Raw genomic sequence first — 144179 nt, forward strand, 5'->3', positions numbered from 1 at the left:
CCCATCCAGGCTGCCACCATAACATTGAGCAGAGTTCCCCGTGCTTGTTGTACAGTAGGGTCCTTATTGGTTATCCATTTTAAATATAGCAGCATGTACATGTCAATCCCAAACTCCCCACCTATCTCTCCCCCGCATCCTGCCCCTGCCCAGCAACCATAAATTTGTTCAAGGAGGGCCATTTTGGAGGCTAACCACCACACAACAGATTATCTTCCTTCAAAGACATTAGTTACTTTTGGCCCTTTTGACTTCAACCTACAGAGAAACACATCCCTCAGAACTGGAAGTTTACCTGATTGTCTGCCTTTATTCCCTTCTTCCAGAGTAGTAGCACCCATATGATGACTACAGGGCTTTGACTCCAAAGACTGATACAGTTATTAAGAAAAAAAATTGTCTGCCAAGTAAGTCAAGCCCATGAATAATCTCTTCTATGCTCCGGGAGAAAGCTTTTCTTTTTTAGTGCAAACAAGCAAACAACAAAAAATAACTTCTGCCTAAGTGTCAACCGAATACTTCAAGACTTGACATTTGGGGAGTCACTGAATTCACATGGATGAAGGAAGAATGTCATATTTTTTTACTTCCATGGCAAAATATCTTGAACACTAACTCTTCTCCATTGTCCATAGTTAATGGAAAATTCAAGGCTCTGAATCTGATAGAAGTGACAAATTCTACACAGCAGTGGACGTCATTCCAAAATTGTTGGCCAAGTCTTAGATGTGAGTACACGCCAAGGTCAAATGCAATGAATGAGACACGATGGTATGTTGTGCTTCTTTAGGTTGCTATAGCAAAGTACCATAGACTGTGTGGCTTGACCACAGAAATTTATCTCTTGCATTTCTGAAGGCTGGAAGTCTTGAGATCAGCACATCAATATGGTCGGGCATCAATTGGTCAGGTTTTGGGGAGAGGCTTAGCAAGTAGGTGGTGCTAGTGGTGAAGAATCTGCCTGCTAATACAGGAGACATAAGAGACTCAGGTTCAGTTCCTGGGTCAGGAAGATCCCCTGGAGGAGGGCATGGCAACCTACTCCAGTATTCTTGCTTGGAGAATCCCATGGACAGAGGAGCCTGGTGGGCTACTGTCCACAGGGTCGCGAAGAGTCAGACACAACTAAAGCGACATGGCACACATGCACACAATACAAAATCTGAATTTTAACCCAGTCAGATCTGGATGAGACTTAAGAATTTGTCTGAAAATTGGATCTAGTTTTTTATTCCAATTACCATCGAGGTCACCACTTGGAGTGTGCATGGGTGTAAAATTTTTCTAAGTCAACTTGTTACCGTCTAATTTAAGCAGCATTTCTGAAAATGTGCATAAGAATAACAAATAAGGTTTTTTTTGTTTGTTTTTGTTTTTGTCCTACTAGTATTAATGGAGAGTCCTCCAGACTGGAGTTAACTTGCTGCTGACCTTTCGGGTTTATCTTAAAGACTGTTCTTAGCTTCACAGCTTCCTTCTTGTGACTTTCTTGATTGACAAGAGAAGAGTGCCACAGGGTCCCATAGTGGTGGTGGGCAGGTGATTTATCTTCCTCTCTAACATAGGAAACACAAAGCTGCTATAGTGCAACTGAAAGTTATTTATATTTATCAATGGCCTATTGTCCTTTTCCTCTTTGTTTTCTCTTATTTATTTAACTCTTGTTAAAAGCCAGGCAGGTCCTTTGTCAAGAACCTACATGCAAATCTACTGAAAATACTCTTCTATATAACTTACTTTCATTTTCAGTCTGTTACTAGCCTTCTCAATGCCCAGGATTCTGATGGGCATTGACCTCTATTAGGTACTCAGCGCAGTAGCACATGTGTTGTTCTGAGAGAGAGAAGGAAAGAAGCCTTTCAAGTGTAGCTTCCTGCTGGAGTCATTCTGGGAAACACTAACCTAGCTAATGGCCGCAGTGTATTCACTGTCAATGTCCATCTCTAAACAGCCACAGACAAATTCCATAAATTCACAGAAGTGCAAGATGTTTAAAGGGCTTCAAGGGAGTAGGAAGACAGTGGTTGAATATTCAAGAGAATCCAGCTGACAGAGCCTGCAGTTCAGGAAGCAAGCTCCAGGTGGTGGTGGGTGGAGCTCAGATCTGTTGAGCTTGAAAGTCACATCCAAGATTGTCTGCTCACTGCTTCCATTGTTAGTGTTATTTTTGCCAGCTCAGTGTCAGATGCAGCACCAAACTTGGAACTGACATTCCACATTCTCCATCATTAGTCCATCTTTGGCTCTCCATCATAACATCGGCATCAATCCCTTTAGAACTTTACCTCTTAGAGGCAAGACTTTGAGACAATTGCAAGGTCCACAGAGTTATTTCTTTTTAATTTTACTTATTTATTTGGCCATGTCATGGCATGTGAAATCTGACTTCCCCAACCAGGGATCAAACCTGCACCCTGAAGCTTGGAGCCTCAACCACTGGACCACCATGGAAGTCCCCACAGAATTATTTCTGACTCTCTTCTCCCCTTTTCCTACTCAGTGATACTCTTTCTTATTATTCATAAGGAGATGGCCCATACAAATGCTATCATGCAAGAGTGCTAATAAATCAAGCTGCACTTCTAGAATATTAGTTCATATTTTGCTGTTTCCATCTGGTTCCAGCTGGTTTTCCCATTTTGCCAACTAGGTGAATGGAAGGGGAGCAGATCATAGGGAGCTCAGGGGCAGATTCAGAAGCACCTTGTCTTATCACTTGCTTTTGTTGGGATGGTTACCATCCCAACAAACGACCTGCCCATCTTCCTTAGTTGCCATGGCAATGACTAAAAGAGTCTCCAGTTAGACACAAGGGCTTTCACCAGTTCAAACAAAGCAATAGGAAAATATGTTTTCTTGACCCTTCACAGGAAATCCTGCCCAACACATGCAGGAATGCACCATTTCCTGGACCATCAGTTGCTCAGGTCCAGCCATCAAGGGTAGGCTTGAGTAAACCTGGAAAAATATGCTCACATTCTCATTGAATGAGAAAACCCAAAGTCGACCCAAAGTTGTTACCCAAGTTTAAACAAGCCAACAGGCAGCAAAACCCCAGCATGAATTAGCTGGGCCTTTGGGATAAAAATTGGCATGTATGTTTCAACATAGACTAAAAGAAGGGGAAAGATAGACATTTGACCCTGATATTGCCCATTTTCTCTGCTTAGTTTTTGACTTCTTACAAAGTTTCTACTCACTAAGAGGAACAGGGAAAGGTACTGGTCTGAAAGAAAAGAAAGGGGACTTTGTCTCATGATAATAGAAACAAACAATGACTTAGTTTCTTTATTATAAAAACCATGGCCTCATGTGAAATAGATGACCAGCACGTTTGATGCATGAAGCAGGGTACTCAAAGCTCTGGGACAAGCCAGAGGGATGGGGTGGGGAGGGAGGTGGGAGGGGGGTTCAAGATGGGGGGACACATGTGCACTCGTGGCTGATTCATGTCAATGTATGGCAAAAACCATCACAATATTGTAAACTAATTATCCTCCAATTAAAATTAATTAATTAAAAAAAAAACACAAAAAACAAAAACCGTGGCCTCGAAATTAAGGAGCAAGCTGCAATTTCCTTCCCCGTGTCCTGGGGAAGTCACAAGAATAGTTAATGCACAGCTGTCTTGCTCTGCACTGGCCTTCTCAGGTGGTGACGTATCAGACCAGCAGTGGTGTCTGCAAATAAAATAATGAGAGAAACATCTGTCTTACTGTTCCTCTCTTATCCAGGCAAATGATATTTAAGATTCTCATCCTGGAGTTGCAATTGCCCTCATCACCACCCCACCCTGTGAACAGCTGCTTCTGTGTTAACCATATCTCCTTCTTTCTTTGAATCACTTTTTCCTTTAGTAGTATTTTAAGATAGTTTAAAAACAAAGAAGGCAACAGCAAAATGCATGTATATCACTGACACTACCAGCTTAAGAAAAAAGAGATGAAGAATCCAAAGAAGGGGTGTTACTGAGGTGCAGATAGTTTTTTCTTCCTTCCTAAGAAATTAGGAGAGGTGGTGCTTTGGAGAAGTTTGTACCTAAAATACTATAGAGGTTTGCAAGTTATAGTCAATCAGATGACAAATGACATGGTGTTGGGAGGGGTGCCCTCTTATGGTCAGGATAATAGTCCAAATGTGAATCTCTCTCTTTCTGTCTCTCTCTCCCACACTTATACACTCAGGCCCATCCACAACAAGACTCCCTGACACAAGGCGTGCAGACAATGTATCTCACAGTAAGGGATAGGGGAATTGGTGTCTAAGGCTGCGAGCTGGAAACACAGGCCTTGTGCTTTCCCGCTGGGTTATCCAGAACACATGCATAAGTGAAAGTGAATTCGCTCAGTCGTGTCCGACTCTTTGCGACCCCATGGACTGTAACCTACCAGGCTCCTCTGTCCATGGGATTTTCCAGGCAAGAGTACTAGAGTGGGTTGCCATTTCCTTCTCCAGGGATCTTCCCGACCCAGGGATCAAACTTAGGTCTCCCGCATTGCAGGCAGACACTTTAAGGAGATACCATGTTTCCTTTGTTTTGGCTTCACACAGAATCAAGATAATTTAGAGCTGGAAGGAATTTCAAAAACTAAGCAATTCAGCACCTAAATGTTCCTCATGAAGGAGCCAAGGCTCAGCACAATGCCCTGGCTCGGCAGAGGGGCGGCAGGACCCCGGGCCCTCAGCCTCTCCTTCTAGACTCTCCTCTCCACCTCCTCAGCCATCTCAGATCCACCTTCTCCTCCAAGCAGTCCGCTGCCTCTCCCCAAAGTACTCTGCTGCTGTTATTTATAAAGAAAAGAGCACAGAGGCAACATGTTTCTGCTGGTATTTTGGTGCATAGACTCGCTGCCCAGGACTAACAAGAGGGCCATGCCTGGCTCACCAAGGGCAATGCCAGCTCCGTCCTATTTAGGCCAAAGGAGCCCCACCCTGCCCTTTTTTCTTTTGTGAACTAAAACATTTCTGAAAAGGTTCATAACTTTTTTTAAAAGTTAACTTAATTACATGGATTAGTTAATTAAAATAGATTTAATGATTATGAGATAATGAATCAGATTAAAGACTGCCTAAAAGGAAGGCAGGCTTCCCTGGCAGCTCGGTGGTAAAGAATCTGCCTGCCAATGCAGGAGATGTAGGTTTGATCCCTGGGTCAGGAGGATCCCCTGGAGTAGGAAAGGGCAACCCACTCCAGTATTCTTGTCTGGAAAATTCCATGGGCAGAGGAACTTGGTGGGCTACAGTCCATGGGGTCTCAAAGAGTGGTACACGACTTAGCAACTGAATAATAGCAACAACAACAAAAAGGAAGACAGAAGAATAGACCAGTGTAAATTCAAATTTATTCTGGATTTGGTTAGTATACAAGTTGATGTTCCATCCATCCATCCAACCAACAAAAGTTTATTCAACCAATATTTCATTCAGAATACTTTTTCGCACATGTTCTAAGAGCTAGTTGAGTACACAGAGTCACATGAAACAGTCTAGTTAGGGAGAAAGAAAAGTGTAAGTCGTGGTTACACTATGGTATAATAGATATACAATGTACACATAGATTTAACATCATGTACTGTTGACAAAGGTTTATGCAAGGCTGTTTTTTAAAACATTTATTTATTTATTTGACTGCACTGAGTCTTAGCTGCAGCAAGTGGGATTTTTGTTGCATCACACAGGGTCTTTTGTTGTTCCTGGGCTTAGTTGCTCTGCAGCATGTGGGATCTTAGTTCCCTGATCAGGGATCAAACCAATGTCCTCTACATTGGAAGGCAGATTTCCTAACCACTGGACCACCAGGGAGAGCTTCCCTAGTAGCTCAGACTAAAGCATCTGCCTGCAATGCAGGAGACCTGGGTTTGATCCCTACATTGGGAAGATCCCCTGGAGAAGGGGATGGCAGCCCACTCAAGTATTCTTTTCTGAAGAATTTCAAGAACAGAGGAGCCTGGTAGGCTTACAATCCATAGGGTCACAAAGAGTCGGACATGACTGAAAGACTAACACACACATGCAACAAAGGCTCTTGGTTGAATGCTATAAAAGACACAATAATAATAGTTCTTGCCCATTGGGAACTTTAATTAGATAGAAACCATAAGACATAAAAAATTCTAATGCAAAGTAGAATGTAGTATCATTTACTCTAATTATTCTATAATTTACAGCATTTAAAAAATTAGGGACAGACGCTCCCTATAAATACAAAAAAGATGTAGAGTGGCTATTATTATTTTGGAATAGAACAGAAAATGATCTTGAGGGTCAGAGTATCTCCTGGGTTAAAGATAACAGTCAGCAAAGAGCCCAGCAGTTTATATAAAGAACTTGACTTTTGGATGCCCAAACAAAATGAGTTCAGCAAATATAAATCATAAGGGAATCAGTGCTCTTAAACTAGGATTGGTCTTCATGACTTAAGGAAAAATTGGAAGAAATAGAGACATTTCATTTCACAAAGGAAAATAAAGAGAGGATTTCTAATAAAGGCTAAAGTAACACACTACTTCACAGACTGAAGAAAAGACAGATGCATTCTTTTTAAAATGCATCTATTTTTACTGGACTATAATTGCTTTACAATGTTATATTAGTTTCTGCTGTACAACAGTGTGTATCAACTATATGTATACATATATCCCTTCACTCTTGAGCCTTTGTCCCACCGGCCTTATCCCACTCCTCTAGGTCGTCACAGCACTGAGCTGAGCTTCCTGTGTTTTACGTCAGCTTTCCACTCTATATGCATGGTAGTGTATATAAGTCAATGCTACTCTCTTAATTTGTCCCATCCTCTGCTTTCCCCCATGTCTACAAGTCTGTTCTCTACATCTGCATCTCTATTTCTGTCCTACAAATAGATTAATCAGTACCATTTTCCTAGATTCCATATATATGCCTTGATATACTATATTTGATTTTCTCTTTCTGACTTACTTCACTCTATATGACAGACTCTAGGTCCATCCACATTACTACAAAAGACTCGATTTCATTTCTTTTTATGGCCAAGTAATATTCCACCGGGCTTCCCAGGTGGCGCTAGTAGTAAAGAATCTGCCTGCCAGTCCAGGAGATGCAAGAGATGTGGATTCAATCCCTGGGTTGAGAAGACCCTCTGGAGTAGAAAATGGCAACCTTCTCCAGTATTCTTGCCTAGAGAATCCCATGAACAGAAGAGCCTGGTGGGCTACAGTCCATGAGGCTGCAGGAAGTCGGACACAACTGAGTGAGTGAACACACAATATGCCATTGTATATATGTACTATATTTTCTTTATCCATTCATCAAAACAGATACATTCTTATTACTGAGTCATAGAGGAGACTTCAGTGAGGAACTTAAGAGTCCCTTTCTGATAGCAACTCTTCTTGTCCTTCTTGTAGATTTTTTAAAGGAGGAAGGCATCATCAGCTGAGTGAGCTGAGTTTGGACGTGGTCCTTCCTGGTCATTAGGAGACTGACTTCTTAGGTGACTTTCTCCTTCCATTTTTATTTCAGTGTTTTCAAACACTCTAATTAATTCTTCTGTAATTGTTTTTTATTTCACCACGTGAAGAAGAGGAGAACCATTACTGCCAGGTTTTCCCTTGTCCTTCTGTTGAAATCAGCCTTTCCAATGCCTACATTGTAGTTCCTTGAAGGAGACTCACTACTCTGGGCTTACTTACCAATGAAACCAAGTCACTGGGTATCAGCCTTCCTCTCTCCCCACGTACTGTCTTAAAAAGAGTCATCAAGAATTCTCAATTTTCACCTGACCATCAGTTAAGAGACTGAATGCTCTCTCTACCAACGTCTTCAAACTCTTTCCCTTTCGAAATAAACTAATCAAAATAAAGGCAACAATAAAGTGGGAAACATAGGAACACTTTGGTTATAATCCTGCTTTCCATTTTCCATATTCCACAGAACCCAATTTTAATAGTATCTTAATTGATTGGTTTTGAAATGTTTGTTTATTTCTGTTCTTAATTTTGGCCCACAGTCAGTTCTCTAAGTGAATACTTTTCTCCAAATTGTGTTAAGAAAGTGGCTTGACAGGAAGATGAAAATAAAATTTCAAATTTGAACTTAAAATAATTTTGAATTATTTTAAATAATTTAACACTACTTAAGGCATTAAAGATCACATAGGGAGTCATCAAAGTTTTTAAAATGTATCATTTTAAAAATATGTACATTGCCATGATGAAATAGTGAAAGCTGGATGATAGAAACAGCACTTAAAAAATGGAAACTGACTTTCACATGTGGATGCATCTGAACTGAGCAAAACTGTCCTTCTCAAACTGTGCTCTCAGCATTTTTTTGTTTTCCTTGACTCATCCCCATAGCTTATAGGATCTTTGTTCCTAGACCAGGGATTGAACCCAGGCCCCTGGCAGTGAAAGTAGGGAGTCTTAAGCACTGGACCTCCACTGGAAATTCCCTGCACTTCCACTGGGAATTCCCTGAGCTCATTAGTTATTTAAGGAGTCATGAATAGATCATGAAGAAAACACACTTGTGGTGGTTTTAAGCACGGCTGCCGATACCTTGGTACTCCTCTCATTGAGAGATGGGGCTTAATTCTCTTCCCTTTGGGTTGTCCTTACTGACTGGGGCTTCCCTTGTGGCTCAGTCAGTAGAGGATCTGTTTGCCATGCAGGAGACCCAGGTTTGATCCCTGGGTCAGGAAGATCCCCTGGAGAAGGAAATAGCTATCCATTCTAGTATTCTTGGCTGGGAAATCCCATGGACAGAGAAGCCTGGAGGGCTACAGTCTGTGGGCTCGCTTACTGACTAGCTTCCAAGAAAGAAAGTGTGACAAAAGGAACGCTGAGAGACTTCTGAGACTCAGTAAGCGGGGTGGTGCCGCTGCTGCCATCTACCTCTCTCCTGGGAGTCTCATCCTCACAACGGAACCGCCATAATGTAAGGAAGCCCAAGCTACATGGAGATGACCCGTGTAGCCAATCTGGCTAATGGTTAGGGTCTGCTTTAAAATACCCAGAATTTATTTTAACCAGATATGGTAAGACTTGCAGACACAAAAACGAGTCACTTCATGACTTCACAGCTCCCTGTAAACAGAAGACTTGATATATCTCACAGGATAACATGGAAGTCCCAGGAGGCAGAAGGAGTGAAGGGATCATGTGGGCAACAGCCTTTATAGTGGCCTCCACAAGAAGGAGCAGATGAGATAGGGCCAACAGGCTTAGTGGGCAAACTGGCTAGTTTGGGGACTTTGATGGGTTCTGAGATGTAGGATTTGTCTCTAGTTGTCCAATACTTGCCCCTGGGTGACTAAGGCATGTAGCTAGGGGCCCGGGGTGTGAGAACCCATAAAGGAGGTGGTTGGCTTGCATATGAAAGTCATTTACTCTCTAGGAACCAGCTAACTCTGGGAGGGGCAGTCCTTCTAGGGTCAGCGAGGCCCCAGATGTCAAAGCATCAGAATAAAGAGGTATGCTTAACACATCAGCTGACAGCCAACATCAACTACCAGACCTGTGAGTGAGGAAGACTTTGAGATGCTCCAGTCACTGTTGTCTGATCACAGTCACAGGAGAGACCTTGAGTGAGCACTGTCTCCCTGAGCCTGGCCAAACCCATGAGTGACAATCATCATCACCATCATCTAATACTTATAATGAAAATGATGATTGTTCTTGATGCTTTATGTCACTAACGAGTGGTTTGTTATGTAGCAGTGGATAACCAGAATATCCTGTTTAAGAAACTGATATATATGTGAAATAGATCGCCAATCGAGGTTCAGTGCATGAGACAGGGTGCTCAGGGCTGGTGCACTGGAATGACCCTGAGGGCTGGGATGGGGAGGGAGGTGGGAGGGGGTTCAGGATGGGGAACACATGTACACCCATGGCTGATTCATGTCAATGTATGACAAAACGCACTACAATATTGTAAAGTCATTAGCCTCCAATTAAAATAAATACATTAATTAAAAAAAGAAATTTATATTATTGCATAAGGGTTTCCCAGGTGGTACTAGTGGTAAAGAATGCACCTGCCAATGCAGGAGACACAAGAGATGTGGGTTTGATCTCTGGGTTGGGAAGATCCCCTGCAGAAGGGCTTAGCAACCCACTCCAGTATTCCTGTCTGGAGACTCCCATGGATAGAGGAGCCTAGCAGGGTACAGTCCATAGGGTCACATAGAGTCAGACATGACTGAAGCGACTTAGCATGCATGCATGAATTATTGCATAAATCACTTTTAGATGCTATTACTTATACTTGAGACATTGGAAAGAAATGTATGTACATGACTAATGCTATGTGTTCTCATATATAAGACAATCTCCCATGTAAGACATTTTTAAAGCATAATTATGACACTTCTAGAATGATTTAAGCACATATATTGTCCAATCAATCAAAACTTCCATTTTGAAGCAAATTACTCTCATCAGTTACTACACACAAATAAAAACATTCCTTTAAGTGATGTTCATTTTAACTAAGGACCATTGAATATGAGAACTTGTCCACTTGAAGACACTAAAATTCTAGAGCGAAAGCTTTGTTTGGGCTCCTACTTTCAGGTATAGAAGAGGTTATTGTAGTACCCTTGGGAGAGCAGCCCAGATTGCAAGATTCTTACCTGGGCTTGCTGAGAGATAAGTGAAGCTAAAGTCTGTCTGTAATCAGATACTTACTTATTCACTATTACAAAGAGCAGTCTCTTTGGCTTTGGGACCCATTCATCAGCCTGTTTCTGCTCTTAGCTATTCTGCTAGCAGCACAGAGAGGCCTGATCCTGGAGACAAAATTCTTCAGCTCACCCTCAATAAGAAGGTGCGCTCTTTGAGCTGATGGTGCTGAAGTGTGCAATGGTTACAAAACAGCAGGTCTTCAGAGGGTCAGGTTGCTAACAACCATCAAACACTTCACCAGAATCAAGAAGGATAGCTGCTCTCTTACAAAAAAGAAAAAGGAGAGGGAGCTACCTACTTTCCTCCCGTCTTCCTCTCTAAACATCTCTGGATGACAGGATCCGAGACAAACCAGGCGTGGATGCTGCAGAGTACCTCGGTCCTCCTTCCAGCTCTTCAGTTTCCCCTCTTTCCAGGTTCCTTCCCCCATCCCCATCACTGGGCACCCCTCACCCGGTCTTACTGTTCTATGGATATCTTTATAAAGATTTATTTATTTATTCATTTATTTATTTTGGTTGTGGTAGGTCTTTGTTGCTGTGCAAGGGTTTTCTCTAACTGTGGCGAGTGGAGACTACTCTTTGTTGTGGTGTGTGGGATTCTCACTGCAGTGGTTTCTCTTGTTGCAGAGCAGAAGCTCTAGGGCGCTTGGGCTTCAGTAGTTATCGTGCACAGGTTTAGCTGCCTGGTGGCATGACGGATCCTCCCCAGCCAGAGATGGAACTGGTGTTTCTTGCATTGCAAGGCAGATTCTTAACCACTGGACCACCAGGGAAGTCCTAGATTTCTTATTTAAAAGGGAACTTGTGATATCATCTCAGGCTCTGACACCCAAACTTGTGATGCTCCAGTGATGAAAAGACAGATGAGAGTTGAGGGTTTAGAGACTAGAATCTCTTCAAATCAGAGCAGAATGGCTCTCACCAGCCCCGTGCTCTATGAGGCTGGCCTGTGCTGCGGGAGTACCTCAAGAGAAATCCCAGTTCCTTTTCTACTATGTTAAAAGACTACTTAGGGAAATGTAACTCAAAGCATTTCAGGGAACATAATTTTAAATGCCACAAGCCAGAGGGTAAAACAGGGGTTTTTCAAATCCTATGACTCTGAAATTAACATTTTGATAAGTTGTTATGCATACGTTTTCAAAATAAGATCTGGAATTATCAGTGAAAGCATAAAGGAAATCTCTTTGGAGGCAAAACATGGAGATTTCCTTTGAGTCTGTCTAAATGGCTTTGAATGTCTATCTTTTAAGCGTCTGCATCATCTTGTATCCCCAGTTCCTAGCTACATTGTCGTTCTTTAGTCGTTAACTCGTGCATGACTCCTTTGCCACTCTGTACACTGTATCTCTCCAGGCTCCGCTGTCCATGGAATTTCCCGGGCAAGAATACTTGAGTGGGTTGCCATGTCCTCCTCCAGGGGATCTTCCTGACCTAGGAATCTAACCCACATCTCCTATCTACACAGTGGGTGCTTATTGTTGAGTGAGTGAGTGAATGAATAGAAGGGAAAGGAAAAGCAGAGAAGTAACTTATGTACTTAACCAAACAGACCAAGAATGATTGATACTTCTTTTAACACCAAATACTGGAATGAAGAACTATTTGAGACAGGATCTATATTACTAATTAAATTGACAGCAGTAGCCAATTGAGCCTGAATCTGGCTGCTCTGTGATCAACAACTTCCACCCGCACCACACACACACAACGTCCTGCCAAGTGAATAATCTTCTCATTAATTCAATTAAGCTGTTTAGAAATTGGTGTCTTGTTAGATGCAGGTTTGATTTTCTAGAAAGCTTCATTACTTGGCTATATATACTCTTTATTCCGATACAGGTTAGGATTTCTGTTGAAGGCAAGCCAAACATTTGGGTGGCTACCTTGATTGCATCTTATCTTTAAATTTATGAATTCAGCATTTGCTACTTGTATGTAAATGTGGAAATTTTTCTTTGATGCTCTTACTACTATTCTTTATGAGTCTATAACTTACCACAGACTAAAATATTATCCTTTGAACAATTTGCATCTATATTAAGTGAAAATACTAGGATATATAAATGTATTTATAAATAATTCACTCAAACAAAATAATTTATTCAGTCAGTAACACTACTGAAGAACCTGGACTATAAAATCAGGAAAAAAACTATTGCATGTAAATGTGTCCAGTCAGCTAAATAAATGCACAGTAAAGTATGGGTACTGCATATATGTCCTAAAAACAACACTTTCAAAAAAGGAAGAAAGGAAATAAGTAAATACAGAGGCCTGACCTATACAATGTCTTCTAGGCTCATCTGTATTAGGTTTTGAAAAGGCTACTTAATTGCTTATATACCAAGGGCATCATTAAAAAGAGAGTGGAGGATTTCAGCAATTTTTAATAAAAGCAGAGGTACAACAATACCTCAAACCATTAACAGAAGATCAAAGAAAAAAATAGCAATAGCCAAGAAGAGGGAGAAGATTAGGTCAAGAAGTCCTGTCAAGAAAAGCTATACCAACTAAGCACAGAGGTTGTTTCTGAGTTTCCTGGCTGTTTCCATGTATGCATGTATACCTGGTCATTTAACAGTGGTGAGCTGTTTCAGGTGACCAGAGGAAAGGAACAGGCTTCCCTGGTGGCTCAGATGGTAAAGAGTCTGCTTGCCAATTCAGGACATGTGGGTTTGATCCCTGGGTCAGGAAGTTCCCCTGGAGAAGAAAATGGCAACCCACTCCAGTATTCTTGCCTGGAAAATCCCGTGGGCTACAGTCCTTGGGGTCACAAAGAGCTGGACACGACTGAGTGACTAACACCCACACACAGGAGAGGAAGAATGGTACACTGATCTTTCACCACGTATTTATTGAACATCCAAAACAGTGGAGAGCAACTCATTCAAAGTGTCCTTCATCACAGTCACAGAGTTTTAAAACTTCCATGAGAAGTCGCAGTCAAGTGCCACAAAACTTCTCTTGGAGGCACCTGAAGTACACAGATAACATGAGGAACTTAGTGGTTCCTCAGATGGTGAGAATTAGTTTCCTACTTTGAAGGGCAGACAATCCACAGCTGAGGAACTTAAGATCTGTAGGAAAAAAATAGGATTACTGGGACAGAGGTCACAGGTAGAATTTATAAAAGCTTTGTACATATTTTTATATCCTCTAAAATAGCACAACAAATGATAAGCATTATTAGTATTTTTCTTTGCTCAAACCAGTAATAATGAATACTATGAAATTAGTTTTTGGCTATAATGCTTTGTTTGCTAGGATTTCCTTCTCAAACAATTAATCAGATGGATATATTTTCATGTCTCCTTACAAATAATAATGATACTCATTCTATACTTAATTCTCCATTCAAATACTCAAAATACTTTAAATTGTATCATTTTGATTCCCACATTCCAGATTTTGCAGTGTTTATAGAAATTAGGATTTTTGAACTAGAAAAGGCATTATGCAAGTTGCAGTAACACATCTGGTTATAGGGTCATAACACTGACTATGAAAACCCCCCAACCTCATTGACACAGCTTGTTTCTCTCCTCTCCCACAAAGAAGTCAAATTTTAAGAACCTGGTTTCCTTTCTCTTAGCTGATTTTATTTCCTAAAGTTTCATCGCAAAATCTCTACTCTTGTATCTTTGTTTTCAATTTCTAAACTTTCCTTCTTTTCCAATTATCCTATGAACAAATGACTCATAATTTTAATGTATTAGAATCAAACTCTTACAAATGTTGAAAAAACATTCAGAGAAAAAAAAGAAAAAGACCCGTATGCTGGAATCGTTTAAGAGAAATTTGCTCTGAGCATGGTGGACTGTATTATTTGCCAATATTAAGAACTCTGGAAGTTGGTGGGGATGGAATAAACATGTATTTTTAGTTACCAACCATGAACCACTGTTCTAAGCATTTATATATGTTATTTCCTATCATCATTTCAAGTCTTTAAGTTATTTGACATCCACGATACAGAAGAAAGGGGCTTCCCAGCTTGTTCAGATGTTAAAGAATCCACCTGCAATGCAGGAGACCCAGGTTTGATCACTGCAGTTCCCTGGAGAAGAGAATGGCAACCTACTCCAGTATTCTTGCCTGGAGAATCCCATGGATAGAGGAGCCTGGCGGGCTACAGTCCATGAGATCGCAAGTAGTTGGACACAACTGAGCAATTAATACTTTCACACACTTTCACATACAGAAGAAAAACGAAGACTCGAAAGTTCAAGCACGTTTGTTACTGAGTCCAAGCTTGTACTGTTCACCGCACGACAGAGCAATAAATTGAGAGATGAGTTGTTGGACAAAGCCAGCAGACCAAGAGGATGGTGGACTTGTGTCTCAAAGAAACATCTTGCCTGAGTTAGAATTCAGGCTTCTTTTATACTAAAAGAGGAGGGAAAGTCAAATATTTCCTGGTTCCAGTCAGCCTCTGGAGGGGATGTGTTAATTTCTTCCCTGATGCAGGCATTCACAAAAAGTAAGCCTGGTCAGGATGTTGCCTGTGAGCCAAAAAGATAGTTCAGCTTAACACTCATTACCTGGGAGGCAGAGTTCCTAGAGATGGGCCATTATGTATAATTTCAGCATGATAGGCAACATTCCTTTAGTGATTAATTTGTATTAGAATACAAAGGTTCTTCCCTATTACACATCCTCCAACATCTTACTGCTGGTTAGTAGGAGAGCTGCAATTCAACAGTACTTTTCTCCGGTCCCAAGTTTCCTTAGATTTCTTTGGAATCTTTTTCTTTAATACCCATTAAAGTTTGTCTTAAAGTATTTGCTGCATCAAAATGGGCACATGTGTTAACAAAACCACTCTTAAATGCTTGAATTTTTTTCTCAGCTATTTACCTTAATTAATTAAGCTATTAAGACTAGTCACCCAAATTTATGACCATTTAGAAAAGGTAAAAATATAGAATTGACAGTTTTTTCATAGACATGAAAAATTCAGTGCCATTCCACCTGAGTTTCATTAGTCACTATTTTAGTGCCCATCTTTGGCATGAAGGAACAGGACAGCATTGAGAAGTGTAGCTTGCCTGGATTATTTACTAGTTGTGTGACCTTGGCCATGTTTCTTTAACCTCTTTTGCCTCAGTTCCTTTTCATAAAACATGGATAATAATAGTATCTATGTTACAGAAGTGTTAAGAGGACAAATAAGTTATTATATTCCAAATGCTTAGAACACATAATAAGTTCTGTCTGGGTCTCTCCTAAATTAAAAAAAACATTGTTCAATGATAATGTAAATTCCCACAGTAATCCTTAGAAAAAATGAACCATAAAACTAGACTAAAATCTTTTCAAACATGTATCCAGGTTGTTGTTAAGAAAGGGAAAACATAGATCATTTTGGTCACAAGAATGTAGAATGGTACTCTTACAAAGTTCTCATTTGACAAAGCTTGTTGAAATCCATCTATATTAGAAACCAAGTTCTTGTTTTATTTCAATGCAATAAATGTTTGGGAAAGTCACCTTCATAGTTATGATGCCAATATTTGACCTATAAAAACTGGATGATTGAAATGGTTCCACATAATATTAGTGGATAAGAAAGAACAGTGCTCATTAGAAACTAAACAACTTTTCAACTTGCACTTTGCTGAGAATGAAAGCATCTGGATGCTTTAGACACTGGATGACTTAGGGGAAGTTGTGAGAATTTTCCTCTGTGTCTTTCAATCTTGAATAACGGGAAACTCCCCCCTCCCCACTAGATTTAGCCACAGTGTTTTCTGGTGTTTCAGACAAAATGGAATTTTTTCCACTGGTCTTTACTTTGTAGGCTCAAGAATGTCAAACCAGCTAGTCAGTACAGGAATAGACTCCATAAACTATCACCACAGAATTTTAAATAAGTTTGACAAGGGAGGTGGTGAAGGAATGGACTGGGAGTTTGGGGATAGCAAATAGATGCAAACTATTATATAGAGCATGAATAAACAACAAGGTCCTTCTGTGTAGCACAGGGAAGTATATTCAATATACTGTAATAAACCATAATGGAAAAGAATATGAGAAAGAATGTGTGTATATATATATATATATATATATGTATGTATGTATATATGTATGTGTAACTGAATCGCTTTGCTGGGCAACAGAAATTAGCATAACATTGTAAATTAACTATACTTGAATAAAATAAATTTTTAGAAGAATTCAACAAACATTTATTGATTGCTTCTTATAAACCAAAGCCTAAGAATATTAACATCAAAGCCTTGCAAACATCAGCAGCATTTGACCAGGGATATTTCGTGAGAGCTACATGCCAATCACTGTGTTCAGTACTTTTACATACATACCTCTTTCAAACCCTTGGGAAGTGGGAAGGAAGTTGGCAACCTAGAGGGGGAACCAGACAATCAACCATAAAGCCACGTGATGGGCTGTCTCCCTGTAAGATTCTTCCAGATCCTCCCTTCACAACCCATCTGAACCTAAGCCCAGCTGCTTCTAGAGGCTGCTCAGGCCACTCTGTGTGTCTTCTCCAGAGGAAATCAGCTCCCACAGAAGAGCAGGAGTTGGTGCTTTATTGTGAATGAGGCCTCACTGAAATCCTGAGAGGTAAATTCCCAAGGTGCATTAAGAACGTACAGTAAACCCAGGGACTTTCCTGACAGTCACTGGGCTTCCAAGGTGGTATTAGTGGTAAAGAACCCACCTGCCAATACAGGAAACATAAGAGATCCCTGGGTCAGGAAGATCCCCTAGAGGAGGCCATGTATCCACCCCAGTATCCTTGCCTGGAGAATTCCATGGACAGAGGAGCTTGGCAGGCTACAAGTCCACAGGTCCCACAGAGTTGGACACAACTGAGTGACTTAGCGTGCATGTATGCACCAGTGTTTAAGATTCCTCACTCCCAATACAGAGGATATGGGTTTGATCCCTATACTGGGAACTGAGATCCCATATGCCACATGGTGTGGTCAAAAAGAAAAAAAAGAATGTACAGTAAATCCAGATCTTCCTTTTCTAGCTAGATCTTGATTCCCAGTTTAGGCCACAAGATATATACAGACAAAGGTAGGACGACAAATAAGAAATTAAAAACCCTCTGCATTTTAACTGCAGCATTGGGTGAGCACAGTCATAATCCTAATTAGCTATCCCTTATCAAACGGGCTTCCCTGGTGGCTCAGACAGTAAAGAGTCTGCCTGCAGTGTGGGAGACCCAGGTTCGATCCCTGGGTTGGGAAGATCCCCTGGAGAAGGAAAAGATAACGCACTCCAGTATTCTTGCCTGGAAAATCCCATGGATGGAGGAGCCTGGCAGGTTACAGTCCATGGAGTCTCAAAGAGTCAGACATGACTGAGCAACTTCACTATCAAATGCCAGCAGTGTACTAGGGCCTCTGCCTGTAAGGGGCTTTATATAAATAACAATGCTCTGATATGGGCACCATTGTCTTTTTCACTCTATCAACAGAGAAAACGAGGAGTAGTGCAGTCAAGTCAGTGCTGCGTGGGGGTTTGAAACCAAGTCTGTCTCATCCTAAGGCCCATGGTGTCCATAAGACATTGAGTCCCTCTAGCTTGGGTACAGGGCTTCCCAGGTAGCTCAGTGGTGAAGAAAACATCTGCCAGTGCAGGAGATGCGGGTTCTATCCCTGGGTGAGGAAGATCCCCTGGAGAAGGAAATGGTAACTCACTCCAGTATTCTTGCCTGGAAAATCCCATGGGCAGAGGAGCCTGGCGAGCTACAGCCCACTAGGTTGCAAAGGGTCAGACACAACTGAGCACACATGCCCACAGCTGGGTACAGTTATGTTTTCTGCCTCTCTTGGTCTGAAATCTTCCCATTTTCTCCACTGTTTCAGCCTCTCCTTTGCTGTCATTTCAGCCTGTCACTGGCTTCCAAAGGCAGTTGCAGCAAGGGCACTGTCTGGCCAGAGAGGCCCAAGAATGGAGTAGTAAGATGAGGTTTTATCCAGAAGTGGGATGAGGCATTTATGTGGAGGAACTAAGAAAACACAAGGAGGTTTCATGTCCTGGAACCCTTCCACATCCTCTAAGGAGCAGGTGACAGAGCACTGAGACCTCCCATCCATCAGTTCAACAGCAACACGTTTCTAATATCTACCAGCTGTGCAGCCCTTCCTCCCCTTTTACAGATGTGGACACCGAAGCAGAAGGAATGGCAAGAGGCTGACCTAGGGTCACAGGCAGCCCAGCAGGGATTAAAACCTGCAAACTTTGAATTTCTAGCCTATGACTTCGCCTGTCAATCTACCACACATGCTAACATGCACGGTCGGCTTCGTATCTCGCTTGATGGAGTGTGACTGTACTCAATCTGCGCTGAGTCATCCTTCAGAGAGGCAACAGTAGAGAGAGCTTGGGCTCTGCCTTTACCTCCAAAGCGCCTGGGGAAAGCCTCGCAGGGGGCAGATGTAACCAAATGTAAATTCAGGAGTCACCCCACCCTCAAGACCCAGCAGGCTGTGTGGGTTTTCTGTGCTTCGTTTCATTATCCAAGTATCTACAGACACGCTGATTTCCTCCGGAGAGCCAGAGACTCAGGTGGAGAGTCTAGCAGAACACATTCATCTCAGAACCAGCTCTGCTTCTCCAAAGTCTGTGCTGAACAAATGGGAACCACGCCCACTCTACTGAGGCCATGTTCTGACATTTCAAAACCCAACTCCTCTTCAGTATGACTAAAGAAAGATACATGCATGACAGTGACTCGAATGCCTTATCTTTGGAAAGCCCACACGTCTAAGGAAATGGCAAATAGGTCTCCCTTCTCCTTAGGCTGTGAATGCTGTGAATAGGGAACATCACGAATTCTGAGCTCCGTCTGCTTTTCCACACGGCAAGTGGGAATGGCCACGGGTTTTTGTTCACATCTTGGGCTGAATTAATAATGACCTCTGTAGCATACATGCAAGCCACAACTTTCACATTTAGAGGTGCTTTTCCCACTGGGCCGCTCACCCAGCTGGAAAGGGAATAATGCACAACAAGCCCCAGACTAAAGGTGACACTTTCTGTCCCTGGCCCTACTTGGTCACCATCTTACTTCCTGCCACTCCAGCAAGGCTCTACAATACTGGGGATTCAGTATGTGATCTGTGGACGGCCACTGATTCCAGGTTTTGGTTTGCTCAGTGTTTTTAAGGACTTCCCTGGTGGCTCAGATGGTAAAGTGTCTGTCTACAATGCAGGAGACCTGGGTTCAATCCCTGGGTCAGGAAGATCGCCTGGAGAAGGAAATGGCAACCCACTTCAGTGTTCTTGCTCGGAAAATCCCATGAACGGAGGAGCCTGGTGGCTACAGTCCATGGGGTCACAAAGAGTCGGACACGACTGAGCAACTTCACGGTCACAGTCACAGCGTTTGTAATACTGTAGGAATATGATTTATGGAATTAGTCATTTGCTTACATCTACTTAAGTAAAAGACATGGCCTCTCATTATTGTCTTATATGAAGTAATAGTACTGTATCAATAAATTTTGATGATATCAGTTGCTTTGAAAGGTCAGTGATTATTGGTGAAGCAGGTGTCCCATGGATTCTTTGCTCATGGGTCATAAAATTTTCAGAAGCACAGAAATACTAAAGCACAATATTAATGTGATCTTAAGTAAACATGATTATGATAAAAACCAGAATGCTGTATATAACTTCCAGTTACTATAAATCAGAGCACCGTAAAAATCATAAATCTGGCAATAAACTTCAGAGAACACGTTCAGACTAAAGTTAAGAATCAGAAGTCCCTGGTGATATCAACCATGTTTATACAATTTATATTTTTTTAAGTGTTACTAAAAACCAGAATATAATAATCTGGTAGTAAATTTGAGAAGCTACTTTTCATGTAAGTCTTGGAGTCAGAATTCCCCAGTGATAAAAAAAATTTTTTCCCTACAATTTGTGTTTTTTTAAATGTAATGCCCAAAGTAGTTATGCTGAATGTGACAAATGTTTACATGAACCATTGGGGTTAAATTACTCATAGGCCCTACATTATACTATCATTTAAAATGTTTCCAACTAGTATTACTTTTAATCATTTTGATAACATAATTCACAAAGGAATTACTTTTCTTCTGATTGTTTTGAGAGCTGCACATAATGTTCTAAGAGTTGCCTGGGCTCTCAGGTCTAAAGGCTGCCCTCCCAAGTCTCCTTCTTCATATTTATTTTAACTTTTAAACTGACGCGTTTGCCTTTATTCAGGAGGTTCTATATACATTTTTGTGTATAAGACAAATTAAGATAAAGGAGAATACTGAACTGCTGATTTTGAGGTATATGCTTAGCCTAAAATTATTTCATATACAATCCTCTACTCTTTGAGTTAAAACTGAATGCACACATACCATACCATAATTATTCCCATTTTTACAAATGAGAAAGCTAAAGTGTAAGATTAAATGAGTTATTTGAGACCTCCCAGTTTATTTATGGTAAAATGTGGCTCAGTGCATGATCTGTCTGATGCTGAAGTCAAGGCTTTTAACCACTTCCACACCTTACTTTTTTCAAGCTCTGCACATGCTTGAGAAAACTCCAGAGCACCACTATAAGGAACACGCTGGATCATCTCCACCTTCAGGGACCTATGCTGACTATTACTTTAACTCATTAATTCGTTCAGTCATTCCTAAAGTCTTATATTCATTCATCTATTCAACAAATAGTTACTGAGCACGTTTTCAATGGTGGACACTGTGCTAGGTGCTGGGGAAAAGAAGAAAGGCACAGCCTGGTTCTCATAGAGTGGGAGAGACATTTTCCAAGCAATCACATGAATGTGTACAAATACATGTGCATCATATTTGTGATACATATGATTCAAGGAAGACACGAAGAGAGTGTGAAAGTGTGTGAAAGGGACCCTCACTGAGTGTGAAAAAAATAGGAAAGCCCTTGTTGAAGAAGTGGCCTTTAAGCTAAAGGAGATGACCTTCAGGAGTGAAAGTACAAGTCTGACTCTTGAATGTTTGTAACAAAATTACAGCTCCATCCTCCTACCCACCTCAATACAGCTGTCATTCAGAAATTCTTGTTCTCACTTCAAACAACAACATAGAACATCTACCTACAGATACTTGTAAAATTCAGCCCAAAGTCAACTGTTTTTGAAGCTTGCTTAAAAGATTGGCAACTGAATACCTTGGATTCCTCGTTTACCATCACCATCTTGTCAATTTTACTTCTTGAATCTATGTATTTACCTCCTCATTTGTGTATAACTTCTCATAGCCTGGTATCATCTCTCACCAGGAGTTTTGCAATCACCTCCCTGACTTTAGCCCTTGTCAAATTAATTGTCCCCACTGCTGCCAGAGTGTTCTCTCTAAAACATGACTTTACCAAGGATATTTCCATTCGGACTGTGCTAGCTCCTGTTTATCAGACCGAGTTAGTAGACCTCAGCCATAGTTAGGCCAGCGCCTTTGTTGTGTCTCTTTGCTGCTATTAGCATGGTTGTGGCTGCACACATAGAGTCAAGCAGGCAAAGACTTAGAAGATTCAAGATCCATTAAGATGATTTCCACATACCTAAAAAGGGTCAAAGAAACACATATAGTTGAGGTAGTGGAGGAAATCAATTATATCTTGGTGGAAATTGCAGATTTTCCAAAGTAGACAGAAAACTAAGTAGTGGTAGAATGTGAGTCTTGGATCATGGACAGGAGACCAATCCCTTTATCAAGTTTTGAGGTACCTTTTATAGTGACAACAAAGAGATCTCATTGTGTTGCATCAGGACTGGAGCAAGAATCAAGCCCATGATCGAACAAAGGGCATCTCTAGGTCTTTAAGATACCTGAATGTATTTGCTTGGGTTGGGAATGATAAAGCTGTTACTTTAGTTAGTTGTTCTGCTTTGTTTTTTTTTAATCCTGAGAAGATATAGAATTAAATATTTAAATGTTGAAATAAATAAAATATAATAAGATTTTAGCTAAATTTGGAAATAATTATGTATATTTGCTGTATTGAATATTTGGAATGCTTAAGAGCAATAGGCACATTTCAATATGTAACAGAATGTCATTCTAATTTCACACTTCATTTTAAAACATGAAATTTTGCTAATTAATTTGAATGAAGATTTTTAAGTTGAAAAGTATAAGAGAATATTACCAAGGTTCTAAACAATATGGTTAATAGTTTATAAGAACTTAAGATTTATCATGGGATTTATCATATGTATAAGCTTTCTTTTTACTAGATTTCAAAGAGCAATGTAGGTACTTGGGAAATTTTTGTTCATTAATCAGATAATTGAGCACTAACTGAATATATGATAATATATGATATGATAATAAATACTGTTTAGAATATTTAAGAGCATTCAGTTAAATAGTAAAAGTTTTCTTAAAAGTGGTTGTAAAATGTGGTTGATGTATAAAAAGATTTTAGCTGAGCCTAAAAGCTTAAAATTAGGTTTTTGAATTTGTGAATTTTTAATTTTAACAAATCAAATATTAATAGTCCCTGCAAGGGCAGGAAAATTCAAATTGAAAATTGTAATTATCAATGATTTATCATATTTTTCTTTTTGCTGTGAGTACCTTGAAGATAAGGGCCAAGAGTGACTAAAATGATAATTTTTTATTAATTTTTTTCATCAATTTTTTCACCTTTTTATAACTGGATAACCTTCTTTTTGATATGCATGTATACAGTTCAGGATTGAATATTAAGTTAACATCAGTTTTCTTATTTTATTCAGGCAGGTTTTTATGACACAAGTGGTCTTGAATTTAGCTTGTTTTAAAAACTTGTATCCAAAACTCTAGGAAAATATTTTAGTTTTCTTTTTTTCAGCTTTACTGAGATGCAATTGATATATGTGTAAGTTTAAGGTGTACAATGTGATGATTTGATATGTGTATATATTGTGAAATGATTACCACAATAGGTTAACTTGAATATTGTTACACTTTTTTTAGTTGTGCTGAAGACTTTTAAGATCTACTCTCTTGAGAGAGCAACTTTCAAATATACCATACAGTGTTTTTAACTAGATTCACCATTTTGTACATATGTACCTTATTCATCTCACAACTAAGATTTTCATCCCTGTCGTAATCTGCCCCTGGCAGCAACCACCAATCTTCTCTCTGTTTCTAAGAGTTTGGGTTTTTGTTTTGTTTTGTTTTGAAGATTCCACATACAAGTGAGATAATACAATGTCTTTCTCTGTCAAATTTATTTCACTTAGCAAAATGCCCTCAAGATTCATCCATTTTTAATATTTTGAAGACTTCTTCTCCCCAAGTATTCTTGGCTCCCTCGTTAAATATTAGTTGAGCAGATACACATGGGTTTATTTCTGGTTGTTGATTCAATTTTCATTTGTCTATATGTCTGTTTTTAATGCTCAAATGATACTGTTTTAATTACTATAGCTTTGTAATACTGTTTAAAATAAGGAAATTTGTTGCCTCCAGCTTTGTTCTTCTTTCTCAGGATTGCCTTATCTATTTGGGGGTCTTTGTGGTTTCATACAAACTTAATTTTTTTGTTTCTTTTTAAAAACGGAATCATGGTAGGGATTACATTGACTCCATAGATGGCTTTGGGTAGTATGAATGTTTTTACAATATTAATTCTTCATTTATCTTCAAATTTTTTCATCAAACTCTTATAGTTTTCAGTATGCAGATCTTTAATCTTATTTAAATTCATTCCTAAGTATTTTCTTATTTTGATGCTATTATGAATGAGATTTTTAAAAAATTTCTTTATCAAATGTTCCATTGTTAATGTATAGAAACACAACTGATTTCTAGATATTGATTTTGTATCCTGTAACTTTAATGAATTTGTTGATTATTTCTCACAGTATTTTTTTGGTGGAATCTTTAGAATCATCTGCAAAGTCAATTTTACATCTTCCTTTCTGTTTTGGATCACTTTATTTTATTTTTTGGCTGATTTCCCTGGCTAGGATTTCTGGTACTATGTTGAATAGGAGTGGTGAGAGTAGGCACCCTTGTCTTGTTCTTGATCACAAAAAAATTTTTTTCGGTGTTTCACCACTGAATATTATGTTAGCTGTGTGCTTGCCATATATATGACTTTTACAATTTTGAGTTATCTTCCTTCTATATACCCAATTTGTTAAGAATTTTTATCATGAACCCATACTGAATTTTGTCAAATGGTTTTTTTGCATCTATTGAGATGATCATGTGATTTTTACCTTTTTTTTTTTTAGGTGACATATTAATTGGTTTGCATATGTTGAAACATTCTTATATCCAAGTGATGAATTCCACTTGATCATGGTGTATGATCCTTTTACCTTTTAATGTGCTACTGAATTTAGTTTGCCCTGGTGGGCAGGACCATGTCAAGGAGTATGTCTAGAGGAGGTGATGGGTTCAGGAAGTCCTTAGGCAGACTGTCTGCTGATGGACTATGTTCTTGCCCTGTTGGTTGTTTGGCCTGAGGTGTCCAAGTACTGAAGCCTACAGGCTGTTGGGCGGGGCTAGGTTTTTGGTATTGATGATCCAAGCAAGATGTCTGCCTCTTTAACAATCATATAGCTGAACACTCCCCAATATCTTCACAATAGTGTCCATATCCCCAGGGAGAGCCATAGCCACACCCTGCCCCCCCAGGTGTCCTTCCAAGACCAGCATGTAGATCTGGCCCAGGCTTCTATGAAGACAGCATCTTTGGCCTGGGTCCTGGTATGTGTGAGAACTTGTGTGTGTCCTGCAAGACTGGAGTCTCTATTTCCCCTAGTCCCATGGAGCTTCTGCAGTGGAGACCTGCTGGCCTTCAAAGCCAAATGCTTTGGGGGCTCTTTCTCTGATGCCAGACCCCCAGCTGGAGAGCCTGACATAGGGCTCAGGACTCACTCCTGTGGGAGAATGCCTGTGACAGAATTAGTCTCCCGTTTGTGGATTGCCCACTCAGAGGGTATGGGATTTGACTATATTGTGAGTGTACCTCTCCGATCATCTTGTTTTGATTTCTTCTTTGTATCCTTGAATGTAGAATATCTTTTTTGGTAGGTTCCAATCTTTTTATTGATGGCTGCTCAGTAGTTAGTTGTGCTTTTGGTGTGCTCATAAGAGGAGGTGAGTCTAAGGCTCTTCTACTCTGCCATCTTGGTTTTTGCCTCTTGGGGCTTCACAGTTGGATGGAATCGCAAGTTGTGTTCTGCATTTAATTGGGGTTTCAGTCTGTATCTTGAAGTTGAGCAGGGCTGCAGGCTGGGCTCTGTGGTTGAGAGGGGCCTCCAGTTTTATCCGTCAATTGGGAGGGGCTAGAGACCATGCTCCACAGTTGGGCAAGGTCACTGTCCAGGCTCCCTGCCTGGGCCAGGCCACAGGTTGTGTTCAGTAATTCAACATGGCCATTAGCTATGTTCTGTGGCTGGATACTGCCAAAGGCCATGTTGCAAGGCTGCCCAGGGTCACTGTTCAGGCTCCCTGGCTATGCAGGGCCAGACCAGAGATCATATTAACAGTTGGGCAGGGCTGCTGGCTTTGATTCCTGCCAAAGCACGGCTGTAGAATGGGCTACACAGCTCTCTGGATTCTTTGACAAGGATTCTTGGTCAAGCAGTTGTGGAAGCTATATTCAACAATTGAGTGGTGCTTCAAATTTGATTCCCTATCTGGGTGGAACCATAGAACTGGCTCCATGGCCAGCACATCTCATTAGCTAGGGACCCAAATCAGGGTCCAAGTTCTTTGGCTGTATGGAGCCACTGGTTGGGATCTTTGTTTAGTGGTCACTGCAAGCAGGAATGTGATCTGCCAAGATCTGAGTGCTGGTTTCTATAAGCTTTGCCTCTGTCTCTATCTGATCCCTCATAATCAAGCTTTGCAGGCTTCTCTAGTAATCCCCATTAGGAAAGATCTAAGAGGGCTTCCTTGGAAGCATCCTGTAATGATCAGTTCAGTTCAGTCCAGTTGCTTAGTTGTGTCCAACTCTTTGCAACCCCAAGGACTGCAGCACACCAGGCTTCCCTGTCCATCACCAACTCCCAGAGCTCACTCAAACTCATGTCCATTGAGTCAGTGATGCCATCCAACCATCTCATCCTCTGTGTCCTCTCACCTTCAATCTTTCCCAGCATCAGGGTCTTTTCCAATGAGTCAGTTCACATCAGGTGGCCAAAGGATTGGAGTTTCAGCTTCAACATCAGTCCTTCTAATGAATATTCAGGACTGACTTCCTTTAGGATGGACTGGTTGGATCTCCTTGCAGTCCAAGGGACTCATAAGACTCTTCTCCAACACCATAGTTCAAAAGCATCAATTCTTCAGCACTCAGCTTTCTTCATAGTCCAACTCTCACATCCATTCATGACTACTGGAAAAACCATAGCTTTGACTAGACGGACCTTTGTGGGCAAGGTAATGTCTCTGCTTTTTAATATGCTGTCCAGGTTGGTCATAACTTTTCTTCCAAGGAGCAAGCATCTTTTAATTTCATGGCTGCAATCACCATCTGCAGTGATTTTGGAGCCCATAAAGTCTCTCACTGTTTCCACTGTTTCCCCATCTATTTGCCATGAAGTGATGGGACTGGATGCCATGGTTTTAGTTTTCTGAATGTTGAGCTTTAAGTCAACTTTTCCACTCTCCTCTTTCATTTTCATCAAGAGGCTCTTTAGTTCTTCTGCGCTTTCTGCCGTAAGAGTGGTATCATCTGCATATCTGAGGTTATTGATACTTCTCCCAGCAATCTTGATTCCAGCTGTGCTTCATCCAGCCCAGCGTATCTCATGATGTACTCTACATATAATTTAAATAAGCAGGGTGACAATATGCAGCCTTGACATACTACTCCTTTCCCAATTTGGACCCAGTCCAGTTCTAACTGTTGCTTCCTGACCTGCATATAGGTTTCTCAAGAGGCAGGTCAGGTGGTCTAATATTCCCATCTCTTTAAGAATTTTCCACAGTTGGTTGTGACCCACACGGAGGCTTTGTCATAGTCAATAAAGCAGAAGTAGATCTTTTTCTGGAACTCTCTTGCTTTTTCTATGATCCAACAAATGTTGGCAATTTGATCTCTGGTTCCTCTGCCTTTTCTAAATCCGGCTTGAACATCTGGAAGTTCACAGTTCACGTACTGTTGAAGCCTGGCTTGGAGAATTTTGATCAGGGAGCTGGATATCGACCCTAAGAGGCTCTGTTTTTCACACGGGAGAAAGCGAGGCCCAGGCAATCCCTCCTGTTGCAGCGCTGTGCTGCCGTGGGGGAGGGGCAATCAGTCAGGGTGCAGTCTTACCCTTCTCATGTGGTCCAGTCTCTGTGGTCCAGGGGAGATGCTTCAGCCTCACTTGTGAGTTCTGGCATTTTCACAATGCTGCCTTGCCTAAGGATAGTGGATAAGTTGGTCTTTCTTCAAGGGGAACTGATGTCAGAATGACCTATGTTGTCATCTTGATAGTGTCACTCTCTCTGAGGAAATATTTTTAATTAAATATACCATACATGTACTTCTTAATCCTTGAGACAATCCTATAGGATCAGTATATATCCTGAAGTCCATAACAGATATAGAGTTCATGGAGATTATTTTTATCTAATTCATAACTTCAGTCCATTATTCTAAATCAGGTAAAAATTTAGCAAAACCAAAGACCAACAGGGAGGTGTTGAGGCCAACATGCTCCCTAATGGGGTTCCTACCAGCCCATTGCTCATAGAGGGAAAATTTTGAGTTGCTTTTGCAGCAGGAGTGACATGCCTTTATTGGCTTGACCGTTTTCTCTTGACCAGTCTCCTATGAAGTCAGGAACTTAAAATTATGAGGTTCCTGGTTAGTTGAACCTTATATGGAGTTACAGCAAGTGTGAGCAGCTAACCAGCTCATGTAGACATCAGACTCATGGCCTGGGCCTAGGCAATGCTAAACAACTGGCAGAAAGGTAGCTGCCAGTGCTGGACATGAGGCATGGTCACAGTGGACAGCAGGGTGTGGCTTAGGCAGCCTCCCAGAACTGAAGGGTACTCAGCCCTTGCTGGGTTCTGTGGGCAGGATGTGCGCAGGGCTCAGCAGCTGCTCTGTGCCAACGCAGGTGGAACAGCTGCAATGAATGAGCCAAAGAGCCACCTCAAAGGCACACTGTGCCCAACTTCAAACACATGGCCTTGCTCTGGACAGCTGAGAAACAGCAGCAGCAGTGGCAGCAGCAGTAGCAACAAATGGACAGCCTGACCAGGCCTTGGTGGGGAGGGACGGAACGACTCCCTATTGTGCAGAGTAGGCCGGCAGGCAGAATCTCATAAAGCTCTGTCAATAGCAGCTGCAACCACGAGCCAAGAATTATCTTTTCATGTGAATAATTTGGACAGGGCTTTGGGTCACGCAAGAGTTCTTTCTCAGCTCAGTCATAAAAAATTCATCTGCCAATGTAGGAGACATAGGTTCGATCCCTGGGTCAGGCAGATGCCCTGGAGGAGGGCATGGCAACCCACTCTAGTGGAGAATCCCCATGGACAGAGGAGCCTGGCGGGATACAGCCCATGGGGTCACAAAAGAGTCAGACACGACTTAGCAACTAAACAACAACCACAAACTGTGCCCAAACCCAGGACCATTGCTGTCTATATTCCTGGCTCTGGATCCATATAGTAGAATCATATACTGACTATAATTTTATAACTATTAATACAATAATTAACATTATTGAGCTATAATGTCCCAGGCACTATTTTACAGCACTTCACAGTAATTCCACTGGAAAGCCATATTATTTGCACAGCCAAGTTTATTGATGAGGAAACCGAGGCTTGACGAGATTGAGATATTGGTGGTTACACAGCTCATGAAAGGCAAAGGTAGAATCCAAGCCAGACGTGTCTCCCTCCAGAGCCTGCTACCCCAGCCCATGTACTTCACTGCGGTGGGGGAACCAACTCTGTGGCTTTGTCTAGTTTGAGGGCCATGGCTCCATGGGTGTCTCGAAAACTGCCTCTTCCCAACACCCTTTCTCCTCGTGTTGAGGTCCCCAAACTCCTAGTGAAATGATGAACCTACACACCAGAGAGTGTTCATTCTTGTTTTACACCAACACATTTCTGGCCTCGATTCTTGTCAGATGAATGCTGATCTTTCCAAGTTTTGATCCTGAGAGCTTCCTCTTAGTCCGTTAGCTCTAACAGAATTCCTACTATGCAGAACAACCCTACTAGGTGCTGTGAAGGGAACCCACACTGTGACAGTCTTCACTCACTTTAGTGTCTGGCATGTAGCATTTCTTGAATGAACATATCCCTCATTCTAGAAATCACCTTAAAAAAAAATTGGATGTGCAGCTGAATCGAACCCCTGGGTTGAGAGAAACCACATTTCTTCATAAACTTTCTTGATCCCCAAAGTCCCTTTCCTCAGCCTGCCCCCAAAACTTTGCTGAAATCCAAAATGACCACTTACATCTCACTCTCTGCCTCCCTCTCTGTCCATCTATTTGGAGCATCAAGTTGAGAAGCCCATGCATATGCTCACTCGTTTCAGTCATATCTGACTCTTTGTGACCCTATGGACTGTAACCCACCAGGCTCCTCCGTCCATGGGATTCTCCAGGCAGGAATACTGGAGTGGGCTGCCATTTCCTTCTCCAGGGGATCTTCCCAATCCAGGGATCAAACCCATGTCTCTTACGTCTCCTGAATTGGCAGATGGGTTCTTTACCACTAGTGCCACCTGGGAAGCCCCGAAAAGCCCATAGAAAGGATTTAAAAACTAATAAATTTCACCACACTCTTCATGCATTGAATATTTTTAACTATGAAATAACGAAAAGACAGGCACAAAATCAGTTTCCCTGCACTCATAGAGCCTAGGTGTGGGAGCAGTTTCTGCCTTGTGCACGCATGCCCATGAGTGTGACTAAAGCAGGGGCAGTGAAGTTATCACCTAGCATTTGCACTCCATACACATTTGCAGGTGAATTTTGTCTCCACCTGGAGTTGGAGGGAGAACCTTATATCAGGGTTAAGGTAGTTGCTTTGACCTACAGCCCTGTGGGTGGCCTGAGTGGGGACCAGGACTGAAGTTTTACCAGAAGATGGGGGAATAAAGAGGTAGGTAGGAGCCTAGACTGAACTTAAGCTCAAGGTCCTCCAGAAAGGGACCCCTAAAGCGTATTTCTTCTTCGGGTAATTAAGCATGGACAAGGAATATGGGAAAATGTGTGGCAGTTGAGCAGCCATTTTCCATTTTTTCTTGCCTATGGCCATGGCTCAAGAAGGTGGGAGCAAGGAGTCCATAAATAGTCTGGCTCTAGTTTAACAGGGACAGTTCCTTTCACCATCACAGCTTTAGCATGTGTTAAAAATGACAATGCCATCCAGTGTCAATCGTTCCAGAGAGAGCCTTCACTCCTAGTTACAGCAATGAAATCGCTGGTGGGTGGTCCCGCTATTGGCCGTCTTCATTACCATCTCATTGTGCGAGGCCCAGTGCACTTTGGAACCCTCAGGCATTTTAAAAGCTTTTCATGCATCAGAGTGGCTTGACATTCATATTTATACATGTCACTTGCAGGGCAGCAGAATCCCCTTTCTTGAGATCCTCATCCTTTGTACATTCAAGGTCACACCCTATTTAAGCAGGAATTGTAATATAGCCTGAGAACGCCAAGCCACCATAACTCAACTCTGCAAGCCGGAGTCCTCTTGGGTACTCAAAGCTCCCTGCCTCTTGATTAAAAGTCAAAGTGAAACCTAGAATAAGCTTCTCCAATCAAAGTATTTGGGTTTACCTTAGAAACTTTGTAATGTTTGGAAACTTTGTGAACTTTTAAAATTGACTGTCTGCTTTAAAAAAAATATCCCTCAATGGTACATTTCTAAGCAAAGTGGGCTTCTCTAAACCAGAAACCTGGGCATCAAAGCCAATTCCTTTTCCTTCTTTCTACTGTAAGTAATCAGTTGCAGCACATCTAGTCATGAAGTATCTTCCAATCTCACATTTTCATCTTCGCCCTAAATCTCTAGTATTGTTTCTCTCTATTCTGTCCCTATACTCTACCAGGATAAATTTTCTAAAATATAAGCCCAATCATACCAGGTTCCCTACAGGTTTCAAATTTAACAACTTTCTTAGTACAGCTTAGGTGGCTCCGTGGTAAAGAATACACCTGCCAATGCAGGAGATGTGGGTTCCACCCCTGGGTTGGGAAGATCCCCTGGAAAAGGAAATGGCAACCCACTCCAGTATTCTCACCTGGGAAATCCCTTGGACAGAGGAGTCTGGAGGGCTGTAGTCCATGGGGTCACAAAAGACTCAGATACGACTTAGTGACTAAACAACAACAATAACCTCAGCTTCTCCAGGTGCTACACTACCTTCCCCTCCAGCCAGATCTCTGAAAGGGCTTTGCTCCCTCACACTCTCCAACTCCAGCATTAGCTCTTCCTGGTCATGGGGAAGTTTCTCCTCCTGTTGGTTAACTTCTGTTTCTCGTTGAAACCTCAGCTTAAGCACCTTTACCTTTACCCTGACCTGTGCCCCCATGCCATACTGTGTGCATCTCATAGACAGTATGGCCCACGGAATTGTCATTGTTGATTTGCTAGGTAGTGATGACCATGAGCCCCTTGAGCGCCGGAACTGTATCTCTTCTTTCTCTGGATCCCAGGGATTCCATAAGGCTGGCCCATAGAGAGTGGGCAAGTGATTGTTGAATCAAATCAGTTTTGCTAAATCACACTGGAAATAATCTTTCAAGCTGACAGCCTATGTTAAGAGTCTGAACAAATAGCTTCTTGGCACCCCTTGACATTAAATGAGGAACAACTGAACTTCTAAACAAGAGGCTGTGAGAGATGGACAATGGGAAGAACCTTGAAAGGCCAGGTGAGGCGGGGCAGGAGGCACGTGCTGCTTCTCCTCCACATCCTCTGCCACCCCAGCCTGGTGCTATTTGCCCAAGCTCATGGGAGCTGGTTTGCTTGCTTTCATGGTCAGTTTGCCATTTCCTCCTAAGGAGATAAGGGTGGCATTGGGAACCTTCTCTCCTCCAAGGCCACCAACAGTTTACATGAGAATTTAATACCAAATGGCAGAATGAGTCACCAGACCCCCAGGGCCAGAAGGAAATGAGATATTCAGGATTGATTCATTAATAGCACTCCCCAGCTTTCACAGAGGTATTTTAGTTGATAACTTTGTGAAATGAAAAGGGATTCTTTCTCTGTTTCTGAGAGCCACTTTGAGATGAGGTTGGAGCAAACATTCTGAGAATAGAGACTTGCGTAGAATTTGCTGAAAGCTGGTTGGGCGATCTCACAGGAGATTTCCCCACTTTGCTTGTGACCTCCCAGGCACACAGCTGGCAGCCTCCAGGCTGCCCTTTCTCATCTTTGAGTGGCCTTTGTTTAAGCTTTAGATGGATGTGTGCAAGGTCATTTAAGTGATCTCCCACAGTTTATTTCAAGCATTTACAGGAGGGTGGCTTCAGGAATTTAAGTACACTGTAAACCATAGATCGTCTCCCTAGAGGCACTGTGTCCAGCATTCGTTCTACATTTTAAAAGATGGGATAATGCATAGTTCTTGAACCACTGCCAGTGTCCCAGAAAGGTCCTGGGTACACGGGAAATGCCTTCAAGGGCCCCTCCTAGGGCTGTCCAGAAGGGTTGTCACTCAGTGTGGCCCCCAACTTTCTCTCCCCTCCACAACCGGATTCTCCTTAAAACCCTTCCCAAAGCCTCTTTTCTAGAATTCAATGACAGAATCTGAAAAAAATCTGAGAATTTCTTAAAGCCCAAGGATATAAACTAAGTCTCTTACAAAGTACGATTGTCCCTCTCCAGCACTGTAAGCAAGCTCTGACTCACTTCCCCTCCTAGATAGGATTTCCTCCACATGTACTCCTGGTGCAAAGGGATTCTTTGAATGCCTTTGCCATTACCCTTGCTTCTACAGTTTGTTTCTAGGTCCAGCCACATGACAGCATCTCCCAAGTTTTTGGCAGTACCCAAACTGGCCTTGCTTCTGGGTTAGTCCCTGGGGATGAGTCACCCAGCACCTTCCATAGGCATCACTGGGCATAGATTAAGTTGTCCCACGCCTACAGAACCTCCATCATTAGAACTCAGGCTCCCCCTAGTCTAGCCAGCTAGGCCTGCAGCAACTCCCACTGTGTCTTTCAGGAAGTATCAATTACAATCGACCTTCCATGTGCTTAATTGTTCAGTCATGTCCAACTCTTTGTAACCCCATGGACTATAGCCCACCAGGCTCCTCTGTCCATGGGATTCTCCAGGCAAGAATACTGGAGTGGATTGCCATTCCCTTCTCCAGGTGTCTTCCCGACTCAGGGATTGGAACCAGGTCTCCTGCATTGCAGGTGGATTCTTTACCATCTGAGCCACCAGAGAAGCCCTCCATAACCACAACGAATTGGCCCCAGGACCCATCACAGATACCAAAATCTGCGGATACTCAAGTCTCTGATAGAAAATAAGAATCTCTTATAATCACATATAATCTATATTATATATAATACTGCAGTATTTGCATGTAATTTACATACATCCTCTCCTGTACTGCAAACCATCTCTAGATTACTTATAATACCTGATATAATGTAAATGCTGTGTAAATGTAAGTGCTATGTAAATAGCTGCTTGTGTGCATCAAATTCAAGGTGTGCCTTTTGAAACTTTCTGGAATTTAAAAAAATATTTTCCATCAATGACTGGTTAAATTTGTGGGTGCTGGACTTGTGGACATGAAGGGACAACTGTGTATTTAGCATCAGTTCAAACAAAAGCTGCAATTTAGTAAGTGAGCAAATCAGACTTACAGGAGTTCACAGGACATACCCATCCTAATCATGTACTTGAAGTATTCTCACATGATTGAGGCTAAACTAAACTATGCATATGTGTTCAGTGGTGTCTCACTCTGTAACCCCATGTACTATAGCCCGTCAGGCTCCTCTGACCATGGGATTATCCCAGTAAGAATACTGGAGTGGGTTGCCACTTCCTACTCCAGGGGATCTTCCAGACCCAGGGATTGAACCCAGGTCTTCTGCAGCACCTGCATTGGCAGGTGGATTCTATACCACTGAGCCACCTGGGAAGCCCAAAGACCTTACTAAAGCCTTTCAGGGAGGTAGTCACTACTCGGCAACATCTGTTCTTGCCAATTAATCATCATGAAATACAAAAGATGTCAATTATACATATAAAGGTATGCCCTTGATCTATTCATATTTCACCCTGAGTATTGTAAGGTAGTACATGGAATGTTTTTGATGTTTTCATGAGTGTAAGAATTGCTGATGAGAATGATCACATTAAAGAAGTACACTCATTTTATTAAGCCTTACATTTTTTTTCTGTGATAGATGAAAAGAAACAATTTCAGTTTAGTTTGTCAGAAATCTTACATTCTAATTGGTGAACACAGGGAACAAATACACACACACACAAAAAACAAACAAATGTGATCGTTTCAGGTAGTTCTAAGTGCCCTGAGATAAAATGAGGCACAATAGGAGAAAGCACTGGGATTGGGACACTGATTGAGCAAGAGCATGAAGACATCTCCTCCAAGGGACCATTTGAGCTGAGGCCTAAATGATACAGGGCTTCCTCAGTGGCTCAGTGGTAAAGAATCCACCTGCAATGCAGGAGCCACAGGAGATGTGGGTTCGATCCCTGGGCTGGGAAGATTCCCCTGAAGGAGGGCATGGCAACCCACTCTAGTAGTCCTGCCTTGAGAATCCCATAGATAGAGGAGCCTGGCAGGCTACAGTCTATGAGGTCGCAAAGAGTCAGGCACAACTGAAGCAACTTAGCACGCACACACACCAAATAAGACAGAGGTTGGTACACAAAGATCTGGAAGAAGAGTCCTCCAAACAGTCAGGACAGCAGGAGCAATGGTCTCAAGACTGAAGGTGGTTGAAAGGCCAGTGAGGCTGGAGGGCAGAAAACAATAGGATGGGGATTTCAGGGGAGATACGGGGGAAAGCAGGGTCTGGATAGTGGTGGCCTTTTTGAACTTCATTTTAAGCATAATTAAAAGACATAAGATAGTTTAGTATGGAGGGTGACATAAATCTGATTTATGCTTTAGAAAAACTGCTTCATCTGCTCTGTGAAAGACAGACAATAGGGTTCAGGGAAGCGATTCAGATGAGAGGAGATGGGACCTTGGACCATGATGGGAGATATAGTTTAGAAGATGTACCACAGACTGGATGCAGTGTTTGAGGGAAGGAGAAGAATCAATGACTCCAAGCTTTACAGTCAGAGCAATTGAGTGGATCACGATGCCATATAGGGAAAGGGGGAAAGTCTGGTCATGATGGAGAGGACATCTTCTAAAGGAAGGGAAAAATCCAAGTTCAGTGGGGACATGACACTGCTGATTGTCAGGCGCTTATCAGTCATCTGAGTGAGGATGTTGAGATGAGCATTTGAATCTGTAGCTCAAAACAGTGTTAGAGCTGGATAAATAAGAGTAATGGTCAACAGCAAAAGGTAAGTCTTAAATCTATAAAACTGGATGAGGTCACCTTGGAAGAGTTTAAATTAATTAGAAAGTCAAGAATGGAATCCTGGGGCACCCCAACAACAGCTTGAGAGAAGTGGAGACAAGGAGCCATGAGGGGAGCTGAACACAAAGTAACATGAGTAGGGGCACAGCCAAGCTAATGTGGCATCTTGGAGGTTCAGGGAAGAGAGTGCTTCCTGGGGGAGGGGGCAGCCACTCACACCAAATGCTGCTGATTGCTCTCATGGGAGGAAGCAGAGGTTCCTGGCTTTGGCACTGGGAACCTTGATCAAAGCCATTCCAGTGCAATGAAGGGGACAAAAGATATGATTGGACTGGTCTTAAAAGATACTGAGATGTGAGGAAAGGGAAACAATGAGTCATCACAATTATTGCAAAGATTTTCCTCTGAAGGGAAGCACAGAAATAAGGCTGGGTGTGGAATGGGAAGAGGTGTCGAGAGACTGTTTTTAACATGAATGCAATGGGCTTCCTAGTGGCTCAGACGGTAAAGAATCTGCCTGCAATGCAGGAGCCCTGAGTTCAATCCCTGGGTAGGGAAGATCCTCTGGAGGAGGAAATGGCTACCCACTCCAGTATTCTTGCCTGGAGAATTCCATGGACAGAGACTATAGTCCGTGGGGTCACAAAGAGTCAGACGTGACTGAGTGACTAAGATACACAACGGATTCTTATTTGCTTGCTGATGTAAAGGAATAAAAGACAGAGAGAAATTAAGGCAGAAAGACATAGAGGAAATAATTGCAGGAGCAAAGTCCTTGAAACAAGTACAAGGGATGAAATTCAAATCATAAATGGAGGAGTTGGCCTTAGAGAGAAGCAGGTACACTTCCACTTAAAAGGAAGCAAAATGATTTCAGTTCAGTAACTTTCAGCTCTCGAGTCCCAGCAAAGAATAAATGGATAGGTAGGTTGAGCATGCATTGGAATTTTAATAAGCATGCATGATCAAGGAAGACAGAGGCACAGTTGTTAAGGGCATTTGCAAAGGAGTGTTTATACTGCTCAGCTAGGAATCTCAGCTAAGAAAGGAAGTGAGAATGTGTGTGTGTGGGAGGTGGTGGTGGTGGTGGTGATGAATAGTGAAAAAAGTGGAGGTGGGCCAATAGGTTGTCAGTCATGCTAGAGCCACAGTGCTGTCTGAGGGGGATAATAGAACATTAATAGGAAGAATAAGATGCCTGAACTTGAGATTTTGGAAGTTATGCAATTGCCATTAATGACGAGGTCTAGAGTATGACCATGGGAGTGTGTAGCCAGCCTCTACAGGACGAGATCTTTGAAGCAAAGGAGATTAAAGAAATAAGAGGCCCAGATATTAGCTGGATCATCAACATGAAGTTTGAAGTCACTATGAGTGATGTTAGTGGGAGAGGAGGTCAGTAAGCAAGGTGCCTGAGCTGAATGACTGAGAGAAATTGGGAAGTCAGTATGTTCCAGAAATGAGGAGGTGTAATTGAGTAATGAATGGGGGTTTCCAGGTGGCTTATTGGTAAAGAATCTGCTTGCCAATTTAGAAGACGTGGGTTCAATCACTGGGTCGAGAAGTTTCCCTGGAGAAGGAAATGGCAACCCAGTCCAGTATTCTTGCCTGGAGAGTCCCATGGACAGAAGAGCCTGGTGGGTTACTGTCCATGGGGTTGCAAAAGAGCGGAGTATGACTGAGCAGCTAAACAGCACAGCAGCAATGAGTAATGAAGTCCGATGACACTTATTTCAAAAAAAGATTTTGAAGAAGAAAAGAGGAAGCAGCAAACGGAGCAAGACACCCACTGTACCTCTAAAGCTTGTGATATGTAGGGTGTAGAATAAAAATAGCTTCTTCTTGTGAGAACTTCAAGGAAAGCAGGATCCTCAGAACAACACCAGATGTCAATGAAAGCAACAAGGTGATGGGAACTTTCAGATGCTGAAAGAGGAGAGGAAACTTCAACAAGTTGCTTAATGTTTGTTAGTGTTCAGTGAGGAGAAGGCGATGGCACCCCACTCCAGCACTTTTGCCTGGAGAGTCCCATGGATGGAGGAGCCTGGTGGGCTGCAGCCCATGGGGTCGCGGGGAGTCGGACACGACTGAGTGACTTCCCTTTCCCTTTTCCTTTTCATGAATTGGAGAAGAAAATGGCAACCCACTCCAGTGTTCTTGCCTGGAGAATCCCAGGGACGGGGGAGCCCAGTGGGCTTCCGTCTATGGGGTCGCACAGAGTCGGACACGACTGAAGCGACTTAGCAGCAGCAGCAGCAGCAGTGTTCAGTGGGACAACTAAGATATACTCCAACCTTTTGTTCCAGTCTCATCAGGGTTATTTACCTGGGCTCCACAAACCTTCACGGTATTTCATAGAGCCTGCTGTGTTTGTGTTGAGTGGTCCTAGGATTAAGGACCACACTATAGAGATGGTCTGTCCAGGAGATTAAATGACTCTGAAAGATTTATAGTTGTAAACAGTGCCACTAGGCTGCCTACTAAATGCTATAAAGCGGGACTCACATAACACATGGTGTAACCCAACCAGAGGCTGCCTGTAGTGAAGGGAAGGGGCCTGTGGAATGCTGGGGGTCCTGACAGCTCCCTCTCTGGCCAGACTTCTCTCTTAGAACTGATCCTAGTCATCTGAATTCAAATATCATGTTTTCAAAGAACTCCATATGTAAAGGAAGAAACCCAGAAGCTATTAGATTTGAGACCAGAAAAGTTAAAAGTTCTAGGAAGGTTCTGAGCAATTTAGCAAAAGAACACTTCAGTCTTCAAGATCATCCCCCTTTTTGTTTTGTGGTGTTTATATTAGAGTAGGAATGCCTAAATGAGGAATCTCAAGGACGTTATGCCTGGACCCTAATATCTGTGATCATAATGCTGTGAAATGAGCTATTAATATACTTCAATAATAAATTGTAGGGAAGATCTCATAATACTTTAAAGTGACATAACATTTTTAACTGACAGAATACAAGTAGCAGAATTTTTAAAACGTATTTGCTCCTAGATAGAGCATACAAACTTTCAGTATAAAGCAAAATCTTTTGTCCAAAAGCATTAGTTTAGAAATGAAATTCAGATGAAAGTGATTTCAATACTATGATTAAGCATATATACATAATTGGTTCTGTTTTATTGATTAAATTATATTCAGACAAATGACCTGTGAGTTCTGTCAAATACCTGATTTTTTAAAAATTCTGTTACTTCAAGTCAAAGGATTTGATGACTTGAGTCCAAATGAATGCATCATCTTGGTCAAGGCATCTACATGGTTCTTAGGGATAAAAACTTAATTAGATTAGACTGATTTAGAGGAATTGGGGGAGGGTTGATGTTTAATGTAAGTTTATATGAATAAACTTTTGCTGTTATAGAAAGTGATAAGAAACCAGAATTGGGAACCAATATAAAAATAACAGCAATTGACATTTGTAATGATTTAAAACAGAGGGAAAAAAAGAATTGGCGAAGGTAACTAAGTAGAGTGATGATCTGAGAACAATGTTCTTTGGTCCAAGGTTAGCATAGATACGAAAGTCTGGTGGCAACTGCCACACAGACGCTGCGATGCAACTTCCCCGTTCTCAGTCATGTCTTGGTGGTAGTGATGTTCTTATTGTTGTTATGTTTTTTGTTACATGTGCAACCAATAGACTACAGTCAATACCCATATTTGCTGACAGAGCCCTTTTCTACTTCTTGGTATTTAGAACTTAACTTTTCTCAAATCTCCAGAAACTTTCAACTCAAATAAACAGATAACTTTGGTGACTAAAAGAGATGTGAAATATACCACCTGATAATTCAGGGAAAGAAATTCTCCTTTTCCATTCTCCATGGGTATACTAAGAGGCATTCAAAGAGCCACTGGAATTTAGGGATGAAGGAAAAAACTGAAGTCTTCCAGAAAACTCAGCTTTATGTAATAGAAGCAGAATCTCCTTCACCATTCTTACAATTGCACAAAAAGCTACCCTAAGTCTTGATTAACTGCTTGCTGTCTAAATTCTTTGTGCTTTCTGAGAGCAATCTGCCACAATTTTTTTAAATCCCAATTAGAATTTGTGAAAGAAATATTCATTTGATTGGTAAGGCTTTGATATCTAAACATGTTCTTTTTACTGGCATATCTTTCTCATTTGAAGGCATACCACAAAAAGGAAAATAATGGGTTTTCTACTAGGGTTTGATTTCATAGCACAAGGAGGTAACATGCCTACCTGAAGTAGACATTTATAGGTTGAAATCCTTTGTTTTTAAAAACCTATTATATAGGGAAGGGAATTCGTAAGTCAGAGGCTTTTTTTGAGGATCCACCTAATATAAAGGACGACCAGTCCCCAAAACACAGCAAGCACTCAGTAAATGCAGGTATTACTAGCTCTATTATCTGAAGCCATCTGTCACGCTATTGCGACAACCTTCCAACTGGTTCACTGCTTCCACCCTTCCTCCTCTTTACAGTCACCAGAGTAAGATTTTATCTGGGGTGCACCTCACAGCATTCAGGATCTTGGTTCCCCTGACCAGGGATGGAACCCCCACGCTCTGCAGTGGTGGGTTCACAGGGTCTCAGCCACTGGACCACGAGGGGAATCCTAAGAGTAATTTTTAAACATACAAATAAGACCATGTCGTTTCTCTCCATAAAGCTTCCAGTGGCTGCCCATTGCTCTTAGAAAAAAATACAAGCATTTCATTTTGCTGTCACCCACAGTGGGGCAGCACTTTCTCCATGATCCGGCTCCTACTTGGCTCTCTCACAGGCTCTCTCGCCACTCGCTCTTCTCTTCACTCTCTGCTGTAATATCTAACATCTTTCTGTCCCTCCGATGTCCCAAGGTCATTCCCATCCTGCTGCCTTTGCCCTCGTATGTCCTCTCCCAGGCCACTGTTCTCCCAGATTTGCTGGCTCCTTTTCCCTGTCATTTAGGTCTTAGATCTGATGTTGCTTCCTTGAATGATCCTTCCAAACAGTCTTACTCCACACACACTCTTCATCCAGTGACTCTTATTTTCCTCATTGCGTTCTCACTATCTAAAATTATCTTGGTAACTGATTTAATTATTGCTTTATTTCCCAGCTTCCTCCGTAGAATATAAACTCCATGAGAAATATTTTCTGTTTAGCAAATAATAAATGTTCAATAAATAGCTGCTAACAAAGGAATCACTGTGGGAGTGAATGCACTCATGAAATTCTTATCATCCTTAAAACAAAAATAACTTATGTTTTAATTAAGCTATGGGTGTGTTTGCATGTGCAGGACATAAAGATTTTTAGCGGATTTGTATGGTTATAAAAATCAACAGTGACAGGGTTTCGTGGTGCTAAGAAAATGCAATAGTCTTTCCCTAGAGGCCAAAGTCTCAGGGAACACTGATGAAAATGATCTGGCTTTGATTTGTGTGCTTAATTCAGACTTAAGACTTACGATTCAACCTTTCTAGTCATGGTAGAATCCCATACTCATATGGGCAATAATACGCAACAGGAACAAAGATGAGAGGACCTCCCTCATGTGTGTTTATTTCCTCGGAGTTTGATTCATTGAAAAGACAAGAGAAATGGGAGGTTTCACTTCGCTGAGGAAGTCTGAGCTCTCCCATGTTTCTGTCTTTCCAGGTAACCACACAGTCTCACCCTGGGGAACGGAGAGATGATAACACATAACTGGCTTCTCTCCAAGCACCTTAGGATAGAAGTTCATAGAAAGACACACAGACATGTGTAGACCCAACTTGAGCATGCCATGTCTCTTGCCCAGATACACATTGACCTCTGCCTTTTCAAAGGCAAAATTTGATCCATTAATGTTCTCCAGTGTTGGTTTCATAAAGCATTTGGATGGGCCCTTCTTCACAAATGAATAAAAATGAGTAAAGTCCTCAGAATCAAAGGAAAGCCAGGACTGGCTTCCAGAAGCACGAGGCAACCCAGAGAGTCCATCTGCAGCCAAACCATGCAACAGACCCAGACACAGCTTAGAGGCTGGCAACAAGTCTGCCTGCAGGATCTGCCAAGGAGCCAGATGCTGTTGCTTCCAAACCTTGGCATCAGGGCCCCTGATTGCCATCCAACAAAGAGGAAAAATAGGAATGATATAATGTGGTGGGATAAAACACATCCCACCTCAACCTTTTTTATTACTCACTGGAAAAAAATATGGAAGATATTTATGGGAAAGTACCAATGTTTTTGGAAATATTGTACATACATTAGCTACAACACTATTTTTGCCAAATGGGAAATATATTTAAAATATGCAGTCTGCGTCTGTCTAAAAATAAATTGTCATCTTTTCTGATCAATGTATATGTCCAGGATATGGAAATGACTCTGCTAATTGAGGATGCTGTCAACCAGCGCACTTGTAAGTTACCAAGAAGTAAAGTTGTGAAGAAGTCTGTCTGTGTTATGTGCATAAAATAGCAATTAATGTTGTTGTCATATGAAGGGAGTTTAAGAAAGATTGGGCTTTGAAAAAAGAAGAACTATCCAATGAAGGTGGAGTGTTGAATTTCATGGTTATATAAAGTATTAGGAGTTATGTTAGGTTGGATGAGATAAGATGTTTATGAAGAAGTAGAATGTGGTGAAGAATTGTGTTTGCCAAGGCTCCAGGGTGGTATTAATAACCCACTATATATGACAAAGTACTGTGTAAAGTACTGGTACACAGTGAAAATTCATTGTCATTCCTCTTCATCTGCTTAAATTAGCAGATTAATATCACTTTTGATAATCCTTGTGAAATTTCTATTGTTTTGAGAATCACTCAGAGTTCTACATCTGAAAATTAAAAACACCAGACAGAAAAGGGATTGTACCTTCTTTGCCGGGTGAGACTGAGGTTCCACTTTTCCCCGGATTCACGTTCACCTGAAATTCTGCCCTCGAAGTCACTGCAGGCTTGAGTAGCACAAGTGGAGTTGATTCCAGGAGGCTTCAGTTAAAATGCATATTGCCTCAGCACATTATCACAGGCAAATCTGTCATCTTAGCTTGTTGACAGGCATTTGAAAACAAGGGACAATCTGTGGGTGAGGAAGGATGCGATGAAGGCATCAGGTAAGGCAAGCCTGGCACCCAGTGCTGACTGAGGGTCATAGGGGCCAGTGCTCTAAACAGGTGCAACCCTGGGGAAAATTCACTCTCATCACTGCTTGGCCATGTTGGAGCATCATTTCATGTTCTGTCACAAAACTGAGAATCTAGGATAAATACCCAAAGAAACAAGTTTTTGGTATAAATTGCAGCTGTTTTCTTGCTAGGGGGCTTCCCTGGTAGCTCAGCTGGTAAAGAATCCACCTGCAATGCAGCAGACACCAGTTCAATTCCTAGGTAGGGAAGATCCCCTGGAGAAGGGAAGGGCAACCCACTCCAGTATTCTTGGCTGGAGAAGTCCATGGACAGAGGAGCCTGGCAGGCTACAGTCCATAGCGTGGCAAAGAGTTGGACATGACTGAGCAACTTTCACTTTTCTAGGATTTCTAAGTCCTCCATCTAAATGTAATCATTGCAACTTAAATATTATTTCTTAACCCAAGATTCTTGGGTTTCTCAAATGAATGAAAAAAGGCAATCAATTGGAATATGAAAGATTATTCCAGATAGGGAAGACTTTATTTTTTGGTATTTCATACCGTTCTCACAATTTACAGAAAGAAAAATGACCCCAAAGAAATACAGCATTTTTGTTTAGAACCCTCACAAAGACCTTCTCAACCCCTCAGATCATGTTTCAGAGAAGATCATTGCTTTAAAGGAAAGCCTGAAAAGGCCTGGATTCAAATTCCTACTCCATTCTTGGAACAAGTGTACACACACAGACAAAATTACTCGTCCACTACAGCCCACATATGTTTGTGCCTGTGTGCTCAGTCATGTCTGAATCTTTGCAACCCTGTGGACTCTAGCCAGCCAGGCTCCTCTGTCCATGGAATTTTCCAGGCAAGAATACTGGAGTGGCTTGCCATTTCCTTCTCCAGGAGATCTTCCCGACCCGGAGACTGAAGCTGCGTCTGTTGCATCTCCTGCATTGGCAGGCAGGTTCTTTACCAGCTGAACTACTGGAGAAACCCACTAGAACCCACACACCCTTTTTCAGATTTTGAAAGATCAAGCTATCAAAGTTCTCTTCCACTTTACAAGGATGTTGATTGCTGGAACAAGGCAAGTCTGCACTGATCTTTTACTCACTATAGTATTTGTGCTAAAAGGATAACGGGTCAAGAAAAACTGAGAAAATATTTTTAATCTCAGATTTGACCTTCTCACTCTTTATTGATTCTCACTAGTCCCCCAAAAAGGTAGAAAAAAGGATAAGACTATCATACCAGTAAAATCAAAGAGATTTTCAAAAATTCATGTTCGATACATTTCCAAACTGGAGCAGGGGGTCAGGTTTAGCTCAGGTTAAAACTGTTAGGATATAAACACAAATTCATCACTGCTACAGTCAGCAGAGCATACGTACATTCCAGAGTGTCAGGCAGAGGCCCATGATTTGTGTCACTGCAGAGAATGATAAATCACTGTTGAAGACACAAGAACCAGAATCACCGCCACCATGTAATAGATCATGATGCACCCCAATCTCTTCCAAACGTTATTTACAGTTATCAGGGGCTGAAGATGGCAAAGCGCAAATGGATATTAATCTTTACACTCCCAGGCCTCGGCCAGCTCAGGGTTGCTGCCTCTTAGCGTCTACCCATGATTTCCAGCAATGTGATAAGCTCTAGCTATGTACAGTCTGTCCAAAAGGGATCAAATATAAATATTTCCAAAAAGAAAGAGTGTTTCAAATCCCATCAATCAAAGCCTTTGAGAACTCTGTCACTGAAGCATTCTGGAAGAGATTGCTATGTGAGAATTTGTTCCAGAAAGAAGTGACTGAAGCAATGAATGAGGCCATGTTATAGAAAGGAGAGTGGGGTGGAGGTAGGATGGGAGCTGGGCAGAGTCAGCACACAGGAAACAGCAGCAGAGAGAGAGACTCTCCTATCAAGAACCCTGGCACTTGAACTGGAGCTCTTTTCTCTAAAGCCTGTGATGAAACTGTTATTTTATCTTTATATACCTTGGCTTCCTAACTGCAGATTAAATGGGTGTTTGTCCCCGTGACATCCAACATATGGCCTCAGGTTAGGGCTACATTCACATCTTCTTAATTCCTAGATTTATTTCTGAAGATTCCAAACCCCACTCTATACCACCCATATTAAAATGTACCAACATCCCACATTAGAAAGCACTTTTATGCTATAAAAATAAATTTTCAAATTATAATTTTGCTTTTGAAATTATATGGCTATGAGTAATTTAAATCATTAAATTACTTCAGTGATGGTTTCCGGGCAGTTCTTGAGTCTACATAGGAATTCTTGTAAAGAGAAAATCTGTACATTGTTTTCAAGTGCAGTGTGATTTTTATTAATACTAAATTTGGTGATTGAAGAGGTAGCGGTGATCAGGTCATGTTGTGCAAATTAAGGACTTATTAATTTCAGTTTTATAGTTTTCCTTTGAGACAATGCATTTTTCAGTTCTCAAATATTTGCTTGGTCTCTAAATACCTATTTGAGTGGTTAATAACTGGAATGAGCTGTCCCAAGTCCTGAAGAGTAAAACCGTCGCATGAGGGGATTCCATCCGTTAAACTCTGCAGCCCAGTGTCCTAAGTTTCCCCAGAGTTCTGGTTTCTCTACAGGTCTCTGACAACAGAGTACACAAAACCCACTTAGGTGCCCAAAGAAACTGCCCTGTGAGGGAAGGAATACCACGGCAGGAGGCAGACCGCTGTAGCAGTCTATCACAAGGATGGCTCCAAAGACTCCAAGGACAAGATGGTCCCTTTTGTGATCTTGATTTTTTAATATCCTTTTCAATAGACCTACAGGTCACTCAGGAGTAAAGAATCTACCTGCAATGCAGGAGACTCGGGTTCAATCCCTGGGTCAGGAAGATCCCCTGCAGAAGGAAGTGGCAACCCACTTCAGTATTCTTTCCAGGAGAATTTCATGGACAGAGGAGCCTGGTGGGCTACAGTCCATGAGGTTGCAAGGAGTTGAACATGACTGAGCGACTAAACAACAAACCTTGAGATAACAGCTTCTTCTGGCAGAGGCTTCATCCTTTGTCTTTCTAGGCCCAAGGCATGCTTCTGAATTTATATTCTGTCTATTGGTTCTGCAGTGAGTTTCCTTAGGCTTAAGGCTCTAGGCACAACATCTCCAACATTTCTAACCTTGGTAAAAACTCAGAGAATGTGCCAACAACTCCTTCTCAGCTCAATTCGGGGGAGTATCTCTCTGATTTGTCTGCCTAATTTATTCTGCTTTTAGAACAGTGCAGAGAGATACCGCCTGAGATGTATATTTTAACTACTCACTCAGATAAAATAGACAGAACGGGGAGTTCTTCCTTCTGCCTCTTTCTTTTCTCTGGTCACACTGGTGGGCTCCATGCTCCTCTTTGGAATGTGGAGGCCCCATATTGGATCAGGCCCATCCTTCTTGGCTTAAGGGCTGTTCATTTGGGTGTGACTCTCATCACACAGATTTATCTCTCAAGTCTTCCAGCATTACACAGCAACTCCTTCTGACTTTGAATCAATCTGCCTCCTCGGTATCACCACACTCTTCCCAGTAGCTAGCTCACCTTTCCGCTCTCAGCACACAGACTCAAACTCACAAATCTAGTTCCCGATGATCAAATCACACTAAGCATCTTAAGGGCAACATCCAGTGATTTCTGGGCTTCCCAGCTGGTGCCTGCAGTAAAGAACCTGCCTGTCAAGGCAGGAGACATAGGAGAATCAGATTCAATCCCATGGAGAGAGGAGCCTGGAGGGCTACCGTCCAAGGGACGGTGAGGAGTCAGGCATGCACGCACAGTGATTTCTACTTGGACTTTTTAAACACTCAAGACAGCATTTTTATATTTCACTTTCTCTTGGTTTTTTCCTTACTTCTCTGGTCATTCCTAATAGGCCTCTTGTCGGGCTGGAGCTGTCAGTCTTAGGAGGCCCACCTTGACACCCTACATACAACTGCAACCTTTATCCCTACCCTCCCAGTATTTCTGTCCCAACCTGGTTCTGTTGTATATTCTTTAAAGCACCTGCCACATTTTAACCTATGATATGATTTACTTATTTTGATGTTTTTTTGCACAACTAAAAAGTCTCCTCACCAGAATGTAAGCCTCCTGAGGGAAAGGATTTTTGTCTGTTTGTTCTCTGATTTAACACAAATATCTAATAACATCACATGGCACATAAGAGATAGTCAATGAATATTTGTTGAACAAATAAATAACAAATAATACTCCTTCCGTCCCCTAAGGTGGGGGAGTTGATAAAAATTCTCCCAACACGTGCTATAATCTCTTGATTAACATTTTGGTTTTGGCTGCACTGGGTCTTCGTTTCTGCCAATAGGCTTTCTCTAGTGGTGGTGAGCGGGGCTACACTCTAGTTGCGGTGTGCAGGCCTTTCACCGCAGTGGCGTCTCTTGTTGTGGAGCAATGGCTCTAGGTGTGCAGGCTTCAGTATCTGTGATGCTAAGTTGCCTCGAGGCACGTGGAATCTTCCCAGGTCAAGGATCAAACAAACCCATGTCTCCTGCACAAACAGGTGGATTCTCAACCACTGGACCACCAAGGAAGTCCCTCTTGATTAACATTGATAAACATATCCAAAGTATCCCATCTGAAAGCCTTTTGGGACTCCCAGATCTTTGACTTCCTAGTCAGACTGAAAATGCAGCCACCTCATTAGCTGTGTAAACACTGCAGATGGGACAGAAGCCGTCATCCAGGCAGGATTTTGGGATGTGCACTGCAGACCTTGTGTTACCTGTGTCTCAGATAGTTATGAATATATTCATCGATACCCAATAGGTTTCTGACTTTGTCAGAACATGTTTTGTTTGTTTAATTGAGACTTCACTAATAGCACTCCAGTATTCTTGCCTGGAAAATCCCATGAACGGAGGAGCCTGGTAGGCTACAGTTCATGGAGTTGCAAAGAGTCGGACGCGACTGAGTGACTTCACTTTCTTTCACTTTTCACTAATAGCAGGATTGACCACAACAACTGTAATAATACATTTATTTTTTCCAGAGTGCTCTTCAATATGTGGCTCAAAAAACTTACAGAAATGGCTGTAAAAGAGAAATCAAACTAAAGAGTAGAAATCCCATCTATTTGGCTTTGCTTCAAAAGACAGGTGGTGCTAATGGTAAAGAACCCACCTGCCAAATGCAGAAAACGTAAGAGATGTGGGTTTGATCCCTGGGTTAGGAAGATCCCCTGGAGGAGGGCATGGCAACCTACTCCAGTGTTCTTGCTTGGAGAATCTCATGGACAGAGGACCCTGGTGGGCTACAGTCCATAGGGTCGCAAAGAGTAGGACATGACAGAAATGACTTAGAACACAGAACAAGAACAATAAATAGGCAGATATAACAGAAAGGTGTATGAATATAAGCGAAAAGGTTCTAATGATTAGACCTATTAAGATACAAAATAGTTGCCTTGAACATGGAGGGCTCCAGTTACTGAAAGAGTTTACACGGGGACTGCCCACGACATGTCATGGACCCTGTGAGAGCATTCCTCTAATGAGTGAAGGGTCAGACAGAGTGATCTTGGAGGTCCCTCCTGGGCTGAGAGTCTGAGATCATGGGTTATAATGGTCAGTTCATTCACTCCTTTTAGAGGACAAGAAATGGAACATTACCTTAGTAGGTCACCCGAGTAAACTGAGGCACACACACAAAATGAACAGATGACCCACATTTTCAGAGTGAAAATTCATGAAAAGAACACCCATATTTCTGAATCCCATTTTCCCTTCACATCAGATATAATTAGCTTTCAAAGTGAAAAGTATCAATCAAATGTGAAGGGCAAGGCAGATATGTTTCCATATTCTTTCCACTTGGATAAAAAGGAAACAGCTCCTAGCAATCAAAATTCACTTCACAGAACTTAAAAGTAAGTTGAGATCACCTGTGGGGGAAATAATCAACAATTTTTAGTTGCCTTTCAGAGAAGTCGAGTTCCAATAGAGAATAGGGAACCAATAAAGTGAGTGACTTAGTGGTAAAGAATCCACCTGCCAATGAAAAAGATGCAGGTTTGATCCCTGGGTCTGAAAGATCCCCTGGAGAAGGACATGGCAACCCACTTTAGTATTCTTGCCTGGGAAATCCCATGGAGAGAAGAGCCTGGCAGTCCATGAGGTCACAAAAGAGTGGGACACAACTTAGCAACTAAACAATTCAAAAGTGAGTATCAGAGGTGCTCACATAAGCAGTATAGATTCAAACAAGCTTAAAACCTGAGAGACTGCTGTCTCTGGGCATGAAAAGAGTTGATTTGAAAGCTTAGATTTATATCCAATACTATCAGCACTATGCCTCTCAGGTGTTTGTAATAGTAGGAATCAGCAGTCCCTTACTCTATAAATTCTTTAAAGAGTCATGAAACTTACTTGTTTTGAACCTATCTAGAAACTATACTTGTGTCCCATGAAGTGGTACATCTAGGGAACCTTAAAATCAGTTCCAAAATACCCAATACCACAGATGCCGCCTCCACTCGCCCTGCTGCTCTTAGACATGGTGACCAGGGTTGGAGGATTCAAGGAGGGCTGAATGTCTTCCAGGCTCCAAAAACTCTTACTGATCTCCAAGATAGGAAAACAAGAAGTTGGGAGAGACTGGAATTATATAGACTTTAACTTTCAAAATTGAAAAGAGCCAATAAGATTTCTCTCTACTACTTTTCACATTTTGGACTTTTCCAAGTGAATCAAACACCATAAGACTGTGACTCTCTTCTCTGAAAAATCCCAAGTCTTAAAATTTTGAAGGGCATTCTTCTTATGAAGTAGAGGGATTACAATCTACGAGAAAGATGTAAATTCTAAAGATAAAAAGATGCCATTAAAGAAACTCACTGCTTTGGTGATTCATCCCACAAAAGACCCTAAGATTCCACATTGAAAACGCACATAAACCCATCACTGAAAAGTCTTGAGGAAAGGAGTGTTTCTCCTATGAAATATACCGCTGTACTGAGAAAGGACCTCCTGGGTTCACACTTCTTCCATCTCTGCTTCCTGATTGCCCCTCTTGCCCACATGGACTGAGGTTTGACTTGACCAGACACCATCGAGCCTTTGAGTGAAATATTTAAAATATATTTTAGTTTTGTACAATGTTTCAAGGCTGCTTTCCATTTACAGTTTAGGAAGAATCAGCTCTGTCGCCTGTGCTGGACCATACATCCTTGAGCCTATATTACACCCCAGAGTTCACACCTCTCACTTCCTCTTCCTTATAGTGCCCCTCCCTCCCCACTGGTAACCATAGCTTGTTCTCTGTATCTGTGAGTCTGCTTCCTTTTTGTTACATTCACTAGTTTGTTGTATTTTTCGATTCTACATATAAATGATAACACACAGTATTTGTCTTTCTCTTTCTGACTTATTTCACTTAGCATAATGCCTTCTAAGTCCATCCACATGGCTACACATGGCAAATTGTGTTCTCTTTTCCTGACTGAATAGTATTGCACATATATATAATCCATTCAACTGTGGATGGGTGCTTAGGTTATTTCCCTGTCTTGACAGTTATAAATAATTCTACTATGAACACACTGGGTTGCATGTATCTCTTCAAATCAGTATTTTCGTGTTTTCATATGTATCAGTTTGGCCAAAAATTGGTTTGACATCTTATGGAAAAACCCAAATGAATTTTTGGCCAATCTGGTATATTCAGGAGTGGAATCACTGTGCCATATATCAGTTCTGCATTTAGTTTTTTTGAGAAACCTCTATACTACTCTCCACAGTGTCTGCACTAATTTACATTCCTACTAATAGTGCACAAAGCTTCCCTTTTCTCCATATCCTTGAGTGAGTTTTTTTTAAACCCATTTGCCCTTGAGATGGTAAGGGAGATGATCCTGGGGAACAATCATCTACCTGTTTTAACTCTTCAATCAACTATAATCTGAACCCCTTCTAAAATTGAGAGGCTTACTAGAGGTAAATTAGAAGATTGACATGCATTTCCCTATAACTGGACATCACCCCTCATTAATGATTCTCTTTGAGCTAGAAAGTACTAATTGTCAGGATTGTCTCTCCTTACTCTTTCTTTCCTCAAATGATCTTTTTGTTCTAGTGCACAAAGTTGGCATCCTGCTTCTTTTTTCTCTTTGATGGATGCAGCTCAGGGGCTTGACTGTTCCCACTGCCTTGAATTTTGGAAGACAGAGCTCTGTCCTGCAAACTATCAATCACTGGCACTAAACTGTGATGATTTCCCTACCATGGAGGGTATGTTTGAAAAGAGAAATATCTAGAGCAGGGGTCAGCAAACTGTGTCTCCTGGACCAAATCCAACCTGCCATTTGATTTTTAAAAATGAAGTTTTGGTGGACATTTGTCCATGGGGTGCAAGTGGCTGCTTCAGAGCAACAACAGCAGAGTTAAGTAGTGGCCACAGAGGCTGTGTGTGTGTGTGTGTGTGTGTGTGCCCGCTCAGTTGTGTATGCCTCTTTGGGACCCCATGGGCTGTAGCCTGCCAGACTCTTCTGTGCTTGGAATTTTCTAGACAAGAATACTGGACTGGGTTGCCATTTCCTACTCCAGGGGATCTTCCCAACCCAGGGACTGAACTCAAGTCTCCTGCATTGCAGGTGGATTCTTTACCACTGCTCCACCTGGGAAGCCAGAGTCTTTACAGAGGTAATTAATTAAAATGAGGTTATTAGGATGCTCTATAACAGATTAAGTCAATCTAATACAGTAATTCCAGCTATTGCCACTCAGACAGCTTCAAGTTATTTCCTGCCTCCAGGAACATAGATCAGAGCTCTGATTCTCCACACCCTGTCCTTAAATAAATGAACAGAAACCAGAAGCCAACAAAACAAAACTCAAAATTATCCTTTCATCAAGAATCTCAGTTTTGCTGGTTGATCCCTGCATGGAAATTCTCTAGTTAAACTGTTTTGCCCAAGTCTGCATGGGCCAGTTATATGATCATCAGTGGAACAGCTGACCAAACTCTCTTGTCTATCTTTGGGGAACCTCTGCTCCACGAGTTCAAATACTCACTGGGTCCTGAACTAACTGTGAGATCTGGCATGGGTTAGTTAACCCCTCTGGGTTTCAAGTTGCTCCACATGCAAGATGGAGATAACATGCTCCCTTGAAGACGTGTTTGAAGACTGCTAACAATAGATATAAGATGCCCAAGATGGAGCAGGTACTCACAAAAATATTCTTTATAATGAGATTTCCTTTCTAAAAAATACTTCCTCCAGCTAGTTGTTATCACCCACTCCCCACATTTCCTACTTGCTGGTGAAAGGCCTGGGTGTGCCGACTTCCACGTCCTCCTCCTCTCTGAGGTCCTCAGGGACTAAAAGAACTGGGAAAGCCTGGGCACAAGTCACCAGGGGAACTAGGGAGCTGGATTCCCATCCACTCCGATTGCAACTCCTTTCACCTCTCTGAAGTCACAGAGAAGGATAAGGACAGTCACTTCATGGGGCAGCAACCACGGACAATTTCCTTAATTATTTTATTGGCTTAATTGACTTATGAAGTAAGTAGAATCAGCCCTCTCTTCTGACTCTAATAGTGGTCCACAGATCCTTGCTTAGTTCTTTTCTTGCCGAGACTGATTTTTGCTTTTGACCGCCAAGATGAAACAGTCTAGAAAGTCCTGGAGGGAGGTACTGTGTCTTATTCATATTTGTGCTGCATATATGGTGCCTGGCACAGGGCCTGACATGCAGTTGGGGGCTAGTAAATGATGTCTGATTAATGGTTGAATTAATAAAAATGAATCAGTTAATCGACTGGATATTAGGGTGGAGGATCCTTGAATATTTAGCCTCATCCTTTGCGTAAGACGAGGATGAAAACAGAAGGAAAGATAAGGGGACCCAAAGGGAAACGATTCTGAAAAGCAAAAATGGCATCCAGCAAAAGCCAGAACGAGCAGCATCCCAAAGTGACCCAACTGTGAACAGTCCAATTGTCCAACTCTGGGGCTCTCAGCGCCAAACCCCAATCTCTGCACCGCCAGGCCTCCCCGGGCTCGGTGTCAGAAGGCATGCTGCTGCCGGGAGCAGTCATGCGTGTTCCCTCGGCAGGCCGGGCCTCGCGGAGCCGTGCCAATCTACCTTCCACGACCAGGGCCAAGTCACTTCATCCAGCAACTCTCCAGACCCCTGTCCCTCTCTGACATTCGGGGGATGGCAGCTCCCAGCCCACAGTGAGCAGTTTCAAGGAAAAATGCAAAAACCATTTCTTTTCTTTTGGCTCAGGGAGTCCCCAACTGTGTCAGGGCTACTAGCTGACGATTGATGTCTCGGAGTTATTAACAGTTTCTGCCTGTGCTTCTGTGTCTTGCAGGGCTATCTCTTCTCTCTTAGGGACACCACACAGGCCCACGGGCCGCTATACCTATCTCGTGGCACTAACACTTACATCTACGCATTGTTGTAAGACTCCAATGAGTACTGCAAATATAAATGCTCTGGAAACAGCACAAAGCTACACAATGCTATGTGGTGTTTGGTAATTGGGTAATATAGTCTGTGTGGGTGATTGGGTGATTGGGCCACTGCAGGACCCGCCCTAAGAGCCTGGGCACACCCTGTAATGCTGAACCATGGCACCCATTTCTGGGGTGCTGCCATGCTACTGTTGCCTTTTGAGAAGCCCAAAACCCTGTCATCTGGGGCTAGGCAGGGACCATACTTCCCTTGCTCATTCTCATTTATTCTGGTTCAGTTTGAACTGTTCGGCTCCTTTCTGCTCTGAGGGTGTTCAGGGCTGAAGGTCACAACCCTTCCTGTATGTGGGGCCGGTTCCTGTATCAGCCTGTCCCACCTCTGTGGGGAGGTGTTGCCTTGATTTGGGGGAGGGGGGCAACTCTGATATCATCTTCAAAGAAGCAAGCAGACCCTTCAGAAGCCATGTGATAACCATGATCATGTGCGTCTTCTCCTCTCCTTGGAGATGTGTGCAATTAGTGGTTAAGGTCTAACATCAGACCATCTGGGTTGAAATCTTGCCTCTGCAGCTTACCAGTGTTGAAATCTTGACCACGCCACTGTTTTCTCTGCACCTCAGTTTTCTCACTTGAAAAATGAAGGTGAGGATTGTGCCCACTTCATAGGGTTGCGGTGGGAATCAGATGAGTTTATATCTGACACATTAATGCTTAAGCAAGGTTAGCTCTTATAATGATCCCAGGCCACTACAGTGTCACAGACCTGGTCCTGATCCTTGCTGTTGGCTTCTTATAGGAAATACTAAGTGTCCTGATCTTGGCTTTGCTTCTGTGTGATCAAGGAGAGAGCATGGCTGCTTTGCTTCCCTGATGGTTTAGACAGTAAAGAATCTGCCTGCAGTGCAGGAGACCTAGGTTTGATCCCTGGGTTGGAAATATCCCCTGGAGAAAAAAATGGCAACCCACTCCATTATTCTTGCCTGGGAAATCCCATGGACAGGGGAGCCTGGTGGGCTATATACAGTCCATGGGGTCACAGAAAGTTGGACACAACTGAGTGACTAACACTTTCACTTTTTCACTTCACTTTTTCTGTAAAGGCACTAATACCTTTATCTACACATTGTTATAAGAATCCAAGGAGTACTGCAAATATAAATTCTCTGGGAACAGCACAAAGCCACATAATGCTATGTGGTGTTTGGTGATTAGCTGATATAGTATAGACAAGGTGATTGGTCTGTTCTTTCTTTAAAAGTCTCCCGGGAGAGAGATTCCAACACTTTCTCCTGGTATGGTCTGATGCTACACTACCCTGATAGTGGGGAAGTCCTTTTCTAAAACATGGAGTTGTAATTGACATATGCCATTATTTTAGTTTCAGATGTATAATATAATGATCAATATTTTATTTATTGGGAAATATATCTATGAAATGATCACAACGTAGGTCTAGTTAACATCTACCACCATGCATAGTCACAAAATACAAGTTCTTCTTTATGTTGCTTTAATGTCTCAAAAACGTCCCTATTAAGCATGGGCAAGAATTAGTCATCACTGCTTCATAAGACAGGATAAGAGAAAAAGCCCAGCCTGGAGGCAGAAGGCCTGACTCTGGTCCAGGTGTCCGGTGAAGTACCCTTGTCCCTGGGACCAGCTGTTGAACTTTCCCTTACCAAAGTCTCATCACTAAAGCGAGGACAATAAGCACATCTTTGCTAACTCACTTGCTCAACACTGTTTATCGCACCTGCTTCCACTGTCTGCACTGCCCAGGGTATGTAGTGTGGTGGGCAGATCTGATGAGGTGACTAAAGAGAAGATGAAACCCTGGAGCACTGCTCTAGCCCCAGTTCTGCAGGTCCAACATCAGCCACTTGGTCTCCTTCGGAAAGCTACTACTTTGGAAATTTTTCCTAAAGCTCCCCCAAATTCAATTGCTCAGACTCACTTTTATGGACGTTATCATAACCCCACAGTTCAGTTCAGTTCAGTCACTCAGTCATGTCCGACTCTGCGACCCCATGAATTGCAGCACACCAGGCCTCCCTGCCCATCACCAACTCCCAGAGTTCACCCTAACTCATAAGCCCACAGTTATAGACAAATACATGGTACTGACAGCTACCAAGGATCCTGGCTATGCCATGTCTAAGGTATTTGTTTTTGTTTATTTTATCAGTACCTGCTCTTTGGTTCGGAGAAGGTGATGGCACCCCACTTCAGTACTCTTGCCTGGAAAATCCCATGGACGGAGGAGCCTGGTAGGCTGCAGTCCATGGGGTTGCGAAGAGTCGGACATGACTGAGCGACTTCACTTTCCCTTTGCACTTTCATGCATTGGAGAAGGAAATGGCAACCCACTCCAGTGTTCTTGCCTGGAGAATCCCAGGGACGGGGGAGCCTGGTGGGCTGCCGTCTATGGGGTCACACAGAGTTGGACATGACTGAAGCGATTTAGCAGCAGCAGCAGCAGCTCCCTGGTTGAATCCAAAAGTGATTAACTCTACGAGTGAGGGACTGTATGATGTTCTCAGTGGATCTAGAATCCCAGGAAGGCGCCACATTGCACGGTATCTCTGATGTGAGTGCTCTATCCATAGTCCTCCTCCATGTGAAATAAAACACCCTGCTGTACATTTTCAGTCCTGCAGAATGTATGAGGAACTGCCTGTCCCCATTTGTCTCAATGGGAGCTGTGCGCCTGCTTCTGCCTGGCACTGGGGTCTTTTCTGAGCAGTGAACCATGGGGCAGCCAGACCCCTCTGGAAATCATATCACTCCCGCCCCTTGTCTTCTCACATCCAAAAAGCTCAGCCAGGGGACCTGAGCCATGGTCAGTGCCTCACCTCCTACCTCATCAGCTCACCAACTACACCCTGAGGCTGAATTTAGGAAAGTGTCCAGCGCTGAGCAGAAGTAAGGAGGCCTTCTTGCCTGACAATTCTGCATCTGGAGGTCGTGCTTTAGGTGTGGTTGTTAAACTGGCAGCCACTTCATCGAGGCCAGTCTTCTGGGCAGCTGGTGTTACACCAGCCATTTGCCAAATGCACAGGGTGCTAAATGACAAGTTGTGGGGACAGGAAACAGGATATATGTGAGGGGGTTTGGAAAATATGACTGTCTGGGAGAAAAGGCAACTAGAGCAAAAAACAGACATGGAAGACGGCAGCCTTCCCAAAAGTACATGAAAAATGATAAAAACCTGCACTGATCCTTCATTTACACACTGTTAGCAACACTATAATGCTGAACACTGAATAATTGATCTTTTTAAACTGTGGTGTTGGAGAAGACTCTTGAGAGTCCCTTGGACTGCAAGGAGATCAAACCGGTCAATCCTAAAGGAAATCAATCCTGAATATTCATTGGAAGGACTGATGCCTAAGCTGAAGCTCCAATACTTTGACTACCTGACACAAAGAGCCGACTCATTAGGAAAAAACCCTGATGCTGGAAAAGATTGAAGGCAGGAGGAGAAGGGGACGACACAGGATGACATGGTTGGATTGCATCACTGACTCAATGGACATGAGTTCGAACAAGCTCCAGGAGATGGTGAAGGACAGGGAAGCCTGGCGTGCTGCAGTCCATGGGGTTGCAAAGAATCAGATACAACTGAACGACTGAACAACAACAAATACTATGCATCAGGATTTGACTTCTGTTTCTTGGAGAACTGAGTGGTAGTAGATAATATGGATTGCGAAAGATCTATATTTTTGACCTGGTAACTGATTCTCTAAGGATATAACCCAGAGGAGTGATGTAAAAGAAAAAGACTATCTTTTCTTTAAAAAACAAAAAGAAGAAATTTTTAAAAATACATATGTTAACAAATAAATGTATATATATATGTGTGTGTGTGTGAATATATATACACACACATATACATGTTCTCAGTCTCTCAGTCATGTCTGACTCTTTGTGACTCCCTGGACTGTAGCCTGCCAGACTCCTCTGTCCATGGAATTTTCCAGGCAAGAATACTGGAGTGGGTTGCCATTTCCTCCTCCATGGGATCTTCCTGACCCAGAGGTCAAACCCCTGTCTCCTGCATTGGCAGATGAATTCTTTACAACTGAGCTGAGAAAGAACTCTGTATTGGGGGATCTAGAGTTTCCCAGAGATTGCACCCTGCATTTCACTGCTCCATCTCTTTCAGCACAAGTTTGTGAAGGAAAGGAAGGCATAGTCCACAGCCCCAGAGTCCAAATTTGCCACTGGCAGCAGGTCTCAGAACCCCAGGTCCAACAATGGACTCCCCTGGTCCAGCCGCAAAACATTTATAACCTCTCCAAGCAGTCCTCTGGCAGAGAAAAGCAAACTGTGAGCTCAGGAAGCTAATGACCTCGAAACTATCCATTTATCTTGGCCTTTCCCCTCTGTGTGAGATGCCACAAAAAGTGCCAGTCTCTCTCTTTCTCTCTGAAGAAGAATGGATGTAGCCAGAAAACCATGCATGTTTCACCTTGGCTGTTCCTCCTGGGCCAAGCCCAGGGCTGGGCTACCAATGGGAACCAGAGGGGTAAAGGGAATCATTCTTGATCATCCAAACCAGCTTCCCGAATCCTCCACCTAGGGGAGAGAGCTCACCTGAGTTCTGCTTCGGAGCCTAATGTTCATCAGCTTCTCCATAAATCTTCATAAAGAGACAATGCTGATTCCTAACAAACCTCCTGTTTGAAGCCAGAAGCTGGTGATGGGCAGTGGTGGGCAACACAGCTCCCAGCTACCTCCGCCCTCCCACCAGAGGGAGGGGGTGGGCGGCTGCCCTGAGGAATCTGAGCGACTGAAATCAATAGTTCTTCTCAGTTGCCCAGCATCTGCTTCAGTGGCTGCCCTCACCCTGGCACAGGGACTCCAGCTCCCCGCTGGGCCCAGCCCAAGCCAAGAGTTGGCACAGCAAGGCTCCCCTTTGTTTATGGTGCGGGCCACTTGGGTGTGAGATGTTTCCTCTTCTCTTTGCTGCAACTCTCAATTGGATTTGGGTTAAACAACAAATTCAGGGACTGTGGCTGGGTTGAGAAGGCAACTTGTCTCAAGCTGAAACACAAGCAAACAAACCAACAAGACCAAAATCCACAAGGAAAAAATATAATCACTGTGTTTGGAAAAGGCAAAGCTGGCCTGATGATCATTCCCCCCGTGACCCATTCCCCCAATATCCGTATCCTTCATTTTGTGAAATCTCCCATTTTCTCGACAACTTACCTTTTCTTTTTCTCCCGCCAAAATTATATTTCTCTTCTTTACTTGGATCACACCAGGGCCACGAATGTTCTTTTGGATCAAAACATGCCAAGTCTCCTTTGCACTTTGTTTTCTTCCAGAGGGCAAAGTGAAGGAAGGACATTTGGGGAAAACATCTTGAGGAGGGAAGAGAACTGATGTAATCTTCTTCCAGTCAAATTGCTAATTTGAGCTCTTTAAGTTGTATTTTTCCCCCCCAAGTTTGGCTTTAAGGATGAAAATATATTACTTTCAGGTAAATCCGCAGTTGCATTTAAAATTCCCAGGCTGCCTCTGATACATGAAAAGGTAGTTTAGTTTGTTTGCTGCTATATTAATGTGTGAAGTAGCTAAATTAATCCTTCCATATGATGTCTGAATAGGTTATTATAAGGTGCTTAGAGATTTGGCAGGCTGAGCCCCATCTTTCTTTCAAGATGTTAAGAAAATAAATGTAAATGCAGGAAACACTGCATGTGGGGATCTGCTGTCCAACTTTACGATTTGAATGTCAGTGTAGTGTTTAGGAAAAGTTAACCACAGTAACAAGGGCTCAAGATTCTCACTAGGGTTGATCCTTCCTCTGAACCTTTGTTTAGTTATGTTCAATCCTGAGGGACTCAAGACTGGGTCGCTTTCCAGTTTCCCAGCCCTGTTGTCTTAGTTAAGACTCTTCAGTCTTCTGCCTTACAAAACCCATCTTGACCTAGTTTGAACCAAGATGGGGATTTTATTAATAAGCTCCTGGGATATCTCACAGAAGCCAAAGGCAGTGGGACTCCTCAAGGAGCATGAAATAGGAACTGGGAAAGAAACTGGAAATACAGCTGTGCTCATGTTCTTTTTCTGTGTCTGCTGTTTACTTTCTCACTCTTCTCTAAAGGTTGACTTTCTTTCATGGTGCTTTCCTGCGGGGAGAGAGTAAACCCAGATCCTGAGTTTTAAAATGTTTAATTCCACGCCACACAGAGGAAAGGGCCAGCTCCTAACCAGAAGTTTACTTTTACTTTTTTTAATTTTACAGTTAACACACCAGCGCTTTCTTGCCTCCATTGCACTGCTTCTCCATTTGCTTTGTTCCTTTTTCAAAGCATTCTGTTCTTGGTATGTGGATTTCATACTTTACATCTCACTTAGGACATTCTATTGTGTTTTATTTGCTTTTCAATTTTCATTCATTGTTGCTGTTCAGTCGCTGTCATGTCCAACTCTTTGCAACCCCATGGACTGCAATAAGCCAGGTTTCCCTGTCCTTTACCATCTCCCGGAGCTTGCTCAAACTCATGTCCATTGAGTTGGTTATGACATCCAGCCATCTCATCTTCTGTCACCCCCTTCTTCTCCTACCCTCAATCTTTCCCAGCATCAGGGGGTTTTCCAAAGAGTTGGCACTTCATATCAGGTGGCCAAAGTATTGGAGCTTCTGCTTCAGCATCAGTCCTTCTAATGAATATTCAGGATTGCTTTCCTTTAGGATTGACTGATTTGATCTCCTTGCTGTCCAAGGGACTCTCAAGACTCTTCAACACCACGGTTTGAAGGCATCAGTTCTTTGGCACTCAGTCTTCTTTATGGTCCAGCTCTCACATCCATACATGACTACTGGAAAAACCATAGCTTTGACTATACAGACCTTTGTCAGTAAAGTGATGTCTCTGATTATTAATACACTGTCTAGGTTTATCCTAGTTTTTCTTTCAAGAAGCAAGCATTTTTTAATTTCATGGTTGCAGTCACTGTCTGCAGTGATTTGGAGCCCAAGAAAAATATTTTTGCCTGGAGAATTCCATAGACAGAAGAGTCTGGTGGACTACAGTCCATGGGGGTAGCAAAGAGACATGACTAAAGGACTAACACTTTCATTTAACTTTTCAGCTCATCATCAACTAGTTGGAAACTATTGTGCAGTCTTAGCCAACAAAGTTGGTTAAATCCATTAAGATTTTTTGGTTACAAGGAACAGAACCGAACCACAGCTAGATGAAGCAAAAAGAGAAATTTACTGCGAAGAGCCTGAGATAGATCACGGAATCCAAGGAAGAACTGAATGTCTTGGGAAGAACAAGCATTGCTCTGGTGACTTCAGAAACAGCATTTTCTGGACCCTCTCTCCAGACTTCTCTCATTTTTGTGACTTGACTCATTCCCAGTTTCTGACTCTGGTAGAAATTCCTGAGAGAGAATCTGATTGTCCTCATTCAGGTGTCCTCACCTGGTGAAATACAGCTCTAATTTGAGTTAAGTGGTATTCAGCAAAAACATTCCTTCTTGGAGTACAGGGCTTGCTACATAATTTGTATGGTTCAGTGCAAAATGAAAATGTAGAGTTCCTTGTTCAAGAATTATCAAGCATTTCAAGATGGTATATCAGAGCATTAAACCAAATATAGGGCCCTTCTAAGCCCAGGGCCCTGTGAGACTTCACAGGTCACATGCCCATGACGCTGGTTCTGCCTGGAAGCTCAGCCCTGTGATCAAATTGTGGCTGCTAGTCTTGGGTTTTGTCTTGAATTGCTCACCTGCAGGATGTTGTAAGGCAATTCCATGGAGAGCCCAGCTGGCAAGGATGGAGGCTTGCCAATCACTGCATTAGTGAGCTTGGAAGTAAATAACTAGCCTTTCCTGTCCCCATCCCAGCAAGCCTTAAGATGACACTGTAGCCCAGGATGGTATTTCAACCTTATGAGAGACTGTGAAGCAAAGTCACCTTATGAATTCAAGTCTGGAATTCAGATACACAGAAACTATAGGACAATACATCTTTTAAGACTCCAAGTTTGTTTTTTTTTTAAGAATTTTTTATGTGGATCATTTTTTTTAGTCTTTATTGAATTTGTTACAATATTGCTCCTGTTTTATGTTTTGGTTTTTTGGCCATGAGGCCTATGGGATCTTAGCTCCCAGACCAGGGATTGAACCCACACCCCTTGCATGGGAAGGCGAAGTCTTAACCACTGGACCACCAGGGAAGTCTCTAAGCCACCAAGTTTTTGAGGGCACTTGCAAAAGATAGCTAATATAGTGTTACTCATTATGCTGATCTATTGACATGTATTGTAATTTACACATGGGCAATTGAGTGAGGTTATGGACTATACAATCCAGTTTTATCTAAATTCATTCTCATAAAAAATGGACAAATACTTAAAAAAAAATCCTGCAAAGAAACTGGCTGCTGTTGCTGCTGCTAAGTCACATCAGTCGTGTCTGACTCTGTGCAACCCCATAGACGGCAGCCCACCAGGCTCCCCCGTCCCTGGGATTCTCCAGGTAAGAACACTGGAGTGGGTTGCCATTTCCTTCTCCAATGCATGAAAGTGAAAAGTGAAAGTGAAGTCGCTCAGCCATGTCCAACTCTTAGCGACCCCATGGACTGCAGCCTACCAGGCTCCTCTGTCCATGGGATTTTCCAGGCAAGAGTACTGGAGTGGGGTGCCATTGCCTTCTCTGGCAAAGAAACCAGAGACTGATGTTAATGCTGATAACACAGACAAACTGATCCCAAGAAAATGGCTCTTCATTTAAAGGAAAAAAATAATGATAATTAATCAGATCTGTCAAGATGGTGACCACAAGTGAACATTTTTAAAATATGGGTTTACAACCACTTGAAATGTTAGCTTAAAATGTATAAAAATTATGAATAAGTAAATATTCACACATTCATGCAAGGCCCAAAATACCTCTCTGATAGGTTGCAAGACCAAGAAGATTGGTGACTGCTGTGCGGAGAGCACCGGGTCCCCTGTGTTGAGGCTGCTTGGTTACAGCATCATCATTGCAAGGATGGGTAGTGGTCAGGTAGCAGGTACAGCCCTGGGCAGCATTTTGGCAGCATTTGGAACACTTATAATGACCAGCAGACTAAAGCATTTCATGAATCCTAGCCCTAACTCTAACCCCATAGTCACACATGATGGAGACATTCTAATTTGATTATTCAAGGAAAGAGTAATTCCGGAAGACAGAAAATCCTTGGAAACACACAAATTATACATACAATTTAAAAAAAATTTGTCTTGATATTAATTCAGAAAAAAAAAACTTTAACATAGGTACAATTCAACACAACATAATAAAGTGAACCCAATGTACCTGCCACCTGGGCCAAGAATCTGAATGTTGCCAGATGTCTGAAAACTCTCCAGACATCCTTCACCAACAATATCACTCTTCTCTACCCTAGAAAGAGCTGCTGTTGTGACTTTTGTAATAACCCTTTTCTGGCTTTTTTGATAGTTTTACCACTTTGATATGTCTCCATTAACAATACGGTTTGGTTTTACCTGTTTTTAAATTTTATGAATAGACACCAGCTTGCATGTTGTCTTTCATTTTATATCTTGGGTCAACACTACTTGAGAGCCATTTATTGCAAATACTTGCATCTATTTTTACTGATAACCTGATCTTTTGTATTAACATCCCAATTTATCTATCCATTCTTTGCAGAAGGTTGTTTGGCTTATTTCCCATTTTGAGTAATTACAAGCAATTCTACCTTAAATATTCTGGCATACATCATCCTGGTGTGCACCTACATGAGTTTCTCTGGGACACATGTAGTGGTAGAAACACTGAGTTGTAATCTGTGTACATCTTCAACTGTAGTGAATAATGCCCATTGTCTTCTGAAGCAGCTATACCAATTTATACTGCACCCTCCTCCCCGGTGTTTGAGACTTCTCATTATTACACTGCTGTTGTTCAGTCACTGAGTCATGTCCGACTCCTTGCAACCCCACGGACTGTAGCACGCCAGGCTCCTCTGTCCTCCACTGTCTCCTAGAGTTTGCTCAAATTCATATCATTGAATCAGTGATGCTATCTAACCATCTCATCCTCTTATTAATTATTACACATCTTTGCCAATACTTGGTATCATCAAACTTTTTAATTCTTGCCAATATGATAGATATGTAGTGTTATCTCTTTCTGCTTTTAATTTGCATTTCTCTCATTACTACTAAAATGTTTTACATATATTTATTGGCCATTTGGATTTATTCTCTTGTAATTTGTGGACTTTTCCCATTTTTGGGTGGGGGGGTTGAGTTTTTCTTATTCATATGGTGCAGTCTTTTACATATACTGTGAATTTATTGCCAGCTATGTTTTACAAATATCTTAACATTTATATCTTCCCACCCTAAAGTTTGACCTTTCATTATTTTTAGGGTATCCTTTGATAAACACAAGTGTTTTATTTTAACGTAGCTGACTCTTTGAGACCCCATGGACTATAACTCACCAGACTCTTCTGTCCATGGAATTCTTCAGGCAAGCCATTCTTTTCTCCAGGGGATCTTCCCAACCCAGGGATTGAACCTGGGTCTCCTGCATTGCAGCAGATTCTTTATTCTCTGAACTACCAGGGAAGCCCTTAATGTAGCCAAAGTAATAAATCTTTCATTTTAAAATCTTATTCAAGGAGATTTTGCTTATATTCCTTGTACGAAAATACTCTGTTTGTTCTTGTTTAGTCACTAAGTCATGTCTGACTCTTTGCAACCCCATAGAGCCAGGCTCCTCTATCCATGGAATTTTCCAGGCGAGAATAATGAGTGGGTTGCCATTTCCTTCCCCAGGAGATCTTCTCAACCCAGGGATTGAATCCACGGCTCCTGCTGCATCTCCTGCACTGCAGGCAGAGTCTTTACCGCTGAGCCACCAGGGAAGCCCTTTATTACGATTTAAATGTAGTTTTACCTTTCACATTTAGACTTTTAATCCACTTAGAATTCATCATTGAACAGGCATTCCTTCCTTCACTGAGCTGTCATGTACCTCTATCAGATATCAAGTGCCCATGCATATGCATATTCTTTTCTTGTTCTCTCTATGCGGCTTCATTGGTCTGTTTGTCTATCTCTATGCTAATATCACATTGCTTCTACTATTGTTGTTCAGTCGCTAAGCCATGTCCAATTCTTTGAGACCCCATGGACAACAGCACGTTGGGCTTCCCTTTCCTTCACAATCTCCTGGAGTTTGCTCAAACTCATGTCCACTGAATCAGTGATACCATCCAACCATCTCACCTCCGTGACCCCCTTCTCCTGCCTTCAATCTTTCCCAGCATCAGGGTCTTTTCCAATGAGTTGGCTCTTCACATCAGGTGCCCAAAGTATTGGGGCTTCAGTTTCAGCATCAGTCCCTCCAAAGAGTATTAGGGTTGATTTCCTTTCGAATTGACTGGTTTGATCTCCTTGCAGTCCAAGTGACTTTCAAAAGTCTTCTCCAGCACCACAATTCAAAAGCATCAATTCTTCGGCACTTGGCCTTTTTTAATGGTCCAACTCTCACATCCATACACGACTATTGGAAAAACCATAGATTTGATTATATGGACCTTTGTCGGCAAAGTGATGTTTCTGTTTTTTAATATGCTGTCTAATTTGTTATAGCTTTTATTCCAAGGAGCAAGTGTCTTTTAATTTCAGGGCTGCAGCCACTATCCGCAGTGATTTTGGAGTCCAAGACTGTAACTTAAATCTAGTGTCTTGCAAGTCCTCTCACTTCATTCTTTTTCTTCGAGACAGTGAGGTACTTTTTTAGAATTTAAGTTTTAGAATCAACTTGTCAAATTCTTAAAAACAAAAAAAGACTTGCTTAGATTTTGACTAGGGTTCAGATTACATGGTGGTGGTGGTTTAGTTGCTAAGTTGTGTCTGACTCTTTGCAACCCCATGGACTGTAGTCTGCCAGGTTCCTCTGTCATGGGATTCTCCAGGCAAGAATACTGGAATGAATTTCCATTTCCTTTTCCAGGAATCTTCTCAACCCAGAAATCGAACCTGGGTCTCCTATATTGCAGGCAGATTCTTTACCAACTGAGCTATGAGGGAAGTCCAAGATTATAGAAAATCCATAAATCAATTTGGGAAAATTAGTATCTTTTCTATATTGGATATTCCCATCCATGATATGGTATATTTCTCAATTTTTTAAGATTTTCTTCAATATCTCTCAACACAGTTTTACAATTTTGTCCATAGAGTTCTTGCATATATATTTACATTAGTTACTTCATTTTTCTACATTTTTTGCTGATTTATTCAAATACAACTGAGTTTTGTGTATTGTTATTGTATCTAGCTATTGGAAAAGCTCTTTATTAGTTCTAATAATTTATCTGTAGGTTTGGATTTCCTGTGAGCATACACTTACCTCCCACCTCTTTTTTCTTGCCTTTGTGCACAGTCTAGGTCCTCCAGGAAAATGTTCAATATTGTAACTTACATGCACATATCTTGTACCTTTGTGATTCTGTAAGCTCAATGAGGAGTGGATCATTGCACAAAGGGGGTGTTGAATAAGCATTTGTTGAATGAATAATTGAATGAACAAGCTATTCTATCATGCAAGTGGCTAACCATAGCGTAAATCATAGGTTGTCACAGAGGCTGGGGACAAATTGAAAAAAACTAGATTAGGAATCAAAATCAGAACTGACAGGACACAATACACTCCCTGAGCCCAAGACAAAGTTGCAAAGTACATAGATTATTAGCCTAGTAAAATGATTTAAGCTTAGAATAGAAAGAGAGTGACTGATTTTTTTTTTTTTTTAAATCCCAGGCACAGTGCTAGGCACTTTTAAATTCATAATTCCCCTCCCCAAATTCCTTTTTTTTAATCTTTATTTTTTGAATATGTTATTATGCTTCTATTGCTCTTATCTTAAAGTCTAAATCTTATATGATCTAGTTCCTGCCTGCTCCTCCAGCCCTGATCTTAGGACAGTAACCCTCCTGGTTATGTTTTAATCTCTTTGGCTGCTTTTCAGCTCTTAGAAAACAAAGCTTCCTCACCTAGTAATGCCGTGCCTATCTTTTCCTTCTGCCTGGAACACGCTTTCCACCATGTCTCCTGGCTGGCCTCTCTCCTCATCTGTCGGATCTCTGCTCCAGTGTCACCTCCTCAGGGAAACCTGTCCTTACTTTCAACAAATAGCTTTGCTTCCCCCACAAAGTATATTCTTAAAGCACCTGTACTTTTCCTTAAAGGCTCTTACCAAAATAGCAAGTTAATCCCTGTGTTATTTGATTACCATCTCCCACTTGACTGTAAACTCCAAAAAGGTGATGAATGTCTAGCTTATTCATTTCTGGATTCCCAAACACCTGGCCAGCATCTGGCACACACACGGCAGGTGATAGCTACTCCCTGAACTGAAAACTGTAGATCTTCACTATTGACTTTCCTTCGCACTGCCAAATCTGAGTTTTTCCCGTTGCTCCCAGGTGCTCTCAGATGCTCCCTTCTTGTTCCCAAAGCCTTGTGTCCTTAAATCTATGAAACCGCTTAACCAGGTTTAACCCAGTTTACCTCCACTTTATTCTCTCAGCACCAGCACAGGTGCCAGGCCCATAGTAGGTGCTAATATACATTAGCTTGAGGAAATCAATGAACGCAAATGAACAATACATAATGAATAAGTTGTATATGTGTATACAACAAGTATTTTGGCCTTTCTTACCATGGGGCAGTCTCTTTGATGAAGCTAACTATTTGCAAGTTCTTTATGATAATTCAAGCAATTAGCCTCCCTATGAGAGGCTCTAAGAGAGAAACACTTTATACTGAATTACAGTCAGTGGTGAATACTGTTACAGAGAGGGTCTGGTGTACCGTATACATATGTGGATGTAATATAATATATATATATACATATATTGCTTTCTAAAAAAAACTTACAAAAATAAAGAAAATGTCAAAGCCTTTTAAAGGGCGTGATCACGCTGAGTAATACAACCCTTCCTTCATTTTTACATTATTTCGGTATGAGATGTTTTTATGGCTCTTGCTAAAAATAAAAGACATTTCAGACTTTCTCAGTAAATGAAGCACTGCAGACTTTTCAGTTTTGTTGTTTCCCCTAAAATTAATATAATTAATTAAAATCCAATGTTAGTCTGATTTACAATCTGTGAGTCAATGAGTCACAGACTCTTATGCTAATAGGGCAGTTGAGTTTTCTGAGCTTTTCACAAAAAAAAAAAAACACAACTGTGTCCCAGCACAGGGCCAGCAGAACAGGCATGACAGAGACCCAGCAAGAAAGACCTTCCTAACCTGACTGTAGTATATTTATACTGTGTTTGGAGTAGAAGAGTCTAAGAATAATTTGGAAAGACAACTGCTTTTATCAAGTGTAAGAAATTAGTTTAACTGAATTTAAATGTAATTGCAGGAGCAGCTGGTGAAGGCTAATTTCTGTTCACAGTCTGCTTTCTCGGGAACTGCACCCCCATTCTGTTCCCTAGGAAAGGATCAAGTTTCAAGCTGTGTATCGCTGATACCAACTCTTACAGGCTGGTCTTGAACTGGGGTCAATGCCAGGAGCCACAGAGGAGATCACCCCTCTCCCCATATTTACGGTCACGTGCTCCTCCCCCACCTTTGAAAAGACACTGCCAGGAATAAGTATCAGGTTGACTTACTCTGAAAGGCTTGAGCAACTCTCAGGTCCATTCTGATGGGGCCTCTGTCTATATGGCACCTGATCCAGGTGCTTAGCAGCTTCTCCAGGTTCAGAATGACAGATCCCACCTGATGGGAAAAACTGTTGACTTCAAGAGCTGCAGAATTCTTACATGTCATCTGCCTGCACCAGCTCGCTCACTTGACAGATCAGAAATGGAGAGCCTGAGAGGGAGGCAGTCTGACTGCCAGTCCAGTCCACCACCCCACACGACATCACCACACCCCCAAAATGCTGTGCCCACTCCTTTCACATAAGATTAAACGTCTGCCCCCCCACCCACCAATCCAGGCCAATAGACAAACCTGTGTATCTTCTCAAATGCTCTAAACTGAACACACAGGCATTCAGGTCTTTTTATTTGACCCACCAATATTTCCTTTCATTGGGTCAAGGTTTTGCTCTTCTTAAACTATCAGCCCTTCTGGAATATGTAAGATTTCTCCATCATTTACATTCAGGATAAAGGAAGTTACAAAATTATTTATAGGAGATAAGACTTCCATTGACAGAATGAAGTAAGGAAACTGGAAAACTGAGGAAGTCTGAGGAAGCCAAGCAAAGGAAGCAAGGCGGGGGGCTCCAGGTAAGTGCTCAGCTCGTCCCTCTCCTGAGCGACTCGCGAGCTCTCCTTGAAGAGCCAGCGGTGCCTGTGAAGTCATAGCTTCCCAAGGGTCACCTGGCTCCAGCTCCGGACCAGTGCATCCAGCTGGGCCTAGGGTTTCCTTCCTCATGGGCAACTGTCCTGGAGCCTCTGCATGACAGAAATGCTGCTGCGAGGTTTCTGATTTCTCCCTCAGAGAATCCCCAGACAAGGGCATCCAGCCCACGAGGGTGTTGAGTTTCCAGTGGCTCAAAGCTTTGTTCTCCAACCACAGCACACACCCCAAGGCTCCTGGTACTTGTCAGACTGCCAGACACCTTCAAGCGGAAGCCAACGTGATGAAAGCCAAGGGCTCTGTGCTCTCACAGAACCTGCCCAGCAGAGAACAGTCTCCAAGGCCTTGACCTGGCTGGCCTCTTCTTCACCCTCACTCACCCCGTCTGCGTGCTTCTCCTTGCTGGGTTGGGATGCAGGGCAGCTCTGCCCATCCTCTCCCACCTGCTGGGCAGGTGGGATCAGAACCTGGCCACTGGGGTCAGAACCTGGCCACTTCCCAGCAGCACACACACACACACGAGCACGTGAGGCCTGGCCCCCACGGCCGTGTCCTACTAAGGCTGCAAGTACACCCCACCCCACGCATCTCGTGCCTCCTTAGGAGACTCCTCAAGCTCCTGTCACTCTCCTGTCTGCAGGACCCTATTGCCCGCCCCTGCTGGTACAACTCTCCTTAGCCCCAACAGGACAATCCCCAAGGGTCCTCTAACTATCCTTTTATCTTTAGTCTTATTCCTGGATTGATGATGCCTCCTAAGGGCCCTTTACTTTAGGCCGAATGTATTCTCAACACACCTAAATATGTATTTGTGAAGACCAGAGGACTGGTGTCACAGGACTAATAATACTGAACCAAAGTTCCCAGTCCTGTTCTTGAAAGTTTGTTGTCCACAATCTGGAGTTCAGATCAATGAAGCTCACCATTCCCTTTATGGGACTTGACTATCCTTTTTCTCTACCATGATTTGCATATCACAGGGCCTTTCTCAATTATTGGCAGGGATGGGAGGGGAAGGGAGGGCCCAAAAACATATTGCAAACATTGATAAAGTTTAATAAAATCTGTGGGCTTCCCTGGTGGCTCAGAGGTAAAGAATCCACCTGCAATGCAGGAGACCCAAGAGATGCAAGTTCAGTCCCTGGGTCAGGAAGATCCCCTGGAGGAGGGCATCGCAACCCACTCCAGTATTCTTGCTTGGAAAATCCCATGGACAGAGAAGTCTGATGGGCTATAGACCATAGTGTTGCAAATAGTCAGACATGACTGAAGTGACTTAGAACACACAATAAAATCTGTGGGGTAATTCCATGATACATACCAAACACTCATGCATGCCTGAGCTCACTAAAGGGAGAGGGTTGGCTGAGTAATGGTAAGATCCTGGTTCATTTCTCCGATTCTGATGTTATTTATAGCACCTGCCAGTCACTGAAAAGTTGCTAGACTGTTGGGGCATTTTGGGTAAAAAAAAAAAAGTAGCTGCAGTCTTTAATCTTAGAGAGCTGCATGCATACATGCTCAGTTGCTTCAGTTGTGTGTGACTGCAACTCTATGGACTGTAGCCCACCAGGCTCCTCTGCCCATGGGATTCTCCAAGCAAGAATACCAGAGTGGGTTGCCATTCCCTTCCCTAGGAGATCTTCCTGACCCAGGGATTGAACCCGGGTCTCTCATATTGTAGGCAGATTCTTTACCATCTGAGCCGCCAGGAAAGCCCAGACAGAGGCTGTGCTAAGTCGCGTCAGTCGTATCTGACTCTGTGACCCCAAGGACTGTCGCCTGCCAGACTCCTCTGTCCATGGGATTCTCCAGGTAAGAATACTGGAGTGGGTTGCCATGTCCTCTTCCAGGGGCTCTTCCCCACCCAGGGATCTGGGCTACTTTGCTATTGAGCAAATCTCACTGAAATCCTTCCCTTCCTGGTTCAAGTCATGGAGCCTGAGTCCTCGGCTAGAAGAGTTTTTGGCCTCCATCAGAGAGCACTCTTACCCTTGACCTTCTCTTTTCTAAACTATTTTTCATTATATGAAATTGTCTTTCTTTGTAAAGTCATTTGGTTCAACCCCTGCTAAATCTATTGTGACTCACATTCCTTCAGGAAGTACACACAAGAAAACAGATGGTGAGTGGGGGAGTGAGGTGGGCGTGGGGTGAGGATGGAGTTATGGTCTGCAGCACAACTGTGAGACACCTCAGGGTCTGCTGGAAGGGTCAGCTGGCCAAGGAACTTAAAGTTTGATGCTCAGAGGCCTGCAGGCGGCTGAGCTCCTGCACAGGACTGGACAGGAGGAGCCCTTGAGGACCAGACAGGAGAGAGTGCTGTTCTCTGAGAATCGGCTTGCAACTCAGCCCATGTGAGGGCTGTTCACCGAGGTGTCTCGGCCAGGTGGCAGATTTCTCCTGTTGTCCTGTAACTTGGCTTGAAGCGGAAGATGACCCATGTCACCTGGCGCCCTGATAACAGAAAGCAAATTCCAGCAAAAAGTGCCCATGCCTATGCTGGCCATCTCGTGCCCAGCAGGCAGCTCCCTGCCATCTGGCCACCTTAGAGAGCTCACAGCCGCTCTGCTCCTCACCCACCTGGCTTCAGCTGCTCCAACCCCAGTGACAGGGACAGCGTGGCCAACACTGGGCACAAACCAGGCTCTGATTTACCTGCTCTCCTGCTCCAGGGACCAGGTCCCCTGATGCTGTTGTGCCCTAGTTTTCTGCAGAATTGATGCCCCATCCCTTGGGGTAAGAAAGCTTTCAACCTTATTTGAAACTATTGAAAAATTTAAAGCTCAAATACATTTGTGGCATTCACTTTTGTCAGAGGATGTTAGCAGAGATTTCCTAAGGCATTAAGTGAAGAAAAAAAGTACCAGGTAGATGGCAATTCCAAGGGAAATTGTGTAACCCACATGTAAGCCTAGGTGGTCTCTTTCTAACATAACGTTACAAACAGGAGATCCAGCAATGACCTGTCATAATATCGTCATGTTTCTCTTTAAAAGTTTTTCTAAATTTACTTTTATTTGGAAGATAATTGCTTTACAATGTTGTGTTGGTTTCTGCTGTACAACTTGAATCAGCTGTAAGTAGACAAATGTCCCCTCCCTCTTGGACCTCCCTCCCTCCCAGCCATCCCACGCCCCAGGGTGTCACAGAGCACCAGGCCGAGCTCCCTGTGTCATACGGCAGCTTCGCACTAGCTAGCTATTTGCACATGGCAGTGTACAAGCTTCAGTGCTACTCTGTCACTTCGTCCCACCCTCTCCTTCCCCATAGCGTTCACAAAACCGTTCTCTACACCTGAGTCTCTATGCCTGCCCTGTAAATAGGTTGGTTCATCAGTACCATTTTTCTACATAAAAAGCTTGTTAAAGGGCCAGGTAATATCTTGTGATAATCCAACAAATCTGAACACTTTATTGCTTTATTTACACACTGACTTATTTTATGAGTGGATTACAAGAATTTATGTAATGAAATTTAAAAATATCTAGAGATACATGAAAAATCAGAGCCCAAATGCTTAGGGGTAGGAGGAAAAATCTGGCATGCAGATGTACAGATGACCAGGTTATCCCGGTAATAGAGCTGAGCCACTAGCTAAGGAGGGATAATTTCTGAGCTCTTCTTGTCACGGGGGTTGATGGCATCAGCATCGACACCTGTGTGAGCAAGGCGCTGGCTCCATGTGGGCTAAGACATGCTCCTGCCTACAAGAAGCTCAGGGGTTTGTGGCAAACAACGGGGATTCCTCCTCTAAATCCTTATCCAAATGGGGTTGTGACACAAATTTTTGAAGAAAAGAAGGCTGGGGTCACCAACATGTCTTGAGCATCTGTAGGAATCATGCTAGAGATAGACTCTCTACCTGCTGATCTGTTCAGCGCTCCCCCCGCCACACACACACTCTCCTGTCCTGCCAGCAGCCCCAGTTCTCCCTGGCTCAGAACCTCCCCAGGGATCTATCCAGACTGCACAGAGCAGCACCCCAAAACTGTCCCCTACCAGCTCTCCCTCATCTATAAAAGGCTCAGCATTAGTAGCATATCTAAGGATTGAAGCAACTCCTGTTTTAACATTTAATAGCGACTTGCTAAGGATCTGCATGGATTTGTTTATCTGGCAAAATCTATCCCCAAAGAAAGGTTCGGAGTCTGATGATGGGGGTAGAAGCCTGAAGCAAGGGCGAAGTGTTCCGTCAGTGAAGCTTTGGGATCTCCAGCAGCAACCTCAGCACTTGAACCTCAGTGAAAACTGAGACTGAAAACTGAAATAGGAAGAATAAAAAGGGAGTTTCCCCCACCTAGTGATTTTGCTAATGCTCCGGTGCTGAGGGCAATGATGGTCTGTCTAGGACAGGTTTTGTCTTCACTTTAAGTTACTACTATCTCATTTTGCTTCCCTGGTGGCTCAGTGGTAAAGAATCTAGCTGTCAAAAGAGGACACATGGATTTGATCCCTGGGTTAAGAATCCCTGGAGGAGGAAATGGCAACCCACTCCAAAATTCTTGCCGGGAAATCCCATGGACAGAGGAGCTGGGTGGGCTACAGTTGGTGGTGTCCCAAAGAGGCAGACATGGTTTACTGCCTGAGCAGCAACCATAACATCTCATTTTGTACTCATGCATTGATTTGCTTTTCTCAAGTAAAATAGTCTGGATTTGGTTCTGTCCCCATCCCTAAACTATATTTCAGCACACCCACCTCATTCTGGACTTTTCTTGGTGGATCCTCACCCCTCAGCACCCAAAGGTCTCATCTGTCCATTGGATAGTCAATCTCTTCCTAAAACAGACCATAAAAGTGTTCAGTTATCTTTTTTCCTCATCTCAAGAGTCATCAATTAAATTAGCTTCACATGACTCCCAATCTTTATTTATATAAATGATATAGAGAATAAAATTTAAGAAAATACATATTCTTAGATCCAATTCTATACTTTTATGTTATATTTAATTAATTTAGGCACTTGATTTAATGTTGGACTATTTTTTTTTTTTTTTAGTATCGTATTACTCAGAATTTTTCTTTTTGAGTCAAAATCCTGATGGAGAACAGCAAGTTCTACCTCCAACTTTGTTCCCAGGGTTTGTCACTTCAAGGTGTCTTGGCATCAGGCTCTAGTTGGGAGCTTTTGCCTGTCCTTGGGTCTCGCTGCAGCAGACCAAAGGTCAGTGAGGGAAGAGGCCAGAAACACAGAAAGGCTGAGCTCTTTGGTCATCAGAAAGCACTGAACTCAAATTTTGGCACAACAATTCAGTCACTGTCTTGATGTTCTCATTTGCAAAAATTAGATTCATAACACTTACCACACAGGCATTTTATAAAGATTAAATAAAATAATAAATGTGAAAAGCTTAGCAGGGTGCCTGGCACATAGTATTTAACTAGTCATCACCATCACCCACTTCACATTCTCCTCTTTATCATCACTTTCTCAATCATCCCCAGTTCTTGTAACTCTTTGAAGAACAAGTCACACTTTTTCTTTAATTTTCTCATCACTAGTGACCCTGTGAGCGAATTTGTGTCTATCCTGGCTCTCAGTCCTGGTTCTGCCATCTTGGACAATTTGCTTGGTCCCTCCAAGTCCCACCACTTCACGTGTAAGGGTATAATGTGGGGAAACCAGCTATTTCCTCAAAGGGCTGCTGGGAGGGTTAATGCGATGTGTAGACAGCATGTCTACAAGTCTGACTTACTCGGAATAGGTCCCCCCTCCTGTCATTATTTATTCTTTCCCTCTGATGAAACAGTAGAAGAAATCACATCCAAATGAGATGCCACACATCTACCTAAAAACCTTATAATGGCACAGGCTAAATATTTAGTCTCTTTTCATCAGACTCTTTTCTCTTCCGGCTCTGTTAGTTCACAATAGGTATTAATCACTTAATCATACAAGCTAATTTATACTCAGCTGTTAATCAGTTAATGGCTCCTTCATAAGGATTTACATAATGGCTTTATCCAGAAAAAAAGCACAGCCTCCTAAAAGCTCCAAGAAGGGCCTCTGTGGTGACAGGGGCCACCTTGAGATGGACCTTCTTCCATAATGCCCAGCAGCAGCCTCGCTGCCTGGGCATGGACCCGGGTCTGCCTGACTTGATGAGATCCCCATTGGTTTACACACATCTGCTGAATCGCCTGCCCTTTGTTGGCTGGGTTTCTTCCCATGCCCGGATGCACAGGGCAATATACACTTCCTAGCTACAGCTGTCCTTTTAGTGGACTGGGACTGGATGAAGAGACAGCCAGGAACAGGGAAGCTTACATCTTCCAAACCTGGACACTTCTATTTGTGATAAATGCAAGCCTGGACAGGGTGACGCTGGGACAACTGGCATAAACCAGGATAAATGGTCACTTTAGCAAGAAGTCTATGTTCTTTGTAAAACAGCTTTGAGAATAAAAGCTGAATGACTTATTCCATTGCATGTTATGGCTGGTGTACAAGCCTCTTCAGGATGTGGGGTGCCCATGCTGCCCTGTTGTGACTGAACAGACGTCTCTATCTGCGCCGGGGTGGGAGCTCAGCTTTGGTCAGCCCCCAGGGAAGGGATGTTAACCCTTTCACTGATGGAGACTTGCTCCGTTCTCTCTAATCATGTTTCCAGACAACCATTCTGGAAACAAACCACGTCATGTTCTGAAGGAGGAGAGGGGGATGGAATCTAAAAGAAGGTAGGTCAAAGACTGACACAATCACCAGGGAATGATTGACAGAAAATGTGGGGGAACCTCTGATAGGTCAAGTGATTCTACTTTTATTAAGTCATAAACTTCAGATTAGTGTTGGGGCTTGGATGTCTGGCTGCAATATATATTGGAAGAAGCATCAGTCAGAGCAGCCCAGTATCTGTGCTGAATAATGTTGACATGAGGTGACTCAGCAATTACTATAAATCGAGTTTGGATTGGGGAGGCTGAGGACCTCTCAACCAGGTCAAATCCTGAAGAGTTAATTCAGTTTCACACAGTCTTCAGCTTTGGTGCTGCTGCTGCTGCTGGGGCCACAGAAAAGGTAGCCAAGGGCCTGTATGGTCTCCAATCATTTCCAGCCACTGGTTTCAGAAGTGGGCTTTGGGTTCCAAGGATGCCTCCATGACTGGCCATCTGGTTAGTGCTCATCTCTCATGTGGGATGCAGACAGGGAACATACTTCAAGGCAGAATCAATAATCTGACAGAGGAGGAAGTTCACAGCTTCTCAAATGAGCTCCTTAGCATTAATTAATTTATTCATTAATTCAATAATAATTTATTAAGGACATATAATATGATGAACAATGTGGGAGGCTTGGTTGGAAGATGGGAGAGAGGGAAGATACAATTATAAAGACATGTAAAAATATACCCCCTTCTTTTAATAGAACCCATATCTGGAGAGCAAGATAGCTATTGCTGTTGTTTAGTTGCTCAGCCGTGTCCTACTCTTTGAGATCCCATGGACTGTAGCCCGCCAGGCTCCTCTGCCCATGGAATTTTCCAGGCAAAGAACAGTGGAGTGGGTGGCCATTTCTTTCTCCAGGGGATTTTCCCAATCCAAGAATCGAACCCACGTCTCCTGCATTGGTAGGTCACCATTGAGCCAACGGGGAAGCCCCCATGTAGACATATTATTAAAATACAACTTTAGTAAATACTCTTTTTGAGGTATTTTTGTAGATATATTCACAGTAGGTACCATGTACAGAGTATTACAAGTGCTTCCCGAGTGGCGCAATGGTAAAGAATCCGCCTGCCAACACAGGTGACGCAGGGGATGCGGATTCAATCCCTGGATGGAGAAGATCCCCTGAAGTAGGAAATAGCAACCCACTCCAGGGTTCTTTGCCTGGAAAATTCCATGGACAGAGGAGCCTGGCGGGCTACAGTCCATGCGGTCACGAAGAGTCAGACAGACTGGGCAACTGAACACACATACACAGAGTATTACAAGACTATCAGGAAATACCGTTATCTGAGGAAATCTACAAAGCCTTCACAGAGGAAATGGTATTCAGGCTGCTTCTAGAAGAGTAACTGGGAATTTCTAAAGGAAGGGAAAAGGAGAAAGTGACAGACTTTAAAATCAGAACTACATTCTAGCCCTAGATCTAATTGTGTAGACTTGGATTCATTATGTAACTGGTGGACCTCTCTTTCTCCATCTGCAAAGTGAAAATAGTAATACCTACGTTACAGAATTGTATAAGAATTAGAGATAATCTATGTTAAGTATTTGGCAAGAGAATGCGTACAAAGTAAGTAGTGGCTTTATTAAGTGAAACAGCTGTGAAGAGGGGGATTTCGGATAGAGGGTATACTGTATGTAAAAACAGACATGTGAAAAGAAAGAGTATTTTCTGGCATACTACTAGTTTACATATTAGTTGGCATATTAGTAGTTTACTGCTCTCGGAAAGTAGGCCTTGAGAGGAGGGAATAATAGATAAGGCTGGACAGGTTGGCTGGGCCCATTTATATTGGGCTAGTGTTGTTTCAGTGAAGAGAAGGCCAACATCCTTCAGGCTTACTCGTAATTGCTCTGCCGGGGCACTCTCTGTGTCAACTTTCACAGGGAGATCCAGCTTAGTCTGCCTCCTTCTTTCTCCTTATCGTCCCTTCTCTGCCCATCGTCCTCAGAGTCGCCACACTATTTCCATGGCTCCTATCCTCAGCTCAGCCATATGCCATCCCTCCTGATGCTTCAGCAGTCACGTCTATTTAAAGATCCATTGAAAGTCATTTCTATCATTTCTCCTGCAGGTGCATTCTGTTCTAAGAATACCGAACAACAAAAGTCAAAACATGCAAACAAAGAGACGACAGAGAGATCTTGACAGTACCAATAATTCATTGCTCTACGGACTCCAGTGTCTTCAAGAGTTAACTGGAGAAAACAATGGCACCAACTTCACATGATTAAATGAGATAATCCTGTGATGCACATAGTACCTGTTTGAACATGTTAGGTGTTATTATTATCGGCTTTGCAAAGTAATTTACCATTCAATACACGCATGTTCAGTTGCACCTGACTCTTTGCGAACGCATGGACTACAGCCTGCCAGGCTCCTCTGTCCATGGGATTCTCCAGGCAAGAATACTGGAGTGGGTTGTCAAGCCCTTCTCCAGGGGATCTTCCGGACCCAGGGACTGAACCTGCATCTATCACTGTCTGCCTGCATTGGCAGGCAGGTTCTTTACCACTAGTGCCACCTGGGAAGCCCCTACTGTTCGATACATTTGAGTGCTTATTTTGTGCAAAGTATCAAAGAATTCCTTCACAAACACGTAATTCACCTACAACTTTTCAGGCAGATATATTCTGCATAGAAGAAAGCACAAACATATGGGAGACGTGTAATTTAATCATCACCTAATTAGCCAAACTATTTAAAATAGGGCTCACAATGAGGATGAAAACATTCTCACTTCTAAATGCCGGAAGCTGCATCTTCCCATAATTCTCTCCCTTGGAAAACGGTGAGCGGAGTGACTCTTGGCTCAGTGCTGAAGCTTCCTCTCTGTTACATTTAGACCTCCCTGATTCTAGTCATTTCCTTTCTTTGTCATTAGATGAAACAAGGACTGCTTCTGTCATCTTTCTTCATTCTCTTGATGTTTCCCCAGAAGTGATTTTTGCCTGGATGGGTGTGCCTGACATAGTAATAATACAAGCTAATATTTATTAAGACAAACTTCCCAATGGCCCTATGAGATTGATAGAATCACTGTCTCCATTCACTGGAAGGAGCTGAAGCTCTGAGTGGTTTAAGTTAACCTGCTCAATACCTCTCAGCTAGTAGGAAGAGCAGCCAGGACCCACTCCCAGGCAGTCTGCTTCCTGCTTGCCTAAGAAAATCCAATAGTAGAAGCCTTGGAGATAAGATGAGGCAGTTGCTAAGAGCTAAGCCAGCTCTTACCTTTTGTCTCCTAATCAATCCAAAGCTTCTGTTAACAAGAACTGTGTTTTCAGATTGTCCAGCAGTAAAATTATGAATACCCAAGCCAGGTAAATAAATGTTCAATAAAATATTTTTCTAAACAGATGACTTATAAAAATGTGCTATGGTTTTTTTTTAAAGCTACCAAAACTTAATACTGGCATTAAGAAAGGCCACAGTCTTTAAAGATGAATCAAAAAGGAAAAAAAAAAAAAAACTCACCAATGGAGACTAAAATGTAGGAAGATTGGCAGGTAAGTTTTATAGAGGATTAAAGCATTCAACAGACAATTGAGCTAGATGATTTTTAAGGAGCTTTCTAAACCCAGTGCTGCACTCAGTATGTCAGCAAATTTGGAAAACTCAGCAGTGGCCACAGGACTGGAAAAGGTCAGTTTTCATTCCAATCCCAAAGAAAGGAAATGCCAGAGAATGCTCAAACTACCGCACAACTGCACTCATCTCACACGCTAGTAAAGTAATGCTCAAATTCTCCAAGCCAGGCTTCAGCAATATGTGAACTGTGAACTTCCAGATGTTCAAGCTGGTTTTAGAAAAGGCAGAGGAACCAGAGATCAAATTGCCAACATCTGCTGGATCATCAAAAAAGCAAGAGAGTTCCAGAAAAACATCTATTTCTGCTTTATTGACTATGCCAAAGCCTTTGACTGTGTGGATCACAATAAACTGTGGAAAATTCTTCAAGAGATGAGAATACCAGACCACCTGACCTGCCGCTTGAGAAACCTATATGCAGGTCAGAAAAAAACAGTTAGAACTGGACATGGAACAACAGACTGGTTCCAAATAGGAAAAGGAGTATGTCAAGGCTGTATATTGTCACCCTGCTTATTTAACTTATATGCAGAGTACATCATGAGAAACACTGGGCTGGAAGAAGCACAAGCTGGAATCAAGATTGTCGGGAGAAATATCAATAACCTCAGATATGCAGATGACACCATCCTTACGGCAGAAAGTGAAGAAGAACTAAAGGGCCTCTTGATGAAAGTGAAAGAGGAGAGTGAAAAAGTTGGCTTAAAGCTCAACATTCAGAAAACTAAGATCATGACATCTGGTCCCATCACTTCATGGCAAATAGATGGGGAAACAGTGGAAACAGTGGCTGACTTTATTTTTGGGGGCTCCAAAATCACTGCAGATGGTGACTGCAGCCATGAAATTAAAAGATGCTTACTCCTTGGAAGGAAAGTTAAGACCAACCTAGACAGCATAGTAAAAAGCAGAGACATTCCTTTGCCAAAAAAGTTCTGTCTAGTCAAGGCTATCAGAGAAGGCAACGGCAACCCACTCCAGTACTCTTGCCTGGCAAATCCCATGGATGGAGGAGCCTGGTAGGCTGCAGTCCATGGGGTCGCTAGGAGTCGGACACGACTGAGCGACTTCACTTTCACTTTCATGCATTGGAGAAGGAAATGGCAACTCACTCCAGTGTTCTTGCCTGGAGAATCCCAGGGACAGGGGAGCCTGGTGGGCTGCCATCTATGGGGTCGCACAGAGTCGGACACAACTGAGGTGACTTAGCAGCAGCAGTCAAGGCTATGGTTTTTCCAGTAGTTATGTATGGATGTGAGAGTTGGACTATAAAGAAAGCTGAGCGCAGAATTGATGCTTTTGAACTGTGGTGTTGGAGAAGACTCTTGAGAGTTCCTTGGACTGCAAGGAGATCCAAGTAGTCCATTCTAAAGGAGATCTGTCCTGGGTGTTCATTGGAAGGACTGATGCTGAAGCTGAAACTCCAATACTTTGGCCACCTGATGCGAAGAGCTGACTCATTTGAAAAGACCCTGATGCTGGGAAAGATTGAGGGCAGGAGGAGAAGGGGATGACAGAGGATGAGATGGTTAGATGGCATCACCGACTCAATGGACATGAGTTTGGGTAGGCTCCAGGAGTTGGTGATGGACAGGGACACTTGGCATGCTGCTGTTCATTGGGTCGCAAAGAGTCAGACATGACTGAGCAACTGAACTAAACTGAACTGAGCTAAACCCAGAGATGCCCTCATTCAATCATTAACAGAATTTTTTAAATCCCCAGTTTTAATGTCTTTAGTTTCATGGAATAACTCACAGTAGGTCAGTAGTTTTGTGCTTCTATCTACCTCCCAAATACCTCCACATCCAAATTTTGCTGTGCCTCAATCTCTAAGCATCCCAAACCCAACTTGTTGACTTGATTAGTGCCTCCTTTCTGTGTGCCTGATCTCAGTTTAATGGCCTCACCTTTGCCAGTTGCCTTGTTCTGATGTTCAAAGTTCTCTTAACTATTCCCACCTCATCAAGGTTCCACATCCAACTGGTGTCGCTCAGTCATGTTTGACTCTTTTCAACCACATGAACTGTAGCCCACCAGGCTCCTCTGTCCATGGGATTTCCCAAGCAAGAATACTGGAGTGGGTTGCCATTTCTTCTTCCAGGGCATCTTCTTGACCCAGGGATTGAACCCGGGTCTCTCACATTGCAGGCACTCTGCCATCTGAGCCACCAGGGAAGCCTCCAATAAGTGTTATCAATATCTAAAATGTCTTCTTTATCCCTTCTTTCCAATCCCACTGCTCCCCTATGAGCAGAAGTAAATCATACTACCACATTTATTATGGACCAAAAGATGAAAGTCATAGCCCTTCCCCTCAAAGAACCCTCCTTTGAGGCAAGCACATGAACAGACAACTCAAGAAATTGTGGCAAGAAGCATAATGGAGGTAAAGTAAATGATACAATAGGTCGATGTGTGTAAAGCAACACATTGTAACCAGTTTCCTAGCCCACAGCCATCTCTATCATACCCTCATCCAGTCCATTATGCACACTGCTGCCATAACAATGTTCCTGTTTTTGTGTTACTTAGTGCCTTGAAGATTGGGTGGCTTCCTCCTGTCTATGGAGAGGTCAATGTTAAGGGTAGATTGCTGACCTGTGGTTGAAGTGACAGGAGCTTGTGAGCTTGTTCAGAGAAAGTATCTAGAGTAAGAAGAGAAACATGAGAAGAGAAAGCTGGGAAAACTGGCATTAAAAGATCAGCAGAACATCTATTAAGAGACTCAATAAAGAGTACTTACAGAGGTGTGATGGACCAGAAAGAAGAAAACAGACAGGGATGATAGTGTAACGAGAAGTTGAAAACAGTCATCAGTAGTGAATGCTTCTAAAATTTTAAGCAAGAAAAGGACTGAAGGTAGCCTATTCATTGCCTGCTGGTTCATGAAAGTTTACTGTCAGTTAACTGATAGGATTAGAAACTGGGCGTCACTGATTTAGATTTGAATATGAAGTATAGGAGGTACACCAAGAAACATTGTATTCCCTTTTTAAAAGGCTGAGAGTTGAAAATGATGTAGTTAAAGCATTCAGTATTGTATTCAATTTATTTAAATCCAAGGCATTGGGTGGGCTTCCCAAGTGGCTTAGTGATATAGAACCCGCCTGCCAATGCAGAAGACATAAGATACGTGGGTTCAATCTCTGGGTTGGGAATATGTCCTGGAGGAAGGTATGGCAACCCACTCCAGTATTCTTGCCTAGAGAGCCCCATGGACAGAGGAGCCTGGGGGCTACAGTCCATAGGGTCACAAAGAGTCAGACATGACTGAAGCAACTTAGCACACACGCAGGCATTGGTTATTTAAATGCTGAGAGCAGAAACTGACTTGTTTATCTTTAAATGCCTCTCATGGAACCAACAAAGTGTTCAATGCATGTTTGTTTATTTAGGACAATGGTAATTTTTCTGTAATTAGTTCTTCTAAAAATATTTGTAGTTGCTTGGAAATAGTTTCTTTCATCAAGGATTTCAGACATTGTTCATTGGGGGTTTTGGGTGTTGTTCTATTAGTTTGCATTCTCTGGGAACAAGAGCTAGCTAAATAGACAAAGATAAACTTTCATAAATCACATTTGAGTTATCAAAAGTTCTGAACTTATAACGGGCCAAATTAAGATTTATTTTTGTAATTTTGGCAGTCTATGAATTTGAAATGTAAGTCAGCAAGAAAATAAGATTTACCTTGTTGTTCAGTTCAGTTCAGTCGCTCAGTCGTGACTGACTCTTTGCAACCCCATGAACCGCAGCATGCCAGGCCTCCCTGTCTATCACCAACTCTTGGAGCCTACCCAAACTCATGTCCATTGAGTCAGTGAAGCTATCCAACCATCTCATCTTCTGTTGTCCCCTTCTCCTCCTGCCCACAATCTTACCCAGCATCAGGATCTTTTCAAATGAGTCAGCTCTTCGCATCAGGTGGCCAAAGTATTGGAGTTTCAGCTTCAACATCAGTCCTTCCAATGAACACCCAAGACAGATCTCCTTTAGGATGGACTGGTTGGATTTCCTTGCAGTCCAAGGGACTCTCCAGAGTTTTCTCCAATACCACAGTTCAAAAGCATCAGTTCTTTGGCGCTCAGCTTTCTTTATACCACCACCCAAAAGAAGCTTTGATGGAAACTCCTATTAAGTGAAATAAAGTGCCACCAGTATGCCATATCTGGTCAGTTATTGGAACTAACTTTCCATTTGATCCTATTTCCTAAATGAACAGTGCCTGATACTAAACGTCCTTTTTAAAACTGCCTTAGCATACAGGTACCAGCGTTATGATTCTCCTGAAAGCACTAGATCCCAAGCCTGCCCATTGGCTCTGCACACAAAACCATTTATAATATGTAGCAGTAACATGATTGCATGTGTGTTTTTCACACAGAGGAAATAAATTACTAAATTTCCAATGAAAGCATCAAAAGCTCCTTCCCTCGCCATTCCGAGAGCAATTCTCCAGCAGTTCTCCCTTAGGCTAGCCCCAGGATATTCTGGAAGTCTACTTATAATTCTGCTGCCGGCCTCCTATGTCTATGAAATTCACCAAATCCTCATGGCAGAGAAGCATGGATTCTCAGAAGCTGACTTGAACCTTGCCGATTTCTTCCAACACCTCCTAAGCTTTTCTAAAATGGAGGGCTCTCCCGTCCTGCCCAGAGCCTGGGTCGATCAAGCCTTATCTGCTCTGCTGAGAGTTGGCATCCCAGGCTCAGATGCTGCCACTCCAGGTCCAGCCAGCAGTGCCAGGCACTCAGCACCGGGGGCCTAAATGCACAGGCCCCCCTGCCTTTCGTGTATCTGCATCTCTGGGGCTGAGGGAAGGTAGACAGAAAACACTCAAGGAAACACCAGGTCAGCAAGCCCTATTATTATTCATGGACAGAGAGAAAGCAGTGGAGCTGAAAGAGTGGACCCAGTCCTGATGGAGGGTGGAGGGAGTGTGGAACAAGTGGGACTCCCCTCCACCACCACAGCACCCCCTGATCTTCTCTGGGCTTCATTGCAGGTTACAAATCACCACTGTGCCTCCATAAGGCAACATACAATCTGAGCATCTAAGCACAGACCTTTCAGCCTCTGTGGAAGAAAGTCATCTTAACATGTCTCTTTTATGTCACAAATACTGCCTTGATGTTCTGAAAGGTGGGTTAGCCCCTCAGGAGGAACACCTCTGCACAGAAGCTTGCACACAGTAAGGGTGCTAATCAAGCAAACTCCTTCAGTAACCAAACACTCCTGTAAAAAGAAGTGTAAAGAGAGAGATGCTTAGCCTCTTAAGGGGGTGCCAGACTTTTTAACTGACATATAAAACAAGTAGTTGCTTGGATCCATTGTAAACTTGAAGAGATTCGATCCTGCTTCCTTTCGGCCAAAGAGGCACTTAGTCATTTCTCCTCTTTGTCTATCAAAACACACTGCATCCAAGACATGGCCCAACTCAAATCCTGTAATTCCCTCTAAGTCCATCACAACCTTCCAAAATAAGCTTGTTAGTTTAAAATAGCCTTGTAAATAGCACTCACCAACTCACACAGAGCAAATAATGATTTATACCTGAAAAAGGGAAAAACTGTCAGGATTTAGTTCATCCGGAGGAAAGAATGATGTACATGCAGACTACTGTTTCAGTCATATTTACTCTAAAACATAAAACTTTATCTATTTTTATTACAAGAATGAAACATGTCCAGTAGGGAAAGTTTAGAAAATACAGCTAAGCAAAAACAAATAAGAAAACTGATTAATGAAATGAACCATAATTCCACAATGAAGAGGTAACTTCTAACATTTTGGTTTGCATTCTTGCAAATCACTCTTTCTTTCTCAAGTCTGCCCTCCAAATGGGATCGTAATCCTTATTTGTGAGGTGATTTTAGAGGGTGAAATCTGTGTCAAGAAATAACTATGAGCACACTGGACAGTTTTAGCTGCTGAAACCCAACAAGCCTGGTGGAGCGTTGGGTGCTGCCCACTAGTTTAAAACCATAATAGTTTCATTGGGTTCCCAGTCTCACACTAATTCCACGCCACAGCTCTCAGCACCGGGCAGGATTGGGGAAGAGGGTAGCCAAGGACTTACTGGAAGTCAACATGTTTGTTCATCCTGGACCGGTAGCTCAGCCCGGGGACAGCAGCGCTTTGCAAGGAGGACGTCGGACGAGGTGCGAGGAGGCGGAGCCGGAACACAGCGCAGCAGCACTGCGCTTGCCCTATTCTCGGGGGAGATAAATCTGGGGTCCTTTCCATCCGCAGAGGGCACAGTGGTCAGCGTCCCTTACGCCCTGCAGGGCTGGGATTGCGTGAGAAGAGGGTCCTCTCCCAGCGGGAGAGTTGTTTATTTGGCATCTAACTAAAGGCAGTAGGGCTGCTTTCAGAAACATTTAATCAGAGCCCAGAATTTTAGCATGCGCTGTGGAGAAAGGAGGTCACTTTAAAGAAAGTTTTGATAAAACAACAGCAACAACCACAAACCAGCCCCTCGAAGGGGCAAAGACGTGGGTGCGGTGTTTCTAGGGAAAGGACACTGACCCCATTTCCATTCTAGGGAAGGGACACTGACCCGATTGAATACAGACAAAAAAAACTCATCAAAGGAGCTCACCAAACCCAGCCATTCACAAGCATGAAAGAGGGCCTCATGCCTCCGCATTCTGGCCACAAACCAAAGGCTCCATCAGCTTCGACACAATTAGTCCTATTAATATGGAGAGGCCTTAGAACTGCAGCAAATTCTGCTGGGCAGCCAACTTGCCTTAAATTATCTACCAAGGCCAATCCAAGAGATGTTTGCCCTAGAGCTGGAAAATATCAATACTTGGTGGGGGGATGGGGAATGGAACATTTCCTGAACTCTTGCTAACTACAGAATATTCTGTTATTTCCCCATGCCATCCTCACAATAGCCTTAGAAGGCTCAGGGTTACTGTTCCCACTTCACAGATGAGAAAGTTGAGGTTGAGACTGGTTAAGAGACTTGCCCAGGGTCCCACAAGAAAGTGACAGGGTTGGCACTGGGAGCCTTGTCTACTGGTCCCAGAACTCATGTTCTTATCTCCACGCTGTTCTGATCTCAGCCCCCTTCACACTGTTCTTTCTGCTCTACCATTGATTCTATCTTCCTTTTCATAAGCAGAATGTTGAACTTTTATATGTAATTATAACACATGTGAAAGCTTAGTTTTTCATAGACTTACACGTCATGCAGGAAAGAATCTGAAGTCGGGATGGGGTGATTTTTTTGTATTCCTCTGCTGTAGCTTAATTAGCAAGAAAACACAAGTACATGAAGACTCTTTAATGCATTTAACATTTAATAATTATCCAACACTTAGCCCGTATTCCAAAAGAGGCAAAGAGGAGAATCAAGAACAAAAAGGCAGGGACAGGGAGTGAGGCTTAGATAAGGCACTGAAGGTTTAAGGGAGAAGATGAGGTTTGCGGTCCTGTGCATTCTTAGTGTTGTTCCATTGCCCAAAGCGTCGCCAACTACCACTGTTTTCCTTCAACTAAAAAAGCCGTGCTGCCCCGGGCAGGGAGCTGGCCGCCGAGCTCGCTGGGGGAGCCCTGTCCGCAGGACACAGATTCCGCTTGCGGTTTTCCAGGGGTGGGACCAATGGCCCTGGGCCATCTGTGCTCTCTGCCGGACCCCACAAGGGCTGACCGTGACAGCTGAGGGGGGCTAGGGTTGCAGCCTTCAGCACTCTGGAAAAAAACAGCTGCTGCGGTTCCTTTGCTCCCTGGCCTGTTCTCCATTGGCCAGTGGGACATTACAGTCTTTGTTATTCACGCAGCAGTTGGAATCTCTGCCCATTTAAGGAAGGAAGCCGCAGGGTAATCCAGCCCTGGCTGTGCCATTGACGAGTGACTCACTCCTTTCTGCCACGTGAACTGTGGATGAACCCGGCCCGTGGTGGCTCAGGCCTTTCTCAGACATGGTCGTAGCCTGTGCTGGGGTAGACTTAATGGATTCCTGCAGAATACGTGCACTCTTATATATGAAGTCAAATCAAGCCCTGTGCATCATAAACCATGCTTTGGGTTTGTTCTATTAACTTTAGAGACTAGGCAGGAAAGAAGTTCAAGAAGTCTGGGGAAAAAGCAAGGGCTCAGCCACATTGGTTTACCCCTGAGACTCCATCCAAGCCAGCAGGGACCTGGAAGGTGGAGGCAGGGCAGGGGAGTGGTCTCATCCCTGGGGGTCCTGGACCAGGAAAGGCCAAGGGCCAGCACAGAGTAGAGCAGTCCTCGGAGAAAGGAAGCACCGGATTCCATCCTAACCCTGGGCAGCCAACTAAGATCTCCTGTCCTCGGTTTCTTCATCTGTACAATAGCCCATTCTTGCTTCACAAAGATGGCCTGCAGATAGGGTCGAGCACAGTGCCAGGGCACATTCAAGCACTGATAAGAGAGGTATGGACACTCACATGTATATGTATGTATATACGTATGTATGCATGTATGTGTGCGTGTATGTATACATTAAGTGAAAGTGAAGTCACTCAGTCTTGTCTGACTCTTTGCGACCCCATGGATGGTAATCTACCAGGCTCTGAGGTCCATGGGATTTTCCAGGCAAGAATACTGGAGTGGGCTGCCATTTCCTTCTCCGGGGGATCTTTCCAACGCAGGGATCGAACCCGGGTCTCCTGCATTGCAGACAGACACTTTACCGTCTGAGCCACTAGGGAAGCCCATGTAATGCACACATATATACACACAAGTGTTTATGTAATATGTATCAGCATATATATATATATATATGATGTTTCTATTGGCATTCATATATACATGCATAAATATATACATTCTGATATGGGCCACCAAGTAGCTGGGAGACTAGGCAGGGTTGGCAGAGGGGACACGGTAAGAGGGAGGCTGCCGTCGGCAGAGGAAGGAATGTGATCCAGGGAGTCCACACCCACCTGGACAATGAGAAGAGGCCCCCAGCAGCAGCTGCAGTGGTAGGAAGCTGATGTTTATCAGGTGGCCCCTTATCACAGAAGCACTGTCCTTTCATGTTGCTTTTGCCGTTTCTAAAAACAGAAACTAGAGACTATAACTGCTGCCAAGATTCTTTAAGGGGAGCCTCCATCAGGACCCAGTGGCTAAAGGGCTCAAGCAACAACCTCCATGAGTTGCCCTTGACCTCTGGCCAGAGGGCAGTGTGGAACCTGAGCCAGGAGGCATCCTGTGTGGCCTAGGAGCCAGTCGCCTGTCGAGGACAGATGCCTGCTTCTGGGCCTTTCTCTCCCTGACCCCAAGAGTTATGCTCCCAGACTCTCAGGAGGCAAGCAGCTTGAGCCTGAGCTGTCAAAAGCAGAAGTGGGGTTTCTTCCTAGCAATGACCCTGTCCCTACTATGAGCCAGACCCGAATGTGCACTGGCAATTTTGTCCCATAACTCAGTACATGACATGTACTGTGCAGCTCTCCTTAGTGATTTCTCACTATTTTCCACTTTTCTTCCCTTCTTATCTTGGCCACTCAATTATAAAGAAGATGCCTGATCAAAAAGAGTTAGATGAACCAACAAGAGCTGGAGTTTTTTATAGTACATCTGCTCTAACTTCAGAAGGGACTTTGGACTCCTTAACTCCAGAAAACCTCAGTGTACCCATTTGAAAATTAAAACAAGGGCGCTCACTCTGTGGGGATCCAGTGAGATTATGTGTGTGTGTGTGTGTGTGTGTGTGTATAAATCAATAAAACATTGTACACACGGACCTCTTTCAGGGGTTTGCACACCTCAGGGACTCCAACAAGTCGTCTTGTATTTTTGCCACTACCACAGGAGCAACATTCAGTTCAGTTCAGTTCAGTTCAGTCGCTCAGTCGTGTCCGACTCTTTGGGACCCCATGAATCGCAGCACGCCAGGCCTCCCTGTCCATCACCAACTCCCAGAGTTCACTCAGACTCACGTCCATCGAGTCGGTGATGCCATCCAGCCACCTCATCCTCTGTCGTCCCCTTCTCCTCCTGCCCCCAATCCCTCCCAGCATCAGAGTCTTTTCCAGTGAGTCAACTCTTCGCATGAGGTGGCCAAAGGACTGGAGTTTCAGCTTTAGCATCATTCCTTCCAAAGAACACCCAGGGCTGATCTCCTTCAGAATGGACTGGTTAGATCTCCTTGCAGTCCAAGGGACTCTCAAGAGTCTTCTCCAATGCCACAGTTCAAAAGCAGCAATTCTTCGGTGCTCAGCTTTCTTCACAGTCCAACTCTCACATTCATACATGACTACTGGAAAAACCATAGCCTTGACTAGACAGACCATTGTTGGCAAAGTAATGTCTCTGCTTTTCAATATGCTATCTAGGTTGGTCATTAAAAACCTTCGTGCTATGGACTGAATTATGTCTTCCCCCAAATGGTAAAGAACCCGCCTGCCAATACAGCAGATGCAAGTTTGATCTCTGGTTCAGGAAGATCCCCTGGAGGAAGGCATGGCAACCCGCTGCAGTATTCTTGCCTGGAGAATCCCATGGACAGAGGAACCTGGCAGGCTATAGTCCATGGGGTCTCAAAGAGTCAGACACTACTGAAGTGACTTAGCACTCAAATTCATCTCTTGAAGCCCCACCTTGCAGTATGATGGTATTTAGATGTTGGGCCTTTGGGAGGTGATTTGGTTGACAGAGGTTCATGAAGGTGGGGCACCCATGATGGGATTAACATCCTTGGAAGAAGAGACACCAGACAGCTTGCTCTCTCCCCATTAGGTGAGCACACAGCAGGATGGCAGCCACCCACAAGCCAGAAAGAGAGCTCTCATCAGAACCTGACCATGTTGGTACTTTGATCTTGGACTTCCAGTTTCTAGAACTGTGAGAAAATAAAAGTCTGTTGTTTCAGCTCCCCAGTCTGTGGCATTTTGTTATGGCAGCCCAGCAGACTGAAACACCGCACATCTCAGACCTGTAACAGACAGGCTAAGGATTCAGAAGCTGCAAGCTGACTTCCATCTCTACCCTCCTGGGGAACAAATTCCCAGCCTTGGACTCATGATCCCAGTGAACCGAGGGGTCTAGTACTGATGGGACGGGCGCTGGAATTCTCAGAAGCTTTCAGGATCAGTTTTATTTTATTTTGGTTTTGAAATTTGAATGGTTCCAAAAAAGATGCAATTTAAGTGTGGGATGGATGTTGACAGAAATAATATACAGCGATACATGTTCTGTATAGTGTAGAAGTAAATGCCATACAGCACTGTTTGGAGCACGTGGGCAGGTGCAGGGGGGAGAGGAGTTTGGGGAGAAGCACAGAACGTCACAGGGCCACAGAGCAGGAAATGATGGCACCCGGGCACACTGAGACATCAGCAGCACATTTGCACGCAGCCTTCTTCACATCTAGTTAATGGATATTTCACAGTGAAGATGTTAATCCTTCTGGTCAATAGCTCTTAGCCAAATAATCAAGATAAATCACTCATCACCAGAAAAAAAAACAACAAAAAACATGTAACTGTATGGTGACAGATGTTAACTAGACTTATTGGGGGTGATTATTTTGGAATATGCACAAATATCAAATCATTATTTTTACACCTAAAACTAATATGATGTTATACATCAATTGCATTTCAATAAATGAATAAATAAATAACAGCCATGCATGGACTACCCCGCCCCTGACCTTTTCAGCCACCATCTCCTTCTAGTCTTTTTGTCAGTGCTATGACAGCAGAAACCCTCCTCTGTCTCTCCCCACCCAGGGGTGGCACTGACCTTGCCCTTGGAGGAGAAATCCTTGGCAGGGTTGAGTGAGGAGGCTCCGGTGTGGCTGGAATGGACCAAGGCCCCTTCCCAGGAGACCATGTGGCTATCGATTCCACCTGCCAATTGTCTAGAAGGATAGTGACCGCCTTCCCCGGGGGATGCACAAAGCACCAACTGTGAGAGGTGCCTCTTGGGCCACACTGACCTGTTAGGGGATGACAGTGCATGCCTTTGTGAGTGGAGGTTGAATGTAGCTTGGGTCGGGAGGGAGGAGCCAGGAGACCAAGGCTGGAAGAATCATTATAGTAAATACTCTTTCAGCCTGTTGCACATCAGGAGACAGGCAGCATTAAACGGCACTCAGAATCTTCATCAAATTGAAGGTAGGCCAGAGGACAGCAGAAGCAGAATCACTATAGAAAAAACTGCAGAGTGCTTTTACCTGCACTGCTATACCTGGGTAGAGGGAGAAAGAGAAAAAGGGAAATTGTTAGTGGCTTAGCTGTGTCTAATTCTTGCAACCCCATGGACTGTAGCCTGCCAGGTTCCTCTGTCCGTGGGATTCTCCAGGCAAGAATACTGGAGTGGGTAGTCATTCCCTTCTCCAAGGGGCCTTCCCGAGCCAGGGATGAAACCCAGGTCTCCTGCATTGCAGGCAGATTCTTTACAGTTTGGGCCACTCAGGGAAGGGCAGAGTGAGAAGATCCTGCCAAAAAGGAAAGAAAGGAAGTTCCTCTTTCTCAGTTTGTTCATCTCCAATTGTAAAAAGTTGCTATGCTACCAGGGGCATTTCCCAGGAAAACAGAAATTCTGTTGGAATTTTACTTCCCTTCGTATACAGAAAGAAGAGCTTCCCAGATGGGCTAGCGGTAAAGAACCTGCCTGCCAATGCAGGAGACATAAGGAACACAGGTTTGATCCCTGGATCAGGAAGATCTCCTGGAGAAGGAAATGGCAATCCACTCCAGTATTCTTGCCTGGGAAATCCCATGGACAGAGGAGCCTGGAGGGCTATAGTCCATAGGGTCGCAAAAGGGTCAGACATGACTGTAGCAACTGAGCATGCACAGACACACATATAGAATGAAATATTCCCAACAAATCTAGCTTTGAGGAAGAATACCCATTTCCCCCGAGCTCCCCAGGCAAACTTGGTGCTCATCTCGTTGTCTTGGATGGAAATGAGCAGGAACAAGCCCAGGAGAGGGAGTGGGATTGAGGAATGGCGGAATTAAAGAACACTCACATTGCCAGTTTCTAGGTCTGGCTATAGGACTCCCCCAGAGGAGTGGGTGGTCACTGCTTGCATACAAGTCTGTCCTGGCCTGTGGCTCCTGCCCCTCCTTGGCCCAAACACCATCTCCCCATGACCCTTGCCTAGCTGGCTCCAGCTCTCATCCCAGGACCAGGACTCACTCTGTAGGACCTCTTACCCTGACCTGCCTTGCCTGGAGGTACTGGAATGTTTGTTTTATTGCCTCTTCTAAATGTCGAACTCCTTGAGAGCAGGAACTCTATCTTAGGCATTTTGGGTTCTGCTGAAGCTTTGCGCTCAGTGCCTTGTGAATGGCTGACATTCAAAACATGCGTTCAGTTGAGAAGGAATGGGAATATGGTACACAAATAGCCGCCAAGCTGCTCGCCCACCCATCTCGCACAAAATTACTGGGTGCTGGAGTAAAACAGAATCCTGAGAAAGAGCTTACAAAGAAGCATGGAGTCTACTAACCAGCCCCCCTGGGGAAATGAGGTCCCAGGTTTCCCGGGGTTCAGGGCCCACACTGCTTGTGAACAGACAGGGCTCAGTGCCAGGGTCTGAGGTGGCAGCTGGGGGAATGGGGGCCCCAAGGACCAGGAGAGGAAGGGGTTGGGGGCGGGAAAGAGGCCACTCCAGGGTGGAGACACAGCTTCCTGGGGGTGGGGACAGGCAGGGACAGGGCTTGGCTGGGGACAAGCAGCACCTCCAGAAAAAGGAACCTCATGGGCACCAGGTTGGGAGGAGGAGCTCGCCAGGCTGCTGATTCCAGTGCCTCCTGCATCCTCAACCAAGGAAAGGAAGAAACTGGTGGTGAGGTGCTGAGCCCCCGGAAGCCACTCCTTTTGGAAATTTGATGGCAAGGGGCAACTTTCTGCCTAGAAGGTGGAGAGGAGCCCAGCTGCTGGGCTGCTTCACAGGGTCCCCCGTGTGCAGGGCGTGCTGGTGGGACCCCCTCTTGTGTGGAGTGGAAAACACAGGTGTCTGCTAACTCCTGTGCCCGTGGAACCACTAGAACCACAGCTCCTGTCCCCCTGTCATGGGCCTGCCTCCTCACACTCCCCGTCCGGGAAAAGGGGACTATCCCCAGGCACCTGGCACCATGCACAGATGACAGTCTTGTCTGCTCTGAGGCCACAGTGAGGAGAGACCACGCTGGCAGGAAGGTTCTGTTTTCTGCTGAAGCCAGAAATGACCCCCAGGTGGTCCCCCTGCCAGGCTGTGGGGGCCAGTCCTTCCCTCAGATGAGCTCTTTATTTCTTCTAACCCCACATGAAGGAGGAAAAGGGGCATTTAAAGAGGAGAAGCAAAAGCAGCAAGGGGGCATTTTTTAGTTTCATCGTTGAAAATTAATCCCTGGGGCGATAACGGGTGTTCAGCATTATTCTTGTCCTCCCTACTCCCCTCCCACCCCCTCCACTATCACTTCATTACAGAGCCGAGTGTGCTCCTTCAGACTCAAGACTGAGGTCGATCAAGAGCCTCCTGAACAGCCAGAGAGCGCGGAGGGCCTGAAGTCTCCTGTGTGCCGCAGGAGATGCAATTCTGTTCACCGGTTCCTTTAAAATCTAGGATTTGGGGCACAAGCCTTACCCCAATGAGGTAGTAACCCTTGGGCGGGAGGTCCGGGTTCAGCTTTTACACACCAGACGAAGAGTGCCTGGCACAGCCGTCAATCAGGTGATTTGGAAAAGCTCAGATAATGTGGGAATCATTGGAATACTGAAGCCGGCATGTTTACGTAAGCAGAGATTAACATTCCTGAATCCCCAGTTCCCACGAAATGTCACACTCTTCCCCCAAACAGCCTCTCCCTGAACAAGGAGGAGGCGGCCAGAGGTTCTCTCGCCTGCCGTCCAGTTAAACTGAAACCAGACAAGGGAAGAGAATGGTGTGGAGGAGAGCTGTGAAAGGGAGCCTTGTTCCAGCTCCTAAGCCGCGAAGGAGGAAGGTGAGGGGACCAACCGGTCAGGCGGGGCTGCTGCTGGGGACAGACCCTCCTCTGCATCCCGAGCAGCTCCCAGCAGCTGAGCCCGCCCCACCCTTCGGGCCACGCTTGGGTCTGCCTAACTAAGGCCAGAGGAGACGCCGCCTCAGCCCTGCCTCCCCATGGTAACTGCCCTACAGAAACGCCGCTGGTTTAAACGTCGCGGCTCCAACTGCTTGATCCTTCTTACCGCCCCGCCCCGCATCACCACTCTCGGACCCGCTAGGCAAGACGGCGGTGCTATTATGAGAGCTCAGAGCAAGGAGAAAAATAGCAAGCTTCTGTGGACTCAGGGATCACAGAGCTTTTTATAGAGAGAAAAGACGTAACATTGGTAAAGACTAAGTGGAAATCCAGGTACTGAGTGTAAGCCAAGTCAGTGCCCTTGATGGAAAGTTCTCTGAGTTTCCCAGGAGAGTCTGCCTCCAGAAGCCACCAATGTGCTCCAGCCCATCTTCTTCTTCTTTTCAATTTTATTTTATTGGATTATAGTTGATTTAAAATGTTGTGTTGGTTTCTACCGTACAGCCAGGTAAATCAGTTACATATATATCATATATTCACTCTGTTTTTAGATTCTTTTCCCATATAGATCATTACAGAGTACTGAGTAGAGTTGCCTGTGCAAGACAGTAGGTCCTTATTAGTTATCTATTTTATATATTTTGTTAAGTCATTTCAGTGGTGTCCAACTCTGTGTGACCCAATGAGCTGTAGCCCTCCAGGCTCCTCTGTCCATGGATTCTGCAGGCAAGAAAAACGAAGTGGGTTGCCATGCCTTTCTCCAGGGGATCTTCCTGACCCAGGAATTGAACCTCCATCTCTTGTGTTTCCTGCATTGGCAGGCGAGTTCTTTACCACTAGCACCCCTGGGAAGCCCATTTTATATATCATAGTGTATATGTCAGTCTCAATCTCCCAATTTATCCTTCTCCCCTTCCCCTCTGGTAACCATAAGTTTGTTTTCTACATCTGTGACTCTATTTCTGTTTTGTAAATAAGTTCATTTGTACCTTTTTTTAGATTCCACATACAAGCAATATCATATGATATTTGTCTTTGTCTGAGTTACTTCATTCAGTATGACAATCTCTAGGTCCATTCATGTTGCTGCAAATGACATTATTTCATTCTTTTCTATACCTCCAGCCCTTCTGATATTTCAGGGCATCTAAACATCTCTCAGATGGTCTCTCACTTTTGGCCACACAAAACCTTTATAAATAGTGTCTATTCTTATTTGGAATCCGTGGTCCCTGTTGCTGAGGGCAATTAGAGTTAACTTGTGCCTGAGGAGGCCACAGAAGTTCCCTGAGGAGGAGGAAAATGGGATAAGCCTGAGCTGAGCAGTCACCAGTGATGGAATCTCTCAGCAGAAAGAAAGATGTGAGGGGAAGCCTGAGATGTGAGACTTTGTGCTCCTGAGGCCTTGTGGAGGCAGTGTACTGAGAGGAGGAGAGCATGGGGGCTGGTTTGTGGGCAGATGATGAAGAAGCTGAAATGTTCAGCCTTGGGGCATGGACTGGACATTTTAGGCCAGATGTTGGCCAGATGCCATTCTGGAAAACCTAGTGTTCTCCAGATGTTAACAGATGTTCCATGGACATGTGCCCAGTGTCCACCCTCCACCCTCTTCTCTGCCTTCCTCTATGCCCTGTAAGGTTGACTTCTAGCAGCTGTATGGTTTGGACTCCTGTGCCCTTTGGCTTCTGTTTGAGTTCAGATGACGGGAGATTTGACAGGTGATTGGAGTGGAAGGAGAAGGAGGTGGGGTGTCTATCCCCCCTACATGTGGGTTTGGAAGTGGCAGAGCCTCAAGAGGTTTCTGCTCTGGTCAGGCAGTACCTCTCCAAGCCCATACCTGTCCTGGGCTCTGCTCTCTTCCTTATCCCAAATTCCCTCTGTTGCTAGTCCCAGTGTACTCCATCATCCCCTTGTTGGTTTCCTTAATCTGTTCACACTTTTGCTAATAGTCCCTGCAATTACTCCTTTGAATGAGCCATCTGTTTCCTGCCAGGATCCCAGTCAAGTAAATTTGGGGGAAATGCTTGAAAATTTGCAATGCTTATTAGCATCTTAAGGCTCCAAAAAGTCCTGCTGTAAAGAAACTCTTTAATTTTGTTTTGTCTACAAAATCCCTTTTTCATGGAGTGCTTATTAATCCTTACAGAGCTTAAGAAAAGCTGCTATAAACTAATGGTCATTTGAGGAAAGGAGTGGCATACACAAAGCAATGCTTAAGAAAAGTAGTTTGACCAGTGGGAAGAGAGCATTGAAAAGAACCGGAGCAGGAAGATTTGGAGGGAACACAGTAGTAGTCTCGGTTTGAAGGTGCAATTTGGGTCGTGAGAGTGGGAAGGAGGGAACGTGACAGTTGACATGTGCTGTATGTCCCTCCAACCAGGCCCATGAGGCTGAGCAACTGCTCTCACCATCAGTGAGAATGAAGCCTCTGCTAATGGAAAGTTCCATAATTCAGCACCCAGATTCTCTTTGAGAATTCTGATTAAGGACATTTGTAGAATACTATCTACTATCCCCCCCAAATTGACAAGACCATTCTTTCTCCCGGTGGTTATATAAGTCAAAAACAGAAGCATATTCAATAAGACATCTGCAGATTCAAATAATCATGATGAAGTTATGAAAGAGGAATTGGGATGCTGAATTAGATGCTTTGGAGGGCAGTTAACAGGCCAGAACTTGGTCTCATATTAATGCAGAACTGCTTTTTTCTCAAGAATCTCTGTGGTCAAAGACAAGGATTTGTGAGGTTTTATGTCACTAGAATATTTGCCACATCCTCCAGCAAAATTATTCAAGGGAAGAAGAGCACTGCTTCATTCTCCTGACCACCTACAAACTCTGTGGACCATGGATGCCCCAGAATTTCTCTTTTCCTTACTTAGGTATTGCATCATGACCCAAGAGACCTTATCTATTGCAGGAAGGAGGACCCCTTCCAGGTTCTGAAACTGGGCTCTTGTCTAACACTCGGAAATGAATTGTCCGAGGAGACACACGTGCTGACAAAGCAACAGATTTTATTGGGAAAGGGGACCTGGGTGGAGAGCAGTAGAGTAAGGGAACCCAGGAGAACTGCTCTGCGGCATGGCTCGCAGTCTTGCGTTTTATGGTATTGGGATTAGTTTCTGGGTGGTCTTTGGCCAATCATTCTAATTCATAGTCTTTCTTGGTGGCACACGCATCGCTCAGCCAAGATGGATGCTAGTGAGAGGGATTCTCGGAAGTGGACGGACACGCAGTGTCTCCTTTCAACCTTTCCCGAACTCTTCCGGTTGGTGGTGGCTTATTAGTTCCGTATTCCTTATCAGGATCTCCTGTCATAAAACAACTCATGTAAATGGTTACTATGGTGCCTGGCCAGGTTGGGCAGTTTCAATCAGTGTGCTTCCCCTAACTGCTTTTTTCTCAAGAATCTCCGTGGTCAAAGATGAGGATTTGTGAGGTTCTATTTCACTAGAATATTCGCCACATCCTCCAGAAAAATTATTCAAGGGAAGAAGAGCACTGCTTCATTCTCCTGACCACCTACAAACTCTGTGGACCACGGATGCCCCAGAATTTCCTCTTTTCCTTACTTAGGTGTTGCATCATGGCCCAAGAGACCTTATTTGCTTCTGTCTTCCTGTATTCACATCTCTGCGGCATACTTTTAACCCCATTGAATTTTTCTGAGCACCCCAGGCCTCCAAATGGGGCATTGTTCAGGTGGTGTAATCAACTCTCAGATATTTGCAATGAGGAAAGGACACAATAGAGTTGATGGGTGCAGAGGGCAGGAAGTCTGCTCAGTAAGGCTGCAACCCCAGCAGAGAACTTCCAGAGCCAGCTGCATGCCCTGCCAGCAGGAAGAGTCCTTGGTCAGGAAGAAAACTGGAGGGAGCCCTTTCTAAGTGGTTTGGACTCAGTGGACAACAGCCTTCCAGGAAAAGAGCACATGGGTTTTCAGGACATACAATGACTGTCTCCAATACCCAGGGGCAGCGATGTTGGGGGAGGCGGGCTAATTCTCTGTAGCTCTGAAGAGTGGACCTAGAACAAATGATCAAATGATAGACTCAAGCTCAGTTTTGATTGAATTGAAGGAACCTTCTTCGGATATTTGTAGCAACTCTCAAAGTTAATAATAATAATAGTACAGATCTGACTATCACTGGAATTGATTACAAATCAATTCTACCTGTACTTCAGTAGAGAGCAGTCAAGCAAAAAGAGAGTAGACCTCTCCACTGATCTCAAATACATAACATGGCAAACTCTAGAGTAGAAACCAAGACACACAAATTCTCTTTGAGAAAAGTCTTTTATGCCTGAGTGTGTTTGACACATTCTCTTGACATAGAAACTGTGGAGTTTCCCCCATCTCAGGGGAAGAACAGGTCAGTTTCCAAATTCTGAATCTTCCTGTTCTAAGAGGCTGAGTGAAACCAAAAATCTGATCCTCACAAAGCCCTTCTCATTGTAAGCTGGCAAAGGCCCAAGTAATGAGGCATGTATGTCATGTAAGTCAGTATGTCATTTGTTGTTTAGAATCATCAATTGCCCCATTATAATTAGAGGTAAAGAATCCATGTGTTAATGAAGGACATAAAAGACCCGGGTTCAATTCCTGGGTCGGGAAAATCCCCTGGAGGAGGAAAACCCCATGGACAGAGGATCCTGGTGGACTATAGCCCATGGGGTTGCAGAGTCAGATACAACTGAGCATCTGAGCCATAGGTACACACACACATATCCTTCTTAAAAGAAGGAAGGATCTGTAAACAGACTTCCAGAGCTCTTTCTGGCTACCTACACACCACAAAGATCAGACCATATTGGCCAGATGTAGAAGGCAGAGGAAAGGGGGAGATTTAAATTCCCCTTAAAAAAAAAAAAAAACAAACCAGCAATTTTTCTTGCAAATCTCCAGATCAGGAGGGCTAAAATGACATATCAGATGGTTGCTTAAACTTGGGTTGATTTCAGCATATGCTCGGGTGTGGTGGGGTAGATAGCCTGCCATCAACCCTTCCTGTCTTAAGACCTCATGAGACTTCCCTGTCCCACCCCCACTCCCATCTGAAAGTCATCAACAGTAAAGACAGCCCTTGGAGTTATGGAGAAACATCCAAAGGAAAATTGATAGCAACAGAGGAATTGCTGAGACAGGTGACCAAGCAGCCCTTGTGTCTTTCAATTCAGAAGTGTGACACTTTGGGAAATTCATTTGTCTTTAGAGTGAAGTCCAATTTACAGATGTGGACATTGAGGCTTATAAGGGAGAAAGATTACTAAGAGTTGAAGTGTGAACAAGCATCCACGCCAAGAAGAGACAGGTGCCCTGAGAGGCTAAAGCTGTGTTAAAAGTCAAACAGACACTCGAGGTCTTGGAAACAAGAAAACTGGACCAGATGTTCTGTGTCCTGTGGGCACAGCCAGCCAGAGGGTTAATGTTTTGTTTTCCCACCAAATAAAGAAGCATCATGGGTGGGTGGATGCAATGTGCTTAGTCGCTCAGTCGTGTCCAACTCTTTGTGACCCTAAGGACTGTAGCTCCTCTGTCCATGTGGATTCTCCAGACAAGAATACTGGAATGGGTTGCCATAACTTCCTCCAGGGGATCTTCCCAACCCAGGGATTGAACCCAGGTCTCCTGCATTGCAGGCAGATTCTTTACCATCTGAGCCACCAGGGAAGCCCATGTGGGTGGAGTGGGGGGGAGACTAAATCAGCTAAGGTCACTCGATGGTCTTTTGGCAATGGGGTACCCTTCTCCCTGCCTGAATCTCCCTGTTCCCTTCCCAGGACTGAATTGCAATCCAGCTGGGAGCCTGGGTGCTTGGAAGTCAAGACTGTAAACTGGAGAGACTGGACTCATGGTGGGGAGGATCAGCTGTGTTCTTGACTCTTTGCAGTCCAAGAGTGGCTGGGGGAAAGAACACATCTGCCCATGTGTGCCAGGCTTGGCTGCATGCCCCACTGAGAAAAGATGAGTTTGGAGACTGCTGCCCCTTTCTAGGTTTCCACAGAAAACATCTCACGGTTTCCTTTTATGCAGCCCCCAAATAACTCATCAATAGGAAAGGTGGGCTAACCTTCCCATATTTCCTTCTGGCTAGGTTACATTTTGGAAAGAACAAAAATCAATAGAGATCTGATGTCCAGCTTGCCTGAAACAACTCTGAAGGAAGTTTCAGAATGTGGCAGGAAAGTAGCCTTTGCAGCTTTCATTGGATGAGGAGGAAGAAGGAACTGAGGTGTCCTTTTTCTACCCCACCAGAAACCACAGTTTTTGGGGAAGGAGAGGTGGGCTGAGAAAGTCTGAGCTGGTTCTCTTGCTTCTCTGTGGTCTGTGTCCTGTCACATCACCAAAGGGGCTCTGCAGCCTGTGACAGAGAGAGAGTTCTCCTGGACTAAGTCAGGGAAGTAAAGGAGCTGTTCTCTGTGATTTCAAGAGCAAAGCAGAAATGTGATAGAAAACATGGGCAGTATGTCTCATAAACAGAAACAGAGGAAGGGCCTGAAGAGAGAGAATGGCGATTAGCTGTCTGGGTCTTGCCAATTATTATAAGCTCTGTTTATGTTTTCAACAAGTGATTTTCCATTGCTGGATGAGTGGCGCGTGTGAAGGTCACTGAGACAATCCTTTAGGCACCAGGAAAAATGCAGACCGAAACAGACCCAGCCTGGCCACACTGGTGGGCTAGTGCCAAGACTGCACTGACTGTTCTGGTGTGGATTTCCCCTCCTTCTTGCTTGTTACTCCCTTCAGAGCTGGACGTGAGGAGCTGGCTGAGGCCTCAGCCGCACACATCTGTGAAATGGCACAGTCAGGCACTGCTCCCTGTGGTGGTGGGATGTTGTCCTCACATGAAGCTTCTGCCCTGTGAGACCCTTGTCTGGTTGAGTATTGTCTCAAATACTCTCAAACTTTGGAATATTGTCTCCTTTTCAGAGAAGCCTCCCTTGATTCTCCACAGCACTTAATACAATTATAATCATCCAACTAGTCATGTGCTTATCCATTTAGCATTTTCCTCTCAACTGTATTATAAGCTCTTTGGAGGGGAATTCTGTCAATCAACTTTACCACTTTATCTCGGGTGGCTCTAGTAGTAAAGAACCTGTCTGCCGATGCAGGAGATGTAAGAGACACAGGTTTGACCCCTGGGTTGGGAAGTTTCCCTGGAGGAGGAAATGGCCACCCACTCCAGTATTCTTGCCTAGAGAATCCCTTGGACAGAGGAACCTGGCGAGCTACTGTCCATAGAGTCTCAAAGAGCACAACATGACTAGAGCAACTTAGCATGCACTAGAACAGAGCCTGGTACACAGCAGGTGCTCAACACCTACCTGTTGGATGAATGACTGAATGAATGAACACCATCATCACCCAGAAAGACACTCGTGCCTGGAAAGAAAGGATACAGGCCCAAGACCATGGATATTAGCTCATACAGATGAATTGAGGTTGCTTAATAACAGTGAGTGGATGGGATGAGCAAAGGCAGAGGCATCCCACAGACTGGGATTCAAACCCCAGTCTTACCCACTTACCAACTTTGTGATGAGAAAGTTCTATGACCTCTGTTCCTCAGTTTTCTTACCTGTAAAGTGGGGAGAGTGATTACAGCTACCTCAGTGACATGCTGATTATACATAACAGGTGTGAAGTAAACATACTCCTTTCCTCATAGTTCTCATACTTGACAACAGTTGAGAGGACAACACAGAGGGGTAACTGAGAGGTTTCAGCCCAAGAGATGGGGCCTTCAGGGAGAGACATCTTAGCAGGCACAGGTCAAGTTGGAATGAGACTCAAATGTGGGGGACTATGGCAAGAGGGATCCTGCCTGTCCCAACTTGCTAGGGGAGGAGCCAGCTCCTTGAGAGAAATGGGACAAGACAGGGACAGAGAATAGAGTTTGCAATCTCTAGAAGGGACACTCAGAAAGGCGGCATTAGCCCCTGTCCAAACACAGAGCTTGATGTGGCCTCTGCCCAGGATTGCCACCACTCTCTTCCTCCTGCAGCCTCCTGCAGACCCAGGCATTCCCACTTGTCAGTCTCAGGAGACAGAGAGAAGTGTTGGGAGAAGCGGAGAGAGCAGGTCTGAGGGCCAGGAGTGGTGGGGGGCTGAACACGTGGCCACAGCTCCATCCTTTGAACATGCATGTTTCTTGTCCTTAAAAGAGGGATGATATGGAAGCAACCTAATTATCCATCAACGGATGAATGGACAAGGAAGATGTGGCATATATACATGAGAGAATACTACTCAGCCATAAAAAAATATGAAATTTTGCCATTTGCAACAACATGGATAGACTTGGGGGGCTTCCTTGATAGCTCAGTTGGTAAAGAATCTGCCTGCAATGCAGAAGACCCTGGTTCGATCCCTGGGTCGGGAAGATCCACTGGAGAAGGGATAGGCTACCCATTCTAGTATTCTGGCCTGGAGAATTCCGTGGACTGCAAAGAGTTGGACATGACTTGAGTGACTTTCAGACTTAGAGAGTACTCTGCTAAGTGAAATATGTCAGACAGAGAAAGACAAATACTGGATGATATTACTTAAAAATACAATAAACTCGTGAATACAATAAAAAAGAATAGACTCATAGATTTAGAGAACAAACTAGTTGTTACCATTAGGGAGAGGGGACGGGGAGGGGCAAGATAGGGGAAGGAGATAAGAGATACAAACTATTATGTATAAAATAAATAAGCTATTTATGTATTTTGGAGATTAATCCCTTGTCAGTCGCTTTGTTTGCACATTTTTTCCCACTCTGTGCATTGTCTTTTTTTGTTTGTTTGTTTATGGCTTCCTTTGCTGTGTAGAAGCTTTTAAGTTTAATTAGGCTCCATTTGTTTATTTTTTATCTTATGTTCATTACTCTAGAAGGTGGATCAAAAAAGATATTACTGCAATTTACGCCAAAGGGTGTTCTGCCTGTGTTTTCCTAAGAGTTTTACAGCATTTGACCTTACATTTAGGTCTTTGATCCATTTCAAGTTGTTTTTTAATGTATGGTGTTAGAGAATGTTTTAATTTCATTTTTTAAAAACAGGTAGCTGTCCAGTTTTCCCAGCACCACTTAGACAATAGATTATCACTCAGACATTAAAAAAGAATGAAATAATGTCATTTGCAGCACCATGGACGGACCTAGAGATTATCATACTAAGTGAAGTATATCAGACAGAGAAAAACAAATACCACGAATCGCTTAAATGTGGAGTCTAAGAAAATGATACAAATGAACTTATTTACAAAGCAGAAATAGAGCCACAGACATAGAAAAACAAAGTTACGGTTACTGGTGGGGGGAATGTTGGGGGAGGGATAAATTGGGAGATTGGGATTGATGTATACACATTACTACATTTAAATAGGTAACTAATGGGACTTCCCTGGTGGACCAATGGATAAGAATCTGCCGTCCAATGCAGGGGATGCAAGGCTCAACCCCTGGTCAGGGAACTAAGATCCCTCGTGCCATGAGCAACTAAGCTCAAGTGCCACTACCAGAGACGTCCCTAGGCCACAACTACTGAGCCTGCGCACTCTAAAGTCTGCTCCGCAGCAAGAGAAGCCCTAGTGCCCCAGCTAGAGAAGTACGCATGTCGCAATGAAGACCCAGTGCAGCCAAAACTTTTAAAAGTAAAAAAAAAAAAAGCGAATAAAATAAAATAGATAGCTAATAAGAACCTACCATATATAGCACAGGGAACTCTACTCAGTACTCTGTAGTGACCTATCTGGGAAAAGACTCTTGAAAAGGAGTAGATATATGCAACATATGCATATGTATAACTGATCCACTTTGCTGCCCGACAGAAACTAACACAACATTGCAAATCAACTATACTCCAACAAGAATTCTTAAAAAAAACAAAACTATGAAAATACAGTGTACAGCACAGGGAATATAGCCAATAATTTTATAATAACTGTAAGTGGAGTATCCCTGGAGAAAGAAATGGCAACCCACTCCAGTAATCTGGCCTGGGAAATCCCATGGACAGAAGAACCTGGTGGACTACAGTCTACAGGGTAGCAAGAGTCGGACACAACTTAGTGACTAAACCACTACCACCACCATAAATGGAGTGTAACCTTTAAATATTGTGAACAACTATGTTGTACACCCCAAACTTACATAATGTTGTACACCAACTATACTTCAATAAAAAATAAATTAAAAATAGGGATGAGAGAGGCAAAGGCAGTAAAGACAACCTTCCGCTCACCCACCCACACAGGCCTTTGCTCCTGCAACAAATGTTTAGCCAGCCTTACTGTCTATAGGAGACATGCCGGAGCAGAATGGTGGGCAAAGTAGACACGGCCCACGGCCTGCAGAGTCCAGTAGGAAAGAGATCTCCATGAGTGCTGAGTTCTGGGTCGGGGCTGGGGATAGGGCAGAGGTGAGAAATCCAGATCCAAATTCCTTTGCTTTGCTTTTCTTCAATGACTTTAGTTTTCTGAGCCCACAACCATCTTCCTCCCTGAGGAAGGAAATAGAGCAAAAGCCCAATGATCTGGGTCAGCATACTGCGGGCACCTGGGCCAGACCATCCACCCTGAGACACAGAACTGCTGGGCGAGGCTTGCTTGACAGGGATGAGGGTATCCCCTGGAGGGCGAGTGCCCTGACCCACCTTCCAGGAGCAGGGCTGCCTCCTCAGTGCTACACGTACTGTCTCACGGGATCCTTACCCAGGGCCCGTGGACCAGGCGCTCCACACTCCAGTTTATAGATTAACAAACTGAAGCTGAGACAGGTTAAGAAACCTGGCCGAGATTTCACAATTACTCAGAGGTGGAGTCGAGCCCTGAACCAACCAACCCAAGAGCCCAGGGGCTTATTCTCCCTCAACTCACTGCCTCCTGACTGGCCTTCCTGCGGCCCTGGCCAGCTTGCCGGAGGTGTCCTGGTCACCGTGCTCCCCCTCCCATGCAGCCACAGCCCCCACCCCAGGACAGCACATGGGCAGAGGCCCAGGACCCCCAGAAGCAAGCCCTGACTCCCACACTGAGCACTCGCCCTGTGGCAGGAATTTCCAGCCCTCTCCTCCCTTTTGGCAGCAACAAGTGTGAGAGTTTCCCCCTCCTCCTGGCCCCATCCAGAGAAACAGGGCACTGCCGAGCAGCTGGCAAACCCAGAACCAAACACCTGTGGCCAGATATTACAGCTGCATGTGTGAAATGTGATCTGTCTACAGCGCCTGTCACATGCCAGGTCCAGTTGTTGTACTGGGCAGGTTGGAAGGGGATCCACTGAAGAGGCCTTTCCAGGGCAGAATTTCAAAGCACAGGCACCCACCCCTTCCCTTCTCCCACCTCCAGAATTTTACTTGCTCCTCTTCTTTGCACTAGGCATTTCCGGCTGGCTTTGCCCTTCACCAGCCCAAGCAGAGCAGGGACCATGTGGAACTTGTGCGATCTGGATGGTAATAAAGGGGCTCCATGCTCTCCCACGGCTTTTCATCTTCAAAGCAGTTGTTTGATTTCTTGTTCCACGGGCTGCACATCTGGCTGAAACTGTGGATGGCAGGCTGATGGGTTACCCTTAAAGCTGGTCCTGGGAGACCCCAGAGGCAGCTGCAGTTTGGCTCAGCACCCACCTAGGGTGGTCACCTCACCCTCATCCCTGAGGCTGCAGACACCGAGCACTCCAAAGTCCAGCTCCTCTGCTTCACAGAGACCTGCTCACTTCTCGCCAGTCACTTCCAGGGCTTTGGTTGATGTTCACAACCAGCCTGTATACGAAAAAGAGGAAAGATAGGACATTTCACAAGTGCTAAAGAGGGTGGAGGGAGGAACCAGAGAAGAGAAGAATGGAGTGCTTCTGAATATTATTAATAACTCACAGAGTGCCTGTCACTGGTAGAGATGGCCTGGGGCAGGTGGGTAGCAGTTTTCACTCACAACCAATGCTGCCAAATTTACCTGATGGAACATAAAGAGGAAGCAAAATCCAAAATGGCAGCTCATGCCTTCAGTTGGTCCACCTGCCCAGAATGCTATGAGCTCCATGATGCTTCACACTCCTTCTGGGGCTGGCCCGGCTTTCATGGGACATACTGATTGCATGCAACGGACACCTTTATCTAACCCAAATACTTTATTCGGATCATCTTGTTTATTCATTGTCAGTCAACTAATATTTCCTAAATCAGTCCTCACTGCAACCTTATACTGTAGTTTCTAATCTATCCCCAATCCACAGATGAAAAAAACTGAGGCTCAGTAAAGTACTTTTCAAAGAGGCATCTGGGTAGTAAGCGGTAGAGCAAGATCTGGGCTTATAGCTGTCTGGGCCTCAAAGTGAATGAATAAAGCCAGACTCTGGGCAACTGCTTTCCCCATCCTCAAGTACCAGGCTTGGAGGAGGTCAGAAGTCAAGCGTGGGTCTGACCTACTCCCAATGCACTGAAAGGAGAAACTGGAAACTCAGTTTCCAAAGTTCTTCTCACTTTGATCTCTTTCTTCAACTTTCTTTCCAACTGAAAAAAAAAAATGTTTTAATTCCAGAAATCATTTTCTGTGGATCAAAAATTAGTTGTTGCTCGGCCATGTTGAAAGATTCCACGGAGACTGCATGTGTGTGCCCCATGCTGCACGCCAATCCAACATCAGCCTTGTCACCACTCAAGGTGGCACTTTCTTGGTTCTGTACAGAATGTAATTTTCACTTGGCCCTGAAAAATCAATATGGAAAGACTCTAATTCCCCAGATTTCAATTTTTCAATAAAAAAGTGAAAATGAAACTCTGCGGGATTGCAGCCAAAATGGTGCCCCTGAGCCAACTGCAGTCTGGAGGGAAACTCACCGAGGGTTTCAGAGCAAAGCACCAACTTTTGACTTTGCTCTCCTCGGATAACATGGCAGCTGGGAAAGGAAGCAAATGGGGTTGATGAGTCCACGTGAGGGTGAGCAGCAGTCCATCACAGGAAGATGTCTCACTCCAAAGAGATTTACTGCAGATTTCAGGCCATCCTGGGGTGTTGTTGATGGGCAATGTGGTAACAGGCAAAGAGCTGAACTTTGGACTTAAGACATAAATGCATTAAAATCGTACCTCCATCATGTAATAGCTTCTTTCCACTTAGCAGCTCTGATCATCCTGTTCTTTTAACCCCAAAGAGGAAGAAGAGTCAGAGTTGTTGACTGGGTTCTCGGAGGGAAGTGGAGATAGTACATGTGAAGGCACCAGCATGATGCCTGGCTCAGAGCAGATTTTCAGTAGGGCTCGTTTCCCTTCGGCTGCCCGGCCTCCTCTTTCCCTATAACTTTATAACTGGGGCTGAACAGCTGTTACCCTTCAGTATGTGGTGTTGTCAGCGGAGGGCCATAGTCAACTATTGAGTTACCCAGCCTGGGACCTCCCAATCCACCCATGCCGATGACAGGCCTAAGAAAGATGTCACCACCCATCTCCAGAGACCCTCTAAAATGAGACCACCAGGGTTCCTCGCCTCCTCCAGCCATGGCTGTTTGACACTGAGCCAAGAACAAGAAGAGCACCCCACCCCGTGGTGTGCGGCCTGGTCCAGTAACATGAGCTGACCCCTGTGCCCACTGGCTGTTCTGCCTGAGCCCAGGGCAGGTCAACCAGCAGAAGCTGGAGTCCTGGGCCTCTGGGGCACTGCCACATGATCCTGGGCGGGTCATGCAGCTCGAGTGCTTCTGACCCTCAGCTGTCCAAGAGGTTAATAATAGTGGGGCATGCTTGGATCCAGAGCAGCAGGGTTTTGCAAAGAAAAGTCACCATAACAAGTGCGATGACAGATTATGAGAGGACTTTTTTTAAAAAGTCCACCTAACACTGAGATCTATTATTTCCAGGCTTTGCTCTTCCCCACATTCTGAAACAAAGCAGATAGTGAAGGCCATCGTGATAACACCCACTTCTCCCTAGGAAGTACCTTCGTATCCCCACTGAAGATAGATCAGTCCTGTGCGGGGGCTCTTGTGCCAACCTCAGTAGCTTCCAGACCTATACCTGGAGGCTGGGGAGGGTGGAAGCGCAGAGGGAAGAATGAAAGAAGAGGCTAACTGCTTCACACACTGGGCTTTAGTGACTGGCCCGCCTGCACCACCCCCAGGTCCATCGGGACTGTTCCCAGCAGAAGAGGTGTAACTCTCCGGGAACTGTGGTTAGCAGACCGTGAGGGGATGGAGTAAGAGACAGGCACAAACAACGGAGGCCAGAAACAATAGTAAAGTATTCTGAATTTTTTTAGGAAATCAAAATAAGTACAAAAGCCCTCCTCGAAATATGGTTCAGTTCAGTTCAGTTCAGTCGCTCAGTCGTGTACAACTCTTTGCGACCCCATGAATTGCAGCACTCCAGGCCTCCCTGGCCATCACCAACTCCCGGAGTTTACGGTAGATGGACTAAATAGAGACTATTTGGTTGATGTTAAGAATTGGGCTTGGGGAGCTTTTAAAACAGTGTTTGGGGGCTGGGCATAGGGAGGGGGACCACTGACCCAGGGTGATAACAGATTTCCTGAGTGAAAATGCCATGGATGACTTATAGTTCACTGGGACAAGAGCTGCCTAGAATGTGCCCACAAAGTAGTTTATATATACACAATCTCATCTAATAACAAAGAGTCAGAAACAACTTAAATACATAACAATGGAGAGCTGGCTACGTGCAATTGAATACCATTGTGCTTTTCAGTTCAGTTCTGTCACTCAAATGTGTCCTGGCATCCGACAGCATGCTAGGCTTCCCTGTCCATCACCAACTCCCGGAGCCTGCTCAAACTCATGTGCATCGCGTCGGTGATGCCATCCAGCCATCTCATCCTCTGTCGTCCCCTTCTCCTCCTGCCCGCAATCCCTCCCAGCATCAGAGTCTTTTCCAATGAGTCAATTCTTCGCATGAGGTGGCCAAAGTACTGGAGTTTCAGCTTCAGCATCAGTCCTTCCAATGCACACCCAGGACTGATCTCCTTTAGGATGGACTGATTGGATCTCCTTGCAGTCCAAGGGACTCTCAAGAGTCTTCTCCAACACCACAGTTCAAAAGCATCAATTCTTCGGGACTCAGCTTTCTTTATAGTCCAACTCTCACATCCATTCATGACTACTGGAAAAACCATAGCTTTGACTAGATGGACTTTGTTGGCATAGTAATGTTTCTGCTTTTTAATATGCTGTCTAGGTTGGTCATAACTTTTCTTCCAAGGAGCAAGCATCTTTTAATTTCATGGCTGTACTCACCATCTGCAGTGATTTTGGAGCCCAAAAAGATAAAGTCAGCCACTGTTTCCATTGTTTCCCCATCTATTTGCCATGAAGTGATGGGACCAGATTCCATAATCTTAGTTTTAGAATGTTGAGTTTTAAGCCAACTTTTTCACTCTCCTCTTTCACTTTCATCAAGAGGCTTTTTAGTTCTTCTTTGCTTTCTGCCATAAGGGTGGTGTCATCTGCATATCTGAGATTATTGATATTTCTCCTGGCACTCTTGAGTCCACCTTGTGCTTCATCCAGCCTGGCGTTTTGCCTGATGTACTCTGCATATAAGTTAAATAAGCAGGGTGACAATATACAGCCTTGACATACTCCTTTCCCTATTTGGAACCAGTCTGTTGTTCCATGTCCAGTTCTAACTGTTGCTTCTTGATCTGCATACAGATTTCTCAGGAGGCAGGTCAGATTGTCTGGTATTTCCATCTCTTGAAGAATTTTCCACATTTTGTTGTGATCCACACAGTCAAAGGCTTTGGCGTACTCAATAAAGCAGAAGTAGATGTTTTTCTGGAACTCTCTTGCTTTTTCTATGATCCAACGGATGTTGGCAATTTGATCTCTGGTTCCTCTGCCTTTTCTAAATTCAGCTTGAACATCTGGAAATTCATGGTTCATGTACTGTTGAAGCCTGGCTTGGAGAATTTTGAGCATTACTTTGCTAGCATGTGAGATGAGTGCAATTGTGCGGTAGTTTTAACTACCGCACAATTAATTTAATTCTTTGGCATTATTCCTTTAAATAATTCCTTTATAAATAAATTATATAATGTATATAAATTTATATATATTTTATTATAAATCTATATAATTTATACAAACAAATTAAAGGAACATTATTCCTTTAAAGGCTATTAAATCGACTGCTATTATTTCTTTAAAGGCTATTAAAAATGGTGTTAAACATTTACATACCTTGATATAAAAAAGTGTCCTCAAAATACAGTATTGGGTGAAGAAAGTAGCTTCTATAAAATGTATAATATGAGCCCATTTATGTAGAAGGAAATCCATGAATCAAGTGTGAAGTGAAAGTCGCTCAGTTGTGTCTGACTCTTTGTGACCCCATGGACTGTGGCCTGCCATCCTCCTCTGTCCGTGGAATTCTCCAGACAAGAATATTGGAGTGGGTAACCATTCCCTTCTCCAGGAGATGAAACCCGGGTCTCTTACATTACAGGCAGATTCTTAATCATCTGGGCCACCAGGAAGGCCCCCATGCATCAAGTGGTATCCTGAAACACAATCACGAAAATGTTACCTGTGGTGTTCATCAGGGGATGAGACCTTGAGTGGCCATTTTTCTTTCTTCCTTGTTCACTTGTGTATTATTTGTTTTTCTTACACAGAGCATTTACTTAAAAAACAAAAGCACTATAAAAAATCCATCTCTGTAAAAAACAAAATTCACCTTTTCATCTTAGTGAAAATTTATGATTAAGCCGTGAGAAGGGCATTGAACATTCTCCTATTTTCCAGGACATACCACGATTAACAGAGTAAAGCTCTCTGACTTCCTAATATCATAAACATACTGGGGAGAAGAGACATAGAATAAGATGCCATCCAAGCCTCTCTCGGGATTCTAACAAGTCACCCTTCTCAACCTTCTTGCAAAGAAAACTGACACATATCTCATAAGGTCTATTTTTACATAGTCATTTCCTCCCTTTTTTCTTTAGCACTTTTCATTCAAACGCATATGGGTATCCCCCACTGTGCAAAAATTCGCTTTTATGAAAGACCAACATTATTATCTGTTTTTCCCAACTGAAAGAAATCTGAAGAGGACTCTTGATTTTTATGAGAATAGTACTCAGCATACATTTTGCAGAGAGCCATTGGAGAGTCAGGGTACATCTGGAGCTGCAAGAGTGGCTCCCAAGCTCCTTCCCCGGGAACCATGCTCAGCAGCTCAACGGAGCTTTGAACTGGGTCTGTGAATGTCTGTACTTTATCTTGATTTATTTTGTGCATCCATTGGCAAGATGTGTCTTACAATAAATGCTTCTTCAATTTACAAGCCATTCTGGCTTTTGAAAGTTTTCACAGGAACGCTGTAGTTTCAGGAAGGGGTGGGAGTGGGGGGAACCTGTATTGAGCTTGTGCTATATGTAAGACCTTCTATCTGGAAGCCATCCCTTCATCTGTTTGCTATACTTTGCCACAGGCCCGTTACTCAAAATAGTCATGGAGACCACAGTGGAAGGAGGATCCCATCCATCTGAGTCATTTGGTTCATGGAGCAAATTGACCCTGGCTTTGGGGCACCTGAAGCTCTCATAATGAAGTCGGTTTGCAAAAGTGGCTCTTCCCGCCATGCTCATGTGCAAAGTTGAAGCATCATGCAGTCCTGGCTCACTCAATATTCATTCATTCAGTATTTACTGAGTGCCCACTGTGTGTCAGGATAGAGCTAGATTCTGGGTCCCCAGCAGTGAACAAAATAAAACTCTCTGCCCTTGGGGAGCTTATATTCCAGTGGGAGAAGTCAGACAGTCAAACTGCGCATTTCAGGCTGTAGTAAGTGCCATGCTGAAAGACAAAGCAGGGTGAAGGGGGCAGAGGGGCGGTGTTTCAGATGGGGTTCTCAGGAAAGTCCTCTCTGGTAAGATGAGCGGCCCGAGGGAAGTGAGGTGAGAGCCATGAGGACACCCGAAGGAAGGGCATTCCAGGCAGGGGCACAGGATGTGCAAAGGCCCTGTGGTAGAGCTGGCGTGGCATATTCCATGTACCAGAAGCAAGTCAGTGCAGCTGGGACCCAGCAACCACGAGGAGCAGGAGGAATAGAGGTGAGTGACGAAGGAGAGGCAAGGCTCTGCAGCTCCGGGGGCTGCTGTCAGGACTGGGGTTACATTTGAGTGGAGTGGAGAAGCTTGGTGAGGCTCTGCAGCTCTGGGGGCCACTGTCAGGACTGGGGTTACATCTGAACGGAGTGGAGAAGCTTGGAAGAGCTTAGGCAGAGTTCCATGAGCTAACACGGTGGAGGCTGCATGTTTGTTCTTTTCAGAAACAGAAAAGAGAAAAGAAGATACCAAATAAACAAAAAGAGGCAGAGTTTTTAAGAAAAAGAAATGAAAAAGTATGCCACCCAAAAGGACTGTGAACACTTCATAGGTTCCTTCCTTCGCATAATAACAATTAACGTCCTATGGATCTAATGTCTTTCCCTAAAAAGCTCATAAATAATAGTCAGTCAATGGTCTTGGACAACAGAACTTGTCACAGGACAGCAATAGGAGCTTCCAGCAAAGCAGGGAGTCCCTTCGGGTCACAGAGGACTTGTCCCTACTTTGCCAGAGTTGAGGGCATTCCCCTCCTCTCTCTGCATCCAAGGTACACCCTGGGCATGTGCAAAGGATAACAAGCCGCATCTTTCCCTTATGTAGGTCAAAACCCACAGTCTTGTCATGTTTTATCTTCAGTACTAAATTAATTTAAATATGGTAATAATAAAAGTATTAATAAAATGAAGTAAAGCTAATATTTGGGATTCCCTGATGGTTTAGTGCTAAAGAATCTGCCTGCAATGCATGAGATTCAGGAGACACAGGTTCTATCCTTAGGTCAGGAAGAGCCCCTGGAGGAGGGCACAGCAACCCACTCCAGTATTCTTGCCTGGAGAATCCCATGGACAGAGGAGCCTGGTGGGCTGCCATCCACGGGGTTGCAGAGAGTCAGACACAACTTAGCAACTGAGCCACCACCAAGGCACTATCCGTGCGTGCTAAGTCGCTTCAGTCATGTCTGATTCTTTGTGACCTTATGGACTGTAGCCCACCAGGTTTCTCTGTCCATGGGATTCTCCAGGCAAGAGTACTGGAGTGGGTTGCTGTGCCCTCCTCCAGGGGATCATCTCCACCCAGGGATCAAACCCACGTCTCTTACGTCTCCTGCATTGGCAGGCAGATCTTTTACCACTAGCGCCACAGCCAAGGTCTTAGTCGTGATGGATACTTTGTAATTTCCAGGCCTTTAGAGTTAGAGTTTTTCCTTTTTCCATCAGGACCCACTTTTCTGTGTTATCCTTAAGGAGTTGGTCCTTATTACATGCATTAGCTCAAAGGAAAGCTGGTACTTAAAATTCCCACTCATGGATCTCAGGGTGAAGTGAAGTGAAGTTGCTCAGTCGTGTTAGACTGTGTAGGCTCCTCAGTCCATGGGATTTTCCAGGCAAGAGTACTGGAATGGGGTGCCATTGCCTTCTCCAGGGGATCTTCCCGACCCAGGGATCGAACCCGGGTCTCCTGCATTGTAGGCAGACGCTTTACCGTCTGAGCTACCAGGAAAGTGGATCTCAGGGTAGGATAAGCATCATGGTGTGAGAGAGAGGAAGAGGAGAGGAGAGACGTGGATATTTTTAAAGAGGGTGGGAAGAGGGGGGAGGGAGAATGCTCTCGCGGCACTGAAAGTCAGGGCACAGACTGTGCAGAGTCGGCCTCCCGCCCCCAGCAGTGTACACAGAACACAGAGAAGAGAGGCTTGAGCCTGCTTCCCCATCTGAAGTCCTGCCACTGATTATAGAACCACCTTGTAAAGTCACTCTCAGAACAAAGCTCTTGCTGAAGGCGGCCCACACCCTGGGGCTGGCCAGTGTGTTCAAGGCGGGGTTTCCCGGCAGAGCCGCCCATGCCATGTGGGCCGCAGCTGTATCCAGGACCCCCACGGAGGGTCTCTCTGCCTCCCGCTCCACTCCCCTCACTTGGGTCTCGTGTGCTTGGCCGCTCTTGGCACGCGTCCATCCCAGCAGGCCGGTGTCAGATCAGGAGCTGTCAGTGCGGGCAGGTGGGCTCAGCTCTCCAGGCTCTGCCTGTGGGGCTCATCGCACGGCTGGGGAGATGGTGGGGGATGGAAACCCTGGGGAGATGGTGGGGGATGGAAACCCAGCAAGAGGGTGGAAAACGATGCTTCAGTCGTCTGGACACACAACTAGAAAGAGCCCTTCACTCATGCACGATCCTGCCCTGGGGGACCATGGCACTTCAACTTTCAGCCTTAGAAACTCATCCCGCAATCATGAATTGAGCAGCTGCAAGTCCCCCCACCCTTTTTTTTTTTTTTTTTAAGAAAAGCAAGAATGATATTTGTTACATCTTGATAAATGTGAAAGCCTCTCTCTGTTCGCGTTGGTGCGTGACCTTGTTCACTGTGACAGGGTGTCTGGAAATGGCCATTTGTTCGAGTCAACCTAACTCAAACCAATCTGAAAACTTAAAAAGTGTCCTGCCCACTGGAGAAGCCCACAGATGCAATCCCCTTTGTGTAAAATGGAACCCACTACATCATCAAGGGGCATTCCAAAAGATGGCCACCCAAATGTCACCCCTGGTTGTCTTTGGAGGGCAAGACCTTGAGTGATTTTTTTCCTTTCATCCTTGTTCTCCTCTGTGTTATCTGGGAAGAGGCCAGGGAGAGAAAGACCAACAACACACAGCTCTCTCCTTGAGGAGAAACCAACCCAAAGACCACACAGAGCTCCGTGCCCCACAAAACACGGTCATCTATTTACTGCTCTCGAAACTTTTCCACCAGAGCATTTCTGCACGATCGGAGGACAGTGAAGCTGAACGCCTGACATAACCCACCAACAATGCGGACTTCGTAAAAGCCTGTGTTTCTCCCTAAAATTCATGCAAACTTTGGGTTATACTTCACAACATATTGTTGAAGTATAAAAATGTCCTTGGTGGTCTATCATGAAGCAAAATTAATGGTCCAAGAAAATGCTCCAGGTTTATCCTGTGACTCTCCATGTGCCCAAGCTTCGCAAGTGGTACACTGGTAAAGAATCCACCTGCCAGTGCAAGAGACCCAAGTTCAACCCCTGGGTGGGGAAGAGCCTCTGGAGTAGGAAATGGCAACCGACTCCAGTATTCTTGCCTGGAGAATCCCATGAACAGAGGAGCCTGGTGGGCTATAGTCCATGGGGTCGCAAAGAGTCAGACACAACTGAGCAGCTAAGCACTTCCTGTGCCAAGGGTGACTGTCAGGATTTCCAGGATGAGGGCCTCCCAGAGAGCAAGGAGGTGGCAGTGGATCCAGATCCAGGCTCCACAGACTTTAGATTCTCTGCTAGTCTCCTTCCCCTAGGGAGGGTTCCCTGGTTGAGTAATACAGGGTTCTTTAAGTCTGAAGTGCTGGTCAGGTGAGCTTAAAATGGGCTTACCTGAAATGTATCAGAATCCTTACACTAGAATTGCTTATGAAACGACTTGCAGGCTCCAAAAACTTCAGCTACATCAGTAATTCCTCCCCAATCCTCGGTGAGATCCTATGGATATCCTGGACATGCCTTTGACCCCTCAGACTGGGATTTACACTTGTTGGCTTTTATTCTATTTTCAGGCTTTTTGTAGACCTGCAAAACCTGTTTGACCACAGCCCTTAAGCCCTTATGACCGAGATGAGCCACCTTGACTAACAGCTGACACCACTGGCAGACACAGCACTTCAGCTTTCCTCAAACTTACAGTCAACCCTTAGCGCCACAGTGCAGGCTTCCCAAAGCACTTGAGGAAAAGTCACTTGCAGTCTGTCTTCTGGTGACACTCATCTTGTTTTGAGGCTATTCTCGTGGTCAATAAAGATGAAGAGTTTATGCAAGTCCGTAGAAACATTCTGGTACACTTTCTGGTTCTCATCTTGGATCGGACAGCAAGCTTTAATCGTTTAGGCTGAAAAAGACCAGTTCTGGCCATTTACACTGGAGAACAGATCATGCCGGTTATCATGGATTTTGGACAAATCTTATGCCAATGAGCTGAACCTTAGGATGTTGTCTTAGGAGCGTCTTAGGACAAGCACACTTCCCTGTGAAAGGTAAAGCAGCTGTGACAGCCACTGAAACATACATGACGACATCTGGTCTGTTCTTTAACCTCTCCTATCTAACCTGTGGCCAAGGTCGTGCTGTAAAAATTAAAGTCTGTTGTTGTTGTTTAGTCGGTCTTTTGAAACTCCCTGGATGGTAGTCCACCAGGCTCCTCTGTCCATGAGATTCTCCAGGCAAGAATACTGGAATGGATTGCCATTTGCTCCTCCGGGGGATCTTCCCAACCCAGGAATCGAGCCCGTGTCTCCTGCATTGACAGGAGGATTCTTTACCACTGAGCCACTAGGGATGCCCATAAATTAAAGTACTAAGACTTATTCAGAGTGTCCCTGACAAAAGGGTTTTGCCAGCAATGGAGAGAGTAAAGAAACTGAACAGAAATGTCTCAATCAGCTTTTTTTTTTTTCCCATCAAAATGGTGATAACAGAACAATGAAGTCACACAGTGTCAGAAGCACAAAACTGCTGCTCCTCACACACTTGAAATATTATTGATACCTGGAATCAACTAGTCTGAAAAGGAAAAAAAATATAAACTTTTCCTTCATATTAGATTTTTAGGGCTGAAAATGTGCTGTTTGCTAAAACAAAACAAAACACCAGCTACTAAATTGCTAAATGATGTCAGGCAGGTCAGATTTTTTGGAAGAACTTTTGTTCAGATCAGTATGCTTTACGAGTGAAGTTGGCTACAAGTATCAGAAAACATTGCTATAGTGGCTTAAAGAAATAGGCTTTTATTTCTCTCTTAGGACAAGGTCTGGAGGTGGCAGTCCAGGGCAGGTGTGGTGTCTCGATGATGCGCCCAGGGACCAGATCTCTCCCATCTTTCTGCTTCTCACTCCATTCTTAACCTGGCCAGGCTTCCATACTCATCTGCTGACTGACACCTGGGCCTTTGACATCTACCTCCTGGAAGTGAGGTGGGAATAAAGAGTAAAAGAGGCTTTCTCCTCGTAAACCTCAGCCTTTTTATTTATAAAGGACATTCTCCCGAGGACTTCTTCCCACTTCTCACTGGCCTGACTATGCTAAGTGGACTCCACCAGCTACATGCAGAATGACAGTGTTGTTGGTCAGCCATGCTGCTACCCAAAAGTGAAACTGGGGCTCTCTAAGACAGGAAGTCCGAGGAAGTCCTACATGGTAGGCAAACAATGAGAAGTATCTGCCACAGTGACTGGGACCTCGCGAGGAATTTTGCAACCGCTATATGAGTCAGGATCCAGCCTACCAAAAATTTCAACAGTTGTCTACCAGATTCACAGCCAGTCTGTGGCTACAGTGAATGGCACCAGACCGAAAGCAAGCATCCCAAGGACTATGATGCCTGTGGCCTTAAACGAGGGGAAAGAATGAGATTACTCGTATCTTCTTCTAGCATTCTAATGGTGCATAGCAAAATCATCACCAGATGTTACCAGTTAGGCAGTTCATTCATATGGCTCATGTTTGAATACACAATTTTCCTTTGTGGCTAAGAAAGTGATTCCTTTCTCTCTCACTCACTCTTCCTTTTCTTCATGTTGACTATTAGACAAGGCTACTTAAATTCTCTTTTTCCAATAATTTGAACAGTTGACTATACCTCTCAGCACTTTCTAGAATTGTGCCCTGGCATTGCTTGTCATGCAATGACATGCTCTTCCTTAAGGAGGTTCCCGCCCAGGACCAATTGACTCGGAAAATTTCTGAACAATGTCAATAGGTTAGGTTTAAAATTAAATATTCACATCTTTCAAAGTCCTGTTGGCATCTACAAACACTATTTTATAAATTATTCACAGTTCATAACTTGCTAATAGCTAGTGATATTATTTTGAATATATGGCTTACTGTACAGTATTACTTATAAATCTAAATAGCAAGATTTATACGTGCTGAGTTGCTTGCTAAATAACACCTTTACACAATCAAATCGTATTTGGCTTATGCTTGGTTATGACCTTCAGATCATATATTAAAAAAAAAAAAGCTCCTCTGTATAACCAGTCATTTTTCTCTCTCAAACCTGGGATTCCATGGAGTTTTATTCTAAGAACACAAACTCCAAAGACAAGAAAAAACATGTCTATTAAAAGAAGGGGCCATGAAAACTGAGTTCCTTCTACTAAAACTAAAGAAGTCAGGCAGTTAAGAACACCTAGCAGGAAACACATTGCCGTCCTCATCTAGTACTTGTGATGTTTCTTCATTTCATAAGAATGTGATTCACTCCTTCTTTGGAGAGACCACCCTTTGCCAGGACAAATGTAAATACCTTCACAAAGGCGTAAATTTAAGAGAACAACATATTTGAAAGACTGTCTCCTCGCTGCCCTAGAGCAGGGGAACCAGCAGCACGTGGTGAAAGCAAGCTTTGAGCCCAGGTACTCTCGCTCTAAAGCCCATGTTTTCCCTATTGCGCACCTTCGAGCCCCACCCTGCAACACCACCAGCCAACACTCCGGCCAGAGGGGACCCTGTGGATTTCATACACTGCTGGGGAAAACCCTCACCCCAGCTCTTAGGAAAAAGGGGAAGAATTATTTGAACTGGGAAGCCCGGAGCACCCAAGCCAGAGCAGTAAGAGTGTGCCCCACCCAGCAAAGTGGAATTGAAGGAGAAATAGGGGAACAGCAACAGCACAAACGCTAAGTGTGAAAAGGCCAATTGATGAAGTTGCTCTCTCATGTGCAAGCAACAGAGCTATAAAAAGAACTTTTCAGCTTTTCAGTCAAACCTTTGTGGTATCTCCACCCCAGAAACAGCCTCAAAATTAAACTCTCAACTTCTTATTTAGGGGCCAGTTTTCATTTGAATGTGTCCTTATTTACCTCCTCTTAGGTCAGAATGACCCTGCCCCCAGCCCCCAGCCAAGCTCAGCTGGACAACCTAATATACACTCAGAGCTCAAGAAATCTTTTTTTTTTTTTAAAAAAAAGAAGCCCCATCACCAGCCTGTATTTCAGAAGTAGCAATCACATATCCAGCCAAAGTGAAATTAAGAAATTTGCATGTCATTTATTAATATCTCTCCTGTCTGTCAAGCAGCCTTCAAAAACATGTTTTCCTCCTTTAGAAAGAAGCAGATCGGAATGAGTACAGTCACACAAAGGACCTCAGACCAGGCTATGTTTTTCCAGGGGGGAAGGGGGACAGTGGCCAACAATACATCCTCCTCCCCATCCTAACATCTGGAACATTCTTTCCTACCTAGAGCCACTCGTATCTTGTCTTCAGAGTGGTCTCCTCCCCAGCACAGTCTATCTTGAAGTCAAAAGAGTCATTTGAAATACTCTAAGAAAGCTAGATTAGGAACTTGTTGCTTCATTAGGAGGGACAATGATATGGTGCTGCTGGAAAAAAATGTGCTTATGTTTCAGAAGTAAAAGCAAAGCATTTGGGGAAGAAATATAATATTTCTAAGTTACTTTAAAATACTTCAGTAAAATTTTTTTTAACAGAAAATAAACATAGCAAAATGTTAACCAGTTACATATCCGATAAGAGTCAACTCATTAGAAAAGACCCTGATGCTGGGGAAAATTGAAGACAAAAGAAGTGAGCACTAGAGGATGAGATGATTAGACAGCATCACCAACTCAGGACATGAATTTGAGAAGACTCCAGGATATAGTGAAGGACTGTGATCTGCAGTTCTTGGGATCACAAAGAGTCAGACACATCTTAGCGACCGAACAGCAACAGTAAGGTGTCCATTTTTATGTTTCTCTCCACTGTTTTGTGTGTTTGAACATTTTCATGACAAAAATCCCCAAAACTCCCAGATGGAACTTGCCCCAAATCCCTGCCCCTCTTGGCCTCCCATGCTTCTGGTCCTCACCGTAGGCTCTTAGTCAGTGTTGCCAAGGAGCTGGACACTACAGCCAGAAGGGAGGTCAGCGGTGACTGTAACTATAATACCATTCAGGACACTGTCCATGTGCCAGGCACCGTTCAAAGCACTTTATATGAATTACATCACTGAATCTTCACAGTACCCTATGCAGAGGCTGAATTAGTGACTCCGACCCCATTTTACTGAGAAGGAAAGGGACACCTAGAGGTGTTAGCATGGCCAAGGCTGCTCAGCTAGTAAGTGGCACAGCCAGAATTTCAAGCCAGGCAGTTATATTATTAGGGTAAATTACTTATTTGATTATTTGGCCATGGGTGGGTGCATTCTTTCCTTACTTTCCCCAAAATGGGTTCAGATTATATGGTCTCTGAAAATCATTGGCTGATATATTCTTAAGTTCATTTTCCAAGTACTGGCTCACAAGAGATTGGCAGCAGACCCTGGGAGGATGTAAGAAACAGATCATCACCTTGGGCAGGCAAGACTCCCCCCCAAAAAAAGATCAGAGAGGAGTTGCTGAAGCCCATTTTGACCTCCTACTAAAGCCCACAGGTCAGATTATCCAGGACGGAATGGCCCAGTCATTGGATGGTGAAGGCTCTTCCAGGAGAAGCCCAAAGCTAAGGCCAGACTCCTCAGGTAGCTAGTGAAGTCCCTTCAATGGAAGAGTGTATTTGCTCTCACTGTCATCTGCCTGGGGAAGAAGTCTGTATGAACATTGGAGTGAGCACCTAAAAGGAGGGCCTTGGACTCAAGGAAGGTGGTCATTCATTCCCTGGATCCTGAAGAGTGAAGCCCAGACTCTGGCCAAGGACGGACAGGCCCAAGCGTTCTCCCAGTAAGCTAAGACCTCACTTACCAGTGTCCAGGGAGCAAGAGAGAGATTTCCAAGGAGGGGGGTCTTGATAGAAGGCCGTGGCTTCTGACAGCGACAAAGCACAACACAGACAGGTCAGAGGACGACATGCTCCATCCTGGGCCTTGCTAGGGAGCTGCCCTGGCTGAAACACCCAGCTTCTCTGGCTGCACAACTGGTCTACCACCTTCTGTGTAACCTCACAACCTAGGAAGTGGTGGGAATTTGATTGCATTAGCCTGCCTGCCCAGCTGTTCTAAATCCTGTGCCTTGTGTCTCACAGAAGTACTCTGCAGCCTTCAAGTGGTTTAAAGCACATATTTCTGTTGCTTTTTCACAAGTATTTCAAATCACTGGTAATCAGAGAAATGCAGATTAAAACAACAATGTAACAACCTTTTTCTACCCTCAGGTTTGAAAAAGTTTAAAAGAATAACAGCCAGTGTTGGCATATGTTGAGTTACTCTTTTGTCCTACCCCAAGCCCTAAACGATATCTGAGATGGAGAAATAGAAGAACTAGTCCCTAGTTACAGTGTTTTGGGTAATAAGCACGTCCTCAGCATCAATCAGGGCTGTGAGGACTTTGGAATAGAAAACCGTCTGATTGATGCACTTATTAACTCATTCATTCAGGAGATATGTGTTGAATACCTAAGAAGCACAAAGGAAAGTAAAAACATCTAATGCTGAGTGTGGGGAACCCTGAGCCAGGTTCTTGATAAATTATTCTGTGAGGTTGGGCAACAAGATTCCCTTTTCACAGAAGGTAAAGCAGTCACCGATAGTCAGCCAGCTAATGAAAACTTTGCTAGAGGCTCTGTGAGAAAGATGCAGAATGCCCCCTGCCCTTTTGGAGCTTCCCCAAAGGGGAAGGGGACAGAGAACTAGCACCCAGATAGCCCCAACGCAAACACACAGAGTCCTGAAGCTGGGGTCATTCAGGTCATGCAGACCCCAGGGAATTCGAGAAGAGAGGATTTGGGAGCACATGAAGCTGTGCTCCAAAGGCTTCTCTGAGAAATACTGGAACTGAATCTTTTAGTATGAGTCACGTTAACAAACAGATGCAGTCAGGAAAGTGAGATAAGCAGAATACTCTAGAGGGAGAGGTTTGCTTGGGCACATCAGTGAAAAAGAAAGGCCAAGGTATTCTCAGGAAAAACTGCCACTAAAGAAAAAAAATAAATGAACAAGCCCAAACACACATTTACATGGCCCTTCAAAAATTCAGGTGGAATGAAACTGGTTCTAGTTCACAAAAGAGATACATAAAAGACCCTGAGAAGGAGACACAGCTATGGAGGGTGTCCACCAGACTTGAGGATGTGAGTTTGAAAATGAGTTCAGGATGCAGTAGAGTTGAGGATAGTCTAATAGTCTTTCCAGTGGCAGGGAATGCTTTGAGGGGAAGAGACTGTACCGAGTAAACAGAAGATGGACAGAATTCTACATGCTTGTTACCAAGTACGGCCAAGGGAATGATGGAGATGGAGGCTGGAGAGGAAAGCGGCTCCCTAAAGCTGGCACTTTTACTCCCTCCTGTGTACAGCACATTTCCAGATGTTCAAGCTGGATTTAGAAAAGGCAGAGGAACCAGAGATCAAATTGCCAACATCCGTTGGATCATAGAAAAAGCAGGAGAGTTCCAGAAAAACATCTATTTCTGCTTTATTGACTATGCCAAAGCTTTTGACTATGTGGATCACAACAAACTGTGGAAAATTCTTCCAGAGATGCGAATACCAGACCGTCTGACCTGTCTCCTGAGAAATCTGTATGCAGATCAAGAAGCAACAGTTACAACTGGACATGGAACAACAGACTGGTTCCAAATAGGGAAAGGAGCATGTCAAGGCTGTATATTGTCACCCTGCTTATTTAATTTATATGTGGAGTATATCATGTGAAATCCTGGGCTGGATGAAACACAAGCTGGAGTCAAGATTGCTTGGAGAAATATCAATAATCTCAGATATGCAGACGACACCACCCTTATGGCAGAAAGTGAAGAAGAACTAAAGAGCCTCTTGATGAAAGTGAAAGAGAAGAGTGAAAAAGTTGGCTTAAAACTCAACATTTAGAAAACTAAGATCATGGCATCTGGTCCCATCACTTCATGGGAAATAGATGGGGAAAGTAGAAACAGTGAGAGACTTTGTTTTTCTGGGCTCCAAAATCACTGCAGATGGTGACTGCAGCCATGAAATTAAAAGACACTTGCTCCTTGGAAGAAAAGTTATGACCAACCTAGAGAGCATACTAAAAAGCAGAGACATTACTTTGCCAACAAAGGTCTGTCTAGTCAAAGCTATGGTTTTTCCAGTGGTCATGTATGGATGTGAGAGTTGGACTATAAAGAAAGCTGAGTGCCAAAGAATTGATGGTTTGAACTGTGATGTTGGAGAAGACTCTTGAACTGCAAGGAAATCCAAGCAGTCCATCCTAAAGGAAATCAGTCCTGAATATTCATTGGAAGGACTGATGCTGAAGCTGAAACTCCAGTACTTTGGCCACCTGATGCAAAGAACTGACTCATTTGAAAAGACCCTGATGCTGGGAAAGATTGAAGGCAGGAGGAGAAGGGGACGACAGAGGATGAGATGGCTGGATGGCATCACCAACTCAATGGACGTGAGTTCGGGTAGACTCCGGGAGTTGGTGATGGACAGGGAGGCCTGGCGTGCTGCAGTCCATGGGGTCACAAAGAGTTAGAGACAAATTAGTGACTGACCTAAACTATACATGGCACCCTGCCTCTTCCAGGTGAGGTGCTCAACAACTGTGAAGAATGAATAAAAAAAAAAAAATTAACCCAGGCCAGAAACCCAAATACTTAATGTGAGTGAGCACAGGCCCAGTACTAAAAATAGCCAGAGGGAATAAAGTGATCTAAGAGAGTCATGAGCTCAAGTCCCCCGAGTGCTGTTTGCTTGTGCACAGGAAGAGGTTATTTACAAGAGGAGCCACAAGAACCTGAGCGAATGAGTGTGGGTGCCAGAACCTTCTTCCTAATGTGATCAAGACCAGTAACTACATATTGAGAATTCTAAATTTGTCCAGGACGCCACGTTTCACTAAAGCCTCAGAGTGTGTCCGATTATCTCAAGAGAAGAATGGCATGAAATTCTCATTACCGAGGTCACGTTAATTCACATTCATCATATGTGAATGGAATGCAGGTGCTGACCACGCAGCATCTTGAGGGAAACTATCAACCAGAACTGAACAAAGGTCAGGGAATAATAACAGCTACTGTGATTTAAGCACTTATTGTGCTCTGGGCAGAGAGCTGAGTGCTTTAACATCCAGTATCGATGCCTCCTCTGTTCCAGGTGCTCAGGAAAAGACTCATGCTCTGACGCCTCATTTCTTACACATTTTCTCATCTAATCCTCACAGTGATCCTATTGCTAACCCTATCTTATAGTTGAGGAGATTGAATCATGTTATTTGCCCAATATCGTGCATCTGTAAGTGGCAAAAAGGATTCAAATTCAGTGAGTCTGATTCTGGAAACCACGTCCTTATCCCACACTCTAGGATTTGGTAGGATTCTGCATGCAAAGGCATCTCTCAAGTTCTCAGGACTGTGTGGCCACCTAAGGGGATGCATGCAGGGGAATGACATTGTTTGGGAGAACCATCCCTGAAAGGACAGAGTAGCCTGGAGACCCAGGGAAGTCTGCTCCCCATCGCTTTGGATTACAGCCTGTGTCGCATTCCAGTGTTGTGTTTCCAAGGCCTCATGGCCTCGAGACAGGCAGCAGGAAGCAATTCCAGTTTCTGGCCCAGACCTTGAGTCCTTTAAAACTTTCTATCTAACTCACTTCCACTGGCTTTCATTTCTGCAACCTTCTTAGAGAAACACTCTACTGAAAGTGAGTGAGAGGGGAACTGATTGAGCTGACTGAGAATTTACTTAATTTCTACATCCAATTCCTATGACTAATGTGCTGGGGAAAGGGCAAAGTCTGTCTAGGTATGATTGTGTTTTGCATAAACTTTTATGCATGAAGTGGCTCTATTTGCAACTAGATCGGATCCAAATTTCAGAATCATTCTAATGAATGACTGCAGTAAAGGTCTGTTTTAAAAAGAGAGAGAGAGAGCAAAGTCATGTCAGCTTTGGCCTGCATTATAAAAGCCCTGGAGTGGACATTCCTGCTTTGAAGCTTTCTTCTCTTCTCTGTCGAAGCTGCTGAAGGCACTGCAGACGTGGACCACCCAGGAACTCTGGGAGCTCAGGGAGTGCCTGGTTCAAAAGGCGAGCAGAATGAGCATCACCTCCTTCACTCAATCTGCCTCTGACCTTGAACCACAGTCTTGCATCCCTAATTGGGACACCAGTGTGGTGCCCAGGCCTGCTGCCTTCCTTGTGGTATTAACCCAGGCAGGCTGGTTGCCTGTTCTAGTCATGCTGCCGTGAGCAGAAGTCCTTTTTGGAAAGCTCCTTCAAAGTCATTGCCCTGCCTTTCTCCTCTGGCCCAGCTGTTTCCAAACGCAATGTACATGAGACTCACAGAGGAACTTGCTGAACTGCAGGCTCTGATTCAGTAGGGCGGGGATGGATCTTGAGAGTCTGCATTTCTAACAAGCTCCCAGGGTTGGTTTTGGGAACAATTAAAGGTTAATCAGTGTCAAGAATGCTGACCAAAGCAGATGAGACAGCCACTGGCCACTACTATTTTTGTCTTCCCAGAGCATGTGCTTTTTTTGCTTTTTGAATTTGTTTTTCTGGTAACAAATCTTTCCCTCCTAGCCACAGTCATGGACATGCAGACTCGGTCTGGGACAAAGAGAGTCCTGCCTGGGATGGATATGAGAACAATGGTGGGAACGGGGAAGTGAGGATTAGTGGGGAGCAGGCCATCCTTTCCTAGAGGTTACTAAACTGGGATGACGTAGTCTTGGGGTAGCCATCCTGCTTGGCACATACAGGAAATCAACTGCAATGACAGAAAATTAGATGAACTTACAGAGAGAACTGGAAGAGGCAGCGATTTGATGATACCATTTAAACCCCTAAATCCAGTCAGAACTGATGCTGATTTGCTCCAGCCTTTCCAGTTATGGGAACCAATAAATTTTCTTTTTTCACTTAAATTGAGTTAATCCCTGTCACTTACAAATAAAAGTGGGTAAGGCAATTGGGGTCAAAAACAAAGTATATAGTGAAGATGGTTTTGTGGAGTGATTTCAAAAATAGTTCCTGAAGGCCAGTTCCTGAAATGTCTGAGCAATGGTGATTTCTCTGGAGTAATTGCTTAGCCTCCCTTGGCCACTAGGAGAAGGATAGCCCTCGTTTAGGATTGTTTTTAATATATAATCTTATTTATTCATTTGTTTTTGGCTGTGCTGGGTCTTCGTTGTTGTGCAGGCTTTTCTCTAGTTGCAGTGAGTAGGGGCTACTGTCTAGCTGTGGTACTCAGGCTTCTCATTGCAGCGGCTTCTCTTGTTGCGGAGCATGGGCCCTAGGCCGTGCAGGCTTACGTAACTGCAGCATATGGGCACAGTTGAGTTGTGGCTCCAAGATTCTGGACCACAGGCTCAATGGCTGTGGCACACTGGCTTAGTGGCACCACAGCATGTGGGATCTTCTTGGATCAGGGATCAAACCCATGTCTCCTGCATTGGCAGGTGGATTCTTTACCACTGAGCCACCAGGGAAGCCCTGGAATGTTCTTAAATGATCTTGTAACTAACTTCATTGCAACATCTCTTGGGAACCCTGAATTCTCTGGAATGAAGTGAAGTTAACCATTACTTAAACCTGTAATGGTTTAAGTATTAAACCATTAAGTAATGGTTTAAACCATTACTTAAATCTGTACCCTGGATAGCAGAGACCAGGGAAGAGGATACTGCCAACAGAGCCTTGAAAAAATGATCCAGCCTGGCTTTCCTAAGGGCCTGATCTCCAAGGACAGATAATACAATAAAAGAAACCTGAAATCCTCCCCCAGGGAATGTTTGGATCATACCTTTCATGATCGTATTAAAACATTTTGTAGAAGCTCCACCTGGGCAGTTGTTTCTTCCTGGATTTTTAGTTATATAGGAATTTAATTAACACAAGATCTTGATTCAAAACCAGATTCATAAATGGCTTCATTTCTAGCTATAGCCCTTGATGTCATGTCTCAAAGAGTCATCATTCCAGCCCCTTAGGGACTTACTGAGACCTCTGTATCAGAGCTAACATGCAGATCTGTGAAAAGCAAAGAGCATGCATGCAAATTAGATTGAGACTTATGTATGTGAGTTGCTGGAAGATTAGCAAGTCTGTGGTCGATACAGAGGGAAGAAGAGGTTCCTGCTTTTCTCTGTGACTTCCCTATTTCAGGTAATAGCAGTGCCAACCTTCTGAGCATCTGTGGTCAAAACCTCAGAGCCTCTTGACTGCTTTTTCCCCTTTTCATTTTCTTCTTCATCGCCTGCATGAGACTGACCCTATCCCAATGTCTGCTACTCTCCTTTCCCTTTTCTCCATTCATTATTTCAGCCTGAATCACTGTGGCAATGGCCTTGTAGATGTTCTTCTCAGATCTGTCTTTCACACTCCTACCTAATCTAGTCAAAAAGTTCGAGGACTTAACATTATTGCCTCACCGTGTGGCAAATTGTATTTTCCAAAGAGTCTATAACAATAGCTCCCTTTTCACATGTTCTTACAATGTGATCTTGATGCTCCTCCCTTTAAGAGGTGGAGTCTGTTTCCTCCTCGTGAAGTTGGAGGGGCTTGAGACTCACAGCAGTGATATGATGTGACTCCCAGGGTTGGGACCTTAAAAGTGTTATGGCTTTTGCCTGGTTCTCTCAGGAAACTTGCCTTCAGACCCTTGGTTGCCATACAATAAAGGCCACTGCTTCCCAGGTAGCCCTAGTGGTAAAGAATCCCCCTGCCAATGGAGGAGACATGAGACACAGATTTGATCCCTGGGTTGAGAATATTTCCTGGAGGAGGAAATGGCAACCCACTCCAGTATTCTTGCCTGGAGAATCCCATGGACAGAGGAGCCTGGCGGGTTGCAAAGAGTTGAATACGACTGAAGTGACATAGTGTGGCCATACCGTGAGGAAGCCCAAGCCACATGGAGCTGCCTTGTATGAGTGCTCATAATGTGAGGACTCACTGGGCAGGGAACATGAGTGAAGATACCGACACAGGATTTCTTCTCCCAGCCTTGAGTTCTCCCAGCTGAGGCCATTGCATCATGAAGCTATGCTCTTCTTGAATTCCTGACCTACAGAATCTGTGAGCACAGTGAAATGGTTGTTTCAAACTGTAAGATTGGGGTCGGGGCCGGGGGTGGGGGGGCAGAGGGTAATTTGTTATACAGCCAATAGATAACCAATATTTTATTTTAAAACTCCTTAATCTTCACACAAAACCTGTATCAATCATCTGGCTCCAACTTTCAAGAATCTACTTACAAGAGAGGTGAGATTTCAGGAACTGTCAGAGAGGAAAAGAGGAGGAGGAATCTGGGAATCCCTATGCATTTTTTCAGTACCTACACATCACAGCCCTTATCATATCCAAATCTTCACCATCATGGTCATGAGGTAGGTGTGATTTATCTTCCTTAAGAGATGCAGATATTGAAGCTCAGAGTGGAAACATAAATTTCTCTGATCTGGATATCAGTGGCAAAATAGGAATTCAAACCCAGGACCCGATGGCACAAAAGCCTTGACGGTCCTCACATGCTTCCCAAAGAACTGAACCTAAAAAGAGAAGACACAGACGAGCACTTGGCACAACTTTCTCAGGACATTACTGAAATAACTTCCCTCTTTGGAGTAAAGAAAAACATAGCAGTCTGGTTTAGCCAGAGAAAGCCCCCAGCAACAATGTCGAACAAGCCAGGAGTAATTTGTTTCTATTCTTCTCCATGTGACTGCCCGAGGTTATCCTGGTTTTTATTAGCCAAACTTCCCCTTTTCAAAAGATAATTCTTTGAAATCTTCTGGGAAATTAACATGGCTCAATCTGGCTCTGGGCTGGCCACCACATGCTCTCAGAATTAAGAGAACCTGGGTTTTTAACCCCTTGTAGTCACATACATACGCACACAAAACTGAATGCGCCTCTATACTGTGTTAACAGGCTCTAAAGAGACAGTTTACACTGAACCAGCTGTTATGTTCAGCTTTATCCTAGGGGAAAAAAAAATGGATCTATATTTCTTCCAATTAAAGAGTTCTATACCATGTACCAATTTAGTTATAATTCAAACTCACTAGAAAATTTTAATTTAAAAAATCTCATGAACCAATTAATATACAAGCTAGCTCATTTAAATATGCAGTTTTTCAAATATTCTTTAAGCAAAATTCATTAGCAACAAGTAATATAAAATAACTATAGCAGAAAATTTTAATTCCAATTCCCCATATCCTAGTTATTTACATATAAAAAGTTTATAATGTTTTTTCATTTTTATTTTCTAACTGGGAATTTCTGAGATTTTTTTTTTTTACAGTATCATAAGAAACATAAAAAAGTGACACTATGTAGGCAACTAATGGCTTATTCTTTCAATATTTCCATGTCTATGTTTCTGGCCATTAGGAAATTGTTTTTCTCTGGAAAGTTTTGTAAAGCAGAGCAAGGTGGAGAAGAAGCTTGTTCTCCATTCCTCTCTCTCCTTCATGACCACCACTACAGGGAAGGCTTAAGCTGACATCTCCTTTTCCAGGCAAAGTTCCCTGAGAGATAGTGCAGAAAACCCTTGGGGATCTGAGAGTAGAAGGAGTCTTCTGCTATCATCCAGGTCCAGCATCAAGGCCATATTCAGAACTATGCAACCGAAAGGGTGACATTGACTAGAAGAAGAATACGGAGTAATTCAATCAGGATAGAACCCCGATCAAGTCAGTTCAGTGAGTTCATGCTGTGTCTCACACCCCCTTTGCTGCAAAGGCATAGTAATGTCAGGTAAGAAAAAAAACAGAAGCAAAATAATTGGCCTCTTGCTAATGGTCAAAAATCTGCCTGCTAATGTAAGAGACGTTAGAGACACAGGTTTTATCCCTGGGTTGGGAAAATCCCCTGGAGAAGGAAATGGCAATTCACCCCAGTATTCTCGCCTGGGAAATTCCATGGACAGAGGAGCTTGGAGGGCTTACAGTCCATGGGGTCGCAAAGAGTCGGACATGACTGAGCTTCTGAGCACAATAGAAACAAAAGGTGGTGAGCAGCAGCTGAAACCACAGGCCTACAGGTAGCAATGATCTAGAATTTCTCTCCTGCAGATTGAGGGGATACGAGCGCTCTGTGTGAGAGAGGAACTAGAGTCATTTTCACTGAGAAAAGCAAGAGCTGGGATGAAAGAAATCTGAAAAATTAAGCTCCTGACAAGATAGTGTTTGGGGCTTTGACTAGGGAAGACAGAAAGACAGAAAAAGGCTTTACAACAAAGAACCTCAATCAAATTTAGTAACTGTGAACATGATATTCCCAATATTACAATGAAAAGAAAGCCTTGAAATAGTGGAAATGGCTAAGGATTAGCGGCAGGATCACAACAGCTCTGAACAACTGTAAGATCACTATGGGTGTGTGTGTGTGTGTGTGTGCGTGCGCATATTCAGTCATCTCTGACTCTTTGCGACCCCATGGACTGTAGCCCAACAGGCTCATCTGCCCAGGGGATTTCCCAGGCAAGAATACTAGAGTGGGTTGCCAATTCCTCCTCCAGAGGATCTTCCAGACTCAGGGATAAAACCCTCATCTCCTGCACTGCAGGTGGATTCTTTACCACTGAGCCACCTGGGAAGCCCCAAAATCACTATAGGAAGAGGAAAATATGGGGAGGGATATGGTGGAGAGAGAAAGAAAAAACATAAGCAAAAATTTCCCACTCACAATAAGTACACAAACCCAAATCCCAAGCCAAAGGAGAAATCCAATGAGAATGAAATCAGGATACAGATGTGAATTCATTTATTATTAAATCAAAGCTATGAAATAGCCTAGAAAAGTTTTTTTTAATTTAAATATATATGTTTATAATGCAAAAAGACATAAATTAAATAATAATTTTCATTTTAAAAGACCAGGGAAATGTGAAGAGGGAAGAAATAAAAGAAGAACAGGAATATATGAAAAAGAGTTAACTTTCTAAGGCTCAGGATACAAAAAATATTAATTAAAAAAACTCATTATATAAGATTAACTCTAGACTGGATACTATAGAAAAAATGTTAATTAGAAAGCAATATTGAGTAATTTACCCATAACACACAGAGAAAAAGTATATGTACATATACAATAAAGAAAGAATATTACCATAAAGTCTCAAAAAATGTGAAGGCATAGAAGTCATATAAAGTATATTCTCTGACTGTAGTAAAATTAAATTAAACATCAATTACCTAAAACTAGAAATCTCTACATATATTTAGGAGTTAAGTAATAAACTGCTACATTATTTGAGTCAAAGAAGAAATCTTAATAGAAATTAGAAAGTATTTTGAAATTATGATGAATACTGTATGGAAAGCTGCTAAAGTTGTATTTTGAAAAAAATTATAGCCTTCAGTTCAGTTCAGTTTAGTTGCTCAGTTGTGTCTGACTCTTTGCTACCCCATGAATCGCAGCACGCCAGGCCTCCCTGTCCATCACCAACTCCCGGAGTTCACTCAAACTCATGTCCATCGAGTTGGTGATGCCATCCAGCCATCTCATCCTCTGTTGTCCCCTTCTCCTCTGTCGTCCCCTTCTCCTCCTGACCTCAATCCCTCCCAGCATCAGAGTCTTTTCTAATGAATCAACTCTTCCCATGAGGCGGCCAAAGTATTGGAGTTTCAGCTTTAGCATCAGTCCTTCCAATGAACACCCAGGACTGATCTCCTTTAGAATGGACTGGTTGGATGCCCTTGCAGTCCAAGGGACTCAAGAGTCTTCTCCAACACCACAGTTCAAAAGCATCAATTCTTCGGTGCTCAGCTTTCTTCACAGTCCAACTCTCACATCCATACATGACCACTGGAAAAACCATAGCCTTGACTAGATGACCTTTGTTGGCAAAGTAATGTCTCTGCTTTTTAATAACCTATAATTATAGCCTTAAAAGTATTTATTAGGAAAGAAAAAAAGGGCTGAAAATCAATGTTCTTAGAATTAATCTTGAGAAGTTAAGAAAAGAAAAAGAGCAGCAAATTAAATCCAAAGAAAGCAAAAAGAAGAAATTAAAAACAGAAAAATAGGAGTTAAAAAAAAAACGGAAGCAAATATGTGGAAGAGAAACAGCATGGCCAAAGTTGGTTATTTAAAAAGTAATAAAATTAATAGCAACCCCATATCCAAGGAGCGGTGGCTGTGTGGGCACAGGAGGGCCCAGAGGAGCTACTCCACGTTCAAGGTCAGGAGGAGTGGCTGTGAGGAGATACCCCTTGCCCAAGGTAAGGAGCAGTGGCTGCGCTTTGCTGGAGCAGCCGTGAACAGATACCCCACGTCCAAGGTAAGGGAAACCCAAAGAAGACGGTAGGTGTTGCAAAAGGCATCAGAGGGCAGACACACAAACCATAATCACAGAAAACTTGTCAATCCAATCACATGGACCACAGCTTTATCTAACTCAATGAACTAGGCCATGCCATGTGGAGCCACCCAAGACGGGTGGGTCATGGTGGAGAGGTCGAACAGAATGTGGTCCACTGGAGAAGGGAATGGCAAACCACTTCAGTATTCTTGCCTTGAGAACCCCATGAACAGTATGAAAAGGCAAAATGATAGAATACTTAAAGAGGAACTCCCCAGGTCAGTAGGTGCCCAATATGCTACTGGAGATCAGTGGAGAAATAACTCCAGACAGAATTAAGGGATGGAGCCAAAGCAAAAACAATACCCAGCTGTGGATGTGACTGGTGATAGAAGCAAGGTCCAATGCTGTAAAGAGCAATATTGCATAGGAACCTGGAATGTCAGGTCCATGAATCAAGGCAAATTGAAAGTGGTCAAACAGGAGATAGCAAGAGTGAATGTCGACATTCTAGGAATCAGCGAGCTAAAATGGACTGGAATGGATGAATTTAACTCAGATGACCATTATATCTACTACTGTGGGCAGGAATCCCTTAGAAGAAATGGAGTAGCCATCATGGTCAACAAAAGAGTCCAAATACAGTACTTGGATGCAATCTCAAAAATGACAGAATGATCTCTGTTTGTTTCTAAGGCAAATCATTCAATATCTCAGTGATCCAAGCCTATGCCCCAACTAGTAACACTGAAGAAGCTGAAGTTGAATGGTTCTATGAAGACCTACAAGACCTTTTAGAACTAACACCCAACAAAGATGTCCTTTTTTGGACTGGAATGCAAAAGTAGGAAGTCAAGAAACACCTGGAGTAACAGGCAAATTTGGCCTTGGAATGCGGAATGGAGCAGGGCAGAGGCTAATAGAGTTTTGCCAAGAGAACGCACTGGTCATAGCAAACACCCTCTTCCAACAATACAAGAGAAGACTCTACACATGGACATCACCAGATGGTCAACACCAAAATCAGATTGATTATTATCTTTGCAGCCAAAGATGGAGAAGCTCTAGACAGTCAGCAAAAAAAAAGACTGGGAGCTGACTGTGGCTCAGATCATGAACTCCTTATTGCCAGATTCAGAGTTAAATTGAAGAAAGTAGGGAAAACCACTAGACCATTCAGGTATGACCTAAATCAAATTCCTTATGATTATACAGCGGAAGTGAGAAATAGATTTAAGGCACTAGATCTGATAGATAGAGTGCCTGATGAGCTATGGACGGAGGTTCGTGACATTGTACAGGAGACAGGGATCAAGACCATCCCCATGGAAAAGAAATGCAAAAAAGCAAAATGGCTGTCTGGGGAAGCCTTACAAATAGCTGTGAAAAGAAGAGAAGTGAAAAGCAAAGGAGAAAAGGAAAGATATAAATATCTGAATGCAGAGTTCCAAAGAATAGCAAGGAGAGATAAAAAAGCCTTCCTCAGCGATCAATGGAAAGAAATAGAGGAAAACAACAGAATGGGAAAGACTGGAGATCTCGTCAAGAAAATTAGAGATACAAAGGGAACATTTCATGCAAAGATGGGCTTGATAAAGGACAGAAGTGGTATGGACCTAACAAAACCAGAAGATATTAAGAAGAGGTGGCAAGAATACACAGAACTGTACAAAAAAGATCTTCATGACCCAGATAATCATGATGGTGTGATCATTCACCTAGAGCCAGACATCCTGGAATGTGAAGTCAAGTGGGCCTTAGAAAGCATCACTACGAACAAAGCTAGTGGAGGTGATGGAATTCCAGTTAAGCTCTTTCAAATCCTGGAAGATGATGCTGTGAAAGTGCTTCACTCAGTATGCCAGCAAATTTGGAAAACTCAGCAGTGGCCACAGGACTGGAAAAGGTCAGTTTTCATTCCAATCCCAAAGAAAGGCAATGCCAAAGAATGCTCAAACTACCACACAGTTGCACTCATCTCACACGCTAGTAAAGGAATGCTCAAAATTCTCCAAGCCAGGCTTCAGCAATATGTGAACCGTGAACTTCCTGATGTTCAAGCTGGTTTTAGAAAAGGCAGAGGAACCAGAGATCAAATTGCCAACATCCGATGGATCATGGAAAAAGCAAGAGAGTTCCAGAAAAACATCTATTTCTGCTTTATTGACTATGCCAAAGCCTTTGACTGTGTGGATCACAACAAAGGAAAATTCTTCGAGAGATGGGAATACCAGACCACCTGACCTGCCTCTTCAGAAACCTATATGCAGGTCAGAAAAAAACAGTTAGAACTGGACATGGAACAACAGACTGGTTCCAAATAGGAAAAGGAGTATGTCAAGGCTGTATATTGTCACCCTGCTTATTTAACTTATATGCAGAGTACATCATGAGAAACACTGGGTTGGAAGAAGCACAAGCTGGAATCAAGATTGCCGGGAGAAATATCAATAACCTCAGATATGCAGATGACACCACCCTTTTGGCAGAATGTGAAGAGGAACTAAAAAGCCTCTTGATGAAAGTGAAAGAGGAGAGTGAAAAAGTTGGCTTAAAGCTCAACATTCAGAAAACTAAGATCATGGCATCTGGTCCCATCACTTCATGGCAAATAGATGGGGAAACAGTGTCAGACTTTATTTTGGGGGGCTCCAAAATCACTGCAGATGGTGATTGCAGCCCTGAAATTAAAAGACACTTACTCCTTGGAAGGAAAGTTATGACCAATCTAGATAGCATATTGAAAAGCAGAGACATTACTTTGCCAACAAAGGTCCATCTAGTCAAGGCTATGGTTTTTCCTGTGGTCATGTATGGATGTGAGAGTTGGACTGTGAAGAAAGCTGAGCACCGAAGAATTGATGCTTTTGAACTGTGGTGTTGGAGAAGACTCTTAAGAGTTCCTTGGACTGCAAGGACATCCAACCAGTCCATTCTAAAGGAGATCAGTCCTGGGTGTTCATTGGAAGGACTGATGCTAAAGCTGAAACTCCAATACTTTGGCCACCTCATGGGAAGAGTTGACTTGTTGGAAAAGACTCTGATGCTGGGAGGGATTGGGGGCAGGAGGAGAAGGGGACAACAGAGGATGAGATGGCTGGATGGCATCACCGACTCTATGGACATGAGTTTGGGTGAACTCCAGGAGTTGGTGATGGACAGGGAGGCCTGTGTGCTGCAATTCATGGGGTCGAAAAGAGGCAGACACAACTGAGCGACTGAACTGAACTGAAAATTAATATATCATAGTAAGACTAATCAAGGGAGAGAAAAGAGAGAAGGCAGAAATAAAAATATAGGAATGAAAAAGAGGGCATAATTATATATCCTCATATATTTAAAAGATAATAGAACACCATTATGAGCAACTTTATGCCTATAAACTAGAAAATTAGATTAAATGACAATTTAAAAATCACTTACTAAATGGACACAAAAATAGAGAAAATCTAGTCTGTATCTACTAAACCTAAACCTAAATTTAAAACCTTCTCTCTTATTCAAGGGTAAATTCTTCATAAAATTTAATGAAGAAATAGTATCAATTGTTTACAACTCTTTCAGGGAATGGAAAAAAAAAAAAGAGAATACTTCCCAACTTTTAAAAACTGAGCAAGAAGATAATTACAGGCCCAAGGTCTCTCATAAATACATGTTTTTTTTTAAGCCAATAAAATCCAATGACATATGGATAATGAGGACAAAATGTCATATTGTATTGGTTTATTCCAAGAATGCAAGGTTAGTTTAACATTCACACATAGGAATAGTCATGGATCAGTGCTTAATTTCCTAACTTGATTAATGAGCTTCAGTTATATAAGAGAATGTCTTTGTTCTTAATAAATATACACTTAAAGTATTTAAGGGTAAAGTTTCACCATATCTCCAATCTAGTCTAGAATGGTTCAGAAAAATAAGTAACATATATATGTATATACATATATGAATATATAGAATGATAAAACAAATGAGGCAAAATGCGAGCAACTGGGTGTGTGTGTGTGTACATCTGGGTAGAGTTATGGGTAGTCCTTATACAAACAAATTTTTTATGTAAGTTTTAAATCTCACCAAAATTCAAAGTTACAAGTAAAAAATCAATTTAATTCACCTGCAAACAGAATAAAGGAGGAAAACATACAATTACTTCAATAAGTATAGAAAATAATTTTATAAAATTCAACATCCATTCCTGATTTAAAAAAAAAAAAAACAACCCATGGCACCTTAGAAGGTCTAATACAAGGTATCTACCAAAAACCTGTAGGAAACATCACAATGGGAAAAAAAAAAAATGTGGAAGCTTTTCCTCTGATGTCAGCAATGAGAGAAGGATGCTACGGTCACAACTTATACTCAACGGAACTTTCAGCGAAAAACAGCCTGCTTTGGAGGAACAAGAAAATTGCCTGCTCACTACAGGCTTCTTATTCCCTGAGAGTAAACAGGATATAGCTGAACTGAGTTAGTCTTTGCAAATTTGACACCCGATGAGTCAATGCAACTCTCCCAGGTGAAGTGGGTGAAAGAAGAAAGTCTGCTTGGGGAAAATTCTTCCTCACAGAAATCATGATCAAAGGGCACATTTCCCCTCTAACAATGTTCAAGATCCTTTGAAGAAAGTTACAGAATGTTATCAAAAGGCATAAAAGGAAGCCTGAATAGAGAATTAGATCACATTCATGGATGAGAAGACCACATACCATAAATATGCCAATTATGCACAGATTGTCTACATTTCTCTGTACCTTGTGGGTTTAGATAAAACCCGACACACTGATCAAAAAGTGCATATGGAAGAACAAAAGGCCAAGAACAGCTACAGCCAAGTTTGAAAACAAAGAACAAGGAACAGCAACAAGCCTATCAAATATTTTAAATGTTTATTGACCTACAGTTCTGGACTTGGTATCAGCACAAGGGACAAAAAAAAAAAAAAAACGAAAAGGAACAGACAGATGTTGGGAAACAGGTCCAGGCATATTTGTAAACTTGGTATATGATACAAATGGCATTTTGAATCTGTAAGGAAAAGATAAACTATTTAATAAATGATAGTCATTAGGTTATCTCATTTGGAAAAACAAAATAAAAGCAGATTCTTAATATAAAAATTTTAAAGTAATTAATTACACATGGATTAAATACCTAAGTGAAAAATATATCAAAACTTTTAGAAGGAAATAGTTTTACATTTTCAGAGTAGGGAAAGATTTCCAAACTAGGTACAAAAAAACAAGTCCTAAAGAAAAAGACTGATAAATTTGACTATATTGTTATTAATAACCTTTATCCAAAAAAAAAAAAAAAATCAAGCAAAGTCAGAAGGCAAATTGCAGACCAAGAAGACGAGTGAAGATATTTGTGATCTGTACAAGTGAAAAGGGATGCAAATCTAGAATATTTGAAGAATGCTTACAAGTCAGTAAGAAAAACAGTCTAGTTGAAAAAATGGACAAGAGATGAGGATGCACCTTTCACAAGAGGACACTCAGTGGTTAATGCGCCTACAAAAAGATGCTTACCAAGCCAGTAATCGGGAAATTGCCAATTAAGTCACCACTGAAATACCATTTCCCACCAAGCAGATTGACTAACAGAAGAAAGCTAACAATACTGAGTGCTGGTGAAGAGGGAGAGAAAAGAAGTGGCCTTTCACAAGCTGCAGGGGGAGTAAGCATTGGTATAAGCCCTTTGAAGAAAGGGCTAGTGTGTTAGAGACACATCTGATACAGGAATTCCACTCCTAGAGATGCACAGAGATGTACTGCTTATAACAGGGGAAAAAGGGAGACAACTTGAGATGATGGGTAAATAAACTGTGGTTCAACAGAACACTACACAATAGTTAAAATGAATAGACTAGAGCTATATACACTAACACAGAGAACCCTCAAAGATACCACGTCGAATATTTTAAAAAGGAAGAAAAACATACTCTCTGATGATATGTACAGTATGATAACATGTAGATACAGCTTTAAACATGAAAACCCGTATTATATACTATTCTGCATATAAATAACATTAAAATATTTGTGGGAGTGATAAGCAAATTCAGAATAAGCTATTACCTCTGAGCCAGTGGAAACAGAATGTGAAAGAATGCATAGAGGGCTTCGCCTGTTTTTATTTTTTTCTTAAAAAGAAAAAAAGTCTCAAACAAAGAAATCAGAGTTGAAATCAAAGTGCTCTGATCAAATCTGCTTATTCTCACAAAGAAACAGAAATTCCACATGTTATATATTCATTGCTTTTCAAAGCAAATTTTAGCAATAACATTTTTTTAAAGGAACAATCTAGAAGGGTCACCTGTGAGAACAGCAAAAACAAGATGCAGTGACAACGCCACATGCCGATGGAGCTGTGGGGAAACTGAGACACGCACACCCTGTGGGCAGCAGCTCTTATTGCTCTGCACCTTCACATCCTCGCTGCACTATGAGATGTGCTTGTGTCTCATTGCGATTTGGACAGGCGAATTCTGGCATCAACTTGTATGTAGTGTGCATGTGCCTTTCCTCCTTTGTAAAATGTCCGTAGTCCATTTTCTTGTTAGATTATCTTATCATCTGTCTCTTCTTGATTTGCAGGACTTCTGTTTGCTGTTTTTAATAAATACTGGATGAATCCTTTTCATCTCCTACTCTGTGTGTCTTCTTCTTATTCTCAGGTGTGTCTTTAAAAAGAAGAAGGGCTGTTCCCACCAGCTTGTACATGCACAGAATATCTCTGGAAGGATGCACAAGAATGTGGTGCCTGGGACTGCTTCTGAAGAGGGAAAGTAAAGGAGCGGGGAAAGAATGTTTGGGAGGTGAGTTTACGTGCCCAGTCTCTCAGTGTTGTCCAACTCTTTGCCGCCCTATGTACTGCAGCCCACCAGGCTCCTCGGTCCATGGAATTTTCCAGGCAAGGATACTAGAGTCAGTGGCCATTTCCTCCTCCAGGGGATCTTCCCGACTCAGGGATCTAACCTGTGTCTTCTGAGGCCCCTGCCTTGGCAGGTGGATTATTTACCACTGAGCCACGTGGGAAGCCCCATGGGGGACATGTACCCTTCTCCATTATCCTCTTACACTCTTTTTTTTTGAAAAATCATTATTAAGTCCATGTATTTAAGATATTAACACAAAACCTATTATAACTAAGCTAATGAAAGCTTTTCCTCTGTTCGTTTCCCAAAGGAGATGCCAGCCCGAGTCAGACTTTCCCCATGCAGCCCACACCCGCTGGCTCTAAGTACAGGAGCCCGTCCACTCTGCCTTCTAACCGGGAGGCAGGAGAGCAGAGCAAGGCTGAGAGCAACCTGGCAGCCAGACTACCAGGCTGTCCCCCAGCTCCTCCGCTGCCACTTGTACAACTGAGCAGAGTTTCTTATCCTCTCTAGACCTCAGATGAGGAGCAGTAATTCCTACAGTGACCGGCAGCCTCGAAGTCACGAGGCCGCGTTGCTCCCACCTCAAGTGGCAGAGGTGATGGGCTCTTACGTCCAAACTGAGATGCAAAAGACCTGTGGCTTCTGTTTGGACACACCTTCTCTTACTCGCTTGCTCTAAAGGAAGTCAGTTCTCATGTTATATTCCACATTGGGAGCTGCCCTGCGGGAAAGGCTCTCAGACAAGGAATTAATGCTTCCAGCCACCAGCCAGTGAGAACCAGAATCCTGCCAGCAAGTCCTACTCACAGCCAGTGAGTGAGCTTGGAAACTGGTCCTCCCCCAGGGCAAGACGATGCAGCCTGGGGAGACCTGGAGCCAGAGAAACCCAGCTAAGTCGGGTTTCTGCTCAGATTCCTGCCCTACAGAGGTTGTGAAATAATAAACATTTGTTGTTTTAAAGAGAAGCAGAAAGACTAGGCAACATTTCTCCTGAAAAAAATGTATCAATCACCTGCAAGAGGCCAGACAGAACAAAAGATTGTGTACAATCCCTTCCGGTGCTGGGAGCCTAAATCTCCAAATAATACAGTAAATCCTTGATTTTAAACAAAATGTTTCAGGAAATAGGTGATTTGCTGAATTTAATTTCCTGGTTAATTGGAAGAACCTTTTTTTTTAAATAGAATCATGGGGCTTAAACGTATCTCATAGATCATGTATTCAGGTGATGCAGCTGAAACGGAGAATAAGCAGTCTCTGAAAGTTCTGAAGCTTTTGTGATGAACCCTAGCACAGTGCCTGTCACACCGAGAACACTCACTAAATAATTGTTGAAAGAAAGAAGGAAGAAGAGTAGGTGGCAGGGAGGAAGGAAGAAAGAGGTGCTCACCCTCTTCATGGCTTTGACGTGCTGAAACTCCTCCTGGTCCTGGCCTCAGAGGCCAGGAGAGCTCAGAGTTGGACATGAGGAGATCTGAATTCAAGCCCCAGTCCACATTTAGTTGTGTGACTCTAGGCAGTCCCTTGACCTCACCCCTTATACTTACATCTCACCTGTTCAGGTGTAAAATTTTAAAAATAGTAACTTCAGGTGCCATAGAGTCACTGTGAGATCAAATATGATCCATACAGGAATGCACTTTCTAACAGGAGAGGGGCATGCACATTTTGCCATCCTTATCTTTAGAAAGTACTGTCCACTGTGCTGACTTAGAAAGCAGGCTATAAACGAAAACATCCCCTCTCCCCAACACATGTAAAAGGGTTGCTGTTGGGAAAATCAGCTCTTTGGGGAAGGGAAATACATTTGGATCCTCATGTCACACCATTCACTGACACAAAAGTTGCTGCTGCTGCTGCTAAGTCACTTCAGTCGTGTCCAACTCTGTGCGACCCCATAGACAGCAGCCCACCAGGCTCCCCATCCCTGGGATTCTCCAGGCAAGAACACTGGAGTGGGTTGCCATTTCCTTCTCCAATGCATGAAAGTGAAGTTAGATGGATTTAAAAGTCAATTGTAAATTACAATACATGTATAATATGTAATACCATGCAATTAAAAAGAATAAGATACAGCTCTGTGCACTGGCATGGAAAGATCTCCAAGAGCTAGTGTTGTGTGAAGAAAACCAAGCTGTATACGTGTGTGTGTGTGTGTGTTTTACTTATGTAAAAATAAATCCCACATACACATGCATGTGCATATGCCACAAACTTATAGAAAGTTGAAAGAATTCACACATCAATTGCTAATAGTAGTCACCTCTGGGGAAGGTAATGGGACTGGATGTAATGTGGCATTTTAATTTCTCGTGAAAATTATATATATATACACACATAAACTAGTTGAATTTTTTAATGGGTATGTATTAATTTTTTAAATTTTAAAAACAAAGGTAATATTTTAAAACTTAAATGTAAAGAATAAAATCATTAAAAATAATACATGAATGCTTGGTCTCTGAAAAGGAAAAATCTTTGAAAAGAATGGAAAAAAAATCATGAAAAGTATTTCTAGAATTAACTACATTAATTGCTTCTTTTGTCAAAAAAAAAAAAAAATTAAAAGGTAAACCAAAACCTGGGCTTCCCAGGTGGCGCTAGTGGTAAAGAACCTACCTGCCAATGCAGGAGACATAAGAGATGCGAGTTCAATTCCTGGGTCGGGAAGATCCCCTGGAAGAGGGCGTGGCAACACACTCCAGTATCCTTGCCTGGAGAATCTCCTCGTCATGGACAGAGGAGCCTGACAGGCTACAGCCCATAGGGTCACAAACAGTCAGACACGACCGAAGCTACTTCTTCTCTCCAAACCAAAATTGGCTAATAACTTAGCACCCAATATGACAGAGAATTAATTCTTTGTATTAAAAAGTGGTCAGAACTGATTATTAAATAAGATCATTACCTCCCCACCCTCAGAAAAGCCCTGACTCTCCAGGCACTCAGCCTCAGACTCTTTTCAAACTATCATCCCACGTGCTTATTTTAGACAGAAATTCTTAAAGATGGTGAGTCTGTTGTGGGGTTGGGGGGGAGGGGGGTGGCAGAGCAGGAAGCTACAGCCCCTCTCAGCAGGGAGCCAGCCCTCCTGAAAGGAGAGGCTGGAATGGGCAGTTTCCTGCAGCTTAGAAATTTACCACTCACATCCTCCATCCCTGCCCCTGACAAAATCTGAAAACAGTGAATCTTCCCAATCTTGTCAGAACCCAAGTCCCCTCTCTCCCTATTTCAGATTCTCCTTGAGGATGAACTGAGGTCTGGCCCCCAAATGGAGAGTTGAAAATGAAAAGACATCTTGGGAGTTCGTCACCCAAGACGGCCCTAGATCAGAGGGAACCCCTGACCGCTACCTGAAATGCTGTGACCACCACACCGCAACCCCAAGGCTTCTCGAAGACAACATGAAATGGCTTGGCTGCCCTCATCCCCTAATGAGGTGGGGTCCTGGGAACGCCTGGGCCCGCCCCAGGAGGAGAATGAAACTGCCACCAGGGAGCCCACCTCTCCAAAGTCACGTGGCAGGGCCACAGCTCTCAACACCAGCAGCACTGGTCTGAAGACCCCATGTCTATCAGAGAATGGCTAACCTGGCCACCCATTTTGACAAAGAATATATCTTTGATATTCTAGATGTCACTTCTTGTTTCCATCTGTGACTTTCCTCTGCCACTCAGGGTTGTTGTTGTTTAATTGACTGCTAAGTCATGTCCAGCTCTTTTGTGACTCCATGGACTGTAGCCCACCAGGCTTCTCTGTCCATGGAATTCTCCTGGCAAGGATACTAGAGTGGGTTAACATGTCCTCCTCCAGGGTATCTTCCTGACCCAGGGATTGAACCTAAGTTGCAGCTGCTGCATTGATTGGTGGGCTCTTCACCACTGAGCCACTGATGGGAACTTGGAAGGAAATGGAAGCCCTGCTCCCAGCCATCTCCTCCCACAGCCCAGCACCCCTAGCAGGGGCTACAACCTGGGGAGGGTGCTGGGAGTGGGGTGGCTCCTCCACTCCCACCACCCATTCCTGACATTTCCTAGTCAAGGGGAAATTCTGCACCTAATAACTCAGAGCTGGGGTCAAGCCAATGTGGGCCTGCTCCTGCAGATAATTATTCTTAAAAATAACTTTGCTGGGCTTCCCTGGTGGTTCAATGGTTAAGAATCTGCCTTGTAATGCAGGGCACACCGGTTCAATCCCTGGTCTAGGAAGAGCCCACATGCCGTGCAGGACAGCTAAGCCTATGAGCTGTAATTACTGGGCCCACATGCAGCAACTACTGAAGCCCAAGTGTTCTAGGGCCCGTGTTCCACAACAACAGAAGCTCCCACAACGGGAATAGCCTGTGCAAAACTAGAGAGTAGCTCCTGCTCGCTGCAACTAGAGAAAGCTCCTGCACAGCAACGAAGACCCAGTGCAGCCAAAAATAAATAAATACATATTTTTAAAAAAAGAACATTGCTGTTGTCGTTGTTTAGTCCCTTGATCATATCTGACTCTTTTGCAACCCCATGGACTGTAGCCTGCCAGGCTTCTCAGTTCATAGGATTTTCCAGGCAAGAATATTGGAATGGGTTGCATTTCCTCCTCCAGGGGATACTCCACCCCCTGTCCCCAGGGATCGAACTGCATTTCCTGCATTGGCAGGCGGGTTCTTAACTACTGAGCCATCAGGGAA

The 144179-nt window shown here is 43.5% G+C and overlaps 1 long non-coding RNA gene across 1 annotated transcript; it reads right to left on the reverse strand.

The window, feature by feature from the left end:
- Positions 1-13511: 13511 nt before the first annotated feature.
- On the reverse strand, positions 13512-86500 carry LOC123333706. The gene is made up of 4 exons (XR_006641094.1): positions 85443-86500; positions 73801-73881; positions 42990-43196; positions 13512-13749 (listed from the first exon to the last, which is right to left on the reverse strand). It is a non-coding gene; the product is annotated as an uncharacterized LOC123333706 (long non-coding RNA).
- Positions 86501-144179: the final 57679 nt, after the last annotated feature.

This window comes from Bubalus bubalis, chromosome 5 (genome assembly GCF_019923935.1).
Source record: "Bubalus bubalis isolate 160015118507 breed Murrah chromosome 5, NDDB_SH_1, whole genome shotgun sequence".
NCBI classification, from domain to species: domain Eukaryota; kingdom Metazoa; phylum Chordata; class Mammalia; order Artiodactyla; family Bovidae; genus Bubalus; species Bubalus bubalis.